The sequence below is a fragment of the Dendrobium catenatum genome, unplaced genomic scaffold, assembly GCF_001605985.2.
Source record: "Dendrobium catenatum unplaced genomic scaffold, ASM160598v2 fragScaff_scaffold_1608, whole genome shotgun sequence".
Lineage (NCBI taxonomy): Eukaryota > Viridiplantae > Streptophyta > Magnoliopsida > Asparagales > Orchidaceae > Dendrobium > Dendrobium catenatum.
In genome coordinates, this window is record NW_021320070.1 from 2,583,781 (window position 1) to 2,727,959 (window position 144,179).

General features: G+C 34.6%; 9 protein-coding genes across 11 annotated transcripts; 3 read left to right on the forward strand and 6 right to left on the reverse strand.

Annotated features, from left to right (window-relative positions):
- Positions 1-4,698: 4,698 nt before the first annotated feature.
- Positions 4,699-9,110, reverse strand: LOC110114506 (protein trichome birefringence-like 19). The gene is made up of 2 exons (XM_020847420.2): positions 8,007-9,110; positions 4,699-5,673 (listed from the first exon to the last, which is right to left on the reverse strand). The coding sequence occupies exons 1-2, from the start codon at positions 8,766-8,768 to the stop codon at positions 4,918-4,920; spliced, it is 1,518 nt and encodes a 505-aa protein (XP_020703079.1). The 5' UTR covers positions 8,769-9,110; the 3' UTR covers positions 4,699-4,917.
- A 2,992-nt stretch (positions 9,111-12,102) lies between these two features.
- Positions 12,103-17,631, reverse strand: LOC110114494 (protein trichome birefringence-like 19). The gene is made up of 2 exons (XM_020847393.2): positions 16,736-17,631; positions 12,103-12,927 (listed from the first exon to the last, which is right to left on the reverse strand). The coding sequence occupies exons 1-2, from the start codon at positions 17,300-17,302 to the stop codon at positions 12,166-12,168; spliced, it is 1,329 nt and encodes a 442-aa protein (XP_020703052.1). The 5' UTR covers positions 17,303-17,631; the 3' UTR covers positions 12,103-12,165.
- Positions 17,632-27,805: 10,174 nt separating this feature from the next.
- LOC110114475 (mannose-specific lectin 2-like) lies at positions 27,806-31,271 on the forward strand. Its single transcript, XM_020847361.2, has 2 exons — positions 27,806-28,242; positions 30,827-31,271. Exons 1-2 carry the CDS (start codon positions 27,806-27,808, stop codon positions 31,269-31,271), a joined length of 882 nt encoding a protein of 293 aa, XP_020703020.2.
- A 10,547-nt stretch (positions 31,272-41,818) lies between these two features.
- On the forward strand, positions 41,819-42,301 carry LOC110114474 (mannose-specific lectin-like). Its single transcript, XM_020847359.1, has one exon. It carries the CDS (start codon positions 41,819-41,821, stop codon positions 42,299-42,301), a length of 483 nt encoding a protein of 160 aa, XP_020703018.1.
- A 7,966-nt stretch (positions 42,302-50,267) lies between these two features.
- On the reverse strand, positions 50,268-55,791 carry LOC110114473 (mannose-specific lectin 3-like). The gene is made up of 2 exons (XM_028700955.1): positions 55,356-55,791; positions 50,268-50,803 (listed from the first exon to the last, which is right to left on the reverse strand). The coding sequence occupies exons 1-2, from the start codon at positions 55,789-55,791 to the stop codon at positions 50,268-50,270; spliced, it is 972 nt and encodes a 323-aa protein (XP_028556788.1).
- A 3,653-nt stretch (positions 55,792-59,444) lies between these two features.
- LOC110114472 (mannose-specific lectin-like) lies at positions 59,445-59,909 on the reverse strand. The gene has a single exon (XM_020847357.1). The coding sequence runs from the start codon at positions 59,907-59,909 to the stop codon at positions 59,445-59,447; it is 465 nt and encodes a 154-aa protein (XP_020703016.1).
- A 19,990-nt stretch (positions 59,910-79,899) lies between these two features.
- On the reverse strand, positions 79,900-80,373 carry LOC110114470 (mannose-specific lectin-like). The gene has a single exon (XM_020847356.1). The coding sequence runs from the start codon at positions 80,371-80,373 to the stop codon at positions 79,900-79,902; it is 474 nt and encodes a 157-aa protein (XP_020703015.1).
- Positions 80,374-86,313: 5,940 nt separating this feature from the next.
- LOC110114504 (proteasome subunit beta type-7-A) lies at positions 86,314-102,360 on the reverse strand. The gene is made up of 9 exons (XM_020847412.2): positions 102,201-102,360; positions 101,824-101,968; positions 100,464-100,605; positions 98,228-98,324; positions 98,018-98,087; positions 97,842-97,946; positions 87,773-87,871; positions 87,599-87,689; positions 86,314-86,699 (listed from the first exon to the last, which is right to left on the reverse strand). Exons 2-9 carry the CDS (start codon positions 101,965-101,967, stop codon positions 86,626-86,628), a joined length of 822 nt encoding a protein of 273 aa, XP_020703071.1. The 5' UTR covers position 101,968; positions 102,201-102,360; the 3' UTR covers positions 86,314-86,625.
- Positions 102,361-128,941: 26,581 nt separating this feature from the next.
- LOC110114447 (transcription factor bHLH49) lies at positions 128,942-135,674 on the forward strand. Of its 3 annotated transcripts, none has more exons than XM_028700933.1 (8): positions 128,946-129,418; positions 129,863-130,562; positions 130,649-130,873; positions 130,973-131,038; positions 131,134-131,202; positions 131,317-131,388; positions 131,496-131,690; positions 134,991-135,674. In XM_028700933.1, exons 1-8 carry the CDS (start codon positions 129,414-129,416, stop codon positions 135,105-135,107), a joined length of 1,449 nt encoding a protein of 482 aa, XP_028556766.1. In that variant the 5' UTR covers positions 128,946-129,413; the 3' UTR covers positions 135,108-135,674. The 3 variants fall into 3 exon arrangements, with proteins under 3 accessions (XP_028556768.1, XP_028556766.1, XP_028556767.1); XM_028700934.1 differs by having other exon boundaries at positions 128,947-129,219; XM_028700935.1 differs by lacking the exon at positions 131,317-131,388 and having other exon boundaries at positions 128,942-129,418.
- Positions 135,675-144,179: the final 8,505 nt, after the last annotated feature.

Here is a 144,179-nt window from a genome sequence, read left to right on the forward strand (position 1 = left end):
TTGGATCATATTCCTTTCTCTATTTGCATTAATGGTGTTTTTGAAGGATATTTCATTTCTTTCTCTGGGCTGTGGCAAGGCTGCCCTCTCTCTTTGTTGTTGTTCTCCATTATGAAGAATGCTTTTTCTTGTGCTCTGTATGCTAGTAGCTTTATCGGAGTTCCCTGAGGTCTGTCAAATAGTAATCATTTGCTTTATATTGATGATGTTTTGGTTTTTGGTTTGGCCTTGGTGCAAAATACCTTATGTCCTAATGAAACTCTCACATCCTTTGCAACTTCCTCTGGGTTTTTTATTAACAGTGCTAAATGCTCTATCCTATTCTCCCACAACACCCCTGTAGCTAATGACATTACTTACATTCTCGGTTTCTCTCAATCCGACCTTATTCTGAAATACCTAGGCCTTCCTATATCAAATAAAAAACTTAAGATTGCTCACTTCCTTCCACTACTGAGTAGGATTTCTACTCTACTTGCTGGTTGAAAAGTTAAGTTTTTGTCTTTTGTAGGTCGGATTCAAATTCTGAGATTCACTATTGCAAACAACCTTGCTTACTAGATTATAGGGGCTATTATATCCAAAGCTTGTTGCAAGACCTTAGACAAGCTTTGTTCTAGGTTTCAATTTCATGGCTCCACATCTGATAAGAAAATGTACTTAATTGATTGAAGCAAAACTTACCTCCCTAAGTGTTTTGATGGTTTGGGGATTCCTGACATTTCTTCCTTTATCATGGTTATGGTTGTTCTTTCATTTTGAGGCTGCTCTCCAATGACACTTTGGCGTCTTACTGGCTTCAGTTTAAATATATCTCACCTTGAAAACAATCGCCTTGTAAGTCTTCCAAAATTTGAAGATTCATTTGTATTATTGCTAGCCATATTAGTGATAAAATTAAGCTTTATCACTACTGAGAATTGCAAATTGTCTGTGTACTGGACTCTTGGTGCGATGGTTTGGCTGTTGCTGATTTTATACAGCCGCCTCCTTCCCCCCACTTCTTCATGCATTAATTTATTGTTCAAGGGGACTAGGTCATCCCAGATTATTTCCCTTTACCAGTTAAACATAAAATTTCCTCCATCCCCATTCTAGAACATCCCTCTTCTACTATTGATTATATTGAGAAGATACCCCTAATTTTAAGATCTTATTGATGCATTATTTTGCTGATTTGCAGCCTGTCTTTTGGCACAAATTCATTTGGCATAAATGTTCAACTCTCAAATTCTCTTCTTTCACTTGGATCACAATTCGTGATGGCCATAAGACTGCAGATACTTTAGCTAAAAGGAATATTCAAGTTCTCAAAACTTTCTTGCTTTGCTCCTATGAAGATGAGAGCATTCAATGTTTACTGTTTCAATGTGATTTTTCTTTCATGGTTGTTTCTCTCGTTCTTCCGATTATGGAGAATTTTCTTTTTAAACCGACTTTGCTGCAACTTTTTGAATTTATAGATAATTTACAGCACTTTAGCTCTTCACAGAAGAATTTCTATTATTTTGTCATTTGTTGCTCTATGTATTTTCTCTGGAGAGAATGCAATGACAGGCGCTTTGCTGGGATCGAGTCTGCTTCTCACATCAATAATAGTAAAATTTTGAATTGTTACAAAGTTTTCAACTTATCTTTAAGTGCTTGATTTGGGATCCTATGGATTTGGATTGAAACAATATTGATGTTGTTGAACTTGGCCCATTGGATCATCCTGTTGACTTATAAGTTTATTGAAATCAGAGTTTGAATGATCTTAAGTTTTATTCCAAAATTTTTTACTTAAAATATTACATCAAAATCTGCATTTGATCTAGTGAATTTTCCAATAATATATAATTTGTCATATTAATGCGTGGGAAAAGAGAATAGAAGATAATGGGTGGGGAAAGCTACAGAGAGAGAGTGGAAAGTGAGGAGAGAATGAAACATGTATGTTCTTTAAAAGAGCAGTACATATCTGAAGTATTTTCTGGAATATTTACCCATACAAGTGCCATTAACATTATTTTCAAACCCAAATATGCAGCAGATACTTTCAGGCTCAAAAATAAAGATTATTTTTGCCAATTATTCAATTTTCATACTTGTAATTCTTGTTGACAGATTAATCATGTCACCTTCAACTGTTTCAGTATCTGGCAGGACCTTGCCTGAGACTCCTTTCATTGGATCAAACACTAACTCAGCTTTAGTAGATATGTTCTTCATTCAGCTGGGCATGAATTGCTGAACTGTCGAGCTCCATAGATGTACACAGGATCGACAGTTGGATTTAGGGTCGTGGGTGCAGAGAACAGTGGAAGCTAAAGTGGGATTATATTTTATTCTTGGGTTTATCTATGAGGTTTTGGCTTTGTGTTCAGTGAGAAACAAAAAGATGCAAGGAACAGACTATTGGGAAGATATGGGCCAAGTATGAAGAAAGAGATGTTATTTTTTGCTCTAGCTACTCTCTTCCTTTCTCTATTGTAGGAGTTCATATGAGAACTATTTCTTACTATGACCAAAATCTTCCTGACTTGCTGGAATCATAAATAACAACATTTCTTCCTATTTGTAGCAACCAAAGAATTTCTATCGCATGCACACAAAAAAAAATCCTCTTCTCAAATGACAATCCTAACTCAGGTCAAAATCAGCCATAATTTTCAGGGGGGCAAGCTTATTAGTAAAAGTATAGAATTTGGCACGATTCTTTATTCATATCCTTGATCGTTATATGCTTCGCAAATATATTAGGGGTCTAGGGGGCAGCGCCTTTTGACGGAATTCGACCTGTTCCTCTCATCTCATTGTTGCTTTTTGTTGCTAGATACTATTCAAGTGATGTTTGCATAGATTTATATAAAGAATATGATGCAGTGCATCTTATACTACGAATTATCTTACGGCACAATTTATCTTACTGTTATTTCTGTTTTCTAGTTATTCTCCACTACCTTAGTTATCTTTTTTAGGTGTTTTTTCTGCAAGAGGTAATTCGGTCTCTTGATAAAGTTTAGTCATATATATGTTATTTTGGGCTGAGGAGATTATATGATAGAATGATTGTTTTCTTGAAGGTTTATTATTGTTCTAATTTACCTGCATCACCTCCTTCTAGCGACCCCCTTCATCAGAATAGTTCAAATGTTAATGATCAACTGCTATTGAAGTTTTTGTAGCCTCACTTATAAATTTTTGTGATAACCTTCATTTAAGATTTCATCCTAATCTCCAATTAGGACTTTGTGGCAGCCACCAATATTAAAAAAGCAAGTCCAAATCTTATCTAAGATGATTGACCAAATTAGACTTCCCAATCACAGAAGTATTTGAACAGATATATAATGGACAATCTATAATCAGGCTCTAAATCCTGATTACAAGCTCCCTCTAATATATCAGTTCAAAACACACCTTATGATTTGCAAGCTTGTTCTTTACCCACTTCAGAGTAGTTCCACTTTGGAAAGGAACAGCAAGGGCACCTGTACCAGAACCAATATGGATTACAGTAGATAAAGCCATCTCCTTTCCCAGTGGTGGGCCTCGTGAAAGCTATAGCCATGAGCAATGAGTTATTGAAAGACTTCTACAGAGAGAGACTGGTCCGATTAACGTGTATTACAACTCGGTACTGTTAAAAAATTTAGACTAAGTTGTCTTATTTTCTTTTCCTTATCCCTGTATTTGGCTGCTTAGTTTCTTTAAAACCCCATTAGGATGCGTTCATTTAAGTCTCTGAACATAGTTTCAAATAAGGCTCCTTTTGACAATAATTGCTGTTGCTGTGCCATACTATAAGTACGTTATTATGCGAATATAATATACATTTGATGACTGTGATGTATGAAAGTTCACATGTTGAACAGTACTTATGTTCTACATGTTTCCTATTTAAGACGTTGAACATGTAACAGCAACTTCCTTACTACAGTCCATATTGTGTTGTTTACCATCGTTATCAAATACTGAATTGTATAGTACTTAATAAGTACTTGATTTCAAAGAATGCACTAAGATGAATTTTGAAAAACTTGTTCCACCCACCGGACACAGTTGGGAATTCTACATTCTGGGTTCGAATCTCCTCTATTACGGCCTCACCTCTTCAGTGGAGCAAAACAAATACGGGTCCAATGCCGGTGAGTGGCCTTGCAAAATTCTGCTGAGGGATTAGTTACGCCGTCAAGCGCTTCCTTTGAAGTAACTGTGGGTAGATACCCCGTTCCAAAAAAAATAGTACCACTTTTCTTAGGAAACTCATTGAATTGTGATGTCTTGCATGCTTAAAATTGGAATAAAAGGCGCACTTCAGGCTGGCAATTTCCAGGAGTAAAACATATACACTTATAATTTGGTAAAGCTATTTGTTGTAGCTTTGAAACGCTTATATTTGTTTCTCAGTAAAAAATGTATATTACTCTTCTTATTTCCAAAGGAATACTCTATTTCTATCACACAAGTATAGTAGGGAGAAATTTTACAACTTTTGACTAACGATTTATAGCAAAACAACAATATTGAGAGACTTGCTAGCTGTGCCTGCCATAGAGTATAGAGATTTAGAGAGCAACATTTGCTGAAAAAAAGGTAAGATCAATACTTTGCAGGTGTTAAGAAAATGAGATAATAACGGCTATGAGTAATTAAAAATCTCTTACATTGATACAGAATTATAAGTAGCACTTGCTTTGAAAGAAATAATGACTATTTGGAACAACATTCATGAAATTTTATTGAGAAGAATTCTGAATAAAGATATCCTTAAACACAGATATAACAGAGAAATTAAAAACCTGAAAAAAAAAAACTTCAAATCCTATTTTATACATCATTCAATGTCAAAGAATGGCAATTGTAAAATTGAATAAAAAAATTAAAAAGAATCATGAAAAATTGCTTATCTTCCTTCTCTTGCCCCCAATCTTCTCAGATACTCAACACCTGAAACAACAAATCATTCCACATATCCACCGGCCCTGGAAGACACCAATGCACACAGTCATTATACAAAACCCTCTTCTCATGCGGCCAATGGCCATACCTGCTCGGATGCCCATCCGGCCTCAACACCATGGCCTGCGTTGTATCCAACAACCTGAACTCCAATCCCTTCTCATTACCCTCCCACTTCGCCTTCCAAAACTCCTTCAACTGATCCTTATACAACTCCAAATCCATCCCTTTAAGCTTCGCCTGCCTCCGCCCAAACGGCTTCGTTCTCTTGCAATCCCCGCCTTTGTTCCACTCCCCTCTCTCAAAGTGCGACGGCGAAACCGTGCGCACAATGGTCACCCCTTTAAAGCTCTTTTTGTTGTCAACAATGGCGTCGAGAGCAGTGCGGAAGGCTCTTCGGTGAGCTTTGTATAAGCTCATGAAAGGTACGTTCTTGACGAGGCAATAGTGGCAGCCGATGAGCTTTTGCTTGGCGAAAAAATGGGCGGGTCGGTTGTACCAGTTGCCGGTATTGAGGACGATGAGGTCAAATTGGGCCAAGTAAGGTTGCCAAAATGGGTCGGGCTCGTCAAGGTAGAGGCTCCACATGTCGTAGTTCTTAACTGTCTTTGTCTCCTGGGCTCTTATAAGGAAGGGGGACCAGAAAGCCCAGATGGTGAAATTGTAATTTTTGTAGAACATTTGTGTCACGTTTTCTGCTGCAGGCCATATTTCTTCTGGATACTCAACCTAAAGATATAAAAAATTTATATGAGAAGATTTTATTTATAAAATATATAAAGCTGAGTTTCAAAATTCTTAGATTTATATCAAGATTAACGCGTTCTATAATGTATATGATATCTTGAACTGCACTAATCTCAGAATAAACTCAAAAGCATGAACCGTTCAAATTTTACTGATAATACAAAGATTGGAAACAATTTCACGTGCAACAACAAGATATAAAAAATTTATATGAGAAGATTTTATTTATAAAATATATAAAGCTGAGTTTCAAAATTCTTAGATTTATATCAAGATTAACGCGTTCTATAATGTATATGATATCTTGAACTGCACTAATCTCAGAATAAACTCAAAAGCATGAACCGTTCAAATTTTACTCATAATACAATGATTGGAAACAATTTCAAGTGCAACAACAACAATAACATTAAAAAATTTTCCCACACTGTGGGGTTGACTATGTGAATCATTTTTCTTCATTGTGTTTTATTATGAGACAACAATAACATTAAAAATTTTTCCCACACTGTGGGGATGATTATGTGCATCATTTTTTTTCATTGTATTTTATTATGAGTCAAATTTTCATTTAAATCTAATAAAAAATTTCATTTCTAATGTTTTCTAGCCAAATCTTTTCAAGCATACCTTCAACTTTTTAATATAGATCAGATCAAATATAACTACTCTTCTAAATAGGACATCGGTAGGCTGAGTTCAAGCGCTCACCATGTCCAAAAAATAAAAAAATCAAGAACTTGGAAGCCTATCTTGATACATTTTGTATTATAATATTCTAATTTATTGAATGTGGCTAAATAGTAAAATTTAATTAGTTAAAAATCAAAACTAAGAGGTATAAGTAAATATTAACTAAAATAAAAAAAAAATGAGAAAAAAGTTAGAAAAAGGGCAAAATATATTACCCACTTAAAAGGCTTATATTTAATAATACTGGTTATAGGTTATGGCTAAAGTGTTTGATATTGTTCAAACGTTGCTTTCCTCACTAGCGTATGCTTCAAGCATGCCTCTGATATTTTATAACTAGCTAGTTGATTGTCCATTTCATTTGGTTCTACTTTATATGGAAAACAGCCAGACTTGAACAAAACTTTGCTAGTGGAAGAAAAATATTTAATCAATAGGGGCATCTACAGAAGATAATATGAAGCTTTCTTCTACTGTCATAATAGCCAATATCACATCAATACACATCATCTTTGTTCGTTGTATATATCCATATCTTTATGTATTTGTTGTGTTCAATTGAATATTGCCATCTAAAATGCTTTGTAGCTGGACTTCTCAGGTTCTTGTCATTGAATAAAATTCTTTTTTCATTAATGAAATCCATTTGTTTTTTTCTTATAAAAAGATGATATTATATGTGTGCATTATTTATTCTATTTTGTTAGATGTATTAGTTTTCTCTCTCTGAAAATAAAATTGGATATCTTAGCGTCTGTTTGTCCGGACAATTTTCTCATTGTTTTGTTTTTCAGATAACAAAATTTAGAAATTCGTTCGGTTACTGTTTTCTCATAATTTTTTAAAATTTTTTGTAATGGAAAGCTGTTTTTTGCAACTAAAGTAACTATGACATCGTTTGGGACGGCTTTCTTACTGCTTATTAAATCAAATTTTTAGTTAAGAAAACTAATTTTTATATTAAAATTTGTTTTAAGAAGCAGCAAGAAAATTGTCTCAAATGAAGCCTAAGTTAATTTACCTGCAACAACTTCACAATCAGCTTTATAAAATACTATAGTCGTCCCAAATAGATACTTAGTTTAGTTAATCTCTCATATATGTAGTTTTAGTTACAATAGCAAATTTATTATAGCTCAACAAAGTCAATGAGAAGGTCTTGTGCCTATCTTTATTCATTAACGAGAGAAATTGGAACAAAATATTTAATAATCATTACATTATATTTTAAAATAAAAACAATATATAATCAATCAAAATATTATATTAATTTTGAATAAATCCAATCATAACACCCAATTAATCAAATTAAATAATCCACGTCAACAACTCTAAGTAATAAAATAACCATTAAAGAAATATATGCGTTTGCTCACGATTATATGACCCTCATTATCTATGCTTGCCAATTGCCATTTCAAGCGTGAACAAATAGAAAATTGCTCTTATAAAATAGAAAGCAACGGCTTCGTTTGGGACGATTTTTTTACTATTTTCTAAAGCGAAATTCTAGTACAAAATTTTTTATTTTTTACTAAAATTTTATTTTAAAAACAATAAAAAAGCCGTCCAAACGAAGCCTTAGTTCCTTAGAAAAAACAAATGCGTTAAAATTAGCTTACTCTAGAGAGAAGGCACATCAAGGACTGCATTTGGTTTCTAGCCAAGGAGTCTCCAATGAAAGCCAGGTTCTTCCCCCTCATGAAGTCTAGGAACTCCGCTGGTTCTAAGAGGGGCAACTCGCACCCATCTGGCTTCCATCTCCACTTTAAGAAATCCAAATTCGGCCTTCCATATTTCATGCAGTTTTGATGTTCTTGTATCGTCCAGCATGTTGAGTTTGTGTAGTATGGTGCGTTTGGGTCTGCAACCCATTCTCCTTTTGAGAGATCACATCCTTTTACATATCTCTTTCTTTTGGCTGTTGATTGATTGTAAGTGGAAGATGAAGTTTTCTGTAATTTGGGAGGAGAAGGAACTGGTTTTGCAGAAGATGTTAACAATGGAGGAGGTGGATTGATTGTCAATGAATTTGAATAAGAAGAAGAGGAAGAAGGGTTTAGTATAGGAGGTGGAGGAGGAGGAGATGGATTGGATTTAGGATCATAGGAAGAAGAAGAAGAAGAGGAAGAAGAAGATGATGAGGAAGAAGAGGAAGAGGAGAAAAAGGTGGAAGAAGAAGAAATAGAGAAGGTGGAGGAAGAAGTAATCTTTAAGAAAGGGGGATGAGGATAGGTATAATAATGTGTAGAAACATTTGTATAGAGAGTGAAGGTGACATTGAGGAAGAGGACGATGAGAGCTGTGAGAAGAAAAACCTTCAGAGCAGCGAAGAAATTGAAGATTGGCCTCCCATAGGAGATCTCGATGCCTCGAGTCTTCATGAAATCCTTCTTTGGAAGAAGGAATTATGTTTGCAAAAAGAGAGGGGAAGATGGAGAAAGAGAGGTGGAGAGAATTTGATGGGAGACTTTTCAGGCCGCCTCATATGATAGACCAAAAATATAAGAAAAAGTGGTTTATGCTGTGCTTATCCTTGTTTTAATTTTAAGCCTAAATCCGGTGGTTGAATTATTGTTTATTTTTGCCTTTCTATTGCTCAATAGCTTGCCACGTGGAATATCCAAAATGTAAAGCATAATTAGTTAATTAATGAAGAATTTTTACTATGAGGCCCTCTGTAATTAATAAATTGTTATAATTAATGGTTGCATTTATGTTCGAGTTTATTATTTGATTCTTTTTATAAATTCTTTGTGTTGTTATAGAAGATTATTATAAAATCCTGATATATATTGTGATAATTTGTTTAGACCATTTGCGTCAAGTAGTCTTCTTAAGGCCGAATTTCTTGGGCGGGTCGATTTCTGGAACCCGAACCCGACCCGTTTTGAAATCGGGTCGGGTTCAACCCGGATTTTCCAGGTCGGGTTTTCGTGTCGTGTCAAATATTGACACCCCTAACAACAAGTTTATAATCACATTTAGAAAAAATTATAGCAGTCCCAAGCGGATCTGAGTCTCATTAATATTTCTCTGTTTAGACAATTTCAATTAAAAACTTGTTTCTAATTATTTTTGACAAATGTTCATCATAAACGTTGGTCAACCACCTAGAGGGGGCGACTAGGCATATATCTTTTTTTTTTTTTAAGAAAAAGAGAATTTAATAAATAAAAAAACTGAGGTTACAACAGTAGAAGAGAAGGAAAAAATAAATAAGAGGAAAAATACAATCAAAAAGGCGGGCTCAGTAATCGACCAAGGCTTCCAGCAACCTTGAAGCCACGCACGGACCATCCAGTAAGGTGGGAGCAGCGACCAACTACCAACAGACCCGAAAAAAACCACACCAAAGGTTGCCACCAGCAAGACGACAGTGACGCGAGCCCCGACCACATCATATCCCTTAATCCAACGCATCAACAAATCGAGCAGCAAACACGCACATAAAACCATAAAGAGAACAGGAAAAAAACAACAGAGCCCAAGCATATTAACATCTACGTCGGCCTCTTCCACGAAATCTTCCCCGAGATGCAACAGATAAAGCCGGTCTAGCATGAACCAGAGTGAGAACGTTACCAGGGTAAGAACCCCCACAAAAATCCGAAGAGGTCAAGCCACATTCAGAAAATTCGAATTCATAATCACAATCCGACGAAACATTCAACCAATTCAGATGATAATTAAGTCATTTGTCTAATTACTTCTTAATTAACTTTTTTTATTGATAATTAAGTCATTTGTCTATAAATTATTCAAATGAATGCAATTAAATTTTGCTTGATTATCTTTAGATTGATCAATCGTGCTTAATTAAGAGTTCAATTATTGAAGGGACATTTTGGTAGGACGGCTTAATTATGTTTCTGAATATATTAAAAAATCTTCGAAGATTGAATGATGATATGTCTTGTCTCTATTCTTAATCAATTGTTTAATTACTCAGGCTGAGTTGAATAATAGTGAGTCAGATGTTTATGAATAATTAAGCCATCAATTATATTGAGTTGAATATCTTAAATATTGATTATGGTGTTGGGGGCGGAAGTAAGCCATGTAGCCAACACAAAACAAGAAATATAAAACAACGGAAATAAGAGGGCACCAGGATTTAATGTGGAAAAATTCAAAACCCACTATGAAAATTGGGAGGTATTCTTACAGATCCCTCTTCTCTTTTGCTCTTTCCTTCCTTCTCTTGATTCATATACTATTCTCATACACAAAATAAAAGAGAAAGTTAAGTAAATAATACCAAGGGATGCTACCCTTAAGAAAAAAAAAATGGCTAGTCTACCTCGAAGTATTGCAGTGTTCAAACATTCGTCATATGTCCATCTAACAGCGCTGCAGCGTCGAAATTAGAGCACTGTGGCGCCAAATTTAGAGCGTCGTGGTGTTAAGCTCTCTATCGCTTCTCCCAACAAACTTTGCAGCACCGGCCGAGTGCTCGAGAACACAATGCTGTGGCACTTAGGAACACAACGTCGGGGTGCTTGGGTATACAACGCATGGACATTGTATGACACGCACCCCCCAGCGAGCACAACAAATTGAACTGAGGTTCTAGATAACAGTATAACTTGATTGATCTACACAATTAGATTCCACACAGACTAACCTATGATAGTCACAATATGTATGTTATTCTTTAATATAATTAAATGATTAGACAATCATAAGTATAATTATAATAAAAAAAATTTATGACATCATATATTTTCTGATATCTACTACAACAACTAGCATCTTTTTCTGAGTTTATGAAAACATACTCTACTCATTGTAGTAGATATATATATGTTTTCACAAACTCAGATAAAGATGTTAGTTGTACGTTGTAGTAGATATATGTTTTCCATCAATGGTCAAGATTAGCTCAATTTATGATAGTTGAGTGGTGGTGATTTATTTGGGCAATATGCATATACCTATAGAAATGTACATGTGAAGTTATTAATGTAGATAGCAAATTTAGGGTTTTTACATCATATATTTTGACAAAATATGATTCACAAATATATTTTATAAATATTTTTTACATCTAAAAAAAATTTAGATGACTTGATTATTTTTTTTGAAATCCCATATAACATCTAATTATTTCTGACTGAAATTAATTTAAAGTTACTAAAATTTGAGTCTCCTTTCACAAGAGAAAAAAAAAAAGACAAAATATTTTATCAACATATGCAAATCAAAATTACTAAAATACCCAAAAATTGTAAAATATTTATTAAATATTTCTAAGACATTTAAGAATTATAAATTCAAAACATATGAGGATAGATGCTAGCTAAAATGCAATAATATAATCTTTTTAAAATTACTTGATTACCTAAACAAAGAAACAATAGAAATTATATATATAAATATATCTAAGCCTCTCTAATAAGTACATATCAAACATCTATTTATTTATCCAATATTTAATAATTATCACATCATTTGCTAAGATTTCATATGATTTAACATGATTATATTGTGTATTTTATTTATATTGAATTAAATGATCATTTTTTTATATGTAAATCTATAAACTTCTTCATATATATAAGTGTATGTGCTGTTGAAATCATAGACAGAAAATAAGCATTACCAAACAAGGCCAAACCTCTTGTTAATGTTATTCACTATTCAATGCTCTTGCACAAAATAAAAATTTTAATTAATGAATATAAATTAAAAACAAATTATAGATCCTTACATAATTTGCCATCTCTAAAAAACAATTAAAGTGAGGAAAATGATTAAATCAAATCATTTTTTAGGTGCCTATAAATTATACAAGAGAAAGCTATTCCATACATCAACAGGCCCTGGCAAGCACCAATGGACACAGTCATTGTACAAGGTGACGTTCTCTTGAGCCCAATGCCCATACCGGCTAGGATGCCCATCGGGCCTTAAAACCATAGCTTCTGTTGTATCCAATAACCTGAACTCCAACCCCCTTTTCCTCCCTTCTTCCTTTGCAACCCTAAACTCCTCGATTTGAGCCTTATAAAACTCGAGCTCGAAACCCTCGAATGTTGTTTCGTTACGTTGAAACGGTCTTTGCCTGACACAATTACCTCCTTTATTCCACTCTCCGTTCTCAAAATGTGAAGGAGATAAAGTTCTTAGAAAAATGATACCTTTGAATTTTTTGAGTTTGTTAATGGCGTGAAAAGCAGTTTTAAACGCTTCTCTATGAGAGTAATGTAATGTTAGTTGAGTTACATTGTTGTATTGATCACAATAGTTGCACCCAATAAGCTGACCCTTTTCGTAGAATAATGATGGTCGAGTGAACCAATTACCTGCCGATATGATCAAGTAGTCGAATTCGTCTATTTGGGTTGCCCATTTAGTGTCTACTTCATCCAAGTAGAGGTTCCACATATAGTTAACCCTTGATGAGCTTTGTGGATTTGTTTCCCTAGCTTTTATTAGGAATGGAGACCAAAAAATAGAGATGGTGAAGTTGTAGTTTGTATAAAACATGCGTTTGAAGTTCTCATCAGAGGTGTTGGATATGTCCTTTGGATATTCCACCTGAAATGCATGGTGTTATATGATTTCCATGAAATGTTGTCATCAGAAAAAAATAGTTAAAGTATATATTAGATGGGATGTTATATCCATACATATAATATTCTAGAGACATTTGAAAAATATATTGATGTCTAAGAACAAATAGTTGACACTTACAAAAAGATTTAAAATTTAAGATAAAAAATAAATTTTATCTCTAAATGATTTGCCAAACTTTGATGTCATTCAATCCACACTCCAAAACATAGTGGAAGAAAGAAAATGAGATAAGACAATGTTTTACATGATCAGTAGTTATTCTTTTGGAACATATTAGGAGCTCAATTGCTTTCTAGCAAGTAAGAAATATATTTTACCGGTTTTTGTATTAGATATATTATACCTTTTGATTTAAGCAATTGAAAATCAAGGTGATATGTATGAATCTTCTAAAATATAATTGATACAACAATAAAAACAACAACAATAACAATAACATCAAGTCTTTATTCTACTAATTGATATGTAATTAAAATTAATTCATTAAAATATGAATCCTGATGCTATACTTGGATCTTAATGTACTAAAACCTTTACATAAAAAACTTTAAAAATTGACTTCAAGGCCATCTAAACTCTTTTTTTCTACTAACTTTTTGCATAGACTAGAATATCAATGAGATGAGATACTACCAAAAATTTCTAAATTTGAGTCTAAATGAACTAAATCAAGCACTCAAAAAAATAATTAGAAGCTTCTTGAATCCATTTAAGAGATCAGATTGTTTGCTTATATTCAAAAGAAGCAAATCGATAAACTATGATCTACTTTAAAAATCAAGTGCTTAAAAACTCTCTGGCATATTATGATATATGTTCTACTTAACTTTTAATATTTCGTCTTCTCATCCTTCGTCCACTTTTAAATATGAAGAATGTTATGTTGTAAGCATGCTTTTGATAAACTATCATCTTCTGTGAGAAAATTATTATTATTACTGCTATCATTCTTATCTTTATATTTTCTTCCTTTTATTTACATTTCCACTCCTCGAATATTTTGGAGCTTCTCTCAAAATTTCTATACATTTATCTTTTTTCTCATACTCTCTACAAATTAAAATATATCACAATGTAACCACTAATTTTTTCACTGACTTTATACACGCAACAAAACTTTCACACTATAAACCTAAAAAAACTCGTGCACTATTTTTCCTACATCTTAACTCAATCATAAAACATCTATAACCATCATATTTTCCTACATAACCATCTCTTAGGCTTCGTTTGATATGGCTTTTTTTATTGCTTCTTGAAGCAATTTTTTAGTATAAAAATTAAAATTTTTGTACTAGAAAGCTGCTTCAAGAAGCAGTAAAAAAGCCGTCCCAAACGAAGCCTTAGTATCCACATAAAATTAGCCACCTAATATCAACTCCAATCTAATTACTTTTTTATAGATCTTGTTTAATCCTAGAAACTTCTATACACCAACCTACAAAGCTCTTACATACGAATTTTTATTGCCTCAAATTACCTGACGTAGAGATACATCAGGTAGCCTATAATATATCGTCACGTGCTCTTACTCTTTACCGCGCGGCCCGACGACTCAACCCGAAACGAATATGCGCGGTATTTGCTCGGTATTGCTAGGTACTACTCGGTATTTGCTCGATATTGCTCGGTATTTGCTCGGTATTACCATCGGCCACGTTCGCTACTCCACCGCCGGTTCCGCCTCCTCCTGTCATTTCATCAAGTACCTGAACGGCCTTGGAAACCATACGGGCTGCGGCGAACCGGCGAATGAGGGCGACGAAGACGTCGGTGGTAAGGGCATCGGGGAGTTCGCGGCGCATCCGATCGAGGAGGGCCCAGGAGGCGCCAAAGTGACGGGCACGCGTGAGGGAGGAGAGGAGGGCGCGGTGGGCGGCGGCAGATTGGGGGAGATCAGGTCTGCGACGGGAGAGCCACAAGAAGAAAGAGATGGCAAGATCAGCGGCGGGGCCGCAACGACATATGACGCGTTCGAGGAGACCCGGTCGGAGAGATACATCGAAGTCGCGCAGCGCAAGGTCAAGCTTATCCGGCCGAATGTGGAACTTGTGGAAGGGCTGGACGTTGGCGAGGGAGGAGGCGGAACCGGCGGTGGAGTAGCGAACGTGGCCGATGGTAATACCGAGCAATACCGAGCAAATACCAATCAAATACCGAGCAATACCGAGCAAATACTGAGAAAATACCGAGTATTACCTAGCAATACGGAGCATATTCGTTCCGGGTTGGGTCATCGGGCCGCGCGGTAAAGAGTAAGAGCACGTAGTGATATATTATAAGCTACCTGATGTATCTCTACGTCAGGTAACCTGAGGCAATAAAAATTCCTTACATACCCCTCATATTTTTGACATAAATTTCCTTAAACATCATACAAAAATAAACATCTAAAATCAACCCAAATCTCATTCCTATTTATAGCTCTCAACTATCTTTAGAACAAAGCTTCCCAAAGTTCCCTAAGCCCCAAATCACTTCCTTTTGGCCCTCCTACACTCCATTACACCAAATAAATTTATTTGTCTCAACCATTTAGTCGAAACTCTACCATACATCTTCGCATCACCTAACCTTCTAGGTGGGTTCAAAGTGGGCTACTCACTCCCAAATCGACTCGATTTGATGGGACTATGACATATCATTTATTTTCATTATATATCTTTAATAATCCACACCCCGAATCGACAAGAAAAAAAGATAAATAAATTCTAAAATAACAAAATAATAATCCACCACTAAGCCTTGTTGGAGTGAAGAAAATCTAATCAAATAAAAAATCCCAACAATTTATAAATTGATTATAAATTTTTAACTTTTTATATCTATTCTCTCTCTCTCTAATATAGAAAACTTTTAGCATGTGCAAAAAATGATATTTTAATATTGGTTCTAACAACGTGGCAAGAACGATTTGTTTACATGTTTAAATAGTCTTCCTTTGAAACCAATAAATGACAGAGCTGCTTCTCACAACTGTAAGCTCACAGGTTGCGGCAATGGAGAGTAGTTGAAGGAGCACTATTCGAGGTCATGTCATTCAGAGATAAAAAAAATTATCAGATTACTATCTTTAGGCAACGCATTGGCACTTCATCATTAATGGTAGAAGAAATCTTAATCCGTTTTCTTAATCAATATGTTAATGAGTCTACATCTACTAAATTAATTTGCTAATCACTTTGGTGGTTGCTTGTTTAATCTGTAATCATGTGCTATTAACTAAGACTTTGACAGATTGTTCGAACTAATCATGTTAACATTTAGTATTTAAATGATATTTTTGGTCATTATTCTTTGAAATTATAGCACAGACATACTTTTAACAAATTACAATAATTAATAACAGGCATCAGGTTGACAATTAGGTAATTAATTAATCCAATGGCCTTTGCTAATCACTGGTTAATTACAAATAAAAAAATATTTGTGCCAGTAGAACTTTGCTTGCAAAAAGATAGCCTTACGGATAAACAATTAATTACTAATCTTTTTCATTAACTAAAACTTAAAAAACTAAAGTATCATTAAATTAATTAGTCCTCCTACTAATGTTACCGTTGGTAATTAACATGGATTTGGTTCGTTTTTACCTCTTAATCTCAGAATAAAACCTTCATGAGACATTCTAATAGATTGTTTAAAACCATAACTCTGCTAGCAAATTTCATTCTAAAACACAAGTAATTATGCATCTACAAGAACCTTCAGAGATTAAAGCAAATTAAGGTCATCAGAGAAGAAGAAAATGGCTGAAAGCAGGACTTACCCTGGACAAAAGGCACATCAATGACTGCATATGGTTCCTGGCGAGAGAATCCCCCACAAAGGCTAGGGACTTCCCCCTCACAAGCTCAAGAAATCGAACCGGTTCGAAGGCCGGCAACTCGCAGCCATCTGGCTTCCACCTCCAATTCAAAAACTCCATGTCAGGCCTCCCATACTTCATGCAGTTCTGGTGCTCCTGTATCATCCAGCATGTAATGTTGCTGTAGTATGGCTCCTTTGGATCTCTGATCCATTCCCCTTTCGATATGTTGCATTTTTTATCAGAAGTGGATGTGGAAGAAGAAGAAGAAGAAGAGGAGGTGGAGAAGGGGAAAGAAGACAAGGATGAAGAAACAAAAGAAGAAGAAGAAGTATTAGGTAACAAGAGCAGTGTTGACAAAGTAGAGGAGGAAGGAACTGAGAATTTGTTCTGGAATGGAGCTAAGAGGTTGCTGAAGTAGAAGGAAATGAAGAGAAGGATGGCTGATGCCGATAGTAGAAGAACTGAGAAAAGAGCCTGGGGAAAGACTTGCCTGCCAAAAGGAAGATGAATTATTTGGGAATTCATTAGATTCCTGCTGAGATCAGTAGGGCTCTCTTTGTGGAAGGAACATATTGGTTTCAAAGAAAGCAAATGTTCTGCTTCTATGATTTATGGAATATCAAGTCTTAGAGATTAGTTTAAGCCTGAATTGAGACAATCCATTGAACTTTGGGAAATTTTGTAGAAAACACCCAAAACTGTTATCTATTGATAAGAGGCTTCAAAAATAATGATCTGCTCTCTTGATTTATTTATTACAGATGTTAGTCTGAAATAAATTTATGTAATATTAAAATGGTAAATTTTCTATCTACTGCTATAAATGTTTAAAAATATTAGGTTATTCTATTAACTTTATAGCTATTATTAAAATTTTTTATTTGTTTGTAATATAATATTTGTTAGCTTATACTGTTGATTTAGGTCTTCATTGTAAATATTTTTATTTAAAGCACAAAGATGTTGTAGACCCACAAAATATGTTTCTTTTTCATAATTTTTTTATACAGGTTTCTAAAGCAGAATATATAAATTTAATATTAATAAAAAAATAATCTAATTTAATTTATTATAAAATATATAATTTTAACTTAACAAATGATATTTTTAATCTAATAATAATTATTAATTTTTTTTGTTTAATATTTAAACAATATTCCTAATACAAACTGTTTTGATAAAATAAGCAGTAAATAATTCTTGTGGAGCTACGGCTATGTGACTATTGGGGAGAGGCATTAATGTTGTAATTACTAAAAGAGAACATTTATTAATTTTATTAACTAACTTTATTAAGAATATTATTTTTTATATTTTTATGTTATTATTAAGAAGCCGAGAGTATTAGATCCAATCTAAAATTAAATATTAAAAAATTGTTAATGTTGACTACCTTGTGGTTAACCTTTGTAATAAGGTTAGCGTTTGAGTGAAATCTAAGAATTCCAAGGATATGAATAGAATTCTTTATTTAGATTTTCTTAAAGAATTTTTTATTGTGATAATTAATTCTATTTTAATGTTATGTTAATTATAAAGATTTCAGGTACATTTATGACATCGGACAGGAGGGAGAAACGGGGGACAAATAGGATGTGCTCTATAGGAATCACTGCTAAAAAATAATACCCAAAAATGAATATCTTTGATAGATAACACTACCTAAAGTTATCAGGATACAAAACACTCGAGAACTAAACTCAAATCATTTATTATGTTTTCTAACCTCATTATAAGTATTATATATAACATACAAGATTACACACACATAAGATAACATTACTCCTATACAACCATACCAAATACCATACGAGTTTAATCTTGGCTGAAGTGAACAAGGTTAAGTACCTCTAGCGTCATTTTATTGGGGTAGGTGGAACTTCAGGCTTGTAGTACGCTGGCAGGTTGGCAACAATAAGGTGGGTTTGGTTGGTTGAACTAGTTCAGATAGATCCACCCGGAATCAATTTGCCTATCCATCTTCAACTTCTCAAGATTAGCACAAGCTAATGGAACACTAGTGATTGTGAAATCATCTGGAACTATTTTTGCATCTTTCAGCATTTTAGAGAAGAAGACATTAGCTTCAAGATCCAATCCATTCTGATTTTAGCCTACAATTATTGCATTCCAGGACATGATGCTTTGTTTGCTAGTATCTTCAGAGTGGGATCGAGTAATGTTCATCCACCTTGATTGCAAGTACACTAAGAGCAATGTATTTCAGCTCGATACACTTCTCACTTTCATCTTATCAACAACCACATTTTCCATCAATGCATATCTTCAATCATTGCTTCTGGAACAAACAGCTGGTGATTTCGTTGAGGCGGCATCTTAGACAGCTTTGATACCAAATGACATCAAACGGAAGGAAGAAACAGGCGATGGACAGGACGCATGCTATAGGAATCGCAACTAAAAAATTATATATAGCAACATACTAGGCTACGCACACATAAGAATACATTATTCCAATATAACCATACTACCATAGGAATTTAATCTGGGTTGAAGTTAATAGGGTTAGGCAGCTCCGACATCAATTTAGGAATTTATAATAGTTGTTATTCAAAGGAGGTTTGAAAAATTAATTTCTTAACAAAGTTGTAATGCTTATTGATTTTGCATGTTTATAGTGATACTTTCTTAAGGGAAATATGGATTTTCATATTCCAAAGAAAGAAATATAAAATTTCAATCAGTTGAAAAATGAATTGACTTATGTATGAATGAATTTTTTATATTTTTTGACACAATGGTGAAAAAAGATTCATGTAGTTGACATCAGGTTGTGAGATAAAGAATTGTATTGATACTGCTGTATGAAATATTTTTTCCTTTATTTTTGGTTGTTAGAGTTTTGACCAGATTCTATCGAGTTTAAGTTGAAAATCCTGATGTATATGCATTAATCGTCATATTTTTTGCACATATATCTACGTGCATATATCAAGGAAAGTTTTAATCAAGCTGCTTATTGATTTGGATTATAGTAGGGTTTTTTCCCCATCGTTTCTAATTTGTTGTCAGTTGCTTCATGAAATTAATTAAATGATTGCCTTTTTTTGATATCTCAGTGGTGTCTCCAATCATTTTGATTTGGGTACAAATTAATAAGTTTGGAATTCATGTTCCAGCTCATTTCGTACAAAACAGCTTGGAAAAGCCTGAAGGCTCCTTAGGCCACATCTTTTTTTCCCACACATTCTTCATGGTTTAGGCCTTTTATTGGGTCGTCCTATTAAAATTGATCATGCTATCGTTGTTGGCTTGCAACCGTCTATTGCACGGGTCCTCGACGAGTTAGATATTTCCAAATCCTACCCTGAGGCTGTTTGGATTGGTCCAGATAATCTAGGTTATGTTCAACAAGTTTTTTTTGGAGGAGTTTCCTTCCTTTTCTGATCATTGCAAATCCCTGGGTCATTCCAAAAATAATTGTAGTTTGCTTCACCCCCATTCCCACAAGGTGCCTCTAATTGCTATTGATCATGTTACTCTTTATATGGGGAATGGCTCTGTTGATGTGTTAGATTAAGAAGCAATTGATTTTCCTAATCCTATGGTTACTAATCCTCTGATGACCCCTGCTCTTGTTCCAAAGCCGAGTGTTCACAATGTGGTTATTGGGATTGATTCTCAAGTTGATGGGGAAATGCATAAGGATGCTCCAACATATATTATTTCTCTGTTTGGTTTACCTAGTGTCAATTTTGAGGGCATGACTATTGATTTGACTATTGTGAACCATTTATCTAGCCCCATTTTAGCTCCTGCCCTAAATGTTGTTGATGGTTCAGATAATCCTAATATAAAGTTTGTTTCTCCTTTTGAGGGGTTGGATCCCTCGCTTATTGATGGGGTGGGTTCTTAGGATAGAACATCAACTGTTGTTCTTGTTTTTGATGCCAAGCAAACATGGAAGTGTGTGATGTTAACGAGATTATTTTAAAATAAGTTACCTAGCGATTTGAATGAGACTAATCTTGAATCATCCTGGGCTTCTTTAGGATTGCCTTTGTTTCCTAATTGTGAGGTTATTAAGGGAAATGTTCCAATTAATGATGTTCTAATTTCAATTATTTCTAATGCTTCATTGAAAACTCATCTGGCTTTGAATTTGAATAACAATACCGAGGAATTATCTGATTGGTTGGATGATTCTTTATCATTGGTCTGCGAGGGTGCTGGAGATGATGTCGTTGAGCATGTGGATGATTTTCAAGAGTTATTTGGTTTGAAGGTGAGGCATGTTGTGGAACAAGCCTTCTCTTGTGGAGGTGGGAAACACAGTGGGAGAAAATTGAAGAGGAATTAAATTGTTCTCTATGGTGGCCTTCTCTTATGTTTTCTTTTTCCTCACCTAGTTGATATGCTTTTTCAGTTATGAGCCTTCTTTTTGTGTTGTTTGCTTACTGTAGGAGATCCGATCAATGTTGAGGCTACTACTTTTGTTCACCACCTTGATAGCCTTCGATTGTTGGCAAACGTGGTGGTCTCTCTTCTCATTATGTTCGAGAGCCTTTGTTTGTTTTGTCGGTTGTTGCTTGTTGGTTATCTTCTACTAAGTTTGTCATTTGCTACTACCAATGGATGGTCCTTGCTTGGTTTTTGGGTGGTTGCACGAGCTTCTTGTCATTTCATGAGTCCGGCTGGCATCTTCGCCCTCTTCACTGGTGTTCGATTTTCTTAGCAGTTGTTTTAATTTTTGCTCCTTGTTGGAGGTATAAGGATAAAGACTTGATATTGTTGTTGTTGTTATTTATTGTAAATCACATTCTTATCATCACATGAATCAAAATTTTCTTCGCATTGTAAGGTTATTGTTCAAATCAGCACTTTTCTAAGGATCCACACTCCAAAAACTTGAAGAAAAACAAGTTATTATAAATTAAACAAAAACATAACAACTTCTAAATCTATTTGATTAAAATCTAATAAAGCAATCTTGACCCAAAACGTGCACATCTTCTTAATTTTCTTAAAAATAATTTTTTTCTAGTTTTCTTTATTGTTAGAGGACAACCAGGTGATCAGGTCCTGGAATATTGGCCAGGGTGATAGCCAATTTTCTACATATAATAATGCAATGAGTAAGTTGTTTGGAAATAGTTGAAGCTGCTTGCACGTTTAGCAGTTTTGTGATCAGATTTCAAATAAACTATGAAATCGCGTTTTGTTTAAGCGGCTTCAGCTGTAAGATAAGTCAGCAGACAAATCATATGTTATATATGTATTGTTGAAGTGATGCTTGTCATTCAATGTTCAGTGTGCACCCCATCTTCTTTTATATGTATAAATTGCTTTGAAAATAAGCACCTACCCGTCAATTATCAACTTGCTAGTAGGAATAGAGGTGTCAAAAAATTTGCAAATTATTGCGTTCAGTGTCTCCACGTCACCCAAATACATCAGGACCCAATGTATTTGGGTGACATGGCGTCACCGGATTGGATGTCCGGACATCCGGACATCCGGTGACCGGACGCAATAATTCGCCCAAAAAATGATTCGATCTGTCAATAAAATTTATATAATTTACAGAAATTTTGGGTTCGGATTGACCCGTTTAATAAATAAGTTTAGTTCAGGTTATGTTTTTGACCCATTTATTAAGTGGATCAGATTCGAGCTGACCTGCCAACCCATTTTTATACAAACATGACCCATTCAATATATTTTTCCTTCATTTTTTTCACTTCTATGTATATTCTTTTTTATTTTTTTATCAAATATCTCAAACTTTATACTTAATAACTTATAATTTTTTCCTTAAGTTGTTTTTTTTTTTAACCAAAACATATTAACGGGTTGAGTTCGGGTCATTCGAGCTGCTATAGGTCTGATTTGGGTTGGAGTTTTTGACTTGTTTATTAAGGGGGTTACGTTCAGGTTAATTAAATTCGGGTCTAATTTAAACTCGACCCGTCAACCTATTTTGATACCCAAAGCAAAAGGGTAGCTAATTAGTTGTTTAAAGTTTTTATGCATTTACAGATCGTGAAACAATGGACTAAAAAATTGTAGCTATTAGCCATTTGCTCGGCCAGGTTGGCCACAGCCCTTGGCAAAGACTTTTTTATTGATGAATAATTCATCTCTGAAGACTTTTTATCATTTATTTGTTTTTAAATACTTTGAAGCTTGTCAAATATAGATTAAAAGACCATTTAAATCGAGATAATTTTTTTATTAGATTTTAATAAAATGGGCTGAAATGCCCTCCCAACATCTACAAGGAAAGCCTGATACACTTACGTTGGGTATATTTTTTATAAGGAGAGTTTTCAAAGGCTAATTTATGTGCGGACGTCGAACACACCTATACATCTGGAGACTAATTAGAATGAGTCATGTCCGCAATACCGAGTGCGGTATCGAGCCGAAGTACCGATGTGACTCGTTCTGATTGGTCTCCGGACGGCATTTGACGTCCACATCGAATATTTTTTTGTGAGCCGTAGTCATGCAAAGAGTGGGGGATGAATTATAATTTTTCTTAGAGTGGTATTTTAGTAAATTTATTCAAAATCCTAAAATATTGTATTTACACTGTTAATGTAAATTTTCTTGTTTATAAATCATTATTTCAACATTTAGACATCTTATTGATGTCATAATTAAGAGATCATAGGCTTATTTGATTCATCTCATCAAAATGCACGATCGAACTATGTGCATGAAAGATTTGGAGATTAATTAGTCATCATATAAATGTCCAAAAATTTTTAATTTTGCTTTAGGTGTTTAATTTGGGCTTATTTGGAGTTGGATAATATCAATTTGGTGTTAGATCATATCACTTTTGATGTTCAAGGGCTCATCTCGTTGAAACGTTTAGTTGAATATAAATTTGTTGAAATCTATATCGAAGTTTGAATGATCATTGATTTAAATATTCCAAAAAATTTGATCCCTAAATTTACATCTACATTTATACTTGATCATGTGAAAATCATAGTAACAAAAAAAAAAAAAATAATAATAATAAAGATTTATACCTCTTAAGTCGTTCTAAATCCACTTGCTATATTAATAAAAACCTATAAAGTCAATTATCCCACCACCATAGATTCCTGCAATGCATTGGCGATTAGACGGCCATAAAATCTTTAAAAAAAAATTCATATAATTTCCTTCAAAGATCTAAATTACAACAATTATAAACAAACAATAATTATTATTCTTTAACCTTCCATTGATTTTTTCATACCCCATCTCCACGATATGCAGTTCCTTCAACAGCGATGACTCAAAAAACTCTCCTAAATTCAACGCTTTCATCCCTCAGTTTTTTTTATCATAGTTCAAGACATCATTTGAAATTTTCATCAAGCATTGTTACGCAATCAGGCTTGTTATGTGATAGAAATATCTCTCCCAAACTTATGAGAAAAATTTTTAAGATGGTGCTAGACCTGCAATGCTTTATTTTTTTATTTTTATTTTTTTTAATTTTTTTTAGACCTGCAATGCTTTGTGATGTAGAATGTTGGCCGTTAAAAGAGAAGCATAATTTTAAGTTAAGTATTTCAGAGATGAGGATGCTCAGGTTGAAGAGAAGTTTTACTCTTACAGACAACATACGAAGCGAGCATTTACATGAAAAGATTGTAGTAGCTCCAATGGAAGATAAGATTAGAGTGTCACCTTAGTTAGATGGTTTGGTCACATAAAATTGTGGGCTTCGAAAATTTGCGCCCGGCCTCCCTAGTGCTTTTGGGGAGTTTTAAAATTAATCCCTCGTGTTGATATCTACGTTCAAGACGGTCATCATTGGGATGTATGGGGGTCATTATTGCATTTTGTCTGTTGTACTTTGTCAACTTTACCAACTTGCCGACAGAGGATCGGGTTCTTTGTTGGGTGTGTTTTTTGTTGATGAATTTCTTTTGTTACAGATCTTAAAGACTTAATATGAACATATAAAATATATATTATGATCAACACCTTGATTGTATATCCGTTTGTTTATTTGAGTCGTGTCGACTCCTATCTATCCATATAGAAGAATCGGGCTTGAACTGTGGTTCATTTATTAACCAGCACAGCTTCTCTAGATGTCACGTGTGTGCCCATAATATGTTCATCGAGGCCCATACGGGTGTATGATAGCATGTGCATTTCTTGTGTTTAAGTGTATAAAAATTATAGTGCACATTATGGGGGCATATATTTTTGTAGTATTTGCGGGCCTTCTGTGGCGACTTTAGAAACTCATGTTTGTCATAGCCCTTTCTATATTTGCATGTATGTGATATGTTAGATGCATAATTGTCCTTCTACAATGGCCCGTAGGGGGGCTTGTATATAATATATTTTCTACCTTTACTTACGAGTTCTGCGTGATCGTCATTATAAGCTTAGGGGATCACTTGTTCATCAAGAAATTTGTAAGACTCAATAGTCACATCCAATTTAATGTTCAGAATCTGGTTGAACTGAGAATCACTCGCTCTACCCCTAAACATAATGATTTGGTCTGACTTTCTCTTCCTAAAGCTCGTACAAGAATCAATAAGCAACTCCCTAATTATGCCATAATCATCATTTTCTATTTTTAGTTTAAATAAAGAATTAATTATTTCAACCTTGGATGATTGAGTTCTTACTGATGTCATATATGTCAAAATCAAGGGCCACCGCTTCGACCTGATAATTATACCAATTGAAGGCACATCAGGTCATCCAGGAGAATCATGCAAGGCGTCCACTTCTAAACTAATTGTTGAAGCTATTGAGATGATTGGAATGGCAAGTGAATTGGACTGATGTTGGATAATTGTTGGTTGTGGAGGTGCTATAGTGTCTTTTCCACGACAACTGGTATAGGTACTTTGAATATGTTGAGGACATGTTGCCTTTGCCTGAATGAGAGTCGGTATATTCAACTACAATTGTATGATTTGTTGAATACAAGGATGTTGTAATAACTCGTAAGTGCCTCACATATATGTACTGCCTTTGACTACATAAGGCATTTTGTGTATGCATCAACATCTTGATATTGATTGCAAGGTGTTGCTATGATTTCCTTAGAGGTGGTGGATAATTATCATATATGCATTACATCCAGCATTATCACTTCTTGAGAACTTGGGAGAATTGATGTGTTCTCTTGAAGTTGAAGTGTTATTGGTTACAATTAGGAGACACTAGTCATATGCAGATTGTATCAATCGTCTTTCTTTGTGGATGTTGCATTGTGTGCATTACACATCCTCCATGCTTTACTTATGAGCATGTCACTGCATGATCTTCTATTGTCCTCCATATATGGCTAGTTATATTCATCATGGATCTTTCATCCTTGAAGGTAACTTCGAAAAGCTCTCTACATTATCTATTTTTGATTTAATATCTCATTTCACAAGAAGGCTTTGAAGCATTTGTGGGAAGCTTTACCAGTAGGCATATTTCCATATTCTTCATTTAGTAATTGCAAGCACCCCAATTTGATTGAATAACTTGAGCCATTTCAATTTCAGCTCTCCTTGAGTGAATAGGATAGTTTATCTGTAACTATGCACTTGCTATTTGAAGGTCCAACTCACTGCTTAGTGGCTTGCATCATATTCCCTGTTATTGTAATGACCCCAAATTAAGTTCAGTTTGTAATTCATTTTGAATTCAGGTTCATAGCACTTCACTCATGAATATAGTGCCACATATTTCTTTTTGCCATTTGTAGATCTACCACACTTATTATGGGTCATTTGTCGTTTGCTGGCGTTTGCACATTAATTGATGTTGTCACCCATTGAAAGTTTATGTTATCAATAATTCAAATCCATTGAAATTTCAACATAGATTCTCCATTTAATTTTTGATTGAATAACCACTATTATCAACTAAATACTTGCATGTCAATTTAAGGTTCAAGTATTTCATACATGATTTAAATTTTATGTTCAAGTCATTCAAGTTCCTCTTGTCCAGATCGAGTTCAAATCCGCAATTTGTTGTCATTTGCTTCAAGTCCAAATTCATTTTAAGTTTGAGTTCACTTAAGTTATTTTCGTTCAATCAAATTCAAGTTGAGTCCTTGTTCAACGGGAGATAAGGCTTCGGTTTGAGGAAGGGCTCAGTCCCAGGCTAAGAGAGGGAGATGGAGGTCTATATGGGATTGGAAGGATCTGTTTAGAGCAGAGGGGAGTCGCAGCTTAGGCTTTGGCTTGCGAATGGAAAAGGCTGTGAAGTTGGAGGGCTTGCGAAGTTTGTATGGAGGAGGTCTCGTTCATGAGGTCAAAGAGAACTGAAGGCTTCATTTGGTTGGCTTTTAACAACGTTGAAGAGTAGCGATCGAGGCGCTCTGAACAGAAATCCCGCGAAGAGATGCGAACGGTGCTGAATGCACATTGATTTGGCGGTATTTCGGGCAGATATCACTGACAATTCTATGAATTTGAGCAGTTCATTTCCCCTTTTTTTTGTTAATTTTATGATAAGGTCAAAAAATTGACAGCCTTCCGATGATCACCGGAATAAGAGAGTAGATGTATTAGATTTGACTTATGTAACGAAAGATTGAGGTAGAACTAAAAATACTTAGAAAATATTAGAAATGACATTACTTTTTTAGATTTTAGTGAGAATTTTATGCTTAACATGTTACAATAGAAGAAAAAAAAAGATTCCTATAGCTGACCTTACATAATAGGATAAAGACTTGGTAATACTGTTGTTGTATCGATACGCCATCAAGCAAGACAAATACTCCATTCAGAAAACAAGCTGTTCAATTCCTCCATTATCGTTAGTTTCCATAAATGTTGCAAAATGTAGAAGTCAACTTTGCATACATGCATCTTTCATACATGACAAATGGAGGGTGTTAGACAAATAATATAACAGTGCTTATTAACCAAAAACCTTCTAATATGAAGAATTCAAACGTACGTAGGCTGGCACTCAGTGCACAGCATTTCAATCATGTCGAGCTAGCCATAGCAGATGATATAAATATAGCCCAAACCAAGCAAGAAAACTCATCGAAACAACAAATTCCTAACTCGCAGTTTAACAATGGCGGTCACTACTCACTCTGCAACATTCCTCGTTTCCATAGCCGTCTTAGTCATCCTTGCCACATCCACTGATCATTCTGCCAAGTTCTTCGGCAACGTATTGAAATCTGGGGGCAAACTTGACACCGGCGAATCTCTTGTTCATGGCAACTACAGTTTTGTCATGCAGAAAGATTGTAATCTCGTCTTGTACGACAATCAGACCGCATTATGGTCGTCTCATACAGACAACAAAGGCGTCAATTGTTTTCTCGTATTGCAGAATAATGGCGAGCTCGTCATCATTTCCAACTACCGAATCACGGTATGGAGAAGCGAAACAGGTGGGCAAGCGGGCAAATATGCGCTCGTCCTCCAGCCAAATGGTGATGTTGTGGTTTACGGTAATCCGGTGTGGTCTACAGGTACCAGCAATATTGAATTACCCAAGCATTAGTGATCTGTTCCGGTGAAGTAACACTGCAGAAGAACTCCTGAGAAGAAGATGTTGGAAAAAAAGTATAAGAGTCTTTTTACTTCCAGTTATATATGTGTTAATAAGTACTGTAGAAGCTTTCTTACAGTTGGCTTTGTCGTTTTCTTTTGATCTCGTATTATAAAATCCTATTTGGGTAAATGCGTACATCATGTGTTTTGATTCAAGTATTGAAAGCTTTTTAATAAGTTGATGCTTTTGATTGATCTGATACACTGCATAATGAATTGTAGAATAATTTGTATTCTTAAATAGAATAAGAAAGCAGCAACCAGCAAAATCTTTCATCTGTCAAATCTAGATAGACATTTCTTTGCTGTGGAGATCTTAAGAGTTTCAATTGTATCAAATATAAACTGTTTGCTCAAAACAGATCTATGGAAACCCAAAAAAAAAAAAGATTTTTTTTTTCATAATTGATTCAACCTAAAAAAATTATCTTGATCGAACACTAATTTCATGGCAAAATCAAGTTGGAAATTTCTAAAATTAAAATTGGGATCATATGAATTCCGATTTAGCAAATTTATAGTCGAACTGAACGTCTCTTAAATACAAACCCAACGACACCAAATTCAACTCAATCTGAGCCCAAATGGGTCTAAATCAAGGGACTGAAGCGTTGTTGGGGGGTTCGAACCACAATTTGGATTACCAAACGGTTTGCAAACATGACGTTCTTATAGTCGAATTGAGCCGCTCGACAAGAAAAATCCAACGAGCCCAAGATCACTAAATTACGACATCCCTAGGACATTCAAGTGTCTATCAAATGGTCCACGATCAAGGGATTCAACATCGGTCGTCCATCCAAGCCACTCCCCATGTGCCCTTAATCTTTTACCTATTTATCGGCCATGCCACTCTAGGAAATATATAAATAGACTCCTCATCCCTCTTGAAAGGGGGACCCAAGCAAAAAGAATTCAAGAGAGAGATCGGAAATCGCTCTTTCCTTCTTGCTCCTCTTCGATCAACGCATGAGTTCCGCCGGGCCACCACAATTCGTTGCTCCGCCGGACCACCACTTGAGGCCCTCACCTCCACTGGACCACCACACTTGAGGCCCTCACCTCCGCCGGACCACCACTTTATGTCATTACCTTCGCCAGACCACCACTTGAGGCCCTCACCTCTATCAGACCACCACTTAAGGCCTTCACCTCCACCAGAACAACACTTGTGGGTCTCATCTTTGCCAGACCACCATTTAAGGCCCTAACCTTAGTCGGACTACCACTTGAGACCCTTACCTTTGCCGGACCACTAATTGAGGCCCTCAACTCCATCAGACCATCACTTGAGGCCCTCACCTACGACGGGCAACCACTTGAGGCCCTCACCTCTGCCAGACCACCACTTAAGGCCCTCACATCCGCCGGACCCCCACTTGAGGCCCTGAGCTTTGTCTGATCACCACTTAAGGCCCTAAGTTACACCGGACCACCACCTGAGGCCCTAAATTCCGCCAGACCCCACAACATGAGGCCCTAAGTCCTACCGGACCACCATTTAAGGCCAGGAGTTCTGCCAAACCACCACCTAATGCCCCAAAAGTTCTACCGGACCACCACTTGACACCTAGAGTAAGCTCAGAGTTCTGCCAAACCATCACTTGATGCCCAGAGTTCCACCATACTACCATCTAACGTCGAACTTCCACTGGACCACCGCCCGACGCTAAAGTTCTGTCAATTTGGCTTGCGAATGGAAAAGGCTGTGAAGTTGGAGGGCTTGCGAAGTTTGTATGGAGGAGGTCTCGTTCATGAGGTCAAAGAGAACTGAAGGCTTCATTTGGTTGGCTTTTAACAACGTTGAAGAGTAGCGATCGAGGCGCTCTGAACAGAAATCCCGCGAAGAGATGCGAACGGTGCTGAATGCACATTGATTTGGCGGTATTTCGGGCAGATATCACTGACAATTCTATGAATTTGAGCAGTTCATTTCCCCTTTTTTTTGTTAATTTTATGATAAGGTCAAAAAATTGACAGCCTTCCGATGATCACCGGAATAAGAGAGTAGATGTATTAGATTTGACTTATGTAACGAAAGATTGAGGTAGAACTAAAAATACTTAGAAAATATTAGAAATGACATTACTTTTTTAGATTTTAGTGAGAATTTTATGCTTAACATGTTACAATAGAAGAAAAAAAAAGATTCCTATAGCTGACCTTACATAATAGGATAAAGACTTGGTAATACTGTTGTTGTATCGATACGCCATCAAGCAAGACAAATACTCCATTCAGAAAACAAGCTGTTCAATTCCTCCATTATCGTTAGTTTCCATAAATGTTGCAAAATGTAGAAGTCAACTTTGCATACATGCATCTTTCATACATGACAAATGGAGGGTGTTAGACAAATAATATAACAGTGCTTATTAACCAAAAACCTTCTAATATGAAGAATTCAAACGTACGTAGGCTGGCACTCAGTGCACAGCATTTCAATCATGTCGAGCTAGCCATAGCAGATGATATAAATATAGCCCAAACCAAGCAACAAAACTCATCGAAACAACAAATTCCTACCTCGCAGTTTAACAATGGCGGTCACTACTCACTCTGCAACATTCCTCGTTTCCATAGCCGTCTTAGTCATCCTTGCCACATCCACTGACCATTCTGCCAAGTTCTACGGCAACGTATTGAAATCTGGGGGCAAACTTGACACCGGCGAATCTCTTGTTCATGGCAACTACAGTTTTGTCATGCAGAAAGATTGTAATCTCGTCTTGTACGACAATCAGACCGCATTATGGTCGTCTCATACAGACAACAAAGGCGTCAATTGTTTTCTCGTATTGCAGAATAATGGCGAGCTCGTCATCATTTCCAACTACCGAATCACGGTATGGAGAAGCGAAACAGGTGGGCAAGCGGGCAAATATGCGCTCGTCCTCCAGCCAAATGGTGATGTTGTGGTTTACGGTAATCCGGTGTGGTCTACAGGTACCAGCAACATTGAAATACCCAAGCATTAGTAATCTGTTCCGGTGAAGGAACACTGCAGCAGAACTCCTGAGTCTTTTCAGTTCCAGTTATATATATGTTAATAAGCACTGCAGAAGCTTTGTTACAGTTGGCTTTGTCGTTTTCTTTTGATATCGTATTATAAAATCCTATTTGGGTCAATGCATACATCATGTGTTTTGATTAAGTATTGAAAGCTTTTTAATAAGTTGATGCTTTTGATTGATCTGATACACTGCATAATGAATTGTAGAATAATTTGTATTCTTAAATAGAATAAGAAAGCAGCAACCAGCAAAATTTTTCATCTGTCAAATCTAGATTGACATTTCTTTGCTGTGGAGATCTTAAGAGTCTCAATTGTATCAAATATAAACTCTTTGCACGAAACAGATCTATGGACACCCTTTTTTTTTTTTCCCTTCAAGAGGATTCAATACTATTACATATTTTTATGAGGCGAGCTTAAAGCTAATACAAGTAAAGAAGGGCACAAAGCCAATTACAAATAGGATAATTTTTAAACTATATAAGTATAATTAAGAAACGAATAAAGAGTTTTAAGTCTGTTTTAAAAAAAAATTATAAGTTGCCAAAGGCATGGGCGACTTATGCCTGAGTCAATCAGTCAAATCTATCAAAGATGACAGAGTGGCTTTATGAGTTGGCAGAGTCAAAGTTGCTCATTAAATAAGTAACTTTGATCATGGTAAAAACACCACTACTCCCAATCCTTCAAGTTCTTCTCCCTCATTCAAGTATCTCCTTCACCGCTTCTTCGTGCCCTGTCGTCGAGCTCCGTTCTTGTGCTGCTTTGAGGATGTAGATGAGTAAGAAATGTTTAAATGAGCTGTATAGCTTTATTCATTTGTTGCAAATATATTATTTTTCTTAGAAGATTTGAGGATGGAGGGAAAATGAAGAAGAAGATGGGTGATTAGGACTTTTTTGATTTTTTTTTTTTTTTGCCCAGCAAATCGAAGGTTGGCTTCATTTGGCACAACAAAATGTAGGAGTTTAGCAAATTTATGACATACTTTCTTAGATTTGAAATGTTTTGGTGAGTTTAGTTAGCTATTATAGAGCCAGGAAATTGTTAATTTATATTTGAGCAGGAAAAATTTTAGCGAACATACAACAGGTTATGCATGCATAAGAAATTGTTAAATTGGTACAATTTGATTTGATAATTGTTTACTAATTTTGTTAAAAAGTGCAAAAAGCAATTGTAATTATAAATTCTTTGAAAAACTTTGAACATAGTACTTATGAGTGTTTTTTTTTTTTAATTTTGTTGTTGAACTCATCATTATGAATGATATATCATCTTGAATGATATATCATCTTGGACGGTGAAAATATCATTCCCTAATGTGTTTAGATTACAAAACTATAAATTCATCATGACTATCATAGTCAGATTCAAGAAGAAACTACATATGATCCTAGAGGATCAAAATGATATTGGATCAAATATTTAACATGATAATCTAGATGTGTTGTTATTAACTTTCATATTCAAAGACATGTTGATAAATGATATATTTCTCGAAAGAAAAAAAAAAAATCACTTTTTATCTATGGTTTTAATATGCTGATAATGATCGTCTTTGATTTTAATTTTTCAAAATAGAATAAATTTTTTTCCCATTCTATTTAGGACCTAAATAGAATGGAGCTTGATTATTTTTTGGGTCTTAAATCTACTACGAAGGCAAACATCTGTAGTTAATTATATCATATGAAGTTTTAGGCTTTGTACGAATACTCTCGATTAGAATAATGGTATAAATTTTATTTAGAATTTTGAAGGAGTGATATAAAAGGAATGAGGTGAGAATTTCAATAGAAAATGAATCAATTTTGAGCACCTATTTCTGAAGGCGAAAGGATGAGAAATATGAGGTATTTTAGGATTCTAAAGTAATTCGGAAATACCCCAATCTATCTTATATGTTAAGCTTTAAATTTTGGGATTGAGAAAATTTTATTTTGAGTTGTTGTTATCTTAAAAATTTTCGATGTTGGAGACTTACGATTTTGGGTCCACCCTAGAACATATATCTAAGTTGGACACTAAACAATAGTACCCCAAACCTAACTAATAACATACAAATTTGGATTTACCTCAGCCCAGATTGGAGAGCCAGTTAAACCACCTAAGTGTTTTAAAATCATGCATTCTATCTTTATGAAAGATGGGTAAGTTATTTTTTAGTTTTTGAGAATTGAGGCCGACATCTAGCTAGAGAATATTCTAATTAACCCCTTTATTTAAGGATGGTAATAATGACCGAATGCAATTAAAATTTTATTGACTTTTAGTTAGTTTCTAATGCAATTTATATTAATTGACACTTGTATGCAAAAATAATTATGATGAACTTTAAAAATTTGGCTTTAGAAAATAATTTTTTTCCTAGTGATGTACAATACCCCCTAGACAGAGCTATACACCCTAATATGTTTGGTGGTCTGCCACGACCAACAGGTGGGGAGGTGCCAAATGAGGAGAGAAGGGAATATGAATGCATGAAAAACTCTTGGGCGTTTCGAGACTTACTTCTTAAAGAGCACTTTATTTTTCTATATTAGCTTAAAATTTTTTTAGTTAGTTATAAGTAGAATTTTTTTTGCGTTGTTCTCAAGAGCCTAAATGTATTTTTCAGGCTAAAATAAATCGCACATGTAACAAAAACGAAGAAAAACATATAATTTCTAGCGCATAATTAATTTAATCACATTATCAAATTATATATAACCAAATGAATATAAATGACATATGATAAGTGCCACTTAATACAACCTGAGGTCAGTAGAAATAAAAATTGGTCAGGCTCTATTGATAACATCTTAGAGTCTAGTCCTAAAAAATGATGAAATTTTTAAAATGGGCTATTTTTGTTTTCACTCCTTTAGCTCTTTCTTTTAAACTCTTTATATCTACCGGGTCTGGATATTCCAAATAAAAAGAACTACTCCATGTAGGTTTTTTTTTTTTTCTCTCTTTGGATTTCAAGTCATCCTAATTTGGATCTCCAAATAAAAGGAACTCATCCATGAAGAATTTCAAGTCATCCGAATTTGGATCTCCAAGTGTTTCCTTCAAATTGAATACTAAAATATTTCATTTCAAGTTACTTTTATAACTCTTTTTTTAATTTATATTTATAAAAAAATAAAAATTAAATGACTTTAATATAACCTACACATTATTCTAAGAAATTCATATATTTATAAATCACAAGCATTTGAATAATCAATTTTTCATAATTGAGCCACCACATTCGCTTGGCCATGCTTTTAAATTTTGAAGTGAGCTTAGCAATTTTAAAACCTGCAAAAACTTTTGTTAATCACATATTTTTTATTTGCTCCTTTGTATAGCCCTACATAAGTATGACCACATGCAGAAAACTTCATTAATATCCAGACCGTCCTAACCTAAGAGAAATCTTGCGCCCATCATATCATATCACAAGTAGCATGTAAAATAAGAGCATCACTGAAATAGGTATCATAAAGCATATCAAGTCATAACAACCAATAAATAATGAAATCCATATAAAAATCCACATAAAATCAAATAACACAGAAAAAGCAAGCATGAAGGAACAACAACCTAGCCTAAAATTAGAGTTGGTTTCCCTAATAATCATCTACAATGTATGTATTAGGATGTATCGTTTGGATACATGTATCATAAATAGGTCGTTGTTGTTTGAAGTTTTCTGATCATTTTATTTTTGTAGGCCGAAGGGAATTTAATTGGATTTTAAATATTAGTATTTTAGTGTTCACTTTAGGAAGAGTTTTAAGTGTTAGAGATGGATAATTATTGATTTTCTAATATCCTAAATTTAATTGGGTGTTTATAGCTTTTAAGCCTCAAAATTTAATACACTTATGTTCTTCAAAATAAAATCTACATAAGATATGGAGGCTTCCATTAATTAATGATTTATGGTTAGTTATTTAGGTTGAATACTAACTTCCTTTTGATTTTACTAGGGCCATGAGATTTATATCACCCTCTTTGGGGCTAACTTAATAGCTTCGTAGGCCTCATTAATTATCATTGGGTTTATATTTGATTTAGTTCATTGATTAGTTGTCAAGATTTATGATCATCTTGTTAATGGTTTCTTAAAATTATAATTTATGGTTTTCATTACACCAAATTTGTTCGTGACGTTGTCACAATGAGCACGAGGACCAAGGCCTCCTTAGGATAGTAGTCACGCGGACGAGATAGCCCATCCTAAAAACTTTATTGTTGGAATAATGGTTGCTTATTTTAATCTTATAATATTATTTAACTAATTAGACTGGTGATTTATTAGAAATTTGATTATTTATTGATTTTTGTCATTCAGTTAAATATTTAAAATATTAAATAAAGGGTCTAATTTGAAAGAACAGCAACCCTAAATCCTAAATCCTAAACCCTAAATCTTTATTCAATTTGGATTTATTAAATTTGTTTAAGTTTCAGGCCCCATAAAGAGGCTGATTTTTTGTTTTAATTAATTCTTTGACCAAATGAACTCAAAATTCATTGAAATTAAAATTCAGGGTCATGATGTCACTAAGTTTATTACTGCAAAGTATGGGTGTGTATTGTATTTCTTCGGATTTTTCTAAGTTGTAGACAAATCCCTTAATAATTTCCCTTAGTTGCGTTGGAGTAGAAAAGATCAGCATCAAAATCAAAATATTTAACTGCTTATGACCTCAAGCTGGTAGATGACTTTTTTTATTGAATGAGGGACAAATTTATCATTCCTTTTTTTGGGCGTATTCATTATTACTTATTTATATCTTTTAGTGTTGATAACATGCATATTATGGATTGAATATAGACTATGATGTACTGACATTTCTCCTCAAAGAGGCGTGCATGTCTGACACCGTATCCGACACGACACTTGTCCGACACTCCTCAGACACTTGTCGGACTTGCTGAAAACGTATCCGATTAAAAATATTAAATAAAATTTGGACACGCGTATCTTCAATATTTTATGATTTTTTTAAAAATATAATTTATTGTATTTGACGGGATTTAAACTAAATTTCTTATTTCATATCCACAACACCAAATCAACGTCCGCACTTAATACCCAATCATCAATATTCTCATTTTCATTTCTTTTTGACAGTGAAGGTATTTTCATCTCCTCTCTCAGTGACTAATAAACAGTATCGACGTCTGACTCTTGATATCCTAATACTAATCATTTTAAGTACAAATTCTAATTAAATGACTTATTATTTTTAAATTATTTTAAAAATACACTTTTTTAATTTTTTTATGCACTATTTTTTAAATATAAAAACTATAACACCGTGTCCAACTCGTGTCTGTGTCATATATTTTCAATAATTGACGTGTCCCGGATCCGTGTCGTGTCGTATCCGTGTCTATGCATCATAGAATATAGATGACTCTGTTACCAATCTAACTGCTAGATGTGATGGTTATATTCGTGATTCAAAAGGTGCTTTTGTTATTGCTTCTAATATCCCAAATGTGGAGGAATTTCGGCCAAAATGAATGTTTTATATTAAGGGCTTCAAATATGTTCAGCTAATCAGATATCTAATATTTGGATTGAATCTTATTCTAAATTGTTGGTTACTTTTATGTCTCCTAAAGCTAACCTTTATTATGCTTTCTTTTTATTAGGTCACTATATGGTGTTTGGGTTTGATGTTGGTGGGTTTGATCTAATTTATTTTATTTTGGGCTTTCCTATTTTTATATCTGCCTTAATCTAATTAGTTTTGATTTTATTTCTAGCTCTTAAATGGAGTTGGGTCATATTGTTTTGTTTGGTGAATTTCTCATGTGGATGATATATTATTACTAAAATGGGACTATGTGATTTGTATTTCTACGGTCATTTCTTATGGTGATTTACTACTTATGTTGTTGCGGTATTGCTCTGCTATTGTTGGGCTATCCTTTTCTTCTCAAGGCCCCCCCTGCTTGCACTCGCCAGTGCGGCCACTCGTGTCGGGTCAACCTCTGTCGGGTCGGATCAACCCGCCGGGTCGGGTCTGGGTTCGGATATCCAACACATTTACCTACCCGGTTTGAGTTAGGGTCGACTCGTCTGAACCCCGATCATTTCCGGGTTCGATCCGATCCTGACCCGTGACCCGAAATTGACACCCCTACATGTAGTTTTGTTTGAAGAACATCTCGTGTTTTCAAATGGAGATTAGCTCCTATGGATTGTTGTTATTTTTTTTTTTCCTTCTAATATGAATATCTATTGGATTTCATATCCTTCCTAAATTCTGTGTCATGAGATTTACTAACCCCTTTCTAAAAAAAAAAATACCCCCTCTCTTTTGATGTTTGTGAGAGTTTTGCCGCTTGCACCAGTTAAGGACTGCTCTCCTCGCTATATTGATGGACTGCTGGAAGGATTCTTCGTCGATCATCTTTTCATATAGACTATGATAGTGAAATCTTTTTGGCCTTCTTCAGTTTGATGGTTAGGGTAAGTGTTTATTTTGGTATCTTATCTTAATTTTGTAGGAGCTTTCATTTTCTTGTGGCAACCACTTTTTATTGATCTTTCTAACCCGAGGAATTGATCCTTCGTGATTTTTGGGCATTGGCTTCTTGCCTATTGTTCTTTTTGTTGTTCCAATATTGCATCTTTAGATAATGAATCCTTTAATCTTTAGTTTTTTTTTAAATATCTTTTAATTATATCTCTTTGAGCAATAGCCTCTTTTTTGATGAAATAAAGTTTATCTTTCATTACAAAAATAGAAAAAAAAGTCTTTATCGTTAGAAAGAAAGACCTTACTCCAATTATTTTTTGGCTAGGCAACTTTACATAGGGGTGCAAACGAGTCGAGTCGAGCTTGAGCCAGTGGGTATTTGAGTCGAGTTTGAATGACAAATACCAAGCTCGAGTCGAGCTCAAATGATGAGCTTGAGCTCGACTTGTCTCACAAAACGAGTCGTGTCGAGCGGCTCGTCGAGCTCCTTCCCAATCTCTGTCATCAAGCGTCATCCAGAGCTATGTCGACCCGAGCTCCGTCGACCATCAAGCTCCGTTAATCGTCGTCCCATCAAGCTTCGTCAAAGCCGTGAGCTTGTCGTCCCAAGGCGTGAGCTCCATGTTCCTGTCGAGCAATGTTGAAGCATGCGAGCTCCTCCGAACCTTAAATCTCCATCGTCCCGAGCTTCGTCATTCGTCATCCCGTCAATTTCCGTCGAAGCACGTGGGCTCCGAGCCTCCAACCTCTGTCATTCCTAGCTACGTCGTCGAGCAAGGTTGTATGAGTTCCGTGGTCAAGCAACATGCAAACGCCATCTTCATCGTCATCCCTAGTTTCTTAGTCGAGAAAACTCCGTCATTATCATTTCTGACCTCCGAGTCGTCCTCTTGTCAGCCCATCTCGCCTGCCCAAAACATTTTTTTCCCGCCCGGCCCCTAGTTCCACCGTCCAGCTGCTTGCCAAGCCGACGAGTCGAGCATAGGTTTGTTCAAGCTCGAGCTCGATAAGCCATCGATCTCGAAATCGTGCTCGAGTTTGACTCGCGAGCTCGATCAGCTTGACTCAGCGAGCCTGTTACCGAATTGAGTCCGAGCTAACTTACAAGTCAACTTGACTATGTTACACCCATATCCTCACTCACTCCCTTTGGAAATACCATCTTAGCTTTGATTTTTAAAATAAATAAATTATATTTTTAGCAAAAAATATTAAGTGAATATAAAAAGAAAACATAAATAAACCAAGCTAGCAAGTGCAAACTCATAGCATCATATTTATGTATTATATATATATACATGCGACAAAATTCAGAAAGAAATAATTCGTGTCATAATATTTTGACGTTAGGAAGAATTTAACAACCCTCAAATACATACTGACATTTATGCCAAATATGATATCTGAGAGTTGTACTAATCTCATTAGAGCAAATTCAATGACAACTAAGTTTTATTTCCACTTCAGCATTTCCATCTTGTTGATTACCTGGAGTTTGCAACCCTGGTTCATACTGTTTCCTCTAAACTTTTTTCTTTTCGGGAGCTGCTCTCATTCTTTAATATTTTCTTAAAAGCTTTAAAAACAGCTAGCAAATAATATTATAACCATTATTTACAATTGATCCTGTAAACTGCCAATCCTAATCTGAGTGGGTTGATGCTACTTCTTTAGTTGTTTGATGCAGCGCTAATGACGTTAATTAGGAAAGCTAATGACGACAGAAATTAACAGCTTTCACCTATGAGATTTTTTTTTATTGATATTTCCACAGCTGTATCTTTTTTTTTCCTCATCCGTAATTAGGTCTCGCTTCATTTGGGACAGCTTTTTTACTGTTTTCTAATATAAAAATTAAAATTTTATACTAAAAAAGATGCTTTAAGAATTAGTAAGAAAACCGTCTCAAACGAAGCCTTCATTTGTGACATCATTCTAACTCTTTGTCCCAAACGAAGCTTAAGCTTTTGTTTGAAACGGTTGCAATTTTTTTTGTAAAATTATTATGAGAAAAATTATTTTTTTGAAAGCTACTGTAAATAATAATTGCTTAGTATGAAAATTTATTGAAGGCAACAAGAAAATAATAGCAAAAAAATATTTGTTAGTTTGTTTGGTCATACTCTCAATCGTGGGGTTGACATTGACAATTAAGGGATGTCGAGAGAACATAAGTGTGCAACAATAGTTAGAGAATGGTTGGCGGGCGAAGGTGATCAGAGGATTTTAAGTTGGGTAATGGTAGGCTGAAGACTGTGATTTGGGCAATGATAATTAAAGTAATGTAGCCGAATAATGATGGTCAAAAGATTGTAGTAGTGTGATAGTTGTTGGAGGATCATAATAAGGTAATTGAGGTCAGAGAACTTTAATGGACCGATGGTGGTCAAAGGATCCTAATCTAATGACAGTGCTTCAGTGAAATTGAATTCTTCATCTCATTGAGATTCATGTCCGATAAAGTCAATTTTTATGATGTAATTATTATTATTATTATTAACTTAATTGTTAGGATTGATCCCCTTTTAAATTACATGAGTGTCCAATTACTATAAATATGATGCATAAGATGATGTAAGAGATACACCAAAGAATAAAGGAAATTTCCTATAAATCTCTCTCCCTCTCTTCGCTACCCTTTCTCTCACCCAAGAAGACATCTTCCTCTTCAAGAATTTCATAATAATTGTTGCGAACTAGAATATACGTGGCGATAACGTTAGAAAATTTCCGTCTCAGTATTGTACTGATATCTAGCACACAAACAGAGGAGTATAATAACACTAAGATTTTTACGTGGAATACCCTGGAAAGGGAAAAAACCACGGGGTCACGCAAGTTAAAATAATTTCACTAGTGTTTGTTTGAGGTACAAGAGGCTGACTAGTTCTTAAAATTTAGGATGATCAGATTACAATGTTTCACTTCCGGATTGAAATCCGATTACAAACAAGTTGCGTATTCGAGCTGAATTCAGAGTCATTTAGAATTCCCCCATCACTTGAAAATCGGGCAGAGTTCCGTCGTAACTTGGGCGTCAGGGTAGAATTCTGACGTCACTCGGACAGAATTCCGGCGTCACTCGGGCGTCGGGCAAAATTCTGGCATTGGTGGTCGAGGAGGAGTTTCTTCCCTCCTAATCTTCTTCTCTTCTCTTCTCCTTCTTCTCTTCTTCTTCTTGCTTGAGTCCCTTCTCAAGAGAAATGAGGGGTATATTTATAGATATTCTGGAGTGGCATGGCATGTAAATAGGAGGAGGATCAAGGGCAAATGTGGAGTGGTTCGATGGACGATCGATATTGAATCCATTGATCGTGTACCGTTCGTCAGACATTTGATGGTCTTAATTATGTTGGAATTCGGCGATATTGGGCTCGTTGGATTCGTCTCGTCGAGCCGCTCAATTCGACTATAAGCACGTCATGTTTCAAAACCATTTAGTAACTCAAATTGTGGTTCGAACTTTCCAACAACACTTCGGGTCTTTGCTTTGGACTCATTTGGGCTCAGATTGAGTCGAATTTGGTGTTGTTGGATTCATATTTCCAAGATGCTCAGTTTGACTATAAATTTGCTGAAATCGGAGTTCAAGTGATCCCAGATTTAATTTTTGAAATTTCCAGCTTGATTTTGCCTTGAGATTCGTGCCCGACCAAGATAAATTTTTTTATGATATATCAATAATAATAATAATAATAATAATAAAAGTAAAATTTGCTTGAAGTCATATTTTATGTATACTCTTCCAAAATCAGGCCTACAATTTTGAAAATCCAATGGCTGGCCTGACAGAAAGCTATTGCTCTGGAAACACGAGTTGATTTTCTGCCATTTGTTTGATGAAAATCCAACCAAATTTGATTAATCGAGCGGCTACTCGATGTAAGAACTTAAATCCGGATGATAACGACGAACGCCAACGCGGCCATCGCAGTCCGCCGGCCATTTCAATACACTATAAGTAAAACCAAAATCCATCCACATAACGCTCACCTAACACATCTCCAAGCCAAATCACCCATCTGAACCTTCAATCATGGCTAACCCTCTCACCTCACGAGCAGCATCCGCTATCCTCCTTTGCACAGCCTCCTTCTTCCTCCTCTTCACGTCTTCCAACTCCGAAGCCAGCAGCAATATCCTCATGGCCGGCGACACCCTCACCTCCGGAAAATCACTCTCCGTTGGCAGCTACAATCTTTTGATGCAAGATGATTGCAACCTTGTCTTGTACGATAACAAGATCTCCGTCTGGGATTCTCGCACTGCCGGCAAGGTCTCCAAGTGCTTCCTTCATTTACAAATGAACGGTGAACTGCTCATCATTACCTCGAACGCCACCCAGCCGCCGCTGTGGAGGACGGAGACGGGGGGAAATTTCAACCGGTTTGTTCTCGTCCTCAAGCCCAACGGTAACGCGGTGGTGTTTGGCACCGCGGTGTGGTCAACGGGTACTGGTAGGATGAAGGGAATCGATACTTTCGCGGTGGATAATACGAATGAGAAATCTGTTCCATAGACGGAGCAGACAGTACTTGATACTTGCCAGCTACTATATATGTATGAATAAGAAAAGTCACAGAATTATCAGATTCAGATAGAAGAGCTCCAATTTCGCTTTGAATTGAGCTAATTTGATGATTTTAATGGGATTTCCAATTGAATTTCTGTTATGGGCCTTACAATCTTTATGTCTTTGTTGCTTTGTGTGTTGTGATGAAAGTATGACCTTTATGATATTTTTTTATATACCGTAAATAAAAAAAATCTATTAGAAAATTCGTGTTGATGCCCTTGAAAGCAAAGAATTTTTTTAGCCCTCTTTAATGTCTTAATAATATCAAAATTAAATGATCATAAGCTCATCGAATTTGCCTCTGCATCTAATTGTTCTTTTTTGACAATAAGTTTTTTTAAACAAATCAGATTTAGTTCCAAAACTACAGACGAGACATACAACCAAATGGCCAAAAAGTCAAAGAAAAACAAAACAAAGATGAAAATACCACATTAAATGATAAAAATGCAGAGTAAAATGGAACTGATATAAATCCAAAGCGTTGGACTCAAAAACCCGGTTGCCTAGCTTGGACCATCCATAGGAGGAAGAGTAACCACTAGTGAGATGAATAAACACTCAAAACCACACAGAAGTAATTGAAGAAAAACCAAAGTTGCCACAACAAGTCATGGCCATCGAGGGGGCGAGCAAGAAGCCAGCCTCATCATTGTCCGAAAACAAAAAAATATCAACTCACTTCCATGTCAATAATCCACAAGGTAACCAACAATACTAACCAGCCACATTCGGTCAGAAAGGACCATCAACCGCAACACGTCAAAGAAATAAGCCAAAACAACCAAGCAAACACCAGCAACAAAATTATGTCCAAATCCCAAAGAAGAATTTTCTTCTTTGACAATAAGTTATTGAAAATGGGGTTTAGGTTTAGGGTTTAGACGCGCGATAGTGATTCATAAAAGAATAAAATTAAAGCACACATCTGATAAAGATGATCACTGCTACACTCTTCACCAGGAATAAGTATTGAGGATTTTCCCTATTGGCCCTCCAACAATTTATTTATTTTTTAGTTAAAACCCACCGACGGGCCTACATGTTAATATAAGGGAAAAATTACAAAATCCTTAAAGAGTCCTCTAGCTCTCTACTGCTCAAACGAGCTACAAACAAAAGCAAAAATAAACCTAAGAGCCGGAGTTCCCTACTAAGAAAAAAATTTTTAAGTGACTTTTCATAAAAAATTTAGTGGCCCTCCAACAATGAAAGAGCTGTGGTGGCTCAAAAAAAAAACATTACTAAATGATTTTTGATATTTTTTTATTTAGTTTACATTAATATAATTTTTTTTAATAAAAGTAATGAGAATATATTGAAGTATCAATATTATTGAAATTAATGTAAATTTATGGATCTAATTGTCCAAAAATACAATTTATCAAAATAATTTTGATTGAATAGTAGGAAGATTCAATTGATTTTATTTGTGTTGAAGAAATTTAAATTGAAGTGTTGCATGTGACTAAGGCTTCGTTTGAGACTATTTTTTTATGTTTTTTTAAAATAATTTTTTAGTACTAGAAAGCTCCTACTACTTAAAAAAATAATAAGTAAGGCGTCCCAAACGAAGCCGTTATATATTCTTGTATTTATCGATTGCATGTGTAAAAGACGACAAGTGATAAATCAAATAAGAAGCTGATATCTTATCAAAAATAAAATATATTTATTTAATACTGTCCCAGCATCCCCCAACAAGCTCGATGTCAAGCTGGATCGACAGAATTAAGATTTGAGTCAACCATACAGCTCGATTGATACCCGATCATGGGCGGATCCCCATTTAGTTGATGGGGGGCAAATGCCCCCCCTCAAAAAATTTTTTTTTTAATTTTAGTGAGATATTTTGAAATATTTTAGCTATTTTGGGTATTTTGCCCCCTCTCAAAAAAATTTTTTGCCCTCATTTAATCAATCCTAAGCATCTTTGCCCATCCCCCACCAAAAAAAAATTTTTTTGCCCACCCTGAAAAAAGAAGCTGGATCCGCCCCTGTATCCGATGCTAAACAAACTGGAGATCTATATTGAAGAAGAGGAAGATTATGAGTGTTTGACGTAACGTTCAAATCTCAAAGCATATAAATATTATTATCAAAAAATTGAAAAGTGGATTTTAAAATCATCTAAACTCACTTCACTTTCAACAATTTGGAAGAGATGTGTGGAAACTGGAACCCTTCAATTCACTTATTTATTGCCTAACATTTGCCTACTTTGTCTCCCTTCTTAACAAAAGAATAAACTAAAAAGCTAATAATCATTTCGCAACTTTTGACATTATATTGTTAGCGCTTTCGACAACCTATTTGAAATAACACAATAGAAGATATAAAATATATATCTGTGGAAGAAAATTGGCAAATTGCTTTCTGCAACTCAGTCCTTTAACCACTTCTCTTAGCCAACGTCAAGAACTGCTTCAGGGATTTCTACAAACTTGTTACAGAGAATTGGATCCCAGCCTCTTACAAAGAAAAACAAAAGAAAATAGCTTTGAGAATGATCAACACAAAATCCTGGCTCACTGGATATTCAAGAAGAAAAAATGAGATGAAGGAAGGAGCTAGCCCTTCCTGCTTTAAAGAAACAGCAGCACCATTCTCATTTTGCTCTCATTTTGTATTACGCCACGCTTGCAAAATCGGTCTCCACTCTATTTATATTTATACTAAGAAAAGAAAACAACTAAAACAAATTGAATACTAATTTTAATGTGAACCACATATCTACAATATCTAAGAAACTATTTATGAGTAATAATATAAGGATTGCTCCTTGAACGGCATCACAGTCACTGAAGAAATTATTACGTCAGGAATGCGCGAATATAGCTCTATGTCCGAACTCTAATGAAATCATGACATATGGATTGGACATGTCCATTTCATATTTTATCTTGCTCTTGACAGACCGACTGACCCGACCTAGAGGTGTGATATTTAATAAAGATTTCTTATTATTATATTTTTATCTTGCGAGCCCACCGACCTGACCGGTTCAGAAGTGAAAATTTTGAATTTGCGGCAAATTAAAAGTTGAGGAGCCAATTCGCTTTTCATATTTGACATTGGAGTGGGTTCACTGTTCACTTTTCATCTTCGGCATTGCAGACAATTCACGGTTCATTAGCATTCAGACGCTCTGTTAGCTCATTAAGTTCTATCAAGGTTATTCCCTCATTCTCATTTAGTTCATCTTCAAGTAAATACTTTTTTGTGTTTATTTCAAAATAGATTTTAGGGTCTACGTTTATGTTTTTTATGGTTTAGCATATTTGTTTGTCGCTTTTTGTTGTACTCGTGACCCATCATGTTTAACAAATAGAAGTGTCATGGCCCACCTTGTTTAATAAATAGAAGCCCATTCGTCGCACTGTTAAAGAAAGCAAAAAGGGCAGTCGGTTTGACGTACACGATTGAATGCTCACAATACTGCAAACTAGTGAATGTAAACTTTCATGTAAACTTTTAAACATATGAGATTGTAGAGTATGTATTAATTGTATATTGAGTGTGTGTTGAATGTGTATTGACTCTATATTGACTTTGTATTTCTTTTTTTAAATTAGGTTGCACATATTTCATATATTGTATATGAGTTATTTTTGTTCATTTTTATGATCTTTTTTGAACTTGTACTAGTTACTGTGCATTGACTTTGTATTAAATGTGTATTAAATATATATTAACATTGTTGATTGTGCATCAACTTTGTATTGATAGTGTATTGAATCTGCATCGAAATTATTTTTCATTTTCTAAATTACGTTGAACAAGATTCAAATATATGTTAGTTTTTTATTCATTTTGGTCTCCTTTTTTAACTTGTATTAACTATATATTGAATTGGTATATATTAACTGTGCATTAACTCCGTATTGTCTTTATGTTGATTATGTATCGACAATGTATCGACTATATGTATCGACTATGTATTGACTTTGTATCGATTTTGTATTTTATTTTCTAAATTAGGTTGCATATATTTTAAATGTCTATAAGTTATTTTTTGCTTATTTTACCTCTTTTTTGAATTTATATTAATTTGCATTGACTTGATATTAACTGTATATTGATAATGTATTAATGTTGTGTCTATTAACTTTGTATTACATTTTCTAAATTAATTTTCAAGAATTTTCAATTTCTATGAGTTTTTTTTTTTTTTTTAATGAAGTATTTACTTGGTATTAACTATCACTATTATAAAATAGGTCATTGCTCGGCCAAGAAAAATGGCAGCTAAAAATATTGTATGCTAAAGCAAATAGTGACCGAAAAATATGGGGTCGCTAGTTCGTCGCAGTAGTCTCACCGCTGAGGCTTTTAGTGACTACGCATTTTTGCGGTTGCTAAATTAGTGACTACTTATTAAAATAGCTCGCTAAAATTGTTCATATTGGTGACCATTTTCTTATGCTATTGAGTATTTATTTGTAGCTATTTAATACTTTTGGTTGCTAATTTCACTTATTAAATTTTTGCTATAGCGGCCAAAAGTGGCATTTAAATGTTTCTTGTTAATTTAATAAATACACTTTACAATAGAAAAACAATGGTAATTTTATTGCCACGAGGGTAACAAAGAAAATTTATAGAATCAAGAAGAAAATTAACATTTATTCATTAATTTAATTGTTAAGAATTTGCTAAGAGAAAATAAACATTATATTCATTAATTCTGATATTTTTAAAATACAGTCATCAATAAACACATAAAATAATATCTCAAAAATAAAAAATCATAAAATTCAAATGTAAAGAAAATGATGCAGTATCAGTACAACATACCCTCAGCCCGATTAATCTTTGCAAATCCAAAAATTGAAAAAAATTGAACAAATTACGTACAAACAAATAAATCCAATTTAAACTAAATAATATCTAGGCTTCAACCCACTAAGCAAAGTTCAAAAATCAAGTCAAGAATGAAAAAAAAAAAAGGAAAAAAAAAAAAAAAAACTGTACCATTTTGATCAAAGCTATGAGGAAAAATTGACAAATTCAGTTTGATCCCCCAAGTGAAAAATTCAGTTTGATCCCCCCAACAAGAATTTTTATTACATCCGGTGAAAATACCGAGCAATACCGAGCATACGGAGTGTACCGAGGACGCTGTACCGAGCACTTTAATGACGTGGCGTTTTATTATTGGTTTCCGGATGCATTCGGTAACCTGACGGAATAATCACTCCCCCAACAAGGAGCAGCTGTGAAAGTTTGAGGAAACCTAATAGGATTATGTTCTTATTGAGAGCATATTAACTGTGCATTGAATGCATATTAACTGTGTATCGTCTTTGTATTTCCTTTTCTAAATTATATTACACCGATTTCAAATGTCAATGAATTATTTTCATTCATTTTATATTAACTGTTTATTGACTTCTTGTTGACTGTGTATTAACTGTGCACTAACTATGTATTAATTGCGTGTCGACTCGACTGTGTATCCACTTTGCATTCCATTTTCAAAATTATTTTTCACATATTTCAAATGTCTGTGAGTCATTTATGTTCATTTTTATAAACTATGTATGGACTTAATATTGACTATCTATTAATTGAGTAATGATTATGTATTAATTGTGTATTAACTGCGTTTCGACTGTGATTAACTGGGTATCGACTATGTATAGTCTTTATGTTTTATTTTCTAAATTATATTACACAGAGTTCAAATGTCGATTAAATTATTTTTGTTTATTTTGTATTAACTGTATATTGATTTTGTATTAATTGTGTATTAACTATATACTAACTATGTATTAACTGCGTATAGACTTTGTATCGACTTTGCATTACATTTTCTAAATTCTTTTTCACATATTTCAATTGTCTATGAGTTATTTTTGTTCATTTTTATTAATTGTGTTTGGCATGGGATTGACTATCTATTAATTGTGTATTAACTACGTATTTACTGTATAGTAATTGTGTATTGATTGTATATCAATTGTGCATCATCTTTGTATTTCATTTTCTAAATTATGTTTAGGGTTTCAATTGTCTATGAGTTATTTTTGTTCATTTTATGAATCTTTTTAAAACTAATTGTTAATTATGTATTAATTATGTGTTAAATGTGTATTAATTATATATTGACTTTGTATTGACGGTGTATCGACAGTGTATCAACTTTGCATTTAATTTTAATTAAGGTTTTTTATTATGATTTTTATGTGATGCTTCTAGATGTATAATTCAAACATTACTAATCAATGTAGACCATTATCGTTTAGAACTATCTGCAATGAGTTCATTAAGATGTTAGACAAGAATGTCAAGGACAACTTAAAGAGATTAAACATATATCAATTTCTAAAGTTTCTACCATTCAAGTAAAATGTTCCCTTGATATATGATCTACTCTCGTTTTAGGATTTTTCTCATTAATGTTTTATCATTAAGGGTCATGAGCTAAAATTCACCTCAAACGAAGTGGCTCTGCTTAGATGATTGATAAACATATGTGCTAAGATCATCTGGGAAAGCGAGCCACCTCTATCATACATATCAATAAATATTAAGAATGGGAAGAGAAATTTTAACTAATCAACTGACACATCCATTATGTAAGAGAAATTTATCATATTTTTATTGTCAAATTTATTTTTCTCTCTTAATATATAAAATTCCAAGAAGGCTCATTACTATTGCAAATAATATATATGAGTTCTCATTTTTTAACCGGGAAGGGACCATAAGAGAGTTTTTTAGTTTTTGAGTTGAATAGGATTGCTAAGAAATTTTTCATAGAATAGCCACTTGGTAATATAAATGATTTTGAACCTTTGTTAATTGTGAGTGTTAAGAGTGTCTAAGTATCTTTCTAATTATTATTTTATTTTACAAATTCATTAGGTAATATTACATTTGATCTTATACATATTTGATTCATGAAGAACACTTCAATAAATTTTTATAGGAACCCTAGCTTAAGACCCTGTTTCATTTGGTTGTGTATATAATGCTTTATTTTATTTTGTCCAAAAGGCCTCCAATTTATTTGAGGAGCTCGAGGATAGGCAGGTACGCATGTGATAAGTGTAAACAATGCATTATTTTATGTGTTATGTTTTCACTGAAAATGAGTTATTTTAGATATGTTGTGTCGGAAAAATACAAAAAAGAAAAAAAATTTAAGTCTCATCTAGCGTACGTCACAGCGTTGAACAAAATAGTCCTTATTGAATGTTGTTGTCCACTTATATTCAATTCATTAAGGATATGTGTGCAGGAGCTGTTATTTGTGTTCAAACACAAGATAGTTTGACCAAGTATTTTCCTATTTAAATGGATTATATCAATTATCAGCCTTAAGCATGTATCTTTTTACTTAGTCTTGGATGCTCTTACTAGACATTTGCAAGAGGATGTATCTTAGTATATGCTTTTTGCTAATGATATTGTTCTTGTTGACTAGACTAGAGAGGGAGTTGAATGTAAACTTGAATTATGGAGGTTAATCTCAAAGTCTAAAGGTTTTCGTTTGAGTAGATCTAAAATCGAATAAGATTGTTTGGTCACATAAAACGGCGACATTCCGATTACCTGGTTATGAGAGTAGATGTATTAGATTTAGCCTACGTTAAGAAATGTTGAGGTAAATTTAAAAAGACTTGGTTAGAAAATATTATAAATGACCATTTAGATTTAAATGATAATTTTGCACTTAATATGAAACAACAAAGAAAAAAGATTCATATAGCCCATCCCACTTAGTGGGATAAAAGGCTTGATGTTGTTGTTGTTGTGAAAATCACAAATTTAAACCCAGTGATACAAACATTATAATTGAAATCCTATCAGCACCTCCATTACAAACATCTTACTCAATTAGAAAATTGGTTGTGATGCAATAGAGATTCAAACTTCTTTTCAGTATCAAACGCGCAAGTTATTAGTTTCCAGTACTCTCAAAAGGAATAGATTTCGCGGTCCTATTCGATGCCGCATTGCCATGAACAGCACGCGTCGTGCCAGTAGACCAAACTGGAGTGCCATACACCACCGCGTTGCCATCAGGCTGAAGCACAAGGACGAACCTATGCGAGCCTCCTCCCGTTCCAGTCATCCATACGAAGGGGGAGGAGGTCCCTTCGGATACTATGGCGAGCTCGCCATTGACTTGCAGGTATAAGAAACATTTCGTTCCCATGCCGGTGGTGTGCGACTCCCAGGTAAGTTTCTTGCCATGGTACAACTCCAGGTTACAATTGTGTTGCATGGTCAAGTGGTAGTTGCCGATTGAGAGGCAGTTCCCGGCGAGGAGAGTCTCTCCGGGCATGAGCATATTTCCGGTGGCTGAGGAATTTGAAGCAAAGAGGAGGATTTGGACGGCGATGCAGAGAAGAATTGAGGGTGCTGCTGCTGAGCGAATGCTGGTTGCCATAATAGATGGGCGGCAGAGGTGATGATTAGTGCTTCTGATTGGCCCTACTTATACTGAGAGCAGGCAGATGGTTAGGGTCATATGCCAGGAAGAATATGTGGCTGGGCGTTATTCGCACCTTAATGATCTTCAGATTTGAGTGGGTCAAATGCTTGGCAACATTTGAATTGGTGAGACATTTGCATGGCAAGGGGAGGTTTGACTTGGTTTTTTATTTTTTATTATCATAATTTGAGTCTAACGGTCAGTATTTTATAATATAATGATAAATTTTGTATTGAAATCGATACCTCACCAAAAATTGCTTTCATCGTGAAATTTCTTTAATCGAATTCAGGACTATATGAACTCGGAACTGAACGACTCAACGGGGTGAACCCAACAACATTAAAATCGGTCTAACTCAAGCCCAAATTGGAGGCCCGAGCCACATTTGGAAGGTTCAAAGCATTATTTATATGACAAAATGATATCCAAATATAACATGCTTATAGTCAAATCTAGTGGCTCGGCGAGAATAATATAACGGACCCAAGATCGCTGAATTCCTACATCGTTGACGCAACTAAATAATTGAAAAACTCTCTATAATCGGGGGAGTTCTCAATACGAGCCATCCGATGGAGCAATCCGAACCTGCCCCGGATCTTCTCTATATTTACGGGGTGTGCCACCTAGCAGCCGACCGTTGCCAGACTTCAGCACAGCCATCGTCGGACCACCGCCAAGTTTCCACCCGGCCATCAAATTTCCGACCGGCTGCCATCCGCCGCCGAATCCCACTAGACTTCAGCCCGACCGTCGTCAGACCATCGCTTAGCCACAGACTGCCGCTAGACTTCAGTTTGATCATCGTCGGACCACTGTCTGGCCTCCGACGGTTGCCAAACTTTAACCTGGCCATCGATTGCTGACAAACTTCAGCCCGACCATCGTCGGACCTCCGCCCGGCTGCCGACCGCCGCCATACTTCAGCCCGACCTTCATCGGACTACCCACCAAGCCATCGACTGCCGCCAAAACTTTACCCGACTATTGACCGCCGCAGGACTTTAGCTCGACCTTCGTTAGATCACCGTCGGACTTCTGACCGCCTCCGAACTTCCACGTGGCAGTTGAGCATCGCTGGACTTTTTGCCCGATCTTTGCCAGATCATTCCTTATCAACTAAACTTCTACCCAAACACCGTCGAACTTTCGTCTGACCGTCGCCAAACATTTGCCTAATTGTCCAAACATCGGTAATTTTACCACCTCTAAGTCAAGGGGCGGGTCAATTTTTATAATTTACTCAAGTTTAGTGGAATCTTTTCACACGGGCGAGACCCCATTATTTTTCCATTTTTGGGCTCTCCACGTACAAAGATCGGATGTTTTACTTCTCTCTCTATGTTTGTGTGCTGGATATACGTGCATCACTAAGATGAAAAAATTTCTCACTTTACGGCCATGAATATTATAGCAAACAATAGAAATGAATAGTAAATAAATAAAAAAATTAAACTAGTATGCTTCATTATTTTGATAGAAACCAAAATCTTGTCCTTATTTTATTTAAATATTGTATATATCTTTATTTATTTATTAATTATGTATATCTTATCTTCTCATACATAAATATATTAAATATTTCTATAATTTTTTTCTCAAACAAGGGAATCAAAATTTGAATTTTCGGACTATCCCTGGATGCCAAATGTAAGCTTTCTTTTTTCCCCCTTTTTTTTAAAAGGGTCTATTTCCGGCAGCTTTATTCGCATGGCAGTCACATTTTAATTTGATTTTTAAGAAAATTTCTACAATACGAAGCTATTCCCTACAATAATCAAATCTATTATTATATGATAATTATAGAAAGTTTTTATCATATCTTTTCAAATAAATTTTAATGAAGTTACTGCTCCCATAAAATCTTTACAAACATTTCACATAAAATAATAATCGTCTCAAACAAAACTTAAGAGTAATAATTCACATATATGACCCAAATTAACCAAAAAAAAAAAAAAAGAAGGGACTTTTGAGCCAATCAAAGGTAAAACTCCCAACCAAATAGCTCTTAGTTGATAGTCAAAATTCCAACCAATAGTTCAAAATAAGCTACGTCTCAAATTCATAACTTCGTCAAAACAATATTTTCACATAGGCTTCTTGTTTTTATCCCAATATTAATTCTTGTACAATATTCAATGAAAAACAAGGACTTGTTTTATATTTAGGCTTCATTTGGGATGGCTTTTTTACTGCTTCTTAAAGCAACTTTTTAGTACCAAAATTTAATTTTTATACTAGAAAGCATTTTTAAGAAGTAGTAAAAAAGCAATCTCAAACGATTTTTGTACTAGAAAGTTTAAAAAGCTGCAAAAAAGCAGTTCCAAACAATTTTTATTTTTTGAAAATTGTTTTAAGAAGCTGTAAAAAAGCAGTCCCAAACGAAGCCTTAATACGGTAAAGGGAATCACTTGTTGGCTCATTGTTAAGTTGACTAAATTATTTATTCTTCAATAAATGAATAATTATATTTTGGATATGAGTAACGAGGATTGAAGAACAATTCTTTCTTCAAATAGTTTTGCATCAAATGGAGGATTTTTAGAAGAAATTTGGCCCATTCAATCTATTAGTTTGATTTAGTATGCACAGTCAAATTTTATTCTTTGAAGAAATTTTTTTATTAATATAATCTAAAGTCAATGTTAATGATATTTAATATTTGTGATCATTTAGTTAAAGTTTTGAATATATCATATGTCAGCTGTTCTATATTTGTTTCATATTGAAGGGGACATTTGTAGCTTGGATAAATTCATTAAATGACAGAACTAACATAATTTCCTCACATATATATTTATATTTGTTATCTATTTCTTGCTCTTTTTCTTCAAAGCAAAATAAACTTGATATCACGGTTTCATGTACTTTTCCTTACTAATGATTTATTTTTACCACTTTATATGATTGATTTACTGATTAATAGTATTGATATGATGACTGTTTTATTGATTTATTTGACACTCGTACTAATTTATTGATTTCCTTACGGTACTATTTTATTTGATTATATACTGTACTGTTTTACTGTTTTCATATTATATTGCTAGTGCATGCGAGTTTTATTATTTATGCATTGATTCAATGATCATATGAATGTTACTGTTATGATTTGAATGCTAACATACATATTATACTTTTACCATATTTTGAGTTCTCTTGTAGGTTTTTGTGACTTTCTGGGCTTTTAGATCAGTATATATGGTTACATGATTTCATTTCAAGGAGCAGTGCGAGATTGATCAAGATCCTTCATATTCTAATTTTTGTTATTTTAGCTATTCTTTTATACTTATGACATGATGAATATGTTATGATTATATAGATCTTAAGTAGTGTACATGATTTTTGAGAAATGAATATATATATCGATAGTTTTATTTCTGCTTGTATTTATATTGATATCTATATTTCCCAAATAAAATATACTACTTTCATTACAACAACTTGAAAAAAGAGCTTTCTTTATAATAACTTTACAACCTGCTTTACTGGCACCTGCAACCGTCCCAAACAGACTCTTAGTTCAAATAAAAGTTAATTAGTCATTTCATTCCCAATAAAGATTGGATCGAGCAAGCTTATGAACATTTTTGGCTCAATTTAATAGTAGATAATGATTTTTGGTCAATTTTCTAAGTTGTAATTCAATAAAACTGAAATTGAATAGTTAATAGCCTTACAATAAAATAAATTTTAAGAAATTTAAAAATATTGTTTCTAATTTTTTATTATCACATAATTTCTATTTTTATCATCCCGTATAATTTAGGTTAATTTTTTTATATGTTCAAAATAAAATTATTTTTTTCCTCTGAAACATAAGTTCACAATCGAATGAAATTAACGAGATTTGCATGTTAAAACTGATTGAGGTTTCGTTTGGGATATCTTTCTTACTTGTTTTCTAAAACACTTTTCTACTAAAAAAATTTCTAGTTCAAGAAATTGTTATACTTAAAAGCTCTTTTAAAAAGCAATATGAAAGCTATCCCAATCAAAGTCTAATTATAAAACATTTTTATTAGCATTTTTTTAAGATATGAGCAAAATTCTTTTATTTATTTAATTTTATCTTTAATTGAATTTTTTCTAGAGCTTGCTAATGATTAGGTGGCTAAAAATATTCTTAATTTGGCTATATTTTCTAAAAAAATGAAAAATTTTATTTGTCACAAGATCATTAATATATAGACAAAAATATGATTAAAATTGTTCTTCCAATCAAAATCAGTAAAAAAAATACTAACTTGATTCTAAAATTCAATCAAATAATGATTATAAGTAACTCAAATTTATCCCATCAGATTGGCAAACATTTCTCATCAATTAAGAAAATAGATTCAAAATCTTATTACAACCAAATAACACAAACATCAAAAGTTCTCAAAGACATCGATTATTTGTCAACAAACATAAGACTTACCACAAATTCTCAACAGAAATCAAAGACTTCATAAGAAGGCAATAAAAGTAAATAACTTGAAATCCTTCTCATGCCTTTCTAAGGATTTGGGGAGACAAAGTATCTAGGTGGCGCATTACTGGCAGTACTTTGAATATATGTCCCAGTAGACCACACTGGGCTTCCATAAACCACAACATTACCATTTGGCTGGAGCACAAGTGCATAATTGCCGAATTCCCCTCCTGTCTCGCTTCTCCACAAAGCTTTTCTTGATTCTGAGAAGACGAAGAGCTCGCCATTGCTTTGCAAAGACAGCCTACATAAGGTTCCCTTTCCTTGGGTCTTTGTCTCCCAAAGAACGGTATTATTTTCATATAACACTAGATTGCAATCTCTTTGCATTATAAATTTGTAGTTGCCGATTGATAATAAGCCTCCAGCACCAAGTTCATAACCATTTTTTAGAACATTGCCGAGGCTCGTGGAGGAGCCTGATGAGATGAGGAGAAGAAGGATGGAAGAGCAAAGAAGAGAAATTGCTGAAGTTCTTGGTGAGGCAAGGTTGATAGCCATGATGAGAGATTAGTAAGGGTTTTTAGCTTGCTGTGAAGTTACTTGCTTCCTTTCTCTTCCTATTTAAAATGAGAAAGGGCCGGCAATCTTGAAAAACATTTGCAGAGGAGACAAAGATTAATTGGGAACATTTTTGGTTGGATCCTGTCATCAGGCAAGACTCATTGATGATACATTATTATAATTTTTATTTTGAACGTCAAACAGACTGGAAATGTTTTTTTACTTCATCTTGTAAATAGCAAAAAAGAATCATTCCTCTCGTTGTTTTTTTTTTTTTTAAATTATGATTATTTATTTATTTTTAATTATTCTGTATATATTAAGATAGACTATGGTTACCCGGCCTGTGCTTTCAGTAATTTTGTTTATTTTGTATTTTTTTATTTTTAATTTGATCAAAAGTTACGATATCTCAAATTTTAATAAATATTTATCGTATAAAATTTAGTATGTTTTAAGCATTCTGCACATATTAACATGAATATTTTGAATTTTCAATAGTATTTTTTTATATTTTGGAGAAAATTTCCTAATTTGAGTATTTGAGATAAATTGAGAATAATTATCAGTGATGGTGGATTTGGGGTGATGACTCCCATTTAATATTTCATATGACTATTTTTATTTACATAACATGATATGATAATGTACTATGTTTGACGTAGAAAAACACCATATGATATGATATGAATAGATAGGATTATTGCCTTAATATATATGTATATGACATACTGCTTTATATGATAAATGCAATTGCAATAATCTTCTGACTTGATTCAGTGACATATACAATGATAATTGTGATCATAATTACATTGCATATCATACTTATACATCAGTGGCCTAGAAATTTACTATTCAGCAAATATTTAACTTTTATGATCAGTTGATTGATGCATGCATATTGTTTTGTTCCCTTGCATTACATACAGTTGTAAGTTTTGTGTAACCTGTAAGACCATTTGCTCATTCTTTATTATTTATATTTTTTTAGAGAAGGGTAAAACTCTAGTGGAGTGAGATCATGATTTGTTGTTAGAGGTACTCTTTTCAATTATAGAGTGATTACTTTATAATCTTGGATAAATAAATTTGTTGAAATTATTGGAAAGCCATGATTATTGTATATGAATATTTTGGATGTAAACAGTTATGAGATGTGTGTGTGTGTATAGGATGATAACTTCTATTTATTTTCATATATTGATGTCACTCTGTCTTATGAACTTAGATGATAAAAAGAACTTCATTTCAAATAGATCTTGGCACTATTGAAAATGTGGCTTTTCACAGCACTTGTAATTAGCAGTTTTGAAATTGCTGTCAAAACTAGCTAGGCATTAGCAATGGTTTAAACCGCTGCAAAAACCACCGATTTTAACCGATGCTATAGTCAAAACCCTACTCATGCCAGTTGGACTCTAGCGAATCATGATATCTCCTTTCTCTTTCGATCCCAACTCATTCTCTGCACACAGCTCGATCAATCTCCCTCTTTCCTTCTTCCGTTCATGCATGGCCTTTGATTGGAGAGTGAGTCGTCCGCGTAAATGATTGAGGTCCAGTTGTCCGCTCGTGTCCAGCTCTTCCATATTTCCCTACCCGATTTGTGCCCTAACCTACTGTTTTATTTTAGAATGCTTGTACATTAGATTGAAAAAAAATTAAAAATAGCATGAAAGATGATCGTTAAAGCTGGACAAAGATCTGCTTTAGTTGGTGTATCAGGATCATTAAAGCTGGATTAAGATCTATTATGACATGTAGAAAAAAATGTTGAGAAGTCGAACCAAGTAGAACCAAGGATCTGTTCAGCTTTTATTTCAGTATGTAACAAGGAAAAAAAAAGATATCAATGACCAAACTTTGACTCGTTGAGATTCGGGCTTAATTAAAATTTTTAATTTGCATGTGATTAGGTTGGTTTTCATGTACCTTAATTATACATTGAATGACAATCACTAAATTGACTGACCTGCAGAATGTATGTTAAATTAAACTATAATGAGTATGAAGTTTGAAGCATTCATGATTACTATTTTTTTCTTATGAAACTATAGCAATAATGGCTTTTAAATTCAAACAGCACTAAGTATGTAAATTGCTTGATTATTAATATCTCATTATCTTTATACTATTTTCAGGATGACAATGACAATTTATTTGATGCCTGGCAGTCTTCTAGAAACTTAAATTTGTTTTGCTAATGAGCTCTAGTATTTGTTATATTGATTTATGGCATTTCGTGTATAATATCTATGAAGTTAATGCACATATTTGTGATAGAAAGTATACAGGGCGGATTCAATTTCTTTTTTCCGTGTGCAAAATTTTAATTAATTAGATGACGATAATAATAATAATAAAATAAAATAAAAATAGTAAAATAAAATAATAATAATAATAATAATAATAATAATAATAATAATAATAATAATAAATACTAATACTAATAAAATAAAATTAAAAAAAAATAACCAACACAATGTTGTCAAATTTATAAGAGGAAATTTTTATTATTTATTCAAAAAAGGAAATGTTATGAACTTCATATGGATTAGCAAACAATGCAAAATTGGTCATAATAGGGCAAAATTTTATTTTAGAGGGCGGCGGAATTTTAAAATTATCCTTTTTATACATTAATTTTTTTTTAGGATGCCCACCCTCACATATGTGGGAATCCGCCCATGAAAGTATATATTCCTGTATTGTAGATGGATCATAGAAAGTTTTGTAAATGGATATGAGTAGGTGGTTTGTTGGTGGTACTTCAACAAGTATTCTGGTATGGAGTTTCTGACGTGAATTTCTTATGTTGTCATCAAGAGATTGCCGTGGACATTCAGGTTTTATTTTTATTTTTAATTATGGGCAATTGCTATGGTTTTAACCGTCACAAACACTTAGAATTGTGGTGGTTAAAACCGCCACAATATTGGAAATCAGTTTAAGTTTTCATTTTTTTGTGGTGGTTATAACCGATGCAAATTCGTAACTTCGCATTAGTTATAACCGCTGCTACCAGTCCTAAAACAACTGCGTAATGCCGTTGCAGCGTATTACAATTACAACGGGGATGCAACAGTTTTAGAACTGATGCAAAGTAAAATGAGGCGGTTATAATCGTTGGGATAAGTAAAAAATTGTGCTAAGATAGCCCTCTTTTTTATAGTGTGAGAACCTATAATCATTAAACGCACGTGAATCAACTCTTGAGATAAATGAAATGACTACGAGCATAACTTGAGATGTGGACGATTGAATTAGCTCTAGCTAGATTTAATTATTATTATTTATCTTATAAAATTTAAAACAAATAAAATCAAATCATTAAATATAATTTTTCTATATTATAATTAGCACAGTTTCTATTTCTTATTCTCCCATACAAATGAAGCTACTTAATTTCATCTATTATTTTGATAGGTTCCAATTTAAAACTATACTATTGTTTCAAAATATAATATCACACACGTACAAGAACATACATATTAAAAGGTTAATTACATAAATAAAATAACATGATCATTATTACTCATTTAGGACATAAATTTTCTCTCAACAAACATAAAATTAGCCCAAACATTTATCAAACACGATTAAAGAAAGCCGCTGTATGGCGCTTATTTAAATAAATTATTCTTCTCCTAGGGATTGTTGATGAGGCTCTTTGAAGGTGGCGCATGGATAGATCTAACTGGAGAAGAAGTGCCTGTAGACCATACTGTACTTGCGTAGATCACAACATTACCATTTGGTTGAAGAACAAGTTCGTAGTTTCCATATGCCCCCCCTGTCTCGCTTCTCCACACTGGGCTTCCTAAGCCAGAGATGATGAGAAGCTCACCATTGCCACGAAAATACAGGTTACAATTCGTGCCTACTCCTTGCGTTTTTGATGCCCAAAGAACGGTTTCATTTTCATATAACACAAGATTGCAATCTCTTTGCATTGCAAATTTGTAGTTGCCGATTGATAAGTGTTCCCCAGCGCGAAGTCTATCTTCAGGTTTTAGAACATTGCCGGAGCTGATGGAGGAGGCGGAGGAGATGAGGAGGAGGAGGATGGAAGAAGAAAGAAGAGTACTGGCCGAGACAAAGTTGATAGCCATGATGAGAAAATCACTTTTTGAAGGATGGAAGGTTTACTAGCAAGCTATGATCTTTCTTAGTTGCTTTCTTTTTAGTTCCGTTTATAGCGAGAGAGGGTTGGCTTGCTCAAAAATTCGAAGAACCATTCATCTCTTTGTTTGCTTTTTTGTTTTTTTCCCCAAGCTACTGCTACGTATTCAATGGCTTCAAAATATCGTTAAGGTATTGAATAATTAGTAAAAGTAAAGAAGAAACAAATTAGAAAATTTCAAAAGTTGAATTGGGACCGATTGAAGGGCATCAAAAACATCGAAATTTGAGGAGGGATGCTGCCTCATCTTTCGCTCTTCCTTCCTTTTTCACTTTCTTTCTCCACTTGCTCCAATTTCTTCAAGCCTAATCTGGAAGGATTAATTATTATGTGCGGACGCCGAACGTCATCCAGAGATAGATAAGAATGCTCCATGTCACCCCTGTGCTCTGTATCACGGCTCGATTTGCTCGGCACCGATGACATTGCGCATTCTGGTTGGTCGCCAAACGATGTTCTATGTCCAGTCTCGAACAAAATAATTTCTCTGTACTATTGAAGTAATTAGCCTTCGTTTTGAATGAATTGAGTTATTTATGCAGAATGTACGCAAAATATTTTTTTTTGTGCTAGCTTTTGGTAATTATTTTTTCGTTCTTTTTAAAAAAATTTATAATAAAAATTTATTTTAGAAAATAATAAAAAAGTCATCCCAAATGAAATATTAGATTTTGATTGGAACAGTTTTTTATCATCTTTTGTTTTTGCTTCTTCCAATTTTTTTTTTATTAAAAACCTGCTTTTAAAAAGCAGAAAGATAGCCGACGAAGTATTTTAGGTTGGTTTGGAGATACATTATTAATGTTTCTTTAAGCAGTTTTTTAGTATAAAAATTAATTCTTTTCTAGTTGAAAGCAGTTTTAAGAAGCAGAAAGAAAGTCGGCCCAAATGAAACCTTAATCCCCACCACCAATTCAATTAATGAATTCCTTATCCTAAATGATGCCAAATTAATGTTCAACCTTATAAAATTATTGCAAAAAAAAAATGTTTGCTCTGCTAGGGTTTTACCCATTTTTTGGCGATCGCTGTGTGGGTGATCTCCACTGTCGGATTTATCTCAGGGAAATCTCTCTTCTCTAGTCTCCCGATTTTTTGCGTGTTTCATTTTTCCTTTTCGGCTTTAATGGCATCTACCCGACTTCGTGACCTGGGATTTTTTAATGGAGCTAGCTTCTCTGGCTCTTTCGTTTAAAGAGGCCTTGTATGGAGTTTTTTTTTTTCGGTACCTTTTCTTGATTTGCGAATTTCTTCTCACTGGGATTTACTGGCGTTGTTGATTTTGGAGGCGGAAATTTCCTCGCTTGTGACTCCGTTGAATTTGCTTTGGTCGGTAGGTTTCCCAGCAAACGACCATCCATTGATGCCATTCAGAAGTTTTTCTTCAACTTAAAAATCATTAGTGATTGTTTTGTCACTGTTCTTAACCCTAGAAATGTTTTGATTAAACTTGTCAATGATTTTGATTACTGTAGAATCTTCTCTCACCGGTCTTATTTTGTGAATAACTGTTATATGAAAGTGGTTAAATGGTTCCCAAATTTGGATGTTGAGGTTGATTCCCTGATTGTCCCCATATGGGTTTTGTTTCCCTATCTTAGGCCTCATCTCTTCTCACCTCGGATCCTCTTTGGGTTGGGTTCTCTGTTCGGCCGAACTCTGAAATCGGACACCGCCACTGCTTCGGGTTCCCGTCCTTCGGTTGTTCGCATCCTCGTTCCATGTCACCAAAAAATTTCTTAATAAAATTAAATTTGGGTGGGTTCGCCTAATTCTGGCTATATTCAATTAGTGATTTTTGATGATATTTCTCACTTTTGTATGCATTATAGTTCCTTAGGCCATTTGAAAGAGAATTATCATGTTTTACATCCTCATCTTAATAATGTACTAAACTCACTCCTTGCTCTACTTCTGCTCTGTGTGCACTGCCTGGGGTGAATTTGGTTAATGCGGGTCCTATTTTTTCTATGCCGGAGGTTGGAGTTAATGCTTAGGTGAATGCTGATTTAGTTGATAACATAGCGAATGTGGAGTCTGTTGAAACTTTGGATGCTGGTTGTGATGCTTGTCCATTGGCTATGGCCTCTAATGGCCTGACTGTTGGTAATTTCGTCCCCTCCCCGTTTGTCCCAATCAAGAATGCTGGCCTTGTGGTGGGGAGTGAGGCGACTTTGAGGGAATTGGCTTCTCCTTTGGGCCCTTCTCATTCTGCTCCTCTGTTTGGCGAGTTTGGAGTTATGAATTGTGATACTAATTTAAAGGCTAGCTTTTCTTGTGTGGATGTTGTGCATGAACTGATATATTTGTATGTGGACGTTAATTCTGGGGTGCCTGTTGTCCCGGTGTTGGTTGATTTTGGTGTGTCTTCCCCTATCTATTCTTTGGTTCACACTAAGGTGGTCTCGCCTGTGACCAATGGTACTTCTAGAAGTTCATCAACTTTTATTAATGTTCCGATTACTGTTATGTCTAATAGTGAATTGAAGTCTCAGGTGGCTATATCTGTCAAAAATTCTATTTTGGCGGAAAATGATTTGCTAATTCTGAGTGACGATTCATCTTCTTTTGATGGAGAGGAGGATTATTTTGGTGAATGTGAGGAGGTTGAGCCTGTTAAGCTTACTGATCCTAGTCGTTCTAATGGTGGTAATAGGTGTACAAATAAAGGTAAAAAGAAATAGGCTTTGCCTCTTTACTATTTTCTCTTCGGCGGTGGTTTTTGACAGCTTTCTGGACAATGATGAGGAAGCCCCCAGCTTCCCCTTGTTGGCTCGTCTGGTTGGCAATCGAGGTGATTTGGGCTTTGTTTGGGACGGCTTTTTTATTGCTTTTTAAAACAGAGTTTTAGTACAAAAATAAAAAAAATTGTACTAAAACTCCGTCTTATAAAACAATAAAAAAGCCGTCCCAAACGAAGCCTTGGTCTTTTGCTTGGATAGCTTGGTGATTCGGATTTTGTGGATTTCTCACCTATGGATGGTCCGTGGCTGGTGCAAGAGATTTCCATTCTGAGTCCAATTTTGTTTTATTTTACTTTTACTCTCATTGTATTGCCTCGAATCTTGCTATTTGTTTCGAGTCTTTTTCTATGTTGTTGCAATGGTTGGGGGCCACGGATAGTAATCTTCTTTTATTTTAATAAATGGTTGTTTTTTTTTTTTTTTTGAAAAAAAAAACCTTGTAGAACTATTGAACTGCTACTAAATGCCGTAAAGGTATCCATAGCCCTCAGTCCGAAACTCTTTTTTGTAATTAGCCATCTTAGATGCTCTGCGTTTGCTTAATTAGTCAAATTAAAGACACTCAATTGTCTTAACTCTTAACATTACATTATTATTATTTTAAAGAATTTTGAAGAAGTTTCGAAAGTTTAAAATTCATATTAATTGATTTCTAATTACGTCCAACTAAAATTAGAAATTGCAAAATTCTAACTTTGTTATGAGGGAGGAATTTTTGGAAGAGTATTTGATTTTCTTACATTGTTACTGTTTATTTTTTTATTAAAATAAAAATATGACTAAACATTTTTTATCCTATTATTCTTGTTCTCTTTCTAACTCTGATTTGTATGAAAATAAAGTTAATTATGATATTATTATTAAAATTTTAATTATAATGATAATTAATAGAAGTATAGCTAATAAAAAAGTTAATCAACATCTCCACCTGAAAAAAAAAATTTCCTAACTTTATCATTATTTTATGTCAGTGATATAATTTTTTAGTTATAATTAAAGTAATTATAGATTAGATTTTCTGCATATAAATTTTAAATGATTATTTTTTTCTATGGGAGTATTTATAACAGTTGCTGAGATTTCAGATATAGTCTCATATTGGATAATTAACAAAATATATCAATTTTAAAATAGCAAATAATTGATCTGCTCTTAAAATTTTTTGAGTATAAAATAAGTTTACAAAAAAAAAAAAAAGGAATAATTTTCTCTTTATAAAGCACCATTTTAATAATGCATCATAAATTAGAAAATTTATTCAAAAAATGGCTGAGCATAATTCAATATTTTAATGATTTGCTAATTGGTACATTTAAGGGGTGTCAATTCGGGTCAGCGGATCGGGTTCGGATCGAACCCGGAACTGACATATATATATATATATATATATATATATAATTCGAAAATTATGTAAAGATTTGTCTTACCAATGTCATGAACAGAGAAAAGATTTGGGATCCATGAATGGATCTTTTCCAATGACTAGATCAAGTCTTAACACATTTCTAGCCTATTTTATTCATGATAATAATAAATAATATTTGCTACCTTCATGAACGAGTCTTTTCTGTTTCAGCTGGCTTGATCAAGTCCAAAAACTTAGCCAACTTGTTTTATCTTTAAATTTTGCTCGAGCATGCCGTCCGGCTCTTCCACATTATAAAAACAAAGGAAAAGAAGGCAACTATCATCATACTAACCATTTACACCAACATTCTACATTCAATCTCATAATGGCTATCAACATTGTCTCAGCCAGTACTCTTCTTTCCTCTTCTATCCTCCTCCTCCTCATCGCATCATGCTCCTCCACAAGGTTTGGCTACCCCGCAAGCCCAGGCAATGTTCTAAGAAGCGGTGAAGAACTTAGCACCGACAAAAGCTTATCAATTGGTAACTACACATTTATCATGCAAAAGGATTGCAATCTTGTGCTATATGAACATGATGACGCTATCTGGGAATCAAATACCCCAGAAATGGGTAGCAACTGTAGCCTGGTTTTGCAGAGCAATGGTGAGCTACACATCTTTTCTGATGTAGGCGCCCCAGTTTGGAGAACCGAGACAAGTCATGAGAATGGAAAATACGCACTCGTGCTCCAGCCAAACGGGAATGTTGTCGTCTACGGAAGCCCAATATGGTCTACTGGGACACATACACAAAGAAAGGCTATAAATGCGCCACCCACAAACTCTGCTCCCAATTTTGAAAATCCATAGAAAAATATGATAATGCCCACAAGTCGTTTACTTCACTCATGTGCACACCTTTAAATAAACGCTCTCAGAGCCTTGTTATGCATTTCTTAATTTTATGTTAAAAGTCCGAGAAAGTTTTATGTTTGATGAGAGATAATCGATGTCCTTCAACAATATTAATGTATGTGATGCTATTTTCTTGCATGAAGAATTTGAATCTATTATCTTAATCGCTGAGAAATGTTTGCCAATATGATACCATAAATTTGATTCACACATAATTATTATTTGATCAAATATCAAAATTATTATTTTTTAATTATTTTTATTGGAAGAACACACTAATTTGATCATGTAGTAATTGTTCTATCCTTCTTGTTGTTGGTCCATGCTTGTTGCTAATTTCCTTTTAGGATTTGGGTTGGTTATTTCAGCTAAACCGGGCTCTTCTATTTTATGCGTGTGGCTTTGGAATTTGTTGGTGGTTTCTTCATTGCTAAAGAGTTTGGCTTTGACTTGGGATGCATATGTATTGATATTTTCCTATAGTTTTTATTTTGGGCTCTTTTCATTCTCTTGTGACTAGTTGTTTTTGACGTTGCTGATGGTGCTTGATTGGTCTTATCTAACTTTGCTTGCTGGATGTGACTTTAGGATTTGCTTATGGATATTTTTCAAGGGAGGGTTGCTGCTTTTGGATTAATGTTTTGCTTAGTATGTTGCTTAATTAGTGCTTTATGATGACTATTTTTTGTGCCTTTTAATTTTATTTGCAAGTATCTCATGTGCTACCTAATGGACTTTCATGTTTATCTGAGCTCTGGGCTTCTTGATTTTTTTGGTCTTTCTTTCTAGCTGGTCTCTTTTGTTTTTCTTTTGTATCAAGGTCAGGATCTTTGACTCTTTAGGTTTTATTTCTTTTTGATAAACCTCATTGAGCCTTAGTGGGATTTCGTCCCTTTAAGAACTTTGTACATTTTACTTTGGCGAAATAAAATTTCCTTTCTAATAATAATAAAAAACAAAAGTTCAACAACTTAGCCCTCATGCAAAAATAGATCAGTTCAAGGACCCCCCCTCCCCGAAAAAAAAAAGTTTTGAAAAACTGGAGATCTCATTCCATGCAAAATTTTTTGAAGCAACCTAGCTAAGTTTTGAAATTGTTGGCAACTTTCCAATGTTTTGTTGTTTATTTGCAAAGAGAGATCATTTGGTTTTTTGACCTTAAAAGGTGCATATCAGTTCTACTATTTAGAGAGTTGTCGGAGATGATTTGGTCACATAAAACATCGGTTTTCGATGATTCGGTTAGGAAAACAGATGTATTAGATATTGTTTATATTAAGAAAGCCACAGATATAGCTCGAAATATGAGCACGAGCTCGACTCGTCGAGCTCCTGCTCTAGCAGCGAAGCCCACTGCCACGACCCGATACCCGCTACCGCGGCGAAGCCCGCTCCCGCTTATTACAAATATATTGTAGTATCTTTTTCCAATTCTTGTATCTTGGACACGTGGCATTGTATTAGCGGTGTTACCTTCATTTCTCTGGCTATATAATCACGTCCAGTGTGTAATACAAAGGTAATGGAATGAATTATATTTCTTTACTTTCACTTTACCTTTTCTTTCCTTGTTCTGCTCTGTCCCGCTGCCTCCTTCAGGCTCTTCGTTTCACCGTTGTCACGGAAAAGCCCACTGCCGCGACCCGCTCTCACAGCGAAGCCCACTGCCGCGACCCGCTTTTGCGGCGAAGTACGTTCACGCTCTCGCTCTTACAACGAAGTCCGCTGCCCGACCCGCTCTCACCGCGAAATTATCTCCCGCTCTGGTGTTTGAGCTACTTGACGAGCTATCGAGTTGAGCAGTCGAGTGTTCGAGCTAGAACTCGTGTTCAAGCTCGACTCACGAGCTTGATAAGCTAGACTCGTCGAGACTGTTAACGAGTCGAGCCCGAGCCAGCTCGCGTGTTGGCTCGACTCGGTTGCACCCCTACCCATGACAGATATTTATGTCTTTTGAAGCTCTAAGACCATGTTATTTGCATTCTTAATTTTAATCTTATAGCTCCTCTTGACACCGGTAATGAGACGACAAACATAACTATTTTATTTTAGCCACCCCCTGAATAAAATTTCTGCCTCCGCCACTATTCCTACTGCTTTGCTTTTAAGATTGCAACTACAATTTTTATTTGATAATTACTTTTTCATTGTTTAAAAAATAAATTACTAGGAAGCCTTTTTTACAACAATTTAAAAAAATTAAATTTTCTAATAGAACTTTATGAATCAGTAAGAAAACTATCTTAATGCTTTAAGAATCAACTTTTTGGTATAAAAATTTTTAATTCAAAAAATCTATTTCATTTCTGGAGAGAATGGATGAGTTAGGAATACGAAAACCTGGATATTTATAATGTGTGAAGGCCAAATTTTTGAAACGAGCTTGTCAGCAGTTTAATTTAGGAGAAGAAGCATGTTTGCTAAAGTATTTGAGAAGGAGCAGATACGCCGGCATGAATGGCGCATTCATAAAATGCGCCTAATGAATTGGCGCATTCAACAGAATACCTTGACTGTGCGATAGTATTCGGCGTATTCTTCCTTTTTCCTGACTTCATGCATTCAGTGCTTTTGCAGGCGAATTTTTGCCTCAAATTTGATGCATTTTCTTTTTTTAAAATTTTTCTAGGAATCAGCATTATTCTATGTTTTGATGTTTTGGTACGGTAAAGTAATAATTTCTCTAGCAATCATTCAGTGCTTTTTTTAATTAGTTGATACGTCCCGCATTGTATGTTAGTTTTTGTAAAAGTTTGAGTATGAACAAAATGTATTTTATTATGAAATAGAATTTTGTTGAAAATTAAGCTTTTCATGAAAAGTTTGAGTATCTAAAAGTTTGAGTATCTAAAATTAAGCTTGTTACAAAATTTTCATATAATTGTGTTGAGGTATTACTATATTTTATGTTTTAAATTAGGTTTGATTAAATAAAATTAAATTCTTGCACAAATTGTAGAGTTTTTCATTTATAATAAAGTATGAAGAAAATATTGATTTGTCCTATCATGTAAGTTAGTTTCTTTGCGAAAGTATGGAGAGTTTATCATCTTAATTTTATACGTATAAATTTAAAAAATATATGCGACAATAATAGTCAGAATAAAATTATGTGAAATCAACTTGTTGAGATAATTGTTGAAAAATAAAATTTGTTATCTCATCATTTAAATAATTAATTATTTCTTTAAAAAATATAAAAAATTTCTAACTTTTACTGATTGAAAAAAGAATTAGATTAGATAATTTAAAGGCATTATTTAATGGCCAAATTTTCGAAACAAGCATCGTAAATGCGACATTTAAAGATTCGAGCAGTATTTTAAAAAAAATTAAAAATTTAAAAAAGTTTCAAGCATATTCTATATTTAAATCTAATATAGAACTAGCTAATAATTTTAGAAAATTGGGAAATGAAAGTGCCAAAAGTCATTAACACAAATTCAAGAAAATACAAAATTAGTTCAGTAATAAAATGGATGACATAACATAATAATTGAGAAATGGTAAACAAATTATTATTACATTTGGCTCAGAACTATGCGCATACGCGCTTGGAGTTGGGTTAGTGTTGGACAGCATAAGAATTTTGCTGTGAACTGCTGTTGGATGTATTGTCAATCTTTTATGTTAAGAAACTCCTTTTGACCATCTATAATATTCAGCTCTTTATATTTTTCTGATAGAAATGCATCTTGATTAGTATGCCACCTTTTATAAAGGATACAATGTTGCACATCGGTTATTGGAATCTCAGCATTGACCACAACGGAACCATCTTTTTTCTGTGTGATTTCATTAATTCTTGTACTAAGAATATTTATTGGAGCAAAATGACCTTTTTGATCTGTAAACCTTTGTCGTACAAATTTTCAGCCCATATCAGTAATTGTTTATCCATCCACATACATGGGATGACGACTTTTGATAACTTCGTGATATGTATCCCATAAACTATCGTCTTCATACCAAGACCATTCATGTAAACAACATCGAAAAAATTCATTTGATCTTGCTTTATCCTCCAAGAATACATTCGTAGGGTACGACATTGATTCTGTCAATCAAATTGTTCCATCATATATCAACTTCTTTCTTGGAATTATATGAAGGAAATCCCTAGATGGTGAGCGCTTTATACGGGATCTCATCTGTGCTATAAGCCAAACTTTCATGTATACGGGTACTTCCTTCTTCTATTAGTTGGTGTGTTGTTGTGCCTCTCATATTTTCATTGACCTTCGAGTATATTTGTAATAATAAACTTCTTCTTTCTTCACATGTGGATTCCTATGAACCAAGGAGCGAAAAATGTAGTGAAATGGCTTGGAATAATATTCAACTCAAGTGTGAAAGAATCTATAGAATACTATATTTTGCATGCTGAATATAAATAAGAGAGCATAAATAGGAGGTTTTAAGTTGTCTTACAGATCATCGAACATTCACATACATAAAATAGTAAGCATAAGTAAGAGAAAATTTTAACTCAGACCATCTATCGATGTCGAGGAAGAGCCCTACTACTAAGAGTATATCTATATGGAGCTCTTCTTCTGCGTCGTTGTAGCTGTTGCTCTTCCTCAATAAATTCCTCATCTTGTGGTGGAAGTTCAGGTCGATGTTGCCTCACATCAGTATACTGTTTTGAAGTTTGTCCTCCCATTAATAATATATCTTGCTGCGAGGGGGAGGATGGTAACCCAACCCTTGACATCCACTCTGGTATTGCTATGGGTATAAATGTTTGTGTTGCGGGATGTTGAGATGGTGTACTATAAAAGATTTCATGTGCACTGCTCTCTTGTACTGCCAATGGGCTCCAATGTTGTGTGGAGGGTCCTGCCCAAAACATGTCATAGGTGCTCGATGGAATGTGCATTGAATGTCTTGGTGGTTCTCGTTCAGTATTCTGCTGTCGTCGACTTCTCCTGGATCTAGATGGAGCATCAGAAGTTGATCATCTTGGTCCTTGAGAGCCATGAGAACCTATTCCTTCTGCCCTGGTTTGAGTCATCTCAGGTGGTGTGATGTCAAAGGTAGTATAGTCGATATAAACTGAACGCTGTACTCTGGCGGAAAGCTCCGAAACCTGGTCAACTGCTAACTGTAATGAACTTGCATTTTGTCCTTGACCCCTCGCCAATGGCTCAAGAATAGCACTTGAACTTATGTAGTAGTCAGCCTACGCGATATAAAATTATGATCAAAATATGATATATTTCAACTTTTTAAAATTATATATTATTGCGACGTACCACTAATCGTTCGTCTGGCGAGCGAGGAAAGAAAGTTTCTGGCGGTTCTGTTTGAGGCTGTAACAAATAGATCGATGCCCACGATCTATACCACCGTAGGTAAGTACCTAACTCTTGATTACCTGTTCCTTCTGGGCGGGTTATTGCTACTACATATGCTCTCCTATCTTCCCATATTTCTAGGTAATCTCTATACTGAACAGTCCAATCCACATCAGCTCTTCCTCTTCCATCAATTCTTCTAAAATTTATTTCTATCGGTGGAAGATCTGTGAATTGTATTCCCCCAAATTGCCGCATAACACGATCAGGAAGATGCCACTCGGTACGCTTCCAGCTAATGAGGGGAACTCTAGCACGCCATATGTCGATCCCTTCCAAACATTTGGCAGGCAAAGTTGCTAGAATGTCATCCGTGTATGGAGTCATGCTCACCTACATTTATAGAAGTCAAGGATTTCAATTGACTCCATATATAGAAAAAATTGATTAGGGGTATTGTCAAAAATTTTCTTTTACCTGAGATAGACGTAACCCGTCAAAATCATCACGATATGTCAACGTGTTGCCAGAGCGGAGCTCACGTATCCGATCTTCAGCCCACCTACATTAAATAGGTAATAGCATCATTAAATGTTATCTACGTTTAAACTCTTGCATTAATTAAATAATAATACATGCAACCAAGAGGTCTTCCACCAAAATCATGTATTTGCGGTACACGCAGTGTGGGTCGGCCAATGTACAATCTCTCCCATGCCTAAAAGCTTGGCGCATTCAAAAGAATGCGCCGAAACATTAAGCATATTCTAAGAATGCGCTTAATTCTTCGGCGCATTCTTCTGAATGCGAGAAACAGTTGCACGCATTCTCAGACTGCGCTGCTCAATTTGGCGAATTGACTTCAATTTAAATTATTCCAAAAATCTGCTATTTTCGCAAAATTAAAGATCCTTCACGTTGCTTCCGAAAACTTTGCCATGTGTGAAATGGCCGGCATGCTAAAAAAAATGTTATATTATTTTTCTTTTAATAATATATGTGAATGAAACATAAAATATAGCTCGATGAACGCGCCTCTCTCTCTCTCTCTCTCTGTGTTTTTACTTGACCTCTTTGCTGATAATGTTTTTATTAAAAAAAAAATCACATCAAAGCATCCAAAGTCCTAATACAAAAGCCTTTTGAGTAATCCATCCTTTTGATGCTCTGTTGCTGCTTAATTAGTCAAAGACACTCAGTTTCCTTAGATTTTGGGTGTTAGAAGAATTCAGTCGAGGGAAAATTTTCTGAAGAATAGTCTCCAAATTTTCAAGGTAATTTATTTTGCTGAAACATTATATTTAATTTAATGTTATGTTGCTCGATTATGTGCGTTAGATATTAATTGTAAATTTAAGACATATGTAAAAATATAATCAAATGATATTTATTGTGGAAGAAAATTATGAAATTATGTTCATTTAAAAATTATTGAATGTATTTTTATAAATATCTATTTTCGGATTGTATAACATAACTTATTAAATTAGTATTTTTTTTCTTAATGTTTGGAGCTAATCCAGGACGTCTTAGAATACATGATCAAAGTAATAAAATCAGAACCCATATTAAATAATACTAATCCCTTACTTAAAAAAAAAATCGGAAGAGTAAGGATTTAGAATTTATGTAACTGAAATCATATAAAAATTTATTGTGGAAGAAATTTTATACTGATAGATTGCATAATTTGATTCAATTTTCTTATAAAATAATATGAATCTATATATTAATCAGTTCTAATCGTTATTATGGAGATTAATTTTGCTATTAATTTTCCTTCGAAATGTGTGTAATATATAGTTATGTTTAAGTTTTCTGGAAATGAATTTCTCATTTTTAAGTTCTCTAGAGTTTAATTTCTCCTTTATTAAAAAAAAATTAATCTAAGTTTTAAAGAAAATTTTCAATATACTTCTGTTTAATATTAATAAAATTAAAAATGATATAATAAGATATAAATTATCAAATTTTATTTAATATAATAAGCATTAAATATTATTTTTTACAAATTTAATAAAAATAGTAAACAAGTTTGTATATTTAATTTATGCATATTTTATATATTAATATATTATATACATTAATATAAATATATTATTTAAATTTTAATTATTTATAAAATTATTATTCTCTTATCTTCCATTTTAAAACTAACATTTAAATATCAAAATTAATAACAAAACAATTTATTTTCATCAAAATTTTAATAATTTATCGTAAATAAATAATTAAAAAAATAATATAAATGTAATTTGATAAATAATTAAGATTTAAATGTTCTATAATTAATTAATTAATATATTTTTACTGAAAATACTCTATAATTACTTTAAATTTGTGAACAAATGAGAAAATAAAAAAAGCTTTGGCGTGAGCAAATTAGCATTTCAAAAATTCTAATTTTAGTTGGACGTAATTATAAATCAATTAATATGAATTTTCAATTTTCCAAACTTCCTCAAAATTCATAAAAAAAATTAAATAATGTTAAGGCAATTGAGTATCTTCAAAATACTTCAAATAATTTTTTACAAACAAATATAACTTCACATATGGTGTGATTTTTAAACTATTTTTAAATATGCAAATATTATTAAATAATTAAGCATACTAATTATCAGAATTTAATATTTTAAAATTTTATTTTTATGATTAAAATTATATAATAATTATTTTAACTTGAATAGAAATAGTGAGCTGGCTAATAAGCAAGTCAATACATATGGAACTTCAATTACTTTAAGACTAATAAAATTAATGTAAGATAGATATCCACTTGACAATATTAAATTATAATATTTAAATTTATAAAAATTAACAATGATATTAAAATTGATGTAATTTAATTAATTATTTCCTTTGAAAAATATAAATTTGATTTAAAAAATAAAAACATAAAAAATAATATTGTACTACAGCAAGTCTCCTGTTCAACGGGCAACTTAATTACTACTATACACTACTTTTAAACTTCTTTAAAATGCTGATTGGAGGCTCACTGGGCAAGTAAGTTGCCCGTTTTTAAATGCTGATTGAATGATCAACATGTGACTATGCCTATTTTTAAGTTTTTCTATCACATACTTAATCACATAATTTAATTACTAATGATACTTAGTTTAAAATTTTTCCCTTAAAATTCCTATCTATGATGAGTCCATATATGATGATGAAAATTTTGTTGGTGTTCTTTGCCTTGATAAGCCCGTGTATGATGATAACACATTCATTGGAGTTCTTGATCTTGATAAGTCTGTTTATGATGAAGAAATATTCAGTAGAATTATTGGCCTTAATAAGCCCATGTATGATGATGACAAGAGCAAGTTGGATACACCGTCGGAGTTATTTATTCATATCATTTCTGATAAGGCAAAAAATATGTTTACCTTCATTGATGGTGAAATTTGTAAAAACAAATATGATCTTGTCAACACCCTTGGTACCATCGCGTACCTTAACACAAAAGAGTTCATGGAGGCGCTGAGCCGCTGGCTGGTGGTGTTGATCTTAGCATGGTTGGTCAATTGTTGTCGGGTTTGATTAAGAGCTTGAAGAGTGTCATTTGATGACACAAATAAAGAAGCATTCTTAGTTTATTTGATATGTCATTTTTCTCTCGACTGAAAAACAACTAAGAAGGAAATTTTCTATGATGAGGATGAAAAAGAAAAGAAACATGATCAGATACTTAAGTTCATCAGCAAGTTTTATCAACTTTGGCTTATGCTGAAGTCTCTCCTAGGTGTGGAGAATGACACCGAGTGGACCTATCTAGACCGGTTCAACCAACAAAACCCACCTTCTTATTGTTTCCAACTTGCCATATATCTTACTATGGACCTGAAGTTCCTCCTACCCCAGCTCAATGAACAAAACCCTTGGTACCATCACATGTGCGACCAAGAAGTAGTACTAATTAGGAAGCTAAGTTCAAGTCATCTCATATATGAATAGCACGATGATCGAATTGTATGAATCAAAGCCGACCAAGATGCGTGTAATGGTCAAGCTTGACCACGACAAAAATGATGTCAACATGCCTATATAGTTTTCAACAAGTTAATCTGATATAAAATCCAAAGCTTAATAGTTCTCAAATAAAAATATTAAAGCATAGAGAGTGGTGTAGTTAAGCGTCTTAGCATTGTACGAAAATCCAGCACACAAACAAATAATAGAGTTGATTAGAGAGTTTATCAGGGACACCATAATTTCACGTGGAAACCTGAATTAGGGAACTAATTGTAAGTTTGATGAATCAGCTTGCTCATTAGTCGGTTATAAATTTGCTTCGAAAACTATGTCAATATTTGACTTACAAATGCCATGAACAGAGAAAAAGATAATGGATTTGAGATCCACCGATCAGTACCTTGAAAAAAAAATATGAAATATGATCATAAATTGTTAAGTCATTTCCAATGACAAGATCAAGTCTAACATATAATTTCCAGCCTATTTTATTCATAATAATAATAATAATAATGCTACCTTCATGAACGAGTCGTTGTTATTGCTGCTGGCTTGATCAAGTCCAAAAACTTAGCCAACTTGTTTTATCTTTAAATTTTGCTCCAGCATGCCGGCTCTTCCACATTATAAAAACAAAGGAAAAGAAAGCAACTATCATCATACTAGCCATTTACACCTGCAACATTCTACATTCAATCTAATTATGGCTATGAACATTGTCTCAGCCAGTACTCTTCTTTCCTCTTCTATCCTCCTAATCCTCATCGCTTCATGCTCCTCCACATGGTTTGGCTACCCCGCAAGCCCAGGCAATGTTCTAAGAAGCGGTGAAGAACTTAGCATCGGAAAAAGCTTATCAATTGGTAACTACACATTGACCATGCGAAAGGATTGCAATCTTGTGTTATATGAAAATGATGACTCTATCTGGGAATCAAATACCTCAGAAATGGGCAGAATCTGTAGCTTGGTTTTGCAGAGCAATGGTGAGCTACAAATCTTGTCTGAATTAGCCCCCCTAGTGTGGAAAACCGAGACAGGTACGGGGAATGGAAACTACGCACTCGTGCTCCAGCCAAATGGTAATGTTGTCATCTACGGAAGCCCGATATGGTCTACCGGAACACATACGAAAAGTAAGACTTTGAATGCGCCACGCACAAACTTTTCTCCCAAAATTCAAAATCCATAGAAATATATGATAACGGCCACAAATCATTTACTTCACTCGTGTGCGCACCTTTAAATAAGCGCTCTCAGCGCCTTGTTATGCATTTCTTAATTTTTTGTTAAATGTTTGAGTGAGTTTTATTTTTTCTTGAGAGATAATCGATGTACTTCAACAATATTGATGTATGTGATGCTATTTGCTTGCAAGAAGAATTTGAATCTATTACCTTAATCGATGAGAAATGTTTGCCAATATGATACCATAAATTTGATTTACACATAATTATTATTTGGTCAAACATAAATTATGATGTCATTAGATGACAGAGGTTGATGGGATGGTAGCTAGTTGATAGTAGTTGGAGGTACCGTAGTCGGCGGGCGGTGGGGGTCGGAGGGACAGTAATCGGTGATAAACTAAGGTCGGGCGGAGACCCAATAGTGGCGGCAAGATATATATCCAATGTGATGGCCAATAAAATGTCAAATAATAGCTTCTGGGCAACGAGGGTTTGTCGACGTTGGTGCTTCGATGAAGCTCTAAGCTTTTTAAGCTTTAGAGCTCTCTTCATATCAAGTCCAAGATCAAAGCCTCCCTTTTTCTCTAAAATGTTGGGAAAGTGTTTATTTATATATTTTTAGATTTACATGTTCTTTAAATATGGAGAACATCAAGGGTAAATTCGGTGTGCTCCATCGAATGGCCCATATTGATTCCCACGTTCATGGATTGTTCGTTTAATATTTAAGTGCCTTAATGATGTTAGAATTAAGCGATCTTGGGCTTGTTGGATTCGACTAGTTGAGCCGCTTAACTTGACTATAAGCATGTCATATTTAGAGATCATCTGATCATACAGTTAATGATTTGAAGATTTCATATATGCTTTAAGACCCTTGATGGGCTCATTTGAGCTCAGATTAAATCGATTTTAATGTCGTTGGGTTCATTTGTATGGACGGTCCCAAATTTAGTTTTGAAAGTTTCCAACATAAATATGCCTCAAGATTCGATCAAGGTGAATTTCGGTGGCATATCAATTCTAAAGTGAAAACATTTAATTATATAGTAGAAAATTATGTTCTATTATAATTTAATTTTCTAAGGTTTATATGTTAATATCATAATTAATTATTAATTAACTAAACATCGAATTAATAAATATAAAAAAAATGAAGGGATTTAACTTTTTGAGGATTTAAAGCTATCATTTTTGCTATTTGGCAAAATATTTTGGAGCCAAAGATTAATTTTCTATTTGAACCTATAAGATTAAATTAACCTAAATTATATGGGAGAATAGGAAATAGAAATTATATGATGATAATAATAATTTAGAAAAATAAATATTTTTATTTATTTTTAATTTATTTTCTTGTAAAGCTATTATCATATGATCAACTAAATTTGACTAAAACTTAAAATTGAATAAAATTCATTCCTTTTAATATTGATTCGAGCCCAATAAGACTATAGGCTTAATAGATCTAATATTGATTAGAGAAGAAGTGTCTCATTAACTTCTATTTAGCTAAAGTTTTGTTTGAGATAACTTTTGATCAATATTTTTTGCTACTTTTGATAATTTTTTTTACAAAAAAGCTTCTTTAAAAGCATTAAAAAAACTATCTCAAACGAATCCTAAATTTTATCCCAAACTAATCTGGTTTCACTGAATCTTAGACTTCGTTTGGGATGGCTTACTTACAAGTTTGTAAAGCTTGCTATTTTTTAGTACAAAAATCTTCTGAAGGCATGAAAAATAGTGGCCTAAAGCTGTACCAAACGAAGCCTTAATACAATAAACATACAGTCATATATAAATATATTAATTTTAATAATTTTAATTAATTCTCTTGTTCGATTTTTCACGTGTGTGAACTTATGCTTCAAAACATTAGTATAGTTTTAAATTTTAAAATATCACAAGATATTAAGTAACTTCATTTTTATGGGAGAATAACAAATAGAAACTATGTGTTAATAATAATATAAAATATGATATTTATTATTTTATTTTGTTTTGGGGTTCTTTTTCTATAAGACTACTAACAATTAGATCTCGACCTAATCCGACCACATCTCAAGTTATGTTCAACAACATTTTATTTGATCTCAAATGTTGAGTCAAATATGATTGATGATTTATGATGGACTCGACTGTTACGTGCATATGTTCATAGACAAATAGATGAGCGAAATAACTCTTGGAATATTTTATTTGGTGATGATTCAATTTTAGGAGATGTAATTAATAGTCGAAGAGAGTCCTCAAATGAGAAGAAAATTATTAAGATACATAAAAACTTTGAATTTAGCCTCACATCAAATTATGTAGAAGTATATTGGCATAAATCACCAAGTGTTCCTATTATTATTATTATTTTCTCTCTTGATAATATATTTTACGCTAAATGGTCAATTTTGACCTATTTTTCTCAAAGAAAGAGACTAAAAATGGTGCAATGAAATTTTGTTGATCAATATGGGTAAAGGAAGAAGTTCTATATCATTTAAGGGGATGTTTGGTTTGATAAGCAATGAGCATAAAGTATTTCAAATGCAAAGATTTTAAAATTTTGATATTTGATTTCATAAAAAAAGAACACAAAGTAAAATTTTATAGAATTTCGAGTTCACTTGTAGTTCGAATTTGAAGTAGTTCAAACTCGTCAGTTTTCGACCGAATTTCAAATACATCTTAAGCTGACTAATTGTCATCATCAAACAACCCCTATAGAAGTGCTAGTGATAATAATAAAGGATAGAACAAATAATGCCCAATAGCCCACACACACAAAGGGAATAAAGAAAGTCATAAATAATGATTGTTAAACCCGAAGAGATCAATAGATGATGACATAATGTTGCAATTAGGCCAAAAAAAAAGCACCATAAACAAGATGTTGGAATGTATTGAGAGCAAGAACAAACACGAATTGAATCATCTTTAATATGATTGTAAATATATATAGTCATCACAATTTAATTATGACCCCCAAAATATGATCGTAGATAATTATTACACTCAGACTTAGACTTTATTTAGGATAGTTTTTGTCACTTTTTTTTTTGTTTCTTAAAAAAAAAAATTATATCAAAAAGTTGCTTTAGAAAACAGTAAAAAAGTTATCCCAAACAATATCTTAGTGCAAAGATAATAGATGCTAGTTCTATTTGGAATTTGATTGTGTTGACCAATCGGATTATATTGTTGTCACTGACCTCAACTCAGTTTGTCGTATTTTCTGGGGGAGTGCGGGGTCCCCCCTCCCCCCTGCTTGCACCAAATTTTTTTTTTTTCATACAACGTCATGATACTGTCTACCTGAGCATCTTGATACTATGTACCCGAACACCCTGACACTATGAACCTGAGTGCTCAAGCGCTACATTATTCGCTGAAAATTTTCCTATGAAATTAACAAAGAGCAGAGCACCGTGACGCTATATTCTCAACATCGTAGCATTTTCATCAGGACCACTGACAGAGGTTGAGTGCTGCAACGCTCCAAATTAGCGCTGCAGCGCTTCAAGGCTAACTGAATAGTTTTCTTTCTTGTTTTTCTTAAGGGTAGTGACTTTTGGTGTTACTAACTTGACTTTTTCATTTGTTTTGAGTGAGAAAAAGGTGTAAGAGTGAAAAGAAGCAAGGAGAGAGCAGGAGAGAAGAGAAATCTGTACTTATTTCTCCCCATTTTTATAGTGGATCTCTTGGTGTGATGTGACATTAGTTTTTTTCCCGATTTCAAATTTTTTGACATTAAATTCTTGTGTCATTTTCCTTATGTTACATTCTATTTCGTCCTTGTTTGTTTCATTGTGGTGTTTTACCTCAAAGAAATAAAATGAATGCTTTTTGGTTGTAAATGGCCAGGATAACGAGGAAATCTGATGGCGGTTTTACAATCGTTGCTATAAAATAGGGGGCGTTTTTAATATTTTTTGATAATGACGGTTAAAACCACTGCAATAGGTGAAATATAGCAACGGTTTAAAAACCACTTCTATCTAATGCTGCCTTTACACTCTCTTTTTACTAGTGTTGATATCTGTCGGAATATAGCCCCACTTGAATACAAATCAAGAGCTAATTCTTTGCATTTTGAATTTCTTAAAACTACAAACAATTCACAACTTCGCATACAACCTCAAATTCAAAAAGCTGTCGATGGACAGACAAACTGATAACATATGGTGAAAAATAAAATCTTGTTCTTATTCGTGGCACACATAATTCAAAGCTGAAGGAGTAATCACGACCATAACCATTTAGTTATAAAATTCCAGTCATCCAAATCCACATTAGTTGATGAGAATTGAATCCAAAGCGATTTTCTTTAATTTTCATCCACAAGGATTCAATCCAAATCATCTAAACTTCAATGGGATAATTGAATTTTATAAATAAATATCCATCATAATTGAAATTGATATGATTTGTCTATGGATTGTTGGACTAATTGATAGTATTTTGTTCATAATTGTCGGTATTAGGTGTTTGATAGGATAGGCCGGTGGACCAGACTGGGCTTCCGTAGATCACAACATTACCATTGGGTTGAAGGACGAGTGCATGGTCGCCATATTCCCCTCCGGTTTCGCTTCTCCACACCTTTCTTCCACCATCACCATAGATGTGGAGCTCGCCGTCGGACTCCAAAGAGAGATAGCAGTTCTTGCCCTTTCCACCAGTGTTTGAGGACCAAAGGATAGTATTATTGTTGTATAAAACTAGATTGCAATCAGCTTGCATGGCGAAGACATAGTTGCCAAGAGAAAGGAAGCTCCCACTGTGAAGCCTTTGGCCAGATTTAAGGACATTAATATTGGTAGAGAAAGAAGTGGAAGAGCTTGATGAGATTAGTAGCAGGAGGAGGGTTGTGGAAAGGAGAGCAACTGAGGATTTGGCAGAGTAAGTTGTGATCGTCATTTCTGGAAAGAATGGATGAGTGACTTAGGAATATGAAAAGCTGAATATTTATAATGTGTGAAATGGCCAGCAAAAAAAAAATTAAAAAAAAAAAATTCCATAAAGTTCTTTATTATAAATTATAAAATATTTTGCTCGAAACTCATTAGCTTTAAAAAAAATGATAATTTTTTCCCTTTAAATTAAGCCCATAGATCTGAAATAGTTTGTTCAAATGTCAACGCACAATAGATTTAAGGAAAAAAAATCATGTTAAATAATTTTCCTTTTTATAATATATCTGAATTAATGAAAAATAAAATAGAGCTCGATCAACGGGCCTTTTTTTTTTTTGAACGGGATATCCCGCAAAGAGATGTTTGGCGGCGTGATTAATCTTCGGCTTACCTAAAAGAGACATTCACCACCTCCTGGCCCGCACTGCATGGGCCACACTTAAGAGGCGCTGCCGCTCTTGAATGCGGGTTGGAGGGTACCCAACCGCGCTCGCCCATCAATCCAGCTAAGCATCGATGGGTGTGCCGTCTCCGTCTTTGTCCTTTTAGTTTTTACTTGGCCTCTAGCCTTTTACTAAAGTAATCATTTTAATTAATGATAATATTTTTATCTAAACAAATCACATCAGTGAACGCATAGTCTCTTTGATGCTCTTCTTCTGCTTAATTCGTCCTCTTATGCAAAAATTAGGAGAAGACCCTTTCATTATGTGAGGAAAGTCAGAAGACAAAACGGATGGCCGAATCAACATGAGAGAGTTTTTAATGTTCATTCTATACACTACCAACGTATGATCCAATCAAATTAACATTAATGAATTGTTGACCCTTACGCCAAATATGCGCTGTGAACAGCTTAGGTCCCGTCCAATCTGCTTCTACCTTTGCCGAAACATCCACAATATGGTCCACTCACAGAGAAAATTATTACATGCGCATCCGGATTCGTTCGGAGGCGAATCCGGACACGCCACATCACCTGGGACCCAGTGCATCTAAGTGACGTAGCGCGTCCAGATTCACCTCTGGACGGTCCGGACACCGCACGTAATAATCTCGCAACTCACAGTCCTCAACTGCTCTATACCTGCAAATCCACCAAGGATCCACTTGTTTCTTACGCGCCAGTCACCGACGCGACGCCTAGCTCACGGTCGAACCTTACCCGCCGAACTCATACACTGAGCTCTATTCTGCACTTCGGCACGAACAAAGTCAAAGTCTTTCAAGCAGCTGCACCTACCTCTCAACCCAACAATCTGCCATATCCACTCTTCCTTCACTTCTCACAAAATCGAACTTCTCCTCCCCTTTATCATTCACGTTAAATTCCAACTAGCAGCCCAACACCCTATACAACTACCTCAGCCCACTTCCAAGGCCCAATTAAAACCATTAGAGCTAGGTGTGTATGTAAGCCGAGGCTCGAACTCGACTCTTTAATGAGCTTGTGTGATGAATTTATCGAGCTTCGAGCTCGAGCTCGAGCTCGAGCCTATAATCGAGCTCGTATAACAAACGAGCTCGAGTTCGAGCTCAACCCGACTAGACTCGAAAGCTTATCAAGCTACTCGGTTAAATTATATATATAATATTATTTTTAGAATATTTGAAATATTATTATATGTCATACGGCTGAAAAACCCTACACACCTCACCCGCCGCACATCTCTTTTCTTATTCCTCTTTTCTTATTCTTCTTCATCTCCTCACGCCCTAGCCACATCGTGCTCTCTCTTTCATGCTTTTTCAATTCATTCTGCATTTCCCTCGCTCAACCGAACAGATGTGATTAATACGAACTGATGTGATGATATGTAATTTGATCTAGCATTGATATGAATGTTCTATTTCTATATTGATCAAGTTTTTATAATACTAACTGCATAAAAATTGCATTTGATATTAATCAAATTTTTAAATAAATTTTTTAAAGAAAGATGATTGCTCACAATATATTTATTTCTTCTAAAAATTAATTTTTTTAAAGAAATTAAAACTTGAAGTTGTATATATTTTATGACTAATTAAGATATTTTTCATAGTTGAAAATAAAATTTTTAAGGGTTAAACGAGCTATTTAAGGGATAAACGAGCCAAGCTTGATAAACGGATACTCGACTCTGACTCATTTACACCCTTAATTAGAACAGCCCATCAATCCAAACTCAACTCTATTGCATTCAATATTCCAACAACTACACCTTGCTTCATTCATTGTGTACTCCCTCTCAGCCAACCTGCAGCAACCAAAAAAAAATTTCTTGACAGGTGAAAATATTTATTAGCTTCCCTCACTCCTTTTATTATTGTTAATGTTATTAGTTAATATTATTATATTTACTGCTAATTTTTATAAGTCCGTGCATATGTCTTAGTGCCAGCAGGGTAAAACTGCGCTTTCAAACATGTATCTTTGAAGACCCACACACTCCTTTCTCTAGTGTGGTGGGATTGAAGACCACAGCCACGGTATCGTCAGACATCAATCATGCAAGTATTTCTCTGACGTGGTGAGCAGGTTATGACTCATGTAATTTCCCTCCAAATGGGGGAGATATCGGGAGGCTGTTAAAATTTCTAATGAATAGGGGACCTAAAATTGGACAATATGAGCAAGGGACTTGCAAACTTGAGCGTACAACAAGGAACAAAACTTAAATCACTAAACAGGGAATAGACATTTAATTAATGAAAGCTTGGTCATATTGAAAATTTAAATAATGAATAACAATCCAAATTATTCGCATGAACGTCAATGAGCAAGTAAAGATCAAATAAAAAAAATGTGACGGCGCACTCACAATCAATAACACAAAATCTATAACAGGATCATTATGTTGGCTGTAATGTGAACATCGACAAGCAAGTTTATTATGTAAATCGCAAATTACTTTCAAAGACAACAAGGGACTTGTGATGTTCAACATGATTCGCCCACAAGCAGCAAAGTTGAAGAGAATGTGCAATATGAATGCAAGTGAGCATGGAAAGTCCTGGACATATGCTATAAATCATCTATATATTATAATAGTTGATGTGTAACAATTACATCAGTCATGCATGCAAATACATATGCTATCTACAAATAGAAAAATTTGACATGTAATGAATACTAGGACATACTTTCAATCAATGCCAGTTGGCTTGCAGATATATGCAACAAGCCTTCTATGAATATAAAGCTAACAGGCTATGAATGTAGCAACTCACCAGTCAACATACACAAAAATACTGGTGATGAATGTAACTCAGACGACAGTAAACATTAACATGCAAGCAAATACAATAGCTTACCAATCAATGTGCATGAAGAAATTAATGATTAATGCAACAATTTGTCAGCCAACATGTATGGAGGAATTTGTGATGAATATAACTCACTTGGCGGCTCAAGTTAACATGAAACCAACACTGCAATATCCCTTTAGTCAACATCAGCTAGCAAGCAAAGGCAAGCGGCAACCCCTTACAAGCAACTGCAAGAGGCTTATGAGTGTCCATAGGTGACAACATGAGACATACAAACAAACATGATAGTTTTTCGATCAATGTGCAAGCTGACATGCCAATCTCTGATGAACAAATGAAAGTTGATATACAAATGAATATGCTAGCTTGCTTGTGAGCGACGGCTGCAAACAAGCAACGAATGTAATAATCTCCCTATGACATTAACTCGTAAACAAGTCTATCATTGCCCTGTTGACACTAAAGATTAATATGGGATAAATATAGTAACTCATTGGCCAACATGTATGTAGAGATTGTTGACTTAGTCGGTAGTCAACAACAACTTATTCAAGAACACATTAACTTGCTTGCAAAAAGCACAATAACATGCCTATAGCAACAGGCAATAGACACTATAATTCACCTGTAAGCAAAAGCAGGCAATAGACACTATAATTCGCCTGTAAGCAAAAGCAGCGAATTCATAGTACTGTGGGTCACTGATAAATTGAGGCAGCATATTTGTGACGTCTGGTTGTCACGCCAAATAGATCAATTTACTTATGGATGACAGGTGAAAGATTCCTGATACAACATGTAGTGTATATGTCGGCAGAAATACAACCTTGTATGTCCAATGTCTACAATGTACCCTTGGATGAAGCAACCCATTATTGCTGACAAAAATCCTTATGTCAGGTTCGATCGACTACCTCCTCTGACTAAGTTGACTAGGGACCATGCTGGCCCAGGGAAACGGAATCATGAGATCTTCATTGGGCTCATCATCATTCCCCCTACTATCCGTTTTAAGTGCAAGACGATGAAATTTCTAATTTTAAATATCAAATTCTCAAATACCTAAATCATGCTGCAACTATACGCTAGATACTCCGTATATGTTTGACAACTAACCTTAATTGAAAGTTCTCTCTCATTATCAGAGGTAATTAACTATAGAAGCTTGCGACTATAAGAAACCTGAACTCAGATCATAAAGTCCTCGCAAAATGATGGTGAAACATTTGGGTAGTACCTATTCAAACTCCAATCTGCCTTTGAAAATTTACCTTGAAATTTAAGGGTGACCACAAAAAAAAAAAAAGAAGGAAAGGGATCCATGGAGAGGCCGGGACGCTAATTTTTAGAACCCACATGATCATCTTATCCCTAAATGATAAAAAATTTAGCATACTGACACAAAAAGGATGGCCGTAAAGGCATCCAGGGCCCTTAGTTCGATAGCTTACGAGCACAGTTTATACCAGCAGGAGAAAGCTTGAGCTGTTCTATCTCAATACGACAATTCAGAAGGAAATTATTATAGAAAAATTCAATACTATGAGTAGATAATCTCAATAGCAATCAAACAAAACTATAGAGGAAAAAAGCATAAATAAATGAAAAAGAAGCAATAAGATACCATCTAATCGAATATAAATAACCGCAAATAGTTAGGCAAAAATAATTGAACATTGATTAAGTGTACCGGATAAGCAAATGCCATAAAAACATACCTCTACAATCTCTTAAGCTACTATCGCATCCACACTTATCATCATTGATCGAACCATCAAAATTTATTGACTACCTGAAGTGGTGGCTCTCTCTCTCTTATTCATTACATTAATACATCATGAAAATCAACAACTCTCGTTTCTGCAACCATTTAACATTTTAGTACTTTTCATGTTTATATCTGGCTCTAATTCATCCAGTGGAGCCTTAAGTTATAGTCACACTTTGATTACTAACAGCTCCATATGTCTAGTCCATGCATGCTCACCATGCAAAGTGATTATGTACTCTCCATAAACTGTAATGGATAGCTTCCATGGAGAACGAACGTCAAAGATAAAAGGGCATCAATGCAATCTTACATTGCAAAAGGACAGCATGCATGCTTAGCATCTACTCCAGTAACTCCACCATGGAAAATGCAGAGAGGTCAAACAAATGCTCAGGAAAATAAGACGATTACATTCTATTTCTTGAAGAAATATAATCAATATTTTTTCAAGATCATGAATTCTAATCATATTATTTATACTTTATCGCTTATCATTTTTTAAAAGTTCATATATTTAGGTAGTATTTCTATAAATTTTAGACAACTCTACATGCTTGATGAATATTCTTCCACCAAAGGTATACTAATTATAAGGCATATCAATGACTAACAACTTTTGTATAGTATTCAATATTTTGTTATTCTAACCTTGCTATAGTTGGAAAATTCATCTCTATCAAATTGCCTATTTATCAAAGGTATCAGGAGCCAAATATGAAGAACAAAACTGTGTTCACCTCTGTAAAAGTTCATGCATCAAAATAGATAATAAGAAGATCATCAGATGTTTTAGAGGCTTCGTAGTTATTCCGAAATATGCAAAAGAAGGCCTTAGATAGCTATTTAGTTGACTATAATCAAACCTGAATAAATCCAAAAAGATTCTACTTAATCACAAATGGAAATTTACCTAAGGCCTCAGAACACAATATTATCACTATTAGTTTCGATCATTTAATATCCACAAAGATTTAACAAAAAGTATGAACTCTTCTTCAACAAAATAGAATAAGATGTATATTATCCAAAGCAGAAAGTAAGAAGACTACTTATATCATCGTAGTACTGACTCTGATAGTGAAGAAGATGAGCATAACAAGAAGTAAAGGACTTCAAGAGCAATATTGTGCTGAAGAATGTAATACGATATAGCTGCTTAAACACAACTTGATACATTGATTAAGCTATAACAGTCAGACAAAACCAAGCAGCGGCTCATGCAAAATAATCCCCTTACTCTTCCATGGCATCAACCACAGCTACTTCTGCTTTGGCCTTCAAGGGAATGATCTTCGTTGATAACACCTCTGCAAATGCAAAGGAGGATAGACTTTAGGAACTTTATCCATTAATGCAGCATAAAATTCACTCTTCTATTCTTACCTATATTTACTACTAAAAAGTTGATTGTGATCTCACAAAAATAAAATGTTGTTCTTAAGTTTAAAATAAAGATCTAATAAGCTCATTTAAATCAAAATCAGAACTGTGACAAACTCAACTATAAGATGGTTTCTATCATAATAAAAAATCTACGAAATTTCTTGAAGGGTGGATGAATATGTTAATTCATTCTACCTATGTATGGAATAAGGTAACATTTGATGAAATAAACTGCACATGCATTCCGTCTTTCTATGTTAATGTTTTGAGGAATAAGGATAATTTCGATACTATTTTATTATTTTAGCATGGATATCTTAGGCTTCGTTTGGAACAGCTTTCTAAACATATTTTAGTATAATAATTTTATAAGCTAGAAATTTTTATACTAAAAAGTTATTTTATAAAGCTGTAAGAAAGTTATTCAAAACGAAACCTTAAACTGAATTGCTTTCAATGTTATGCAAGGTGTCAATCAACAAACACCATCTTCCAAGAAAAAATAACTTAAAAATAATATATTATCTTTTATTCCATTGTCAAGTTATATTATCTTTTCAGAACAAAAATATTTTAAAAAGCTTTTCTTTTATTGTCAAGTTATAAAAACTATTCTACGAAGCTTTTTTTTTTTTTAATTATTTGATCAAAACACTCTTTGAAGAAATCAAAATTTTTACATTTATATTTTAAAATAAAATATATATAATTTTGCAGATAAATAATATCGAAAGATTGTCATTTTTATTAAATAAAAATAATCAACCAATCTAAACGCACAAGCGCAGGTGCACTTTTGCCGGGAGTAACAAAAGAAACTTACCAGTATGACCCTTGGCGAAAGAGTAGCCTCTAGAACTAATGTATGTCCGAGGATTCGGTAACTGATGGTTCCTCAAATAATCCGTTTTGCCCTGTTTTTAATGGATCAGTAAGCGGACAAACAAAAACCCCAGCAGAAAAAGGATGTTAGTAACAGAATGGTTGTTGTGAGAACCTTAGTAATTACACAGACATCAACATTGCTTCCACTTCCCAAATCATTGAATATACCAGAACATATGGCCTCAGAAACCAGTTGGATTCCCTCCTCTCTCTGCTCACAGATACCAAAAAGTAATCAATTATTTAAAGCAGGAACATAGTGCATCATCTGCTCTATATGCTGTTTACAAGTTCATGAGAAGTTAATATTTGGAAAAGTCATTGAATTCCTAGCAAAGAAAAGTGCTATAAGTATAATAAATTTATGTTAAATCCTAATTATAGTGCTTGGAAGAATCAGAAATCAAGGAACATAAATTTGGAAGTCCATATGTACGTATCAAAACAACTAAAAAAATGTAAGAATTAATTACATTGAGGTCGAAATATGAGATGTCATGAATTTTATTACAAACAACAAAAATTTAACGCCAAACTATGATTATACTAAAGACTGCGATCAAAATGTACAACAACAACAACATCAAGCCTTTATCCCACTACGTGGGGTTGGCTACATGAATCCTTTTTCGCCATTGTGTCCTCTTAAAAGCCAAATTCTTGTTTAAATCTAATAAAGAAAGATCATTTCTAATATTTTCTAATCAAGTCTTTTTAAGTCTACCTCTAACTTTCTTAACATAAGACAAATCTAATATCTCAACTTTTCTAACCGGGTCATCTGAAGGCCTCCTTTTAATACGACCAAACCATCTAAGGCGACTCTCTCTAATCTTAATGTGAATGGCAAAAATAATCAAGCCAAGTTTGGATAACTTGGCAAATTTATTCATATGATAAGGAATCATGTACACTTAGTTCATAACAAATTTTAAGTAATCCAATAAAATGGCAGTTTAAGCTTACATAAGAAATAATGTTTTGTAAAAGTTATTCAGAAAGGAAGAAAATTATAAAGGTATTTTATCCAAATTGAGTGAAAATATAATAAGCTTCAAAGTGAAGCAGGAAGCTTAAGCTTCAAGACTATAAAGATTGAATAACATTGAACTTCAAGGAGACCGCCTACATAAGTTTTTGGAGAATTTCACCTCTATATTCGCATATGATGATAATAAATTATAGTTATTTCCCTCAATAATCAATCATAATCTGCCTTCGTTGCATGTCAGAAGGCACTTTCTATGCATCAGGAGTCATAAATTCAGATCATCTTTATCACAAAGTTCTAAGCTACAAACCAACACTCCAAAAACCAAAAGGACAACATACGACCTGAGGGCTTTGCCCAGAAAAAGGCCCCCATGCTCAGTCAGTGTTCAAGAACGAGAATAAGAATCCTTGAATCTTAGAGGGTTATAATTGAATCGTAGAGGGTTCCCAAAGTTAGAAAATTTAACTCCTGAGATCTAGATAGAGAAAAAGGCTACCAGATCTCTAAGGTCTACTCAAGCTTCCAGAGCTCTCCATCCATAGAAAAGAACTAAATGAACAAAACCGATTGCAGACCTAATTATAGACTTAGCCAAGGACCGCTTAGAAATACTTCAAAAGTGTTTGATGCTTATTCAGGGCACATTTATTAGCTCATATCCACCGTATCATCAAAATCCATGCACGGTGCAAAATGCCTCATTTGTCCTGCAACTGAACCATACCAGAAGCGAAAAAGCCATATGAGTAACCATACAAAATAAAAAGCCTTCATATTCACTATGCTCAGGTAAAAAAACCCCTTCATCCATGCCTACCTATGGCCAAAAGGAGTGGTTGAACCCTCGAAGAAGTGTTGCGAATGTGGGAATTCACAAGGAGGCAGCAGCACAGTGTATCATCCGCCAAAGAAGCTAGGTAAATTCTAGAAAGGTGTGTGCAGACCTATGACAAAATAAAGCTACCTCAGACTATATCTTCACCAGATAAAGTTTTGGACAATTAATGGCATTGCTACAAAACCAATGGGAGAGGATAACGAGGGATATAACCTCTACAATAAATCAAAATGTGAGGGATATAACCTCCACAATAAATCAAAAGGTGAGATGGAATTTTGAATTACTATTGCAATACAAACATTGTCGGTACTCAATAGCCATTGAGACTACTGATGAAAATCGTGAAACCCACACTATTAGTCGCACCTGCTTTCCCTAATTCAACCAAAACCTTCGAATCATCAAAAGCTAAGTAGCCTCACATACTCAATTTATCAAGTAGATGCATGCTACAAGATGCAATAATAAAACAAGAGATTAGCTTAAGGAAATAGATTGATGGGTTGAGTATTTATGAAGCATAGACACATAACAAGCGAGTCCAATTCAACACAACAATAAGGTAAGCCTCAAAGTTAGAATATTTGACATAAATTTTGATAAATAAAAGGCATGGAATTTGTGGAATAAAGGAGTATATCATATATAATTTTAACAAATCTCTCAAACCCTTATTATTATGTGAGTCAAACACGCCTCATTCCTAGATGTCTATCTACAACAACAACTCGTTGATTTATTCCCCCAAATAGCACATCGTGGACCCCTTCTCCCACGATAGCTTAGTTTTATATCACATTTTGAGATATGATTTACGCGCCACCGGCCTTCTCTCGAGATACCACTTGCACCCCTCACCCCACTACAAGTCATCGAATCACTTCCCTTGCCTCCCAAGTCAGTGTTGCATTTTCTAGAGATTTAGGTGTCATCACCCTTCTTAGGATAAAGTCTCCCACACTCTCTCTTATATCATTGGAACTTGGGTGCTCGAAATCCTCTATTGGTCGCTTGCCCTCTCCGCTTGGTATAGGCATGCCCTTTATTTTTTTTTATGACTCCAAGTGCAGGTTAATCGCCTTTGCCGCAAATGATGGATGTCCTCCAATCATTGTTTAAAATTGCGCAATATGAGGCTCTCCTTAAGGCCCACCTCAGCGCAAATCCAGTGAAAAATATATCGAGGCTTACGCATCAAACTTTTTTTTATGAGGCTTGTGCCTCAGCTTGGCTAAGGCCCTCCTTGAGGCATGTCATATATATAAAACTTACCTAAATTCTAAACTAAAGCCCCTAAACAAATCATGCTTTAAATCTTTAATGCACCCCCAGGCACCTCTCAACTTTCTATGAACTTCCCTGACCTCCAACCCTCCATTTTCTCCATAGTCACCACCATCATAGCCGCAGTCGAGGATCACTTGAAACATGCACACCACCATCACCTCCTCTAAAAATTTTTAAGTGTTAATATCATCATTATGTTAATGAAAAATATTTATAAAAGAGGAAGATAACTGAAATAAATGAAGAAGAAGCAAATTGGGAGGCATTGGACCAAATAAGATGAGACAGGGGAAAGATGAATGTTCCTTATTCTGAATGAGAAACTTCTAATCTCAATAAGTATTTTAGTTTACCTTTCTTTTTCTCAAAATCAAATTCTTCACCAAGCTTTTTCCTGACTCCTATTGCCATCACCTATGATAATTATATCAACTAATATGATAAGAACTGAGAATTTTATCATTAGTATATTATTTTATGATATGTAGTTTTATTTGTATCCAACTTCATTCATGATTTTGTCATTTTTAATCTTTCAAATCATGCTCTCAAAGACTATTTAGCGTCATACAAAACCCTTTTTTAATTTGTACACTTTGTTCATTTTAAGATAACTATCAAATCTAGGTGATAGATCCATATAGACTTCTTCAACATCCTCGTATAGAAAAGCATTCTTTACCTCATATTGTTGTATGGACCATGCATGATTACTTGGAAGAGAAATTAAGATGCATTTTCCATTCATTTTTTGCAAACAAAAACAAAGGTATATCTATAGTCAATTCCATAAGATTTAGTATATTCTTTTATTAACAATCTTGTTTTTACCCATTCACGCCTCTATGTGCCTATATATTATAAAAAAAAAATCCATTTACATCCTACTATTTTCTTCCCTTTTAGTAGTTCAATGATCTCTCAAGTGTAATTCTTTTCAGAGCACTCATCTTTTCTCTCATAGCATCATTCCAATTATTATTTTCAAATGCCTCAAATACAGTTTGTGGTATTACAATAAAATTAGAGGTGATATTTATAAGAAAGGCTTTATGGGTAGGAGAAATTTTTTGAAAATTTGTGTTGGGTTGACTATGATCACCTAATAATGGTTCTGAGCCTAGAGCATTCTACGGATTTTGGCTTGGCTTATTCCGTTTCTTTTAGACTTGAATGGTACAATGTTTGAATTTTTTTGGAGTTTGTGTTGTAGAAATGTCAAGATGAAAAATAGATGTTTTATCGAACTTATCTTTCAATTTAGAGTTCTCCCCTTAAAGATGAATTTGATTGAAAAAACTTTACTTCTAATTCAAGGTGATATCTTTTAAAGTAAGCAAGTTTTTCTTTGTAGGATAATAACACAGATACCTTTTCTGGGTGGAAGAATACCCAATAAAAATACATTTGAGAGCTCTAAGATCAAATTTATCCTTGTATTTTTTATGGATGTGGACATAAGCAATGTACCCAATGATATTTTAAAGGAATTTTTGAGAGGAAGTTATTTGTGGTGTAGAATCCAGCCAAATACTCTTGGAAGTATTCTATTGATTAGATATGTGATAGTTATGATTGTTTAAACCCAATATATTTGTGACACTTGATTCTGATAGAGAAAATTATATGACTTCCAGAAGATAGTATTGTTTCTTTTTGCCATTTCATTTTGTTAAGAAATATCAAGACAAAAGTATTGGTGGGTGCTGCTTCTTTTCTTGAAAAAAAGAGAAAAAAAAATGTGATAAAAGAAATCATGAGCATTATCAATCAAAAAAACCTTGATGTTGGCATTGAATTATTTTTATATCATGGTAGTAAAAATGAAGACAAAATGATGATATCAGATTTTTATTTGATAATATACACGCATATCATCCTAGTACAATCATACAACAAGATAGATATTAACAATATAATGCAAATCTTTGTAATAGATTTTTTTAACCTGACATAGTCATTTCTAGGCATGATGCTTAAATTAAAAGCTTGGATTCAAAATGGCAAAAAAAGCGCTATATTTGTTAGTTTCAGATAATGCTGCTATTTCTAATCTATAGAAACTGGGAGACATTTTATTTAAATTTAAAGGGCACGTATCAACGTCAGCAAATCTCTTCATAATCTTTTAACTAAAAGTTATTGCTACTGTTGATATTTTCGTTCATGTTTTTAGTGGTAATATGCTCTATGCTATATTTGAACTTAATCTCGGAAACAAACTCTTGTAAATATGCCCAGCTATCAGTGAAAATGACTAATATTGTTGGAAATAAGAAAACTCATTATTTTTCTCACTAGACTAGATGACGTTTGATATTGAACATAAAAAATAATAGATTCTTGTTAGCTTTCTCTTTATGCTTGCAGTGACATTATGATTTATTTTCCATTGCAGATTCTGTGCCTACTCAATGCCTATTTACACAAGGTTAATGGCTGCGATTAGAGGCAAGTCCATTTTTGATATTGCTGCTTTTGTCCAATCTTTCTTTCATCTGAGTTCTTTATTCCTTAATATTCTTCATCCTTGCTTATTTTGTTTTCTACAGCTGTTTTATGTTTTCATCGTTTCAATTAAGACCAAATGTACAAAAATATAAAGTATTATTCCATTTCTCCTTTACTAGTTTACGCTGACTATTGGACCTAATTCTAGAGAAATAAATGGCTACGAAAATGCAAATTCGGTCCAAAAATCCAAAAAAAATATAATCAAAAATTATATTCATTGACACCAATGTTTAAAATTGCGTATTCGGGTATTGAGGCATTTTTCATTCGTGAGGCGAGGCGTAAGTCTCAATGCGTTTTGAGGTGTAAGCCTCAAAATCAAAAGATTACGTAAATATAAAATGATAAATTTTTTATATACTAATGAGTGAATAATATAAATCATAAAAAAACATAAGATATGAAGTGAAATCAAAATATCTCAATAATAAGACAACATGAAATATAGTTCAACTCAAAATTCTATCTTTTCCAAATCCCAGTATTTTTTTCATTAACATATAATTCAAATTTCCAAAAATAAATAGCAATGACATATCACATAAGAGCTCATAAGTCATCAACACTGTCATCACTAAGGGGTTCTTCATTTGAATCATCATTATGATGACCTGCTCTCTCCCCTTCCTCCTCCTATGGAGTCTAATGTCGGGCATTTACTTCAAGATTTAGTAAGTTTTAATATATATAGCGTGAGGCGTAAGCCTCATGGCAGTGAGGCGAGGCGGGCCTCAACCAAGTTGAGTCGCAAGCCTCATAAAAAAATTTGAGGCGTAAGCATCGAGGCGTTTTTTACTGGAATTGCGCAAAGGCGAGCCTCATATTGCGCAATTTTAAACCATGATTGACACACCCTAACCTCAATTTCAAGAGACCATTTTTTTTTTCACCAACATTGTTGCATGTTTTTTTTCCCAATTCTCATTTTGGTGATAGGAAAGTCCTGGATGAGAAAAGTGGATGGTTGTATTAAGTAGTCAACAACCAGCGTAAAACTCATCGAATAATCAAGTTCAAGTGATGGTGAAATAGATGGGGATATTATTAGTAGAATTCAAATTTGATGGTTGAAGTGGAGGAATGCATCGGGCTTCTTGTGTGATAGAAAAGTCCCCTTCAAACTTAAGGAAAAATTTTATAAGATGGTGGTTAGACTTGCAATCTTTTATGGTGTAGAATGTTGGCCATTAAAAGAGAAGCATAATATTAAGTTAAGTGTTGCAGAGATGAGGATGCTCAGGTGGATGAGTGGCTTTGCTCTTAGAGATAGGATAAGAAATGAGCATATATGTGAAAAGGTCAGAGTGGCTCCAATGGAAGATAAGATTGGAGAGAGTAGCCTTAGATGGTTTGATCACATAAAACAACAGCTTTCCGATGACTCAGTTAGGAAAGTAGATTTATTATATTTGACATATGTTAAAAAAGGCAGAGATAGACCTAAAAAGACTTGGTTAGAAAATATTAGAAATGACTTTTCTTTATTACAATTAAATGAGAATTTAAGTCTTAATAGGACACAAAGGAAAAAAAAGGATTCATGTAGCTGACCCAACATAGTGAGATAAAGGCTTGATATTGTTGTCTCATTTTGGAAATGGCTTGCTACCACACACTATTTTAGAGTTCATTGAATTTTTTCTATTACAAACTTTTATATCTAATTATTGATGACCTCTCTTTCAGCAACATGGTGCCCGCCAAAAAACTAATACAAACAAGCACTAATTTAGAGGCAATTTTAATATCTCAAAGCACACAGAGATTTGGGGTAAAAATTTCTAAAATTAACTTTGAAATCATCTTAACTCAAATTTAAGTGAACTTATAGTCAAATATTGTTGTTCCATGAGACAAATCCACTAATATTAAGAACATAAAGATCCAAGTCCAAATGGGATTAAATCAAACACCAATAAGAATAATTGAAAACTTGCAGTCATTTGGGCATCAAACACCCTCCAAATTCATCATGCCTATAATCGGAATGGGTGTTTCAATGATAAAGATCTGACAAGTCCAAGATTGTTCAATTCTAAGTACATGAAAGCCCTATGATTCCAAAAATAAAATAAAATAAAATATTCAAGGATGACCTGCTCAAATCATCTGATAGAATGTCCAAGGTTATGGTAGACATGCAAAAAACACCTTATTTCTACATATTCAAAGGTGTAATTTCAGCAAACATGAAAAAATTTCAGAGCCTGTTCTACCATCACCCGACATAGACCGTAGACAAACATCAACACTCACTAACGATAGATATCGACCAGTATCAATGCCTATTGTTAACTAACATCAACACTTGTCATCAATCAATGCCAACTCACTATCATCCATCAACCGATGATGGCTGTAGAACAACATCAACATTGCTCATCATCAGGACCCATGTTAGTCATTAACCAACATCGACGCCCGCCGTTACTATCATCCGCAATCGATCATCAACAGACATAACACTCACCAACACTGTCTGATGCTCGTCTTCCACTCATCTGATCTACCCTCCTATTGGGAGAGCGACCAAGCTAACAAACAATCACAACCCAACTATCAATATTACTCACTGACTATCATTGGACACCTTCCAATGACCGACTCATAACATAAACCAGGCATCAACTTCTAACGTCTATATTTCTGATTGCCCAATATCTCTTCTCATTGGGAGAACAATAAAGTCAACCACTCATAATAGCTTTATTACCTTCTTCCACATAGCCTGTCACTCAACCTACTCGTGGCTAGCTTCTAATGTTAATTAGCCATTGACATTCAGCACACATCTTCACAGCCGCCTAACCTACCCTCTAATCAAGAGAACAATAGAGCCAACCACCGCACTTCGCTCAAAGACAATCAAAGATTGGCATCAAACACTCGACTTCTAAGTCACTCAATCCTCATTTCTATCATAAGTAAGATCAATTTGATCATCCACTATCAACACAACAATAGGTGCCCTCTAGAGCCTTGCATTGGATATCCATACCCACACCCACCATGGCCTTGTGAGTGGGTATGGGTGGGTACTCAACATCGGAGGATAAATTGATTTACATAGCTAATCACCATATATCTTATATTACTGCAATCCTCACTACATAGTGTGCAGAACTTAACCACACTGCGACTACGGTAAATTCTGATATGCGTCTTGAAAGTTTGCAATAAGAGCAAAGGGAAAGAAGCCTCAAGACCATCAATCTGTGGCACACTGCGTTCAAAAAGCATGGAAAGTGGATGGGTATAGGTGGGTATGGCATCCCGAAAGTCACCACGGGTCGGCGTGGTTGGGCGAAGCCCATCTGAGTAAAGCATGGGTACCCAATGAATGCCCAACCAGGACCCCATGTAGGGCTTTGGTGTCCTCCATGGTTCATGTATATTATTACACTATTAGAGCCTTCTCTATCTCAAAAAATGCAACACTTCTATCTCAAAAAAATGCAACACTTATAATTATTGACTCACACTAATAAAAATATTTTAGCTAGGCTACATCCCATGGTTTTTCCCCTTGTCGGATTTTTCACCTATAAAAATTTGTGTCTCATATGTATTATTTTCAACTTATTTGTATGCATTTGACATCTTCATACAATCCTAAGTTGTTAAACCCTAAACTACCACGAATATCCCAGCACTACCTTTCTACCATGGAAAGCTAAAAGACATTAACCCTGTGACAAGGAAAGTATTCATGGTGACGGTTTCGAGGCAAGAAGAAGTTCAAGGCCTTTAAACCATGTGTGTGTGTATACACGTTACTAGGAAATCAAAGACAAGTGTGAAATCTCTTCGGGCAAAGAGATGCCAATCCAAGTCACTAAAGCAGCATGATAAAAAAGCAATCTAAAAAGAAAAATAACTATCAACTCGATCTTTAGAGAGGTGCCATCAATAGTTTGTGCAGCATGGATACATATGGTTCAGTGCTGAGCGTACCCTTGAACTATGTAGTTATATCCAAGGAAAACTCATCTATATCGAAAGAGCATAGAGAATGCCATAATGGACACCTGACCAAGCTATTATAGGTAATTTTGCATTCAATATGAAAATACAAGAATCCACAGTACGCATGCTTTATAGTTAAACAAAAGTTTGGCCATTACCCTGGATGTGCGTAACAATCTCAAATAGAACTATACAAAGGCATTGCAAACACAACATAAAACATGAATTGAATGCCATAATTAATTAATTGTTAATGAAAGACCACCTGAGATATCGCATCAAAACCTCAAACAGGTATGTGGCTTACATTGCTAGTATTGCTGTAAAATATCACCCGGAGAAATAAAAATTACAGGCATTTTTTCAACTTTGTCCGGTGCTTACGCTTGTGCAAGTGTGAATGAGCATGTGCACGCCAGTGTGTTATTTAATGAAAGCTGCTAGTTTACTTTGATCATATATTAATATATTATACAATACTAGTCTAAATTTGCTTTTAAATGATCTACAGATCAACAGTACCTATAGACCAATACACAGTAAAAAAATGCCATCTTGGGGAGCAAAGTATTGACTTACACTTAAGCCTTCCTTGTATTTAGATTCAAACACAGACATGGCCGCAAGAGAACCCGAACCCATCGTAGCAAAAGGGAGAGTATCAGTTGAACCATGTGGGTAGACCTACATAATAAATTCAGCCAAAATAACACATCCATACTAAGAGAGAGAACTACCAAGCAAAATCGACTCACTGTATGCAAATGCGGTCCAGTAACATCAACACCACCAAGGACCAATGCAGCACTAACATAACCTTGGTAGCTGCCAAAAAGACAAAGAAAATAAAAAGCTATTTAAAAAGTTCGGCTTAGCAATCATTTAAGGAAATGTTACAAAAATCTCATACAGAGTTCCAGCAAATTTGATCAGCAAAAGAAAACGTGCAGTTCAAAGAAATCTACCTAAATAAGTGTGACTTCAAAAGAGTAAGGGCAGTAATGACCCTTGATTCACGGCCCGTTGCATAGCGGTGCAGCTGCAACTGAGAGCTTACCATATCTAAAAAATAGAAAGAAACCAAAAGAGATCAGAAACTTCTAAGTTTACAATACTAGACATAAAAACACTCTATTGACTAAGTATTTCTATGAGAAGAACATGTAATAACTTACAAAACTGAAGCTACCAAATCACAAATAGGCTCCACTTTACTTGAAATGAAATGCAGATATTGTAAGTTGATTCTAAAAGAGAGCATGCCCACACAATATAGAGTAATAATGAGGATGTATATATCGAGTGAATAATGAAAACAATTTAAGAAAAAACTAATTACCCTAAGAAAAGATTATAAAATTTCTATGCTGAGAGATTGTTCAAAGGTAAGTTTCTGATAGAGGGAAATTAGAATTATTTACTTTAGATGTCCTAATATGAGGTAAACGACTAGTTCCATTTAGAAGAATGTCATGAAAGTTTTAGATGAGTTTACAAACAAATCATGCATTAGTAGGGAGAGTTGGTCGTGGATTTAGCAGGAACAAAAAAGATATTAAGAAAGAAATGTTCTTTCAAAGAGCAGCAAAAACTGAATATTATTGCGGCTTGTAATGATTATAAAAAACTAGAAGACTTGAGAAAAGCATAGCAAGCAAAATAAAAACTACAAGTTTTGACAATTTCTATTAGTTGGTTATATATATATATATATATATATATATAAAAAACGAAAGATAAGGGATCTAGAAATTTGATCAAGTTAGATGCATTAGAAACTATAAGTCCTGCAAAAAGTGCATTCAAATTGCTCAGTAATACCAGAATGGTTTGCTTTACAAATCTTTCAATGGAACTTTGATGACAAAAAACGATGCCAAATTGTTGCAGTAAAAACATTTAGGTACTAATATTTAATTAAAACATAGTTAAAATTATGCTAACTATAGGGGAATCAAAACTATAAGCCATGCAATGAAGATATGGGACATAGAAAAATTATGTCAAGTTTGGAGAATTGATTTAATTTTAACCTAAAAAGAACTAGTATGAATTTTTTTTGTTTAGATAATTCCTGAAAAAATATAGAGAGCAGAGAAAGGATCACCATATGATTATTATAGATCTTGAAAAGGCATATGAACATATAACATGAGAATTGATTTAATAAATATTAAGAAAAAAATTTATATTGAAAGTATTAAAGATATGTACAATGGACACATATAACTATTAAGTAAAGAGTTTCAAACTACAATAGAATTGTATCAAAGATCATCATTGAGTCTATATCTTCTTGTATTGGTAAAAAATAAGTTTATGAAGGATATTTAAAGTAAGATGCATCGTTGTATACTTTTTTGCAGATAACATAGTTAAAATCAATGAAACATTTGCTAAATAAAATAAGTGAAATTTTGAAAAAATAAAGAAAATGTTTAAAAGATAGATAGCTTAAACTTAATAGAATAAAATTGTGTATATAATATATGATTTTAGTGGGTTAATGTTATCAGGCAATATTATTAGAAAATAAAATAATACATAAGTGAAATTGATTTAAACATATTGAATCTATTATGTAGAATACTAGAATGATGGAGATAACAATGAAGATATAACATCTAGAATTAAAATTGGGAGGATAAAATGAAGGCGTATCTAATAAGTACTACGTCATAAGTGATATAATGAAGACATAAAAGAAAATTTTATAAAATTGCAATTAGGCCAATAATGTATATAGATTCAAGAATAGGCAGTGTAAAAATCATTTACATCTAAGATGAGCACGCCGGAAATAAGAAAGTTAAGATGGATTCAATGGATACATGGAAAAACTATGAGGGATAATAAAATAAATGTTTAAAATGACAACTATTGAAGATAATATAATTAAAAATAGACTTTGACGTTTTAAACATGTACAACAAAAGGTAAGAAAATACCCTCATTAGATTGGTAGATCAAATTTGTGTCAGATGATAAAAAGAAGGTAGATCTATGATAACATGAATAAATTAACATGACAACTGAAAAAATATAAATCCATAAAACTAACCCAAATAGTTGAGATAAGGCCAATGATCATGGTTACATATTCATTTTGTCACAAATTCAATCAAAGAAACCAAGTTCCACCAACCACTTTAAGACTTGATCAATGCATAAACTTTATTAAAAAAAAATAAAAAAAAGAACCTGTCACTGCCTCAGTGTCTGCAGCAGTTCCAGCTCCACAACAGTAGATGTTGGGTGCCATATAATGAATCTTCTCACAATTTTTATCTGCAACTATAGGTCCTTCGGTTGCTCTTGTATCCGCTCCTAGAATAACTCCATCCTAAAAAAGTTATAATAATAGCAAATCAAAAAAAAAATCATGGGTGATAAGGCAGATGTAATTCCAGAATAGAGCTTCAAAAAAACATTATATAGTACAAAGATGACAACTCTTGCAGTAATATAAGAAAACAGGTTACTACATTGAAAGTTTGGTATAATTCAAGTTGATGACCTTAAAACAGGTTGATATTTTTCTTCAACACTTGTATTGCATGGAGTATGCTTGATAGAAGCCTCTACGATCCAAATCAGAAACACAAAAGATACAAAAACAATGCGACAATGGCTTGAAACTTGCCTCAAATCCTGGTCAACTCAATCTCTCAAATGCATCAAAATGTTATGCTTGTTCATGATTTGCTTAATATTTCCCATAAATTCATAAAATACAAAGACACATTGCATTGTTTCCATGAATAGTGTTTATATTTCATTTTTTTTACATAATTTACCAGATCACAATACTAAGGATAAGATTCCTAGTTTAAAGATTTAAGCTCAGAAGCTATATGTTGACTAATACAAAAAAAAGTAGTTCCACATATTAAACTGGTGAAGTGCTATGTATGTATTCATATAGTGATCCATATCAGAAACTATTCTATAGAGTGTGAAGTTAATTTGTCAACCTGATCATTATTTGACTACTTAGCTACTGATACATAGCCGCCATAGAACTGATCTCAATCATGTAAATTTAGTTAGTATCTATAATCTATGATCCACAAACCTAAAACTGCTTGCATAAATTTCCGCAAATAACTTTGGCAGTCCTCTTCCCCATGTAGTAGAATAAAGGCTTGATGTTGTTGTTGTTGTTGTTGTTATTACTTTAGTAGTTGTCCCCAATGAGTAAAAATTTCATGACTGGATTCTTTTCAAACACAATACCTTGAGATTGCATGGCAAATTACAAATTTGCATTTAAACAAATAATTAGTATTTTTAATTACCTTTACTTTTTGAACAGGAATAATATAAATAAAATGGAAAATAAAGAAAGTGTGTAAAATGCAAGATATCAACAAATGTTTATCATCAGTAGCATAATTATCATTCCAAATTATTTAGCGTCAGCTTTATTGTTAGATCAAAAGAACACTAAACCATGAACAAAAAACGGTTATTTCTCACTTGTACCAGCATGAAAACCTCTAAGAGTGCAAAAAACACAGTAATTACAATAATTGAAGAAGTAAACAAAGACATCAATCACCTCAAAAATTAAGCCCACAATGGTGGTTCCGGTCTTCCTGAAACCCGGGAGCTGTATTCCCTTCTTCACGAGCATATCATTCCTACGGCACAAATCGAAACTAAACCCACCTTTCGGGGGAGCATCTGCCAAAGCTTTCGCCATCCTGCGGATCACAAAGTACAGACTCTCAACAACAAAAAAATCCCTATAAATCAACCACACATAAACGGCAACAGGTATTCCGCAAAACAAAAAATCAAACATCCGCTAGGAAGAGACAATAGAAGAAGGCATAACACAAAATAATTTCGAAATCTCCCATTTTTTTCTCACAAAGTAGGCATTTTGCGAGCTACGAATCGAATAAATCAGCTTGATTCACGGAAGACACTCACCGATCAAAAGAGGAAGGAGTCGGAGTGAGGAAATCTGGACGCTTTCTGGAGTCAAAAATGCGATGCAATGGCGACGTAGGTTTCTTGCAAAGGGGGTCGAGGCCTGGACGATATTCGCGGATTCGCCAAACCGGGAACAAATTGATCCGGTTGGCCTTGTGCGTATTTGACTCGATGGTTCGGGTTGAGCTTGTCAGCAGCGGACAAATGGGTCAAGTTTGGCTCAGTTCGAATTTGAATTTGGATTTAATTGAGTTTGTATCAAATATAGGCTTCGTTTAGAGAAATTATTCTGTGCGGACTCCAAACGGAAAGAACGGTCCGGATTGTGAGTGTACACACTATGTATAAATAATGTGTACATTGATTTGATACACAGTATACAGTGTGTACACTCATATATCTGGACGGTTCTTCCCGTCTAAACTCCACACAAAATAACTTCTCTTCATAAAGTTGTTATAAAAAATATAACTTTTTAATTGTTATAGAAAATAGCATTTTAGTACAAAATTTTTTAAAAGCAACAAAAAAATAATTGTCAAAAAAAATTATAATTACAGTCTGAAAAATAAAGCAGTAAGAAAATTATTCTAATTGAAAACATAATTTATTTGAACGTTGTCTTCCGTTCGTTCGTGATATGCCCGACCAATCGCGTCTTCGTCCCGAGAGCAGATTTGCTCTTCGTCTCCTCCATTTCTTCGGTACTATCGAGATCAGAAGTCTAGATCGGAGCTCGAGATGATCTTCTTGATGATCTGGTTCTTGTTAGTGTTCTTTTGTTGTGGCTTTCTATTTTGTTTCCTAACTTTGGATCTTTGTCTTCCTCCAATATTTCCTGCTTCCTCCTAATACTATCTCCTGTATGTTGAAGATTTATTGAATTGAGTGGAATGAAAAGGCATTTTTTCAACAAAATTTAGTGCGAGAAGAAAGAATAAGGGAGATGGGAGATACCTAACAAGAGTAAATTGTGCTCACATGCTTTCTCACCCCCTCATTTACTTCTCTGCTCTTCTAAAACATGTTGGTGGAGCCTCCATTCTAATTTATAAATGAGTTATCTTCAATCTCAGCCAGAGGATTTCTTCTATGAGGACGCTGATCTGCCTTCCTTGCAGATGAGCTCCTCAATCCGAATGGATGCGATGGTGATGGAAAGCAACTCATCGTCGGTAGTGTTGGCACAGGCTTCTCATGCGTCGTCTTCCACGCGGCTGCTGGTGGTCCCGACTTGGACGTCGATGGTCCATGTTTGGCCACTGTTGAGCTGAATGTCGCCGCCGGAGGGCACTACGGAGAAAGTAGCCGCTAAGAGTGACGGCAAGTGTAACAGAGTGGTAGATAAGTAAATATTAATGTTTAGGTGTTATATATGTATTTTCAATAGTTTTAGGTGTTATGTATGTAAAAATCCCTATTTTCTAATGCATAAAATTTTAATTCAAAAAATTTTGTATTAGAAAGCCATTTTAAGAAGCGGTAAAAAGCCGATCATCGCCTTGATGTATGTAAAAAGCATTGATTGAATATTCAAATGATATTTGAATATGACATGCTTATAGTTGAATTGATCGGCTTGATGAGACGAATCCAACGAGACCAAGATCACTTAATTCAGATGTCATTAAGGCGCTTAAATGCTTGATAGATGATATATGATTGAGGGAGCTGATATCGGGCGTCCATTGAAACACTCCCAACATGTCCTTAATCTTCTTCATATTTATTAACAGTGTCACACTAAAAAACTATAAATAGGCACTCTTATTTCACATGAGGAGAGAGAAAAAGAAGAGAAAATAAGAGAAAATTTTGAGAGCTCTCTTGCCGTCAACCACTGCTGGAGTTTTTCTCGATCATCGCTAGAGTTCTTTCTAGTCACCGCCAGAGTTCTTCCCAAACATTGAACGCGATTGGACTTCAGCCCGTTCTCCGACTATTATCGAAACTTTTATCATATACTACGAACACTAGATCTACTCCCAAATATTGTTGTCCCGCCGACTACGGTCCTTCCAACCACCGTCGTCTAGCGACTACGATCATTCCAACCACCATTGCCCAACTACCGTCTTTTCGACCACTATCGCTCAAATATGATCTTTTTGACTTCCGTTGTTTGCTGACTACGATCCCTCCTACAAATATCGTCCGCCGACTATGGTCATGCCGACCAAGCGAATATTTCAGCATTAATTCTTCCAACTCTCACCATATAATGTGCTCTATATAAGATGTATTTGCTCTATATATTGAGGCAACGCCCTCCTCTGAGGAGAGACGTCATTTGTAATCAATCATCAATACTAGTGGATTCATTCAGGTTGGACTAGGCCCGGTGGTTTTTACCCTTCCGGATTTTCCAAGTAAAAAATTCTCCTGTCTTACTATTTTTATATGTTCATGTTTAATCTTTATATAACGTGAAACATATAACCTAGTGACTCAAATTTTCAATTATGCAACAATCATCATTGTAGTCATACGATCCCACCTAATAATATTGTCATTGGATCCAATATTATATGTGAAAATATGTTACAATCTTACTAAAAAAGTGGATCAAGTTCAAAGAGAGATATGATGAGAGAGAGCAGTTAGGTCTGATTTCATCTTTGAGTGAATTTAGCAGTGCCCTTTGAGAGATAAGAAGTCAAATCAAGTTTTAGAGGCAATTCATATAAAGAGAGAATCCTGAAGAGATTTAGTCAGAGACTTCATTGTGACAGAGTTTTGGTTAAATGGATCATGTGCTTTCGTTGAACTAGTAATTAGAATAAATTTTAGTTAAGTGTGATAATCAAACTAAGAAACTCAGTTTTATATTTACCATATGAACTCATTCGTTTGATAAGCTCATTTTGATAATCACAAAAAACATATTGACAGTATTATAATTTAATCTAAGTGTAACAAGATTGAGAATCAGCTTGAATCTTAATTCAAGCATCCATTCACTTTTAATATATGATAACATGACAAAGAATACTCAAGTGTTCAAGGCAAATTCATTTTAGTTTCATTTGGGGCAACTATGTTACTGCTTCTTAAAGCATTTTCTTAGTGCAAAAAATTTAATTTTTGTACTAAAAAGATTATTTAGAAAGCAGTAAAAAAGTCATCCCAAACAAAGCCAGAGACTCATTAGGTTGTGAATCATATCAAAAGAAGCTAACCAAGTCTACAAATCAACTTGCTCCAAGCTGATGAATACACTCTACGAACTAGTCCCAAGCTTTTGAGTATGACCTATCATCTACCCAAGTGACTACTCAAGTAAATGACTTCCTTCATATGAAAAATAATTAATTGGCTATTCGACTATCCATCCACCTATGCAAACTAAGCCGGCAACTTCTTCTATGCTTAGCATAAGTCTGCAATAAGTTTGATATTCCAATTATGCTATATAACTCTTGCATTATTTCTATTATGTTCTATAAAGTTTATGTCACTACAGGAAAATCAACAATTATCGGCGGTCATTCCAGAGGTAAAAAAATTGCCAGAATTATTGGCGGTTTAACCGGCTGTCTGACCGCCAGTATTAATCGGCGGTTTACCCGGTGGTGTTTAATAATACAACGCAGGTAATACCGGCGGTATAATAACCTCCGGGTAGACCGTCGGCTTTCTGTTTTCACGGTACCGTTACCAGCGGCTTGCCGTTAGCCGTTACCGGCGGCCAAGCCGCTGGTGTTAAATAATTTTTTTTCCGGCTATCTAAGCCACTGGAGAACCTCCGAAAATTGACTTAATATTGGTCAAACTGAGCATTCCTCCTCATTTGCTTGCGTATCATTTTCTTCAAGACACTCGTGCTCGCGCTCGCCTCCGATTGCCTTCGCAGGAATCCGGCCGCCAACACCTTAACTCCGGCAGACGATCACGTCCTCACTCCAGCCGCCGATCACGCCTGCACTCTGCCGCCGAAACCCGTCGAGCACTCCGGCAACGCCCTGAATGTTTTAATTTTTTCTCTTACTAAACTTTTTAATGTTAATGTGTCATACTTTAAAATTGTGGGAGAGAGTTATGGAGCATAGGTTGTGGCGTGATGCTAATGTTTCCCAAAATCAATTTGGATTCATGCAAGGTAGGTCTACTATGGAAGCTATGCATTATTTATAGTGTGTTTGAGATATGTACACTTAATTATGCTTTTAACATTGTGCAATTCACTGATTATTAATGAAATCTGGATTGAGGTTGTTGCTTATAATATTTTTAAGCTAATTATTTGATATGGTTGCTCTAACGTTTAGCTTTTTTGTTATTTTGAGGAATTTTAAAAACATTCTTATATGATGATTAGTAATGTTATTTGTTTAATGAAATTTTTAGTGTATTCTGAACATTTTAGTGTGGATTTCATATGTTATGTTTATTGTAGAACATATGCATTTCTCTTTGTCTAAACATTTGTTCTGCTTATTGTGGATTTTGATTTGCTATTTTTTGACTCCATTTATGTGGGTTGATTATAGTAGCGTGTTGCCTTTATGTGTTGTATATGTTTTGAATTCTGTGCAGATATTGCATAAATTGGAGTAAATAGAGGGGGTGTTATATATGTTTTGAATTATGTGCATATATAGAGGGGGGGGGGGGGCTGTCATTTTTTTTTTGTTGTCGAAAACTTCGATTCCGGACGCTTATTTTAACTGCCTGCCGGAATTTTAATATAGCCGATGGTAAATAATGCCAGACAACAAGAGGCTGCGCCGCAGGCAATACCGGCATTTGAGATGCCCGGTACGCCGCCGGTAATTAACCGGCAGTCGCCGGCGCTATGACCGCCAGAAATTACCGGCTGTGTTTGCCGCCGGAAAATTTAGCAGCCAGAAATTGGCCGCCGCAAATTATTTCCTACGTGGTTTATACCGGCCATTAATAAACCGCCGAAAACTGCCATAATTTTCAGAACCTCCGGAAAATTTATCATAACTATCGGCAATTGACAATTTTCCTTTAGTGTGTATAACCAATTCTATAACATTCAAACTCCAACCAATTTTTATAAATAGGAGTTCAACGGAGGAGTTCAAATTACACAGTTTTCTGTACCCAAGCTCATTTTACAGAAATCTCAGGCCTGCTTCTCACTCCAAAATTCTTTCTTTCTCGCCTTATTTCTGATCTGCTCCCCTTTCACTCAGCATTTTCATTATATAATACAACTTGAATTAACATAAACCTACATAGTAATTAAAATTTACATTGAGTGGCTCATACAATATTAATTTCTTACTAGAAGTAAATTCCTTAACGGCATGATATACCATATTCATCATTTACATAGCAATTTTCATCTCAGGTGGTTATCCTTCACATCTTACTTCACCTTCCCATACTTGTCTCACATCAAATACCTTAACATACAGTGACTGAATTGTTCCACACTTTATCATAAATGCCAAAGATATGTGGCTCATTTTCTTCCTCTCCCCCCTTTTCTTCTTTCATTTACTTGTCTTTCTTACCAAACAAGGAAGCAGACAATGAGAACAGCAAAGGTTATCAGATAGGATTCCACTTCAAATGGCAAATCCAGGTGCTTCACGCTCCCATTCAAGCCAGCTTCATCATCGAGACGTGGCCGGCCGCCCACCGCCAGCCTCTTGACGCACATGCAATTACAATAAAAAAATAAGAAAGATATTTTGATTTCAGTGATATTCTGTAGACGGTAATTAAGAATAGAGTTCCTTCATATGATGAAATTATTCATAGAGATTTTGTAGAAAGTTGCTTCTTCAATTGACTGTAAATGATGAACGTATAACATTATTTTCAAAAGCACTTTTAGAAGCTTTCTCACGTTGGTAAAATCGACAGATGTTTTTGTGCAAGGAGTTGGTGGTATGGTGTGGAAAATGTCAAGCTTATGAAATGAAAGGAGATTAAGGTTTCGTTTGGGACGACTTTCTTTTTGTTAATATTTTTATGCTAAAAAGCTGCTTTAAGAAGCAGAAAGAAAGCCACTCCAAATGAAGCCTAAAATTCAGCTTGATAATGCATCAATATTTAAATTATTTTATATTTTTAAACTAATATAATTCAATTACTCAGTGTGAAACAAAACATAATATTATTATATGCATATATAACAATCCATTTGAATCATTTCAACGCTCGAGTAGAAATTTTTTAATACTAATATTTATGAAGCATCGAGAGTACAATACTTAATTGTGTGCATGAATCCATCATAATGGTCACCTACATATGAATTTCGCTCCACAACGACTCGATCATGAGAGCTCTAAGGTTCATTTGAGACAACTTTCTTAATATTTTATTTTTCATATCACAACTTTTGAAACTATTTTTATAGTAGATTTTAAAAAAATCACTTTCAACGCAACAATTTTATAACCACCTTTATAAAAAACTACAACCATCACAACATATCCTAAATCACATGAACCACTTGATTCGTTTTCCGACCGAAGCATACGCTCTTACACCATTTGCTCGCTTTGGAATGTAAATCAAATAATGACTAAATCTTATTGTTCACACCATTTTCTTTTCAACGAGTATATAACAGTGGTAAATATTCGAATTAATGTGTAGAAATATTGTTAGGATGTCAGTAATAAATCATAATATATATATGATTTGTATTTGTGATCATGAAGAAGCAAAATTCTTCTACGCACAATAAGTCATAGGTCCTTTAATGAACATATAAAATCTCAATCAAAACAAAGTAGGTAATGCATGTGGCTTCAATTTAAACCTTGTAATATATAGCAAAGAGGATATGATGGCATCAAAATGGCTGGTATGAGCTCAAGCTTTTTTTAGCTTGCATGATAGAGGGTGAAAGCTCAATTTGTAGTGTGAAACACGTGCTCTATCTGAACAAGGGAAGAACCCTTGTCATCTTCATAAAGTAGGAAGGGCTCTTGACATGAATAGGAATCCACTATTGGTGATAGTTGAATTGTCTGTCTTGTCAAGTCCCAATCTATGAAGAGATGTAAACAAAAAAGTTTGAAATGATGCATTGAGGTGCAAAATATAGCCACCTGTGAGCAATTCTAGCCTTTAGTCTAAGTGCTATTGATGCTGTCCTTGTTAGTGAAATGTGCATTAGCTTCTCAATTTGGGGCATTTGGGCTAGTTGGAAGCTATGATTATGTGGCTCTGACAAGATAGGGTGGGAGCAATGGATGTCCTTGTTGGTCATATCTTTTAGGTGCACTTTTGCAACTCTACTTGCCTATAGAGATGTTAAATTGATTTTCTTTTTTCAAGTACATTTAAAATCATTTAATAAGATCTATAACTTTGAAGCTTGGTCAAATTTTTGTTGAATTTTGGTAGGCTATCTATGATGGCTCATTCATAATTTGAATTTATTGGATTAAAATCTATGAAGGAGATCATCATTTTATTTTTAGTACTATATAATAAATTTAAATTTATTTAAGGCAAATTTTGAGTGAGCTAGAAAATGAAATTACCCTCTTACGGGAATAAGAGATTACTTGGAAGAAATACATATAATTATAGACATTGAGAACTATATAATATACTCTTTCAAATCAAGTACACACACACATACACACACACACACACACACACACACACACACACACACATATATATATATATATATATGGGGATTCTCTGAAACAAAACATTCAAAGGTTCTCAATTAATGTCTACAAAGTTTTAGGGGTTGATCTCAAGTTTGATGTGTTTGTTTTAGAAGATTTTATATTTGATGAGGGATACAATGCACTCCTATGCTATGCTAACCTCTTCCACTTAATTTGTAAAAAAGAAACTCTAGCCACCCTTTGATAAATATAAGAACCCACAAGAGAAACTTGTGACCTGGAATAATGGAAAGAATTGGAGAAGCTAAGAGACCAAGGCCTCCATATCCATGTATGTCGAAAATCTTTAAAAAAAACTTACTAATTACACCCCATTTAAGATCATCATAAAAATTGGTAACGGTTGAAGCTCAAGTGTCAAAATCATTGAAAAAGTATTATGGAGAATGATTTGATTATAGTCACTTTTATTTATCTAGAAGCATCATATAAAAAAAAAATGATTCCACTTTAAACAAAGAGATTAAACACTTGACTAACCATGAATTTCTAGTCCAAAACTTATAAAATCATTCTTGCAGTCTCAAGCATCAAGATGGAGAGAATCTTATGACCCAAAGGATAAGTTCTTCATGCTATTATAAGGATATGTCATTGCATTCATCAAGGTTGAAGAAGAACAAATGTGTTTTTATCAAAAAAAAGTTCATAGGAGAGACCATCCTTGTATGGACCTAGGGTTTATCTTACGATAAACGTAAGTATTGTTATTCAAACGTCTTTGACAATATCAATTATTACATGAACCTCAGAAGTCCTAGAAAATAAACAAAAATTTTCTGCAGCTAATAGATCCCCAATATAAATTTTCAATTTAGAAACCCAAATAACACTAAATTTTGGGCAGAATATTCATAAAAAAGACCCCAAAAGAGTTTCATTATATATGTATTCTATGAGAACAGTAGATAAAGACTATGCTTATATAAAAGTCCCAATATGGCATCCATATTTGAAGCCATGCATGTACAACTTTTATTATTGAATAAGGCTCTAACTTGAGTCCTATGAGGGCTTCTTAATGTATGAACCCTCGAGAGGGTCATGTATTGTCGCTATTAAATTTACTAGCTGAGTGATTACCTTATGACTCATTTTTTATTTAATAATAATAACAATAAATATTATGTGGTATTAGTTAATAATTTGAAAATATATTATTGGCATTCTTATTTTTATAGAGTTATACATTTTTTTTTTACAAAAAGAATGAAGAACTATAGAGGGAGAATATCATGAAATAAGTTATGCATATCTCTCCTCGAACAAGAAGAAAATAAGTAGGAAGAAAAGTGGAAAAAGTGAAGGAGAACAAAGCTCAACGTGTAGTCATGGTAGCACAAGTAGATGTAAAAGAAATAAAAGAAGAAACTCTCCTCTACTTTATAACACCAACCAACTCTAAGGATACTGACAATGCAACTAAAATTCCATGCAAAGATTTGTCCAATGCTCATGAATTAGTTTATGTTTAATAATTAGTAGAAATATATATTAGTGACACGACTTTGTTAAATTAAGGGTGAGCATTTCAAGATCTTTTGGAACTATTTTTCAACATCGTGTGATTATTTTTTTTTTAGCATTTTAAACCCTAACGAAGCCCCTCAAGAAAGTTTTAGGAGTTAGTAGATTATGAACCAAATCATTTAGGACATTTTATGATGAAAGACAAGATAAAGATGCCTAGAGATTCTACATGCATGTAACCATGATTAAGGGAAAAAAACATCATAGATCGATGAGAAGTCTATATTGACTTTTAACGTATGGTTACACCTTTAGTTTTTTCACATATTGTAATTTTCAATTGAGTAAATTTTATATCATTCTTGAATGTGTTAAAAAAGGGGCAATTGATAAAAATCACAAAATTGATCAGATCATACTTGTATTTTCATGCCATTTTATGAAGGCCAAAACATGTTTTGAAAATTTATCAAAATTATTATGACTCATTTAAACCTTTGATTTGTAAACCATTAGTGTTGATTGATTTATATCTACAAAATAACTAAACTCTTTCCGAGCTTGTGCCTAATCATCATCATTTTTGGAGGATGGTAAAATTATGGCTTACGCTTAAGTATTATTCGAGATGATTCGACCATCAAAAACTGGCATTCATCAACTCCACGATGCTCATAGTTTTGAGAGCTTTGAGATGGTTTCTTTCTCTCACTAATAAAGAATTCACCGCTAAGGGAAGATATTTCTTTGGTGGGATTGTCTTTCCATTTTTTGCTCAAGTAAGAGCATGATATGTTGTGTTCATTGTTAATAAAAATAAATAATATTTTTTTCTAATTCTAAATAATGAACATATTACTTCATAAAAATTTATAATTAGGTTCTAGCTCACATTCTTTTTCCAATATTCAAACTTAAGCGGCTTGAAATCATGGAAAATTATAAATGTTATTTATAAAATCTCCATATAACCATCTCAATAATCTTAGATTCACTTAACATTAGTTTTTTGCCTTAAATTTGTTGCTTATGAACTTTTCTCATCCTTAATTGCTAGCTATCTACTAATATTGATGCTTATTGACCTAAAATGTTGGATGTCCATTACTTGACATCATGCATCATTCAATGTCCGCCATCAACATTTATTCATCTACATCAATATCTTGAAGCCCGTCATTATTCTCCAACAATATCGTCAACTAATGTTTATCATCCCTTGACGATATCTTTTGAACTTCATAACTCTTAATTGTTTCCATCAAAGATACTTTTATATGCTCCAAAGCTCTATATTATTAACATATCTTGTTTAATTATAGAGCAAGGCAATTCATTTCTAACATCAAATTCAAATTAGCGAGAGATAAGAGATCACTCTTGCCTCCTCACTCTTCCTCGACCAATGCCCGGAGTTTCGTCAGACCACCATATGATGCCTGGAGTTCCACAGGGCCACCACCTGACTCTCGGAGTTTCATAGGACAATCACTTGACACCAGTGTTCCGCCAGACCACCACTTGACACACCGATGTTCTGCCATACCACCACCTGACGCACGGAGTTCTGCCGAACCACCACCTGACACCCGAAGTTCCGCCAGACCACCATCTGACGCACGGAGTTCTGCCGGACCACCACCTAACGTCGTAGTTCCGCCGGACCACCACTTGACGCCCGGAGTTCACCTGACGCCTGGAGTTCTATTAGACCACCACTTGATGTCGGAGTTCCGCCGGACCACCACATGAAGCCCGAAGTTCTGCCAGACTACCACCTGACGCCCATAGTTTCACTGGACCACCACCTGATGTTGGAGTTCCACCGTTCCACCACCTGACGCCCAGAGTTCCGCTGGACCACCACCTGAAGCCCGAAGTTCCGCTGGACCACCACCTGACGTCGGACTTCCGCCGGACCACTACCTTAAGACTACGATCTTTCTGATCATTGTCTCATGCCTACTATGGTCCCTCCGACCTTCGTCACCTACTACGGTCCTTCCAACCTCCATCGTTAGACAACGATCTTTCTGACCCTTATCTCATGCCAACTACGGTCCTTCCGACCCCGTTGCCTACTACGGTCTTTCTGACCTCCAATGCACATTGACTACTATATATCCTTCTAACCTCCAACTTCAGTCGATTACTTATCTTCCGATTTTCGTCACCAGATAACGGTCCTTTCGACCTCTGTCGCCCACGGACTACAGTCTCCTCGACCACTATCACCTGATCACAGTCTTTCCAACCTCTGTTGCCTACCTATAGTACTACTTACCAAACAAACATTTCTATATTGATTCCCACCATGTAATGCACTATATATGATGTATATCAAGCTAAGGCCTTCTCCCAAGAAAGGGCCTTATTTGTAATCGACTGCAAATACTAGTGGGTTCATTCAAACTAGGCCAGACCCCGTGCTTTCCCCCCCTTTTTTAGGGGTTTTCACGTAACAACTCTGGTGTCTCTTATGAATGCTACACATTTTCTTTATCTGTATGCGTGCTGAATCTTCGTACAAAACTAAGACGTTAAACTTTATATTTCTCTGCCAACACAAATATTCTAGGACGCAACAAGTTTCAATCAAATTAGACCAATTTTTTAAATTTGGTGTTACTACAGGAAAATCACCCACTTCCGGCGGCTTTTTCCGGCGGAATTTGAGCAATTTCCGGCGGTTTTTTAATTTTCCGGCGGTTTTCCGGCGGCTTTCGAGCCGCCGGAAAAAACGGCGTAGGAAAATACTTTCCGACGGCGTTTTCCGGCGGCAAAAAAAATCCGGTGGTTTGCCGGCGGTCAAAAACCGCCGGTGGAAATTAAAAAAAAAAAAAAAAACAGAACCGGCCGCTCCCGCTGAAACCGCTCCCCGGCGGCTCCGGCGGCACGCCAGCAACCCGCTCCGGCGGGCGGTCGCGCCAGGCTTTGAGTCGTGAGCCAGGCGAGCCCGAGTGCGCCAACGAGCCCGCTCACCGCCGGAAAGCCGCCGGAAAATTCCGCCGGTAATAAGTGATTTTCCTGTAGTAATTCGTTTACCGTATTAAAAAAATTATATCGTAATAATTAAGTTTAAATTCCCATTACCTTAAAATTTTTAACACGTAACAATATAAGTCAATATGAAAATATTGGCGCATCCCTATTATTAATAGTGTAGAATTTATTTACCATATCAATATATATTGAGAGTCGAGAAATATTTTACAATTAAAAATTATAAGAAAATATAAATCCTACAAAATATATATATATATATTAAACTTTCATAGTTTCATGTCACATATAACTATATAAATTTGTTTAAAAATCTAAGAAGATTAAATCACCCTTAATTTCTCAAAATTTTATCAATATATATTATTAATAAAAATACTATTTTGCATGTATTAAGGATATATAATATTAAAAAAAGGATATATATTATTAAATGGTGCTATTTTAATTAAATATAAAAATAAATTTCTAAAAAAAAATATAACCAATCAATTAAAAAACTTGCTAAAAGGCTAAATTATGAAAAAGAAAAACATGAGAGCAATCATTGAATTCCAATCTCATAATAGTATGATGTGATGCTTATGGGCTAAATAACCACTTCTTTTGGTAAAGCTAAGCTGACATCCCCCATCCTCCCACCATTCATGCCACCTAAGTTAACCAACCACAAAGTAAAAGTGCATTAATTATACAAGAGAGAAAGTTATCACACTATATGGAGAAATTATTCTATGCAGTTATCAGACGGTTCAAAGGCGAATTAGGATGTGTCACGTCATATGGTATATAACACTGATACCCAACAAAAAAAATGATGTGATGTTTCCTCATTTGCTTTTGACCGTCGTCTAGTGACCACACAGAATAATTTCTGTTGTATAGCTGAGAATGGCAATGGAGTTAGACTTTGATTATTGTGCTCCTTATTCTTTACAAATTTACTGCCTTTGTTTACATAGCCCAGCTTAGATCCTAAGTTTTGAGCCATCATTTCTTATAAATTTGAGTGCCAATCATGAATGTAAAAAGAATTAGACTATAGTAACATAATTAATGCAGGATGTACGGTGTGGCCCAATTTTAAAAGCTCTGAGATTTGTACCGTTGCTTGGAGTCTTGTGTGGACACAGTTGTTTAAAGGCTAATAGTCTATAGGCACCTTAGTCGTTCGTTGTATTTGGCAGTAGCAGCAGCAACTTTGTAGACTCTAAGTTTGGATTATAATGGTTATAGAATTATCAGAAAGTTAGTAGACTCCTTCGTTTGAATTATAATAGCTAGTTTGTTCGTTGGAAGGCTTTTTAATCTCAGATTAAGATGATTGTTGGATTCAAATTTATTCATAGATAATATTTTATCTTATTAGTTGGTAAATTTTATGAGGGATGATCTGAAATCTATGTGAGATAGAGAGAAAATAGGTTGCTAAAAAAATTTGCAAGAAAATGCTCTTAATGCTTATAATCTCACTTAATTTAAAAGATATTAAAGATTCAAAAGATGCCAAAAGATTTAAAATGCTCCTTTTTCGCATCTTCTTCATAGGGATCTAAGGGCTATATTAAAAGAATAAAAAAATTATTGAGTTTAATGGCTCTAAGTACATATTGTCCTTGACGCGTGTAATGAGGGCGGTGGAGTAACCTAAAGAATTTTGAAAATGATTTCGGGCTCTATCAAAAACTTTATTTAATATACGCAAGTATACATGCTGAATCAAGTAATATGATGATAGAGTAAAATATCGATCCCACGAGGAAGAATGTTTACTTGCAAATACTAGTATTGTCTACTACAATGACAACAATTATCATACTCAAATAAAATAAGTTTTGTTGGAGATTCAGTACTTAGTTTAAAATAAAAAAAAAATTAAATGAAATACTTTTTGGATTAAAAAAATTGGATTAATGGAAGTAAATATGATATGTTTTCTAATGATTATCTTTTATATTAATGGTATTTAGAACATATGCATCATCGGCGGCTCAGCCAAACGTGAAGGAACAAATGATATATTAAACCCTTCCAACCTCAATACCACTCTAAACTCCCATATTCTATCACCCTATGTTAATCTTTAGCTCATTATATATAGTTAAATGATTTCAAATTAGATTTTAATCGATAATTTTATTTATGTTGGTATTTATATTGGTAAAATAAATTAGGTAGCTTTGGTTGTACAAATTAAAAGATAAAAGAGTAATTCTTTCAAATTAAATTTTGGGGCTTTACATACCATCACCTGACATTTAACATTTGTCAACCAACATTGTTCGATGATCATCTTTGTAATTGCCCAATGTTTTCTCTTATCAATAGAATGACATCATCAAACACCTATAATCACTTGGCTTTCGAAATTCCACATCGTCCATCACACCACACTTATCAACAATCAATGTTCAATCACTAGATATCAATCTTATTTGTTCATCTTCCTAATTGCCTTATCTCCCATCTTATCAGAATAATAACTGAGTTAATCATCATCTATCCCTAACTTCTGACTTTAACTATCAAATATTATTTGACACTCATCATTCGATGACAATTTTAACACCTTAAGATTCCTCATATCACCACCATAATAGATGTCTCGCAAGGTTAAAGCCTCATGTTCTTACCAATTGTAGGAAGAGGTGCTCTTTATGGATACCTAACTCCAACTAGTTAAATTATTTTAATTGGCTAAGCATGAAGATTTTTCCCCTTCCAAATGTTCTCACATAAAATATTGTATCTCGTGTATTGCTCTCAATTTATCCATGGAGTAGAATCTTCCTACAATCCTAAGATGATAAATTATCTTAATAGACAAATTTATTTAACATTGATATGTCTCGAGGCAATATGTCTCAAAATTTGCTTAATTGACAAAAATATGAAGGCAATATGTGAATTAAAAACTTTTGGAATTGAACTCGTAATCATAAGAACTCTAATTTCATTAAACTTATAATTGGATTAAACATCTAGACAAGATAAACTCATGGACATCACAAATGAACCAATTTGAGTCCCAATGAACTCAAATCAAGCACTAAAAGTATACTTGAAATATTTTAGATATCAAATGTAGTATCAAATAATCTCCAAATATTACATGCTTATAATCAAATTAAGCAATTCAGTAAGATAAATCTAATGAGCATAAGATCATTCAATCCTGATAACATTAAGACTGTCAGATGTTTGATATTTACAATCAAGAAAATTAATAAAGATTTTTTAATGGATAAAGCCAAATCTCCTAGCGCCGCGGTGAAAAATAGTAAGAGCAGTGAACCGATGTGATGAATTGTGAACCAACGTGCCAGTCCAAAAAAGTCCCAATGCCACCAAGCCAGCATCGCGACGCTAATTTAGTTATTTTGTTAAAATATAAATAATATCCTTAGTGTTCATGTAAAGGAGTTGACACATTATGGAGATGCGTGTGTGTGTGAGTGAGTGTGATGGACTATTATTGAGAGGGAATGGCTCTTATGTACTTGTTTGGTATCCTATATTAGTGTAGATCAAAGTGGAGAAGTGTGAATGAGTTTGTAACTTGGATCTGGGTCACTTCTAAGCTTTCTTCTATCATTTATCGTTTGCTTTATGGATTTTATGGTGTTATTTTAGTGAAATAAAAATATTTTTGCTATTTAAATTTGTTTTCATGTGTAGCTAATCTTTTATTTTGAATCTACATATATTTAAGAGTCGTGTATTAAATAAGAGTAGGTTTGATCTTTATAATGTACTCAAGCTGTTTGTCATATCTCTAAGCTTCATTTAGTTTATGTATAAATCATGCATAAACTTAAAACTTAATGTGATCTAGAGTCATGACAGAGGAGTTGAAGAACAATTAGAGATTTAAAAATGTAATCTTGACATAACATAAACATAGGGTTATTGAATCTTAAGAAGATAGTAGAACTGTAGCTAGAAGAAACCCTAACTAATGCTCTAACAAGCTCGACAGAGACTAGGAGTACTTATGCTCTGATTCACGACAACAATAGGTAGAGAATCACTCTTATGCAATAATGTGTTTTTAAATATCATAGATTCAAAACTTGTACAAATAGTGAATTTACCACCTATAACTGCAACTTTTTATTTAATTTACACAATTATTTTAATTCATTGAGCAAGATAAATATCATAGTTCATTAAACAATATTAAAGTGAATTTAGGAAATTTCAAAGCTTACCGTGGGAACAACACTCTTCTCATCACTTTATCACTTGACACAACACGTGCACTTAGGTAGAACAAGACTTACATCTTAGCAAATTAAACAATATTTAGAAGACTTGTTAGTAGGTGTAAGCTTAAAGTACAAAAATAGTCTATCAATAACTCATTGTTAGACTTTAACTGTTTGCTTGTGGACGCCCGATTTATGTAATTCCTATAATAGAAATTAGATAATTATTCTCAACCCACATCTTGCTCAATCGTGGAGAAGGGATGATTCATGTATCTCCTATTATCTAATGGATTATTGCAATTGGACTAGACCCCATGACCCCCTTCTTGGGCTTTCCACGTAAAAAACAAAAACAAAAAAATCTAATCTCTTACAAATTTTATCTATACATACTAAATTTTTGCCCAAAATTAAGATATTAAACATACACAACATCACCATAAATTTTCTAGCATATAACAAACGTACAACATTTATAATACAATATGATATTTGAAGTCTCTTTTTGTAAAACAAATTGCAATTGTCTCAAAACTTCTATAAAACTAATGCTATTTTAAGTTTTAATCCTATATTAATGATGCAATTTCCTATTAGGAGATGCTAATTATTTTTTTTTTTTGTTAATCATGAACCACTTTGATTCCATTTAGCTTATGGTTTGTGTAGACTTCAAGTATTAACACTTGGCTATTAATTTGAACACGTAGGAATTCATACTTCAGAGTTCCTTCTCCAAACAAGATTTAAAGAAGCTCGCAAAGAAAATCTTCAGTCGGAAAGCAAGCTCAGGACTGTTAGCCAATCTGCCTTGTAAAATACGCTAACTGTGAAGTTAGGACAGAGTTTGCCTCTGAATGAATATTGCTTGACAGTTCTGATCAATATTTTATTTAAAGTGAGTTGTAATTTAATTAATCAGTTGACTAATGAGCTTATTATGCTTAAATAAAATTTGGATTCAGTCAAATTAATTAAAATAATTGCATGTGATCAAATAAAAAATTGAGAAAAAAATATTCTGCCCCAAAATATCACACCACCTTCCTTAAAAAATAAATTTGAGAGATTTTGAGGGAGATGTGACCAGTGACCAGCCATGATAGGAGTCTTGAGCATTAGAATTTGTACAGGGAGATAGCGAAGAAAACAATATAAAATTTTAATAATATTGAGCTTTGATTAGGGGTGCAACCGAGTCAAGCCGGCTCGGGCTCGACTCGTTAACGGGCTCGACGAGCCGAGCTTATCGAGCTCGTGAGTCGAGCTCGAACACGAGATCGAACTAGACAGCTAATCGAGCTCGAACTGGAACACATGGCTGCTCGACTCGATGGCTCGTCGAGTAGCTCGAACACGATCAGCGACGGACGCGGGTAGCGACGGACGCGGGTAGCAACGGACGCGGGCAGCGACGGAGCAGTGACGGACGCGGGCAGCAACTTTGCTGATCAGCGACGTGAGCAGCGGCGCGAGCTCCTCCGGCCAGCGACGCGAACACAGGGCTGCTCGACACGATCAGCGACTAGAGCTCCTCCGGCCTTCTCCGATCAGCGACGTGAACAGCGACGCTGGCACGCGAGCAGCGACGTTCTCCGGCCTTCTCCGATCAGCGACGTGAGCAGCGACGCGGGCAATCGAGCAGCGACGTTCTCCGGCCTTCTCCGATCAGCGCGAGCAGCGACGCACGAGACGAACGCGGGCACGCGAGCTCGAACCGCCGCTCGAGAGCTCGACGAGCTATTTTTGTCTCTGTCGAGTCGAGCTCGACTTTTGAGCTCGAGCTCGAGCTCGACTTTTGACAGACGAGCTCGGCTCGAACAACCCTTGACTCGAGCTCGACTCGACTCGTTTGCACCCCTAGCTTTGATATAGAATGATATATATATTAATGAGAAAAATCACATTCTTTGAATTTTTTTTATCTTTTTTTTCTTTTTTCTTCTCTTCTTCACTTAAATCTAATATTTACTTACAATATACCTTCATTATGTTGATTGAAAATAGTAAGAGAAGAAGCATCATTGTCATAAGCCAAATGGAAGAAATCAACCCCTTTTTTTAGGGTTTTCGTGATGTTTGGGAGAGAATTTTTTTTAGGGGAAACCGATGATGAGAGATGCAAAATCAATCTCATGAATAGAATCTTCATCGAGCTCTATATCAAACTTAATTGTAGATCGATAACAATCATCATCATCATCATCATCCTTGAGCTTATTCGTAAGTAGTTTCATCAAACTTTTCAAAGAACGGTATGGTACTTTCTAAACTTATGTTGTTGTTGATATATGTGATGTTGCGTGATTAACCCATGCATTGTTACATTCAAGTTCTTGATTTAGTTCACATGGGCTAATGGAGTGGTATACAAAGTGTGGAAGATTGTTGATCATCAATACAAGCACTTTAATCAGCGGAATCGTGAATTCTTCTTAGTGGAGATTCAAATAGATGATATGATGTTGGCTTTTAGATGACCTATTTTAATAGGAAATTCATAAAAAATTATTATTTTCTGATATTTTTCTATTCCTTAAAAATATTTTTAATGAGAATTTTATTGAGGGATACAAGTATGTAAAAAATTAGGGGTGTCAATAATTGACCCACCCTTAAAAATCCGAGTTCAAGTTGAACAGCTTATTAAACAATTTGGAATTTATAACTCGTGCATTAAACATTTCTGATTCAGGTTGACTCGTGAACCTACGTTTAACATATTTTTTCCTTTTTTTTTTACATGTGAGTTATAAAGTATCATAAATTGTATAGTTAATAAATTATAAGTTGGGTTCTGATCATTTAGGTTGCTAGCGGGTCGGATTTAGATTGATATTTTTGTTGACCCGTTTATTAAACGGATTTGATTGGGTTTACTGTATTCAAGTCGGATCAATTTTAGGTCGACTCCAAATCCAAACCCAATCCTTCAACCTATTTGAACACCCCTATCCTAAAATCCTAAACTGAGAGTGGCCATTGTTGCCAGTAAAACTTCACAGAATAGGTCAAAAAACACTTTGGTCATTTATGTTATTTTGAATAAGGTTCTGATAACTTAATTCTGAAGTGAATCAAAGTAAATTTGTGGATTTCTTATTCGTTTAGGCTTCTCTTAATTATAAAATTCTGAGAGTTGACATTGAATTTCGAGCCATTTTTATTATATGGAAGCTCAAATCATGAGCCTGACAAATAAAATACGAAGGATCCATACAACTTCCTTGCTACGCCAATATCATGGAGAACTACACGCGCAGAGAGAGAGGGAGTAGTGGTGGTGGGAGACAGGGAGTATTTGATGACCTATCAAATTCTAAAAGGTAATTAAGAAGATGATTATAAGTAAAGACCAAATTTTTTTTTTTTTTTTTTTAAAGGTTGGAGATAGAGTGTAATAAAAATACACTTAAATCAAGGTGTATGAAATTCTTTTTATTTTAAATAGTTCATGTAATAAGAATTTACTTTTTAATGATTTATATTATAAATTAAATACTAAGGAAGGCGAAAGATGTATGTATAATTTAGTCAAACAAAGAGCTAGATAGGAGAAGCAATGATTTAGTTCAAGTGAAGTGTATTAAGGATGAAGATAAAAAAGTGCTTTTTTTACAGGAGAATATTCAACAAAAGTGGATGAGATATTTTGATAAGCTTTCCAATGTAAGAATATGATTGACTTTAGTGACCTTAGCACTCTAAATAAAAATAAGGTTTTTTTATTTTTATTGACATATTAGTTAAAACGAAGTTAGAGAGGCTTTAAGGAAAATGAAGCATGGAAAAGCTATTAGAGATGATGATATTCCAATTGAGATGTGAAAATACTTAGGAGATAAAGAATTTTTTTGGCTTATGAAATTTTTTACTATTATTTTGAAGACTAAAAATATGAAAGAATAGTGGAACAAGAGTGTATTGATTCTAATTTTTAAAAAATAAAGGTGATATATGCAAAAGAGTGTGTGAATTATAGATGAATAGAGTTAATGTGTCATACTTTAAACTTTGGGAGAAAGTTATTGAGCATATGTTACAATGTGATACTAATGCTTAATTCTCAAAATAAATTTGGATTCATGCCGGGTAGGTCTACTATAGAATTTGTATATTTATTGAGAGGTTTAATGGAGAGTATAGGGAGAATAAGGGGAGTCCACATATGATATTTATTGATTTATAGAAAGCTTATAATAAAGTTTCAAGAGAAGTGCTAAGGAGAGTTTTACAAAAGGAAGGGATTAATAATGCTTATACTCAAGTCATCAAGCTAGTATAAGAGGGTGAAATAAATCAAGATATTACTAATATAATTCAAGTTGGATGGATGAAGTGGAGGAATGCATCAGGCCTATTGTGTGATAGAAAAGTATCCCTCAAACTTAAGGAAAAATTATATAAGATAGTGGTAAGACCTGTAATGCAATGCTTTATGGCATAGAATGTTCGCCATTGAAAGAAAAGCATATAATTAAGTGTTACAGAGATGAGGAAGCTCAGGTGGATGAGTGGCTTTACTCTTAGAAATATAATGCAAAACGAGCATATAAGTGAAAAAGTTGGAGTAGCTATAGTGGAAGATGAGATTAGAGAGAGTCACATTAGATGGTTTGGTCACATAAAATGTTGACGTTTTGATAACCCAGTTAAGAGAGTAGATGCATTAGATTTGACCTATGTTAAGAGAGGTAAGTTATGATAATTGATAATCTCTAATGATATGTTGGATTGTTTTTCCACTACCTCATTCGGCTACAATAACACCTTTTTCAGAAACTTTTCTGATCACCATTGATGCTCTGCTACATCTGGGATATCAGCCGTTGCTTACTAACGGCTTAGTCTTCTTCCTTATATTTAAATGCTATTACTATAGCCAGTGTTTTCACACAGATTAGGGAAGATAACAATTCCAGTTCTCTAAGCTATGCTTGCCTTGCTTTCTTTATGCTCTAACAGTCGTTTGCAGGTTAATGCTCACAGATTATTCAGTGAACATTCTCAAGTTAGATCTAAATAGACTTGATTAGAAAATATAAGAAATTATGTACCTTCTCTTATTAGATTTTAATGAGAATTTGACTAAGACACAATGAAGAAAAAAGATTCATGTAGCCAATCCCATGTAGTGGGATAAAAATTTGATGATGTTGTTATTGTTGTTGTTGTTGTCATGTAATAAAATAGATTCTAAATATGTTTGAAGCCTTTTCTTATTTTTTTAGAGAAGACCATTTAATTTTATCATAGAAATGTAATTTATAAGCATTGTCGCTAATTTAATAGTCATCTTTTTAGCAGAAGCATGACTATTAATTATCAGAAAATAAGCAATAATTATTTTTAATAAAAAATTGATTAAATAGGATTTTTTAAATTAATTAAAAATAATTTCAACCACACAAATAAATTTAGTTAAATTGCTATCAACATTCAGCAATTTAACTATCGCGGCTCTGAACAAATAACTGTAGGGGACGGGAGGTCTATTCCGATTGCTCATTCAGGCACCAGAATTCTTCCGACCCCCGATCGTACGTTATCTCTTTCACATCTTCTTCACATTCCGTCTATTTCCTACAATTTAATTTCAATCTCTAATCTAGTTCGTGATAACAACATTTCCATCACATTCGATCCTAACGGCTTTGCTTGTAAGGACTTGCAGACTCAACGAATTCTGCTCCAAGGTCCATGTAAAGATGGCCTGTACCCCATTTCACTCAAAAATCAAGTTACCGCAAGAAAGGGGCTCTCTGCTGAACGAAAAACAACACCCAACTGGCACGAAAGGCTCGGTCATCCTCATCCCAGCATTCTCGCCTCAATATCTAAAGCACATCCGAAGCTCCATATTACTACAAAACCTATTAATTGTACTTCTTGTCTTTCTTGTAAAAGCCATAAGCTCATATTTTCCAATTCTGTAAATCGCAAACGATTTCCATTAGCTCTTTTACACTCAGATGTCTGGGGACCTTCTCCGGTTCCCTCGAATCAGGGATTTCTTTACTACCTCTTAATTGTTGATGATTTTTCAAGATATAGTTGGATATTTCCTGTTACTCATAAATCTGATATACCAAAACTCTTTATTAATTTTATTAAATTTATTCAGAAGAACACCAACAGGAACATTCAAACCGTGCGCACCGACGGCGGCCGAGAATTCGTCAACCAGCAGTTTGATTCATTTCTACAAGATCAAGGCATACAGCACCAGTTATCTTGCCCATACACTCCCAAACAGAACGGTATCGCCGAACGTAAGCACCGCCACATCGTCGAAACCATGCGAACCATTCTACATACCGCTGCAATGCCATCTTCCTACTGGCCCGACGCCGCAACCGCTGCTGTCTATCTCATTAACAGAATGCCCACTCCGACCACCAATAACTCCTCTCCTCTTAAATTGGTGTTCAACATTGACCCAGATTACTCTCACCTACGCAACTTCGGATGTGAATGTTTTCCCTTACTTCCACCCCCCCTACGCAACAAACTTCAACCATCATCCACCTCCTGCGTCTTCCTCGGCTACGCAGACAATCAAAAGGGATACAAGTGCCTCAACCAGACCACTAACAAAATTATTGTCTCACGTCATGTTCGATTTATTGAGACGTCGTTTCCCTTCAGACAATCAACACAATCAACTCAACAATTAGTTCCCGAGCTTCCCGCATCAATGCTCATCCCGGCTGCTACCTTACACACTACAGATCGCCGATCACCGATCAACAATTACAACCCACCTAAACCATCCAACTTAAATCCTCAACCATTCCTCTCGTCTCCAGTCGAGCCTGATACCGCCTCCTTAACTCCACCTTCGGTGAGACCGGTCACCCGCCATCCAATGGTTACTCGGGCTCAAACAGGGAACTTGAAACCAACTCGCAAACTCAATCTACTTCACAACGAATCTGAATCCAACGATCCAACTAGCTACCACGAAGCCAACAAATCGTTTGAATGGCGCAAAGCCATGGCAGCGGAATTTTACGCCTTACAAAAGCAAGGCACATGGCAATTGGTTCCTCCTCCGTCTGATGCTCAGATTCTGGGATGCAAATGGACCTTCCTTCGCAAATATCATTCGGACGGCTCCATAGCTCGGTTTAAAGCTCGTCTAGTGGCACTCGGCAACCAACAAGAATGGGGACTTGACTATATCGAGACCTTCAGTCCAGTCGCAAAACTGCCCACAATCCGTGTTCTGTTTACCGTGGCACTACATCATAATTGGAAGATCCAACAGTTGGACGTCGACAATGCTTTCCTCCACGGCCAACTCGACGACACGGTCTATATGCGACAGCCGAAAGGCTTCGAAGATTCGCTTCATCCAAACCACGTCTGTCTCCTTCTCAAAGCCATCTACGGACTTCGACAGGCACCTCGCCAATGGTATACGACGTTCTCATCCTACCTTCTTCAACTCGGCTTCCAGCATAGCAAGTCCGATCCATCTCTGTTAACTCTCCGCAAGGGACATACACAAATCTATCTTCTTGTCTACGTGGACGACATCCTCGTTACCGGCAATGACGACTCTGCTATCTCCATATTTCTTGACAAACTCAATACCACATTCTCTCTCAAACACCTTGGAACCACCAATCATTTCCTCGGCATCCAACTACAGCACCTAACAGATAAGTATTTCCTCTCTCAACACGCCTACGCACTCTCTATTATCAAACAACCTAATCTCTTACAATGCAATCCAACAGCCAATCCTTCATGCACCAAGACACCAGCTGACATTCCTACAGACAATGAACTGGGCGATCCGTCCCTGTACAGAAGACTCACGGGAGCACTCCAATACCTCACGATTACACGTCCGGACATCGCCTACGCCGTCAACAATCTCACCCAGCATATGCATGATCCACAACCACTCCACATATATCTTCTCAAACGGTTACTCCGCTACATTAGAGGCTCCATCAATCTCGGTCTACCTATCACCAAATCAGACCTCCGCCTTCAAACCTACTCCGACGCCGATTGGGCCAGCGATCCCATCACCCGCAAATCTGCATCCGGCTATTGTACCTTTCTCGGTGGCACGCTCATCTCCTGGGCGGTAAAGAAGCAGACAACCGTATCTCGATCATCCACGAAATCCGAATACCGGGCGCTCGCCGCTGCCACCGCCGATACCATCTGGCTCAAGCGTCTGCTTCACGACTTTCACATTGACAACGAACAACCCATCGATCTATACTGTGACAATACCTCCACCATAGCCCTCGCCAACAACCCCGTGTTCCACGCAAGAACGAAGCACATCGAGATCGATCACAGGTTCGTGCGTGAAAATATCGCCAGCAATCATCGCGGTGCGTGGAAGACGACCAGTCCGCTTGAAGCTCGCGAGCGGCTCGAGCTCATTTATAGTGCGACGAGCCGAGTTCGAGCTCACCTTTTGAGCTCGATTTGTGCCCAAACTCGAGTTTGAGCTCGGGATTTGGCTCACGAGTCAAGCTCGAGTTGGGCCTGATTCAAGCTCAACTTGACTCATTTACAGCCCTATGTTCATGTGTTACATAATTATTTACCAAGATAAATTTATAAATATCAATTATAAAATAATAACTCAAAATATATCCAAATCGAAGTCCAAGATCAATTAGGGTTGGAATACTAGGATCAAAGGTTAAGGTATGTATGTCACACCTCAAGTTCCAAGTTGGAAGAATTTTCTATTATATATTTACATTTATAATACAAACAATTCAATCATTCGGTCATTCAGCTAGAATTTACAAATTTAATAGAAATAATAGAAAAAGAAACAACATCTTATTTATATTTATTCAATATATATACAACTATTATCCACCTGTGTTACATCATGATGAAAATTTTCTTTTACTCATCATGTGAGCGTCCAACTTATTGAATTAAATTTGGTGTATCTCAAGATAATAGAAAATTATAATTCTAACAAACTAATAACTTTAAAAATCTTTATTATTGAGAGAGAGAGAGAGAGAGAGAGAGAGAGAGAGAGAGAGAGCTTAGTAATTTTTGTATTTTGTGTAGTGCACTATTGAAACTCATCAAGTTTGATTTCTTAATGTAGATGGGACATTCTAAGATTACTCAAATATAAATTGAGGCTCATATACATCTCTTAAATGCTAGTTCTTTTATAAATTTAACAAACTTTTACTTTATTTCATCAAATTTTTAACAAAATATTGAAATTCATAATAAGATTTCAACTCTTTTTTTTTTCAATTTAATAAAATTATTAATACCATGATCATAAAATGAATAATTATATAATTATTAGCTCATTTTATTCATAATTTTATAAAAATAGCACAATAAATCTCAAATCTCTCGTACAAATTTTGCTTTGTACAAATGCCTGCCCGATATTTACTCTTCACTGTCTCTCACCCCGCTTCACACTCAGCAACCGAACCGGACTCAACCTGCCCCTCAAACAACTGATTTCAGCCGTCCGATTCGCCATTGTACGAAACCAAAATCTCGGTGAATCCCAACTCTTTGGATACGATATTTCTTTCATATCGTATCGTTCGGGGAAATATCTCGTGAAAATCTCGCTTAAATTATTCGAATCTTGACCGCGACGGGTGCGTTAAATTGTCTCGCAGGCTCTCCCATACATCCATGACGGTGCTCCATTTCCCATAAAACTTTTTCCTGCGTTTTCCATTAATATTTACAATCAAACCAGTAATCCCGCGGTGAACGTTTATCCGCGCGGTAACATACCGAAGCTCAAATAAAGGCGAAGAGTATAATAGTCGGGAAGGTTGGCAAATGTCAGGGTTCAAGCTTGCCATAATAAAGTAACATAGCAAAAACAGAGCAATAAAGAAGGGTAATAAAAGCTTAAAATTTCAATTAAAAATGAACAGAGAAATTTTAAAAATATAATATGATTTGTTTTACTATATTTATTTATGATTAAATAAATAAAATTATGATTTAAATCATAAAAAATATATAATTTATGTTTTACCAACAACAACAATCTTTGTCCCACTACCTCGAGTCTGCTACGTGAATCTATTTTAGTCATTATGTCTTGTTAAAAATCAAATTCTCATTTAAATCTAATAACAAATGATCATTTCTAATATTTTCTAATCAATTCTTTTAAAGTTTAATTTTATCTTTCTTAACATACGACAAATCTAATACCTTAACATTTCTAACCAGGCCATCTAAAGGCCTCCGTTTAATGTGACCAAACCATCTAAGATGACTCTCTTCTTACCCTCATCACTGGAGCTACTCCAACTTTTTAACGCATATGCTCATTTCGAATCCTATCTTCTACACTTAACTTAGTTTTAGGCTTTACCGTTGTCTATTTATACATTTACTGAATAATTTGTTGAATCAAACAGTCAGAGGTTAATTCAGCAGTAGCAGTGGCCTTGGTTAGTCATTCAGCTGGTCTTCTCTCTCAAACAGTTGTGGGTGGAGTATAAATGAAAGCAAGCTCTATCCCTGTTCTCTCTCTTTCTGAAATTGGGTTTCTGTTGTTTCTGAGAGTGGAGGTGGGAGTGAGAGGAGAAGCCTACATAGGAGAAAACTCTGTTTTTTTTTTAGTTCGCAGTGCTTTCAATGAGGAGAAAAAGGTTTCAAGCAAGTGCAGAAAGATAGAAGGATAAAGGAATCAGAGGGAGGGTATCTTTTCTTTTCTCTAATTACTACTTTTAGGTGTGCTGTTGAGTTTTTCACAGAGAGAGAGAGAGAGAGAGATGGTTGGCTCTGGTCCTGCGATCTCTGAAACCAATGCGTAGCTGCTTTTTAATGGATATCTGAGTCTGGATGAGAGATTCTATAGCTGCCCCGTCTTTTCAATCCCTGTTTACAGCTAGATGAGGTTTTTTTTTTTTTTTCCAAGTCCTTTAAGGCTATTGATTCCATGATTTCAGGAGATTTAGCTCTCACTGATCTTTATTACTGATAAGTTGTAGGAGTTTTGTAGGTGGTAAGGTTCTCTTGTGAAGCTGGGATTTATGTTTTTTTTCTGTTAACTTTTGGTCTTTGAATATAATTGGTATGGTATGAACAAAGTTTGCTCCTTTTGAGGAAGCCTACACTTTTGTTGGCTAATTTGGCGCATTGGATTTTGGAACTTGGAATTGATCCTTTTATTTTTTTTCCTCTCTTTCCCACTTGGATTCTATTGCCTTAGAACCAATTATTCTTCAACAAGTCTTTTCTGGTCATAGCAGTGGATAATAACTTCTAGTAAAAGAAAAAAAGAGGAAAAATAGAAACTTGGAAGTCAATAATAACTTGAAGAGTGTTTCTTCCATATAAGGTCTTGGAGTGAGGCCAAGCTTTCTTTCAGAGAAGAAAGAAAGATGGATTTGGGTGAGAAGGGGAAGTTTGGGTTAGAGAAGAGGACTGTAGATTCTCTGAACTGCAACACTACAGGCTTAACCACTACTGAGTGGAATCAGATTGGTTCATTACCTTGCCCATCTGCTTCCATGGTGGATTCTTTCGGTCATGTGATCTGGAATCAACTGCCCTCCAATACACACAACTTAAGCTTCTCCAATGCGCAGGCAACTGCAAGCTCTTCCACTATTGGGAAACCAGTTCCCATGAACTGGAATCCCTCAGATTCATTAACGAAGGGAGGAATGTTTTTTAGCACAGGGATGGGAATGCTTCCCCTTAGCCTCTCGCAGTTCCCTTGTGATGCTGGATTTACTGAGAGGGCTGCAAGATTCTCTTGCTTCAGTGATGTGGCTTATCCTTTCATTGTCCCCGGCAGTTCGGATGCCACTGCTGAGGCTCAAATGCAAAAGAATGAAGCAGACAGGATTGAAGCACTCAAGGGTAGATCTGGTCTGATTGATCAGAGCTCTAATAGTGGGAGTCCAATGAAGGAGCAAAGGGAGAAGGGACCAAATGAGTTCTCAGAACCAGAGTTTAGTGACGATGCTCGAGATGAGTCACCTAATTCGTCTAAAGGGGTATTTGGCATAAATAAAAGGAAAAGGAGTAATCAGGTCTACATTTTTTCTCTTATCTTTTTTTTTTCTCCTTCAATCTTTACTCTTCATAAATTAGCAAGTTTGTGAATTTCTGATGGCAGGATATGGAGTCAGATCAAGGACAAGCTGCAGCTCAATTGCCTTTTGAGGCTGCTAAGGATGTTACTGATAATAAGCAGAAGGAAGAAAAGAACAGCTCAACAATGGCAAATGTTAAGCCTTTAGGAAAAAATCCAAAAGAGAGTGGAGAAGCTCCCAAGGAAGATTATATCCATGTGAGAGCTCGTCGCGGCCAAGCTACCAATAGTCATAGTCTTGCAGAAAGAGTAAGGCTTTCCTCCACCATTGAAGTCATTTTTGTTCCTATAGAACTTCAAAGAAAACGAAAAATTAGCTTTTTATGTATTGGAATCTCCTTGATGCAGGTAAGAAGGGAGAAGATTAGTGAGAGGATGAAGTTTCTTCAGGACCTTGTTCCGGGCTGCAGCAAAGTAGGTTTTTTAAAAAAATTAACTTGGCTACTGTTTTCTTTATAATCTTTGTAGATAGAGCTTCTTTACTTAAATCTTCGGGTTATGTGCTCCAGGTTACAGGTAAAGCTGTTATGCTAGATGAGATTATCAACTACGTCCAATCACTCCAACGTCAAGTAGAGGTATTTATCATTTATTGATTACATGAATACAAATTTTAAGTTTCTTATAAGATTTTCAAGATGACTCTCTCTTTTAAACATAAATGAGGCATTTTATTTGTTTTCTGGTACTAGTTTTTATCAATGAAGCTTGCTGCTGTTAACCCAAGTATAGACTTTAATATTGAAGGCCTTCTTTCTAAAGATGTAAGAGATCATAAGCTGTTACTTAGTGCATTCATGATTTGCAGAAATTCATTGAGTTAAAGGAGAAAAAATTAGTCTAGAAAATCATTGATTTCTTGTCATTGCAGTTATTTCAGACCAGGACTGGTTCTTCATCAGTCATTGGATTCACACCAGAAATGATCCATCAACAGTTACATCCACCTCATCAAGGTTTGATTCAAGTTGGGATGGCTGGAGTTATGAACCCTTCAGATGCATTTAGAAGAGCACTAAATGTTCAATTGGCTTCAACCAGTGGCTTCAAAGATTCTACACAGCAGGTATTCTACCTTCATATTTAAAGAAAAATTTTGATGGTTTCATATTTATTCTCTAGATTGCTAAGCTTTTCCAGTAAACCTAACTTGAAGAAATGGAAGTTAAATAGCTGATCCTTATATTCTACTTCCCTTTCTATAGAAGCATTTTGATGGTTTAATAAATATTCAATGGATTGGTGCAATCCTCTTGTTTGGATTGAAGGAAAGGGGAGGAAATCAAACGAAATCCCAACAATATCTGTGTTGATTATGAATCTATAACGATTGATTTATGCTTTTGAACCCTTTTTTCAATTTCTTTTCAACCAAATTCCAAGCATACAAGCTCAGTCTTAGTTTATGTTGTTCATATCAAAGCTAACTTGAACATTTAAAACAATCAAAATTTATTCTTGCTTTTTCCTGTGCTTGATCCTTATATGTATGTTGGTATGAACTATAAAGCTGTTCTGGTTTTATGACATAAGCCCTAAAACTGTCATGTAGGGTTTGAATTCTTGGTTGATTGCAGCTTTCCAAGTTCCAACTAAATGTTCGGCCCCGACCGATAATTACAGTAGAGTCATCTACTCGAACTGCTTTTAGTGTTAAGAGGGAGACAAATGAAAATTATAGAAAAAATTAGGAATACTTGGTACAGGGAGAGCATATCTTTATTGCAGTTGGCTTGTGCCAAATAAAACTTCTAAAAAAGCTCAAAGCTCGAAATTTGTTTGGAAACCACTCAAAATTTGCTGGACTTATAATCGAGTCAAGTCAATTTTGAGGGAAGTTCAAGTACCAGGATATCCTAACATAAATAGTATCATGATGATTTAAAAATTATTGAATTTGTTTTGAGATTAGTGTTATATCTGAAGAATTTATCTTGCACTGTTCTTAAAATAAATGAAATATATTTCAAGCCCATGCTGATACAATTTACATCAAGATATTCTAATGTATATATGTATTTTTCAATTAAGCTCCACTCTAAACTGCAATTTGATTTTGAATCAATTTTGAATCTGCTCTAACTTTCAAATATAATTCTAAGTCAACTCAAAATTTTGGATCTAAATGAGTATTTATATAAAATCTACAATATATATTAAATAATAGATATATAATTCATAGTATTGTATTTATATTTTTGTAGATAATTAATTTAAAATCACTTTCTAGTAGATTTTAATTTGGTTTTCAAGTCAAATTTGAGTTAAGCTAGAATCAAAATTTATGATTTAGGCTTCATTTAGGGCAGCTTTATTTATGTTTCTTAAAGCAGCTTTTTAGTACAAAAAAATAAATATTTTCTATTAAAAAGCTGCTTTAAGAAGCAGTGAGAAAGTTGTCTCAAACAAAGCCTTAATGTTGAGCCAAACCGTTGGAAGTAGACTGGATAGCCAAAGCTAGCTAGATCCATGGCTGAGCCTTTCTTGCTCATGCGGGTTTGGGCTGGTTTCAGTCAAACTTAATTTGAGCTTGAACCTGACTAGAGAATTCAACTTTTATTCTATCAGCCCATTGGACACAAAAGAGTGTTAACCAAGTCAAATATAGAACTCTACGTCAAGTGTATTAGCTATAACCTCTACTCCCACATAGTCATATCTTCTATACATACATAGGCTAGAAACATGAAGCTCACATTATATTTAAGATGTTCTTAGGCTTCATTTGGGATGACTGCATACCTATGGCGTGGTAAGGAATGCTACTGTAATATTGCAAATTTATTGTTTGGATCAACTTACTCTTATTGCTGAAAACTGAATGTTTTAGACCGCAAATGATTACGACTTGTTTTTATTCATAAGTGCAGATCTATTGACTTCTTTTAACAGTATATTGTTCTCCTGAATTAAGAAGTTTTATTTCTTCAGCTTTTCTTTAGTCTCCTTCAGCTCTACATCTGTTAATTTTTGTGTATTTGTGATATTTGCAAGTATCAAATAATTATGTTTAATGCATCATATTCAGATTTTATGTTCAAAGTTCATGTTCGGCTGAGGGAAGCGTTGTTTGAAATTAAGGTTTCATTTGGGACAGTTTTTTTTCTACTTCTTAAAATTTCTTTTTAGTAGAAAAATTTTAATTTTGTACTAAAAAGATGCTTTAAACAGTAAGAAAGCCATCCCAAATGAAACCTAAGTTAAAAAAAAAAAAACTATTGGCTTTTCAGATAAGCTTCTATAAGAATAAGGGCATTAAGGTTATTTAATTATATATAGCAGCAGCACAACTATCTTATCAATCCAAAAATTATTATTTGATTTATAAATAACACCCTAATAAGATTTTCCACATAATAGTTACTCTTTTAGCTGTGACAACTTCCAACATGTTAAAATTGATTTTACTGACAGTAGCAGCCGCCCTTAACAAGAAAAATTATTCTGTGCGAAAATCAGATCGTCCGGAGACAAATCATAACGCACCACGTCACCCGGTACACATCAGTACACAGCCGCGGTACACAACAAATGGGTGACGTGACGCGTTCTGATTCGCCGACCCCAGTTACAAAGTTACTCTCATTAAGTTTGATTTTATGTGTGCTATGAAACCACTTTCATTGTGATAAGGGCATTGATTGATGTGAAAAGAGTCAACTTTGCTAGTATGCAAGGTGTTGGATATCCTTTCCCTTTATTGAAGCTAGGTTTGTGCATTGCAAAGTAGTTTTTGTTATTTTCAAAATAAAGGTTGCAAGAAGCCAGGAATGAACACTAAATAACAGGATCTTCTCTCTTAGTCTACATCAAAGATATCTTTACTCTACTGAAACAAGATATCAAGTAACCTTTGTTGCTTTGTTGATGTGTATCCACACCAACTCAGCCAAACTACTATTTATGAGTATGAGCCGGTTATATTAACAAGTAAACTTGCATATTCTTGGCTTAGATGAAATGTTGAACTTCATTGTCACACTGGATTATTATTTATAACTTAATTAGATGTTGGTGTTAACTAGACTTGTTCATAAAGTCTTTGAAAGGTGTTGTCAAGAACTTGAGATTGAGGCTTCGTTTGGGACAGCTTTCTTACTGTTTCTTGAAGCTGCATTCTAGTTCAAAAATTAAAAATTTTGAACTAAAAAGCTGCTTTAAGAAGCGGTAAGAAAGCAGTCCCAAACAAAGCCTGGAGCACCCCATGATTTTAAAAATTCAATATAAATTTTATTTTATTTTTTGTTATTAAAGTTAATTATGTGTTACTAATATTCATGAAAAACAAATATTGTCATTTTCTTGGGAAGATTGGGTAGTCATCTACTAGTATACAGTCCTAATCAAGTCTTGCAATTATCTATAGATGACTAATGCTTGGGATGAAGATCTCCACAATGTTGTTCAAATGACTTATGGTAACAATCCTCCTCTAAAAACCCAAGATTTGAATGGCGCACCTCGTGATGGTTTTCCCTTGTGAAACAAAATGAAGAACTTTCACCGTCTTCTCAGATTCGAAACTACCATGACATGCAAGAAATCATATATACTGTAGCTATTGCCTCCTATGAATGTCTACTCACTCTTATCTTAAGCAGTAGAAGCAAGAAAAAATTGCACAGTTCTTGAGTGATTTGGAAGATCAACTTTTCCACTCTATAATCTATCTTCTCAGTTCATTGGGAGAATTCACACATTCCTGGTATGATCTATGAAATCAAAAGCAATTGCTATATATATGTTTGCTTCTAGTACATGGAAGATAAGTGTCAGCTTGGCCTTCAAGGGGATTGAATGACATTATGGAACAACTCAGTGGTTTATTCATAGATCTTACTTCATTAAGAGGAGTCTGATTATGTTTAAGATGATAAAACTGGGTTAGTGGAAATGTTACAGCTGGATAATTATCAATGGAAGCTTTCAATTTTTCTAGTTTGTTCTAATTTTCCTCTTTAAAATGGGAGGAAATGAATGTTGTATGTTTCTTGCAATAGTATTACAAAGAAATAATGTCATTCTTTCCTTTATTTGTTTATCTCACCAATATAGAAAGCTTAATCTGGATAGTTCTCCAATATTGACATGGTAGTAAACTACCAATATTCCTACTGATATCCTTTTGAGAATATAAATTTGAAAAGATAAGAACAAAATTTTTTGGCAGTCCATAAATCTTCTCAGCCTTAAAGAGGAAGCTCTAGCTCATTGTTAATATCTGGAGAGCTGGAATATTCTTGAGAACTAATGGGCCCATGGATGATTTCAATGTTAGCCCCACACTTAGCTTATTTCAGAATGCTTTTTTGAGAGGTTATCTAGATGAAAAGTTATCAGACAATGATCTGGAGGTAGTTGGCAAGGACCATCACTAAATGCTGTCAGGGTCCCAAGGCCAGCTGCCTTTTCTTCCAGATATCTAGTTTCATCAACTGTGTCCATTCATATAAGTATAAGAAAAATGATAATTTTGAGAGGAAGAATGATTGATATGGTTCTGTAGAGTGTGAAAGACTGAACCATCTGCTTACAGGAGAGAAAGTGTCTATTTTGTACATAAAGTGAGTGGTCAAGAATCAACCACTACAAGTTCACATGTAAGCACAGCAAATTCGGAGTTTCGAGTGTATTTCAACATAAATGGGGGGTTATTGTTAGCTTTTAAAAGTTAACTTATAAGTTGATATATTATTATGTTTATTATTAAGCTCATTGCTTTCAATTGGTACTGTTTATATTTTCTATTTTTGTTGTCAATTTTTTTTAAAAATACATATTTTTTCGATCATAATTTTATGACGTTATTCCACTATAGGAAAATCGCCCTTGACCTGCAGTAATTTCCGGCGGTTTTACGGTGGTTTATAAACCGCCTGAATAAACTGCATAGGAAATGAAAACCGGCGGCCAATTTACGGCAGTAAAATTTTCCTGCGGTTTTCTGGCTGCTCAAATATCTGGAAATTAATGAACCCAAAACCACAGGTAAACCACCGGTTAATAGTGGCGGTCAACGTCAGTTTAACCACCGGTTCAGTTGACCGTCGGAAATATAGCTAGTATTCGGCGAATTTCTTATAGTATTCCTAATTATTTTTATGAAACAAATTAAAAAAAAAAAAGGGAAAAGCAGCACAATTATTTCATTCAAATAAATAATTCTTTGTTCGACACTTTTGCCACTGTAAAGACACGAAAAAGCTGTCCCAAATAAATATGAGCTTTTACTACCTAATTTAGTGAGCTGGTGTAGATTCAAATCCTGATAGCAGACAGTGGTGGAAGGGTTTATCAGACCATAAATATTAAAGCTAGACATCCTCTCTTCTGCTAACAGTTAACTCTCTTGTGAGGCTGCCTGATGAATAGGAGAAAGTAAAGAAAGAACTAACCATTTCTATTTACTCATAAATATGACTTATTTCCATCAACATCAATGATCGAATTCATTGATGAAATTATTGCTTTTTTAATCTTTAGTTGTATTACTAAATCCAAACTCTTATAGGTTATCTTAGCAATTTCACTTACATAAGAGTTCTTCACATAAGTCTTTATTCTCCCTTAAATGAAAATTTTTTATCATCTTCACACACAAAGTGCTCACTCAATCATATGAAACTTAGGCTTCGTTTGGAACGGCTTTCTTACTACTTCTTAAAGCATATTTATAGTGCAAAATTTAAATTTTTTTACTAAAAAACTGCTTTAAGAAGCAGTAAGAAAGCCGTCTCAAACAAAGCTTTAGATGATAGATATGTAATCGAATCTTGCTTGACTAGAGTCAAAAGAACTATAGACATATGGGAACACGAACTATGAATCACACTCAATTTCAGTTAGAACTACTGCATTCATGTTCTTTGTTTGGAAGTTAATAAAAAAGTACTATTGGGCCAGATATAAAAGTGATCAAACTATTTTTAATCCAAAAACTATAATTTTGACAATAGTTTAATATTTCTATACCAACATTTTTGTAAAACTTCAATTCCCATATCTTAAAAACAATAAAAATGTTTCAATCTCTATTTTTTTCAGTTCCCATTTTTTGAATTAAAAATCATGAAATTTAGTGAAGAAAATCTTATTACTTAAACAACAACAAGAACATCAAGCCTTTATCCCACTACGTGGAGTCGGCTACATGAATCTTTTTTCTCCATTGTGTACTGTTAAATGTCAAATTCTCATTTAAATCTATTAAAGAAAGACCATTTCTAATATTTTCTAACCAAGTCTTTTTAGGTCTACCTCTATCTTTCTTAACATAAGTCAAATATAATACCTCTACTTTCCTAATCGGATCATCGGAAGGCCGTCGTTTTATATGACCAAATTATCTAAGGCTACTCTCTCTAATCTTATCTTCCACTGGAGTTACTCCAACATTTTCATGGATATGCTCATTTCGTATCTTATTTCTAAGGGTAAAGCCACTCATCCACATGTGCATCCTCATCTCTGTTATACTTAACCTAGAACTATGCTTCTCTTTTAATGGCCAACATTTGGCACCATAGAGCATTGCAAGTCTCACCACCATCTTATAGAATTTTCCCTTAAGTTTGAGGTGGACCTTTCTATCACACAATAAGTCCCATGCATTCCTTCACTTCAACCATCCAACTTGAATTTTGCTGATAATATTCTCATCTATTTCACCATCACTTTGAACAATAGATCCAAGATATCTAAAACGTATACTCTAAAATGTTTACTCTTTTTTTAAATCTTATTACTTAAACGAAAAAAACAAAAAAAAAACTCACAATTCTTTAAATCCTCGGGTAAATTGCAGAAATTTGCATGCGATTCTTTGGCATATTTGGAAGTTTGAAAAAAAAAAAAAACTTACTGTTGTAACATATCGTCTTATCTGTTCCTAAAACTACAATATGATGAAATGCTTTGAGATCCAGACCACACAGATAGTTTAAGCGCCTAAAACAAATTGAGTAGATCTAAAAAGTCTGTCTATGTTTCAGTAAATTCTACATGGACACGGCTTTTTAGTCATTTAAACCACAGAATACTTTTTTAAGTATTTTCTGGGTGTTTGATGACAAACTAATTCTGTCTGTTTTTAGCCTATCATGGTGGGTTTACAAATAAGAGGCGTGGGAGAGAGATATGAATGCTGTCAACTAGTAATAAATCTCTTCCATGAGGGCCCCAAAGAGCTCTCAAAACAAGAGAAATGATGCAAGAACTTAAACTAGAACTACTTAGCTGCCTTGGTGAAACTAGCTCAACTAGGCTTCTTCTGCCAAAATCACAAAAAAATGAAACAAAAGATTTATCTAATAGTGCTATATTTTTGACATATGGATATTATTAATACGACAGATCCTGATAGGTTATTGATTTATCGTAGAATAGATTGCTGTATGGAGTTGATTGTATTGATTTCAATTGACCTGATGATTTCATTGTATAGAGGTTGATTTATTGAGTTGATTAGATTGTTCGATGGATTTCCTTGCTGATAAATAATTGACTGGAAGAATTAATTGATAAGATTACACGATAGATTGATCTGCAAGTAGATGATCTGATATAATTCCTTTATATTGATGTTATAGATGGATACGATAGATGACCGTATTGATGTTATCGATAGCAATAGATAGAGACTGTAGAGCTTTGATTGAGGCATTGATTTTGAGCTTTATGGATTTCTTTATTGATTGAACAGATGATATAGATTTATATTGATTGAATAGATGATATAGATTCGATGAATTGATTAGACGACACGGTGGATTGACCTGATAGTATAGATAGTATAGATTGATAGACACTACCACGTTGATTGGATATTGACTAGGAGCACTTATTGATTTGATTGCTGAGATGTATTGATTTATCGATGATTTCCGTACTGATTTGATTTCCGCTGCGTAGACTTGATTTCATTGACGACGGATTTCTGCGTTGCATAGACTCATTGACCATTGATTGACTTGATTTTATTGACCTGCATATTGATAGCATCGCCGTGCTTTGATTTCAGTTGTAGGCTTTGGTGACCTGCTGGGCTTTGTAAGCTCATTATATGTGGTTTAAATTTTCAGGTCCGAGCAAGGCAACTGGAATGGAGTTCGATCAGAATGTCAGACGAATCCTTTCACTATTTGATTCTGGGGCATCACAAATACGTAGTATAAGGAAGGAGAATACCTTTGTACTGATTTTGAGATTTTGTTGGATCTCCTAACTTTAATTTGTAGCATGCGTCTGTTAAACTCTCTATGCTTCATCAATCTTGATCATTATCATCCTCTATCTCAAGATATTTAAAAGAATCTATAGGACTCTCATTCCTCATTCCTATCTTTGTACATTTTATTTCATTGAATTTAGCATTCCTTCACCTGATGAATTTTTTATTTTGATAAATGTAAAATTTATAACCAAATTCATCTGAGTCATAGCTAATAAAAGTATACTTGATAGATTTTAGATCTAGCTTATTCTTAGAACTTGCATCAATATGAATATAGGATGAACATCCAAAAATTTTGAGGTGAAATAAACTTACCCCCTTTCCACTCCAGGCTTTCTTAGGTAACCCCTCATTCAGAGAAATCGATGAACCACGATTGATTAGATAAATAATTGTATTCCCTGTCTCTGCTTAGAACAGTTTAGATGGACCTGCATGCAACCTCATGCTCCTAGCACGCTTAGTGGTAGTTCTATTCATGCGCTCTACAACACCATTATATTGTGGTGTCTTGGAATAACACCATTATATTGTATTCCCTGCCTCTCATTCAAAGCACAATACTCTTTAAACTTCTTATAACGATACTCATCAACATTATTTGATTTAAGACACTTGAGCTTTAAACCTGTCTCAATCTCAACCATGACCTTCAACTTCTTGAAAACATAAAATACATTCGACTTATATTTTAAGAAGTACACTCACACATTTATGCTGTAATCATCAATAAAAGTAACAAATAAAGAGAAATTCCTATAGAAGAAACTAGTATAGCACCCCAAACATCAGTATGCACTAAATCTAGCTTCTTTGACTTTACCTTTAAGCCCATTTAAAAAAAAATCTCCCCATATTACATGTCATGTACTCAATTTTCACAAAAAATGAGATTTATAAATTTTTAAATAGAAATTTTCCTCTAGTAAGAAGAGGAATGCTTATATTTGTTACTCATATTACCAAGCCTTTGATGCTAAAGACCTCCATTAACATCTAAATTAGCTACTCAAATAGAATTTGATCTTTTGTTAATAATATACATGGTGCCTTGAATACTTTCATGAGCTATAATCATAGCCTCTTTTATCACCTTCTACTAATCTCCTACGAATGATTCCACATGACCTGAGTTTGTTAGTTGACTCATAGAAACTAAATTTCTCTTCATGCAAAGAACATGCATAACATCCTCGAGTCTCCAAGTTAACCCATATGACATCCTGATATCAACATCTCATTATTCTATAATGTTGAAAGTCGTCTTGTTGTTTCCAAATACACAAAACACATATCACCTTCTTTGTAGTTCTTGAATACCTCTTTGTTAGGACTTGCATTAAATGAAACACTTGAATCTATAACTCAAGATTCATAATTATTTGGAGATAAAACCAGAGAATCTGACTCAAACTCTTATGTAGATATATTTGTAAAGTGATTTTTGTCTTGACATTCACAATTAGCCTTCTTTGGAATAATACTGCCTTTCTTCAAGTGACTCTCCTTTCCACAGTTCCAGCATATAACTTTCACTCTACTTGAAGTAGATTTTCTTCTCCTTAATTTAGATCTCCCTCTTCTTGGATTTCTCTATAAACCCATTTCTCTTGCTTCAACATTCATAATAGAATTTGAAGATTCATCGTTCGCCATCCTGTGAATTTCTTCATTAAGCATTAATCCCATAATATCCTCAAAGTTCAACTTTGAACTTCCTGAAGAGTTACTCATAGTAGTAACCGGCCCATCCTAGCTATCATGCAATGAAGATAATGCTAATAACACTCTCATCTCATCATCAAACTTGATGTCAACTGAACTTCAGATTATTTAGTTGCTCTGCCATTGAAGTGTTGTCCAACATCTTCATATTGAATAACTTATTCTTCAAGAAAACTTTGTTTGAGGTTGATGGCTTCTTATATATCTTTTAGTCAGTGCATTAGATCGACTATAATATTCTCATTTACAATTTGAATGTAACAAATGAGGAAAATGAAAGTTGAACCAAACTTAGGATAGTCCGGTCAGTAACCTTTCACTCCTTCATAATCATTGAATCCGGCTTCTTGGTGATTCCTTCAAATGGTAAATACAACTTATTTTAAAACAACAAATCTTTAATAGAACATGCGATAAGAAAATATTTTATAATGAATGAGTTTATTTTTATACTCTTTAAGTAAATCATATTTGTTGCGTCCAAGAATATTCGCGGATGTAGAGAAAATAAAGTTTAGCATTGTACGAAGATCCAGCACGCAAGCAGAAAGAGAGAAGGAAAACACACGAACTTTTTTACGTGGAAAGCCCAAAGAGGGAAAAACCACGAGGCCTTGCCCAGGTGAAAAGATTCCACTAAACTTGAGTGAATTACAAGGGCTTTCCCATTCCTCGATTTAGAGGTGGTCATATTACATTAATTTGGAGAGTTAATCAAAGGTCTGACGACGTCACGCGGAAGTTCGACAGCTTTTGTGAAGAAGTTCAGCTGACAAGGAACGATCCGAAGAAGGTCCGGCGGCGAACGACAGCCAGGCTGTAGTCCGACAAATGTCGGGCTGAAGTCCAGCGGCAGTCGTCGGTTGGGCGACGGTCCGGCGTGCTATCGGCGGTCGGGTGGTGGTCCAACGAAGGTTAGACTGAAGTCCGACGACGGTCGTCAGCCGGGTGGAGGTCCAGCAGTGGAAGGCGGTAAGGGCGGTGATTCGACAAAGGTCGGGTTGAAGTCCGGCGGCCATACGGAGGTCTGGCGACGGAAGGCGGACAGGCGGTGGTCCGGCAGCGGAAGGCAGCAAGGCAGTTCGACAAGGGTCGGGCTGAAGTCTAGCGGCGGTCGGCGGCCTCACGGAGGTCCGGTAGAGGTCTGGCTACGGTCGTCGGCCGGGCGGTGGCCCGACAATGGCCGGGCTGAAGTCCGACGACGGTCGTTGGCCGAACGAAGGTCTGACAGCGGTCGGCGGCCGAGCAGTGGTCCGACGATGGTTGGGCTGAAGTCCGAGGGTGGTCGTCGGCCAGGCAGAGGTCCGGCGGCTGTCGGCGGCCGGGCGGTGGTCCGACGAAGGTCGGGCTGAAGTCCGGCGGCAGTCGGCGGCCTGGCGATGGTCTAACGATGGTCAGGCTGAAGTCTGACGGCGGTCGGCGGCCGGGTGGAGGAGGTGCTAGAGCTTTTGAAGCTTCATAACTCTCTCCAATCTCTCGCCAAAAGTCCCCTTCATGTAGAGAGTTGGGGTTTATTTATAGATTTTCATGAGTGGCACACCTCATAAATTTAGAGAAGATCCGAGGCTGGTTTAGAGTGCTCCATCGGATGGCTCGTATTGATTCCCTCGATTGTAAATAGTTTTTCAACTGTTTAAGGGCCTTAATGATTTCGGAATTCAAAGATCTTGGGCTCGTTGGATTCGGCTCGCCTAGCCGCTCGATTTGACTATAAGCATGCTATATTTGGATGTCATTTTATTGTCCAAATAATACTTTCCAAATGTGGATCGGGCCCCTGATTAGTGGGCTTGGGTTGGACCAATTTTGGTCTTGTTTGGTTCGTCTCTTTGAGATATTCTGTTTGACTATAAGTTTGCTGAAATTAGAATTTATATGATCCCAAATTTAATTTTGAAAGTTTCCAACTCGATTATGCCTCGAGATTCATGCTCGATCAAAACAATTTTTGAGGACGTATCAATATTTATTAAAGCATAAAAGAAAATGCATGGAAAAAGTAATATGAATAAATGAAGAGTCATGATTTATTATGCAATAGTAGTATGATGAACCCATCAAATTATTATGTTAGTATAATATTGCATGGCATAAAGAAATGTGCATCACATAGTTAAATATGAATAAAATTACATCCTGAAATTGAAAAGATAAGCACCAACCTATGGTTATACAACGATTTAAAAACAAAAATAGCCCCTTCGTGGACCTATCGACCAAATTAGCTAATGTCTAAAAAGGTAGTACTTACCTACTTCCGCTATAACTAGACATACACATTTTATATAAAGAATAAACAAGTTTTTTTAACATATATTCTATAATCAATATGATTAATACTTGTTTTATAATAAAACATGATTCATTAAAAGAATACTTACTGAGCTCAAATAAAGTGTATGAGAATAAGTCTTGCTATCAAATTATCATCTTAGAGTTAAAAGATTTATGATGGTATGTGTAACATAGAATCAATGACGAAGTTAGAAAATTTTTATACTAGGGGGCACAAATTAGTTTTAAAAATAAATTCTCAACTTTTTCATCTGGACATGGGACTTGCATCGACATTTAAAAAAATGGTTGAATTTAGTATTT

Excerpts from the sequence above, each read along its gene's own strand:
- LOC110114470 (XM_020847356.1), bottom strand. The coding sequence starts at position 80,373 with ATGACGATCACAACTTACTCTGCCAAATCCTCAGTTGCTCTCCTTTCC.
- LOC110114473 (XM_028700955.1), bottom strand. The coding sequence starts at position 55,791 with ATGGCTATCAACCTTGCCTCACCAAGAACTTCAGCAATTTCTCTTCTT. Across the intron at positions 50,804-55,355 it reads ATATATTCAAAGTACTGCCA|GGCCAATCAGAAGCACTAAT; the intron begins GTAATGCGCCAC and ends CAGTATAAGTAG.
- LOC110114506 (XM_020847420.2), bottom strand. The coding sequence starts at position 8,768 with ATGAAGACTCGAGGCATCGAGATCTCCTATGGGAGGCCAATCTTCAAT. Across the intron at positions 5,674-8,006 it reads TGATGTGCCTTCTCTCTAGA|GTTGAGTATCCAGAAGAAAT; the intron begins GTAAGCTAATTT and ends TTATATCTTTAG.
- LOC110114504 (XM_020847412.2), bottom strand. The coding sequence starts at position 101,967 with ATGGCGAAAGCTTTGGCAGATGCTCCCCCGAAAGGTGGGTTTAGTTTC. Across the intron at positions 98,088-98,227 it reads TTGAAGTCACACTTATTTAG|CTACCAAGGTTATGTTAGTG; the intron begins GTAGATTTCTTT and ends TCTTTTTGGCAG. Across the intron at positions 97,947-98,017 it reads CTGGACCGCATTTGCATACA|GTCTACCCACATGGTTCAAC; the intron begins GTGAGTCGATTT and ends TTTATTATGTAG.
- LOC110114474 (XM_020847359.1), top strand. The coding sequence starts at position 41,819 with ATGGCTAACCCTCTCACCTCACGAGCAGCATCCGCTATCCTCCTTTGC.
- LOC110114447 (XM_028700933.1), top strand. Across the intron at positions 130,874-130,972 it reads GTCATAGTCTTGCAGAAAGA|GTAAGAAGGGAGAAGATTAG; the intron begins GTAAGGCTTTCC and ends TCCTTGATGCAG. Across the intron at positions 131,389-131,495 it reads AAGGCCTTCTTTCTAAAGAT|TTATTTCAGACCAGGACTGG; the intron begins GTAAGAGATCAT and ends TTGTCATTGCAG.
- LOC110114475 (XM_020847361.2), top strand. The coding sequence starts at position 27,806 with ATGGCGGTCACTACTCACTCTGCAACATTCCTCGTTTCCATAGCCGTC. Across the intron at positions 28,243-30,826 it reads ATTGAATTACCCAAGCATTA|TTTAACAATGGCGGTCACTA; the intron begins GTGATCTGTTCC and ends CCTACCTCGCAG.
- LOC110114494 (XM_020847393.2), bottom strand. The coding sequence starts at position 17,302 with ATGAATTCCCAAATAATTCATCTTCCTTTTGGCAGGCAAGTCTTTCCC. Across the intron at positions 12,928-16,735 it reads TGATGTGCCTTTTGTCCAGG|GTGGAATATCCAAAGGACAT; the intron begins GTAAGTCCTGCT and ends CATGCATTTCAG.
- LOC110114472 (XM_020847357.1), bottom strand. The coding sequence starts at position 59,909 with ATGGCTATCAACTTTGTCTCGGCCAGTACTCTTCTTTCTTCTTCCATC.